Below are 141,374 nucleotides of genomic sequence, written 5' to 3'. Positions count from 1 at the left end.
AACAAAATTTGAAAAATCACATTTATATATTAGGAAATTGTTTTCCAGCGTACATTGTGGAGACAAAGGAATCGGTTGGTAGATGAAATTCAGAGCTGGGCCGACTTTACTCTGTAATCGTTAACAGAAGGATGTTCACAAAGCCTGAAACAAAAGCATGCTGGTTAGGAAAGAATTAAATGTTAATAAACACATTCACGAACAGTGGAAATGCACAAGCTTGTATTTAAACTCTCTGTACAAACATTTTACATGCAAATTATCATTCATCATGTTTTCTGTTTCGTTTTTTTTCTGTACTTAAATCATGGAGGTAAGATGAAGATAAAGGCCCAGCTCTCTTCAAAAACTACAAAAAGGTTAATAAAGCTAAATTCATTAAAAAGCCATTACCACTGCACTGCCATATATATTTAATATAAGTATAAAATTGATGCCCTTTCATCTCTTGTGGATGTCATTACTCTGTGGATCTTTGTTCAGTAATTGCAGTGAGTCTGTCATCTTTGGCTGATAGATCAGGCCGTCCAGTTTTTTGTAAACCTGTGTCACAGATCCTGTGTCAGAGGACGCAGCATATACATCCTCAATTACTGCAGCCCACATGTACTTGTCTTTATCCAACCGCTGTGCCTCTTTTTTGGATCCCACCTCAGACACTACTTTTTAAATTTCTTAGTCATGAATCTCGTGAACGTCACGGCAACCTGCCCGGCCTCTCGCCCTGTTATAGATGGAGTAGCATGCAGCCCCACCATGATCCTGAGTAGGATAAGTAGATGAAAATGGATGCATGGATGGTTGAAAATGATTTTTGCTGCTTTTGCTTTACAGCAGCAGCCTCGCTTCTCTGAAGCACTGCACCACCCTGTCCACGCTTCACCTCCAGGCTAACATATTTCATTGCATAGATGAACGGAGGTGCAGCAGCTCATGGTCGAACATTTTTCCAACATCATACACTTTCCTTTCATCACCAGGCATTAACATTTGAATGTAAACCCCCTCGGCGCTGTTTGAGATCAGAACGAACAGATTCTCCTGAGGGTACGCCGTTATTCACTGCGGCGCTCCTCTTACAGTCAAACTGTAAACCGTGAGTGTCATCAGTGTGAGCGTGTTGAAACCACTGACCTTGAAAGACATGCTGATTTGTACTAAATGTTAATGACGATCAAATAGAAGCCTGTCATTAACTGACATTTTTGCCTCTTTCAAATTATACACATAAATGGCTTGGCTTGTATTTGTATAGCGCTTTACATGTATGTAGCAGAAACATCCAAATTATTATTTGTTGTTCGTCTTGTACCACTCACCCCTCTGTCAGCATCTTTTAGCTCCTTTCTAATGCAAATGACAGTTACAACTGCACCCTTTACATTTGAGACGTTTACCCCTCAGCGTACAATTTCAGACGAATTAAATTGAAAAATGGTTAAATATCAATGAATGCTTGCTTCGTCATTTCATTTTTGGTCTAATATTTGTCATAAAGGCTCATTTAAGTAATTATTTAGACAGATATACATATATAGAGAGAATTATTGTTATTATTGTATAGGTCAATACCAACCAAACTGCAGGTTTCTTGTATAACTGGGACTTTGCAGCTCACTGCGGTGGTCCTGTAAGACAGATAACTGATCCAGCTTCTATTTTATTGAAACACAGCTTTTGTAGTTTGGGTGTACGTGCCTACTCTCCAGGTCATGTAGACCAAAATGCTGTAGTAAAGTAGCAAAACGTGTGTGTGGGAGTTATTTTTTGATTCATTACACTATCAGATAGGCTAACACTAAAGGTGTTTTGAAATATTTAGAAACAAACTGCAAATGAAACATGAATAAATCAAAGAAATGCCTTGTATTTGTGCTTGTGTCTCGCAGCAATTTCTATTGGGCCCCCAAATTTAACAGGCTTTATAAAACATAATCCGCCTTTGACTCTGCTTGTGTTTTCCCCTTGGGACATTAGGTAAGTGGATAATTCTAATGTTACATTTATTTATTTATTTAAATTACACTACTAGCAGGAGACCTGGGGTTTTCCCCACCACACAGCCTTTATTAGTTTTAAGTTCCTGATTGCCAAGTTTGGGTTAACACTGTAAGCTGCTTTGGTGCTTCATGGTTCGACTCCTCTCTTGCAGTCAACATAATCCAGTCTTAAAACCTTATTAAATTTATAAATCATCATTTACTGATGTGATTGTTCTTTAGATGAACCACAAGTGAAGGAAATCAGGCCCAGAGCAGAGTCAAAATAGTGACTCTGCGAAGAAAGGTTTCCCTCTCAGCACACACGCCTACATTCAAACACATGCAGCTCAAGCTACACGCTATGAAAGAATGCCCGTGTGAAGCAGACTTTCCACATGGTCGGCTGGCTCTTCCAGTAACCGGATGGCACACTTCCCTCTTTTCCATGGAGGGAGAAAACTGAGGGTAAAAAGGGTGTGGACAATTAAAATAGACATTTCTCATGCTGCACGAGCAAACAATTTGACTCTTCTCACTGACAGCTGTGGTGGACAAAACTTGCAAAATATGCTCTACTGTTGCTTAGCCTTTTTAAATAAGATAAAGCACAAAGTGTGACTTCCAGTTCAAAGATGACGAGCTCAAGTGTCGTGAAAATCTGCCATAGGCTTAGCCCCAAAGTTAACATGAAGGAGTCAGTCTGACCAAATGTTCAGTTGAATTTCAATTCAATTTTATTTATATAGTGCCAAATCACAGCAACGGTTGCCTCACGCTCTTTATATCGTACAATAATACAAAAAGAAACAGAGAGAACGCCAAAAACCTTATGACCCTTACTGAGCAAGCGCTTTGGCAAGAGTGGGAAGAAAAAACTTCCTTTTATGCACAAAAATAAACCTATGAGCCTCCTCAAAGGTCTTAAGTTGTTATTTTATGTGAAAAATGTGTAAAAATCACACCAGTAAACCCACACCTAGCTTCAAAATGATCCTACAAGCATGCGAGTATCTGTTTTTTTCATATAAGCTAGTTCAGAGTTTCAAAATGCCAATCCTCTTCTTTCCAAATAAAAATAAAACAACACAAATTTCTTTAAGAAAAAAACTTTTCGGAGGATCTGAACCATTATTCCCAAACAGCAATCTACGCAGAGTCAAACACAATGCAAATACTTTCTTTGTTCCTGTCTTTGTGCTACCAGCAAACAAAGCACAGCTCAACACCCACAAACACAATTTCAAACAACAGCTAAATTACAAATGAGAGAAACAATCGTGTGTGAAGCGAAATTAAGCCGTGCATGGCTGCATTCATAAGGCATCATTTGCACCACACCTGGATTTGCCACTGAAAAGCAAAGTAACGTGGAAATTATGGCCTCACAGTGAAGATGCATATGTGCACAGGTAAGACAATTCCACTGCAACAAGCCAGCTTGTACATAGCCAAGTAATAGTGTCATCTGGCATCACAGGGTTGTGTTTTTGTTAGTTTTTACAGGGGGAGGTTAAAAAAAAATGTAGAAAACGGGTCATAAAAGTGAAAAACAGTAACCATGTGCATGCAGGTTATTACTGGGCTCTTTCCTCAAAGGTTTTTGTGTTTTCTAAATGAAAGAAAACATCACGAAACCAAAGGTAGTCTGTGCAACATAGCAATTTCAGCAGTAACAATATATGTCCCTGTCAGTACCAATGTTCCCACATCAAGTATACGTAGACGACAGGGCTGCAATCTGGGGCTCGAGCCTGCTGCATCTCTCCCCTTTTGCCTTGTAATGAGGGCTGACTCAAGCAGTGATTAACTGCGATCTGGCTTACGTTAAACACCAGCAGCTTCGCTAGCTTCAGATAAGGATTAAATATTTTAACATGGGACTCTAAGGTGGAGGCTCATTTGATTCACTTAGTTTGTCAAGTCTGTTCATGAAAAATACACCCAATTAGATGGAAATGAATGAAGAACCCTGAAAAGTACACCCAATTATAGAAAAATAAATGAACATCTCCAGGAGGGAAACCTTGTTAGTGTAAAATGAGTAAAAGTCTGTCCGAGCTGATGAAAGTCATAGAGAGCTGCAGAAATCGTGACTAATCCCTGACAGCTTATTTTGTGAAGTCGCCCAGGGTGGAGATGGAGATTACAGTGAAGCAAGAAGCAAACAAAGCCAGTGTAATGCTTAAACACATAATGAGATGGATTTTTGCCTCTCGTGGCTTGTAAACCCAACTTTTAAATTCACCCTCAACTCTGTACAGCTCAACAAAATGCGAAGCACGAGGCCTGTAAATGTGGCTGCCAAGACGCCACGGTGCCTCGGCACCGGGATGAGCAGACCTCCCAAACACTCGTGTACCTGGTGCATCACAGAGACCACAGCGATACGAGCACCCATGAATATGTATAGGCGTGTGTGTGTTTTTCTTATGTATAGAAAAAAACCCTCAACAACAAGTAGCTGTAACTCAACACAATGCAAAAACTGAAATTCACACAGTGAGATTGGTTCCAGGTGCTGTTGGCTCACTGCTGTCCGCTGCCAAAAGGTTAATGGTTGGATCATTTAGGAATAATAAAAAAAAGTTGTTAAGTTTGTCATATTATTTAAACAAGATTGTCCAGACGTGAGTTAGTCCTACTGAAATGTTTTATTTATAATAATTCATTGTTCAAGGAGGAACGCTGCTAATTATTTCAACCTTACAATCAGTTTTTTTTGTTGTTTTTTTTACTCACCACTGTGAAATTAACTCCCAAAATCATCTTCTAAACACACACAAAGATAAAATTAAAGATATTAAAAATATAAAAAAATAAATACAAACGTATAAAACTGATAAAACTCTGAGAATGGAGCCTAAAAGTAAAATCATAATCTTAAAATCTCAATTATAACAAGGTGCAGGACTGTCCTTCAATGAATGAAACACACCTGAATATGTTTATACTCACAAAAGCCCTTTTATTAAATAAAAAAAATGATAAATCCATAAAAAATAAATAAATAAAAATATACCCTCTTATTATTTAAGCCTTGTGTTTATCACATAAAGCTAATTTAACAAACTACTGTGAGAAAGAAATACTTGGTTGTGGAAACATTGCTAAGAAATCTAATACACGAAACACGAGAGGCCAGATGTTTAGGGAGGCTGGGAGGCTTTTTTTTTTTTAAAAATATGAAATTTCTTAACATGAGAACATTACGTTGATTTAATCCTTAATTGCTCAGGAGCAGAAACTCGAGTAGGTATTGTAAGTCGGCATGTGCAGTACCTACTCAGAGCTTTCTTTGCTCATCTCTCTTACCCCTTTACTTTCTTACTTTATTATTAAGACGATGAGTATATATAGTTAAATATGACTATTGGGAACACCCAGTTGTCATAAACCAGAATTTTCCCTTTGTTTTATCACACATGATAAGGATTGTGTGTGTTTTCCCTCTTTGTTTGAAATCAAACTCCTCTCAGCCCTGAGCTGGAACGCAATATTTAATTCACCTTTTTGTCAGTGTTGAGTTTCACGTCTTGGGCGAATGCAAATCAGGTACTCTTCACATCCAAAACTGGCATTCTGTATTTTATTTACCTTCACCATATTAGCGATGGCTAGAGGGCAACTTCAGCACATAATTAAGGCGAGAAATTATATAACGATTTGCATCCAGGTTTCCCTTAACCCTGTGGGTTTAACTCCATTTCTGTTTTGAGACGTATTCATCCATCTGCACTCTCTTGATCCCCAGTCCAAACCACAGCGATGACTCATGGGTAAATGAGCTGAAAGAGGCGGGGCCCGTGAGGCCAGAAGGAGGGCGGCAGAAAACGGACAGATTAAGTGAGAGGGAACGGTTTGTGGCGGCGAATCACAGAGATGCAGTTAGAATGAGACTGCTTGCGGGACTTGGAGACGCATCAGGCGGTGCAGTTGCCTAGAATAACAGAGTCTGTCAGGATGACGAGCATGGATGGTGGTCCCTACAAGTAAAGCCTTTAATAGTAGATCCTTTTCCAGAAAACAGGGAGAGGAGATGGATTTCATTTTAATTCTGGAAAGGTTTTGGGAGTTCATCCAGTGTACATCCACAGAGTATACTAAAACACTCTCAGATGGATGAGAAGTAGGAAACACTACTTTCATTCACATTTATCAGAAGGACACTTTGGTTATTTATATTTTTCTCCCCGACACAACCTCACTATTCTCCTACCATGGACACTCTTAAGCGAACAAATGTGTATTATTCTGCAGATAAAAATAGTCCCCCAAGAATACGCCAATTCATTATATGTTCTTTGTGTAATTTAAGAAAACACAAGATTTAATAAAACTGAGTGCAGCTGGGGCAAGGACATCAGAACGGTTGAGAGTTTCACTGTTTATTATTTAGTCAATTTTAAATACTGGTGCTGGCTAATGTTCGCTGTATTGGGTCTTAATTTGTAGGATAGAATAGAATAGCTTAAAGACTGACATTTCAAAAGAGTAAAAAGGCCCTGAGGGGAAACCCATGGGCTGGTTGTGATGAACAGAAGCACTAAATCACTGACTTATTTAGGTCGCCAGACAAACACACCACATGCAGCATTCATTGAGTTTCACATTTAAGCTTAAAACAGGAGAAACCTGCACGAAGATGAAATAATTTTGAATTGCAAAACAAAATAAGGTAGCTGTAAACGCATCTTGTTTGTCAATCTTTCGAAAGATAAATCTAGTCTCCATTTAAGACGACCGTGACCAACAACAACCCGGTGATGCTGTAGATATTTTACTTTAGGCAAGAAGAAAAATAAAGAAAGCACTTTACAAGTATCAAGCTGAAGTTAAGGTGAAGGGTGTAAGAAGAACATAGTAGCTGAGATGTTTTTGACTACCAGTGTTCAAGCATCCCCACATGGTTTCAGTTGAGCGCTGGCTGTCTGCCAGTCCACTTCACCAGAGGCACCACCGTCCAGACCAGAGTCGTCTCTGCTAGCGAGCGTCCAAATGTAAAAATCTGTTTCTGAGATAAACAGCCTTTGAATAGGAGGGCAAAACTAACTGCTAGATGAATTCAACCATGTGGGGTTTAAGTTTGTTAAAAAAAAAAAAAGTAACTGATTTTTCTTTTCCTTTTTTCTGCCAGCACAGCTTGGACATTTGTTTCCTGAAGCAACGTCCGCTGACATAAATAGCGACTGAAAAGACCTTGCAGGGCTAAGCTGCGAAAACTGGCCTTTCTTTCTCGTGCTGCAGTGTCTGTATGTTGCATGCACGCATATGGAGCGCATTTATCCACTGCACATAAACAGTGCTGCGCTTAAAAGACGGACGTTCTTAAAAGAATGAAAAGGTGAAGATTTTTAGTGTGGCTTTAAGAAGAAATATGGAGTTGTTGATAAATAGGAAAAAACATGATAAATATATGTGATTTTGGGGGGGGGGGGGGGGGGGGGGTGTCACCGTACATGTAAAACACAAATAAATCAAAATAAATAAACGAGATTGAAGAAAATTTTTACCTCAAAACGGAAAAAAATTGGTATGCTGAATGCATACAGGAGGTGAGATCTGCTACAAAAGACATTTTTCTATGAATTTCCTGTGAGAAAAAAACTAATAAAAAACAAGTTAATCAAGTAATCATGAACTAATCATCCTGCACCTCAAATCAGTTGGCTTTTTTCCTCACTTCTGCCCGCGTCGCCTCTCTGAGGTTACGGTTCTTGTCGTAGAACAAACTGCACAGTTCAGCTGGTCAAACACTGCAGTGAAAAACCTTTCATTAACGTGAGTAATGACAGTAAATATGAGTTGATAATAGCAGAGTTCAGGCAAACATGACTCACAGCGTGTTGGGAATAACAGATGTCCGTTTTGATTAAAACGTCTGCTTATTGTTTGTTGTGTTGCTATTATCTCTTCATCTTTTTTTTTCTTTTTTACGCAAATGTCTTTAACCCTTTGAAGCTAAAGCCTGAAAACTGCTACATGAGTCATGATGTATGTTCTTATTTTGCTTACAGCATATATTCTAGGTCCACAAATTCAGCCCTCATAACTATTTAAAACAAAACAAAACTTGTATTTTTACTACAAACTGATGGGAGACATATCCACTTTGTACTGCATGCTTTTATTTTAATAGTGCAGCATTCACAGGTATGTTAACTATTAGTTCATTCCAGTAAAATATTTTTAATGTAATCTGAAAGATTTTCTTTTCTACAGAAACAGTCTTACTAAAAGAATTTAGAAGTTGAAGCAACCCCTGGATTTATGAATATTTTGGATTATATTTTTGAAGGATAGAAAAAATATTCTATATAAAAATCAATGTTTAGTTGATCGCACACAACAAAGCAGAGGTACGGGACAAAAACAATTTTATTTGAGTACAGCAAAAGCTTAAAGTGACAATTTATGTGGGCTTTACACACATTCACACGCACGTCTTCACACTTTTTTTTAACCTCCATGAAAAAGTCTTGAACCAGGGGGAAAAAATGTTTAACAGTTTTAATGGTCTTGAACCAACCTGCATTGTCCAAACCTGCCATGTTGTATTTGCCATGTTGTATTACAACTGCAGCCAATAAGAAACTCAGTGAGTGACTCATGAGTGTATTACCATTGTTTTGATTTGTCTGTAATTTTTAACAGAGTTCTGCAGTTCACTGACCTCGCTTCTGAAGCACAGTTCATATTTCTCCCCCTGAGCTCTCGCTCTGCCTTTGAAATAAAAGCAGCATGTAGCGAGGTCGACTGAGGTAGCTACGAGTCCTTCGTTATTCAGAGAAGGATGTACTACTCACGCATCTGTGTGTGTGTGTGTGAGAGAGAGAGCCTCACCATCTGGCCTCTATCCGCAGCCTGAGCCGAGGTCCTGCTGACAGTCATGACCAGCTGGCTGACTGGACAACTGTGCATTTGTACCAGAGAAGACCAGAAGCAGAAGGAGGCGGGTTACTGCGACGTCTGACCCGCACTGTGGGAGGAAAAAAAACAGATTTTATTTAAACTTTTATTAGATTTAACAACTTTAATCATACAGTCCATTCAGCTATAAAAAGCAAATCCAGTATATTTACTGTTATTGCAGCATGCTCTTTTCTTTCATGTTAGAATCACAAAATATTCCTTTAATATTCTTTTATATGGCACACACAGCAGTAATGCATTCATATATGTCGATGTGGATGAGTAGGAGGTATGCGATGTTACTCAATGTGCATTACTTAAGTGCATTTATGTTTTATTATTATGAATAATTTTAACCGGGTCTTATGGGAGGTGCTATAACCCCCTCACCCCACCCAGGTCTTTGGTGCCAGCCATAAAAGGCATTTCAGAAAATTCAATTTACTTTCAAAATAAATCTCATTTGCTAGTCTGAACATGTGTCTTGCATTGTGGGAAAAATACAACATCTACAGTAATAACAGTGATGAACAAAACACCCTGAATGAAGAAAAGCATTCCACTGCTTTAATTCCATCTTATTCGGTTACTTTACCGACAAAGGGTGTTACACTGTATGATCAGCTTACAGGGATCACACTTCACCTAAACAAGAAACCCACCAGATAAAATCATTTAACTACATAATTAGACATAAGCAATTCATCTGTGATATTGTAGCTTTACCCCATAAAACCTCTGTACTTGTGTTTTACTGTGATTTCTGTGTTATTTTATACTTTTATTCTGGACTTAGACCTGCGTTCATAGACCGCTGTGCTTTAAATACTTCACAGCTTCCTGTGTTATGTGTTGTCTGTGGCACTCAGCACATTTTCATACTGAAAACACACAAATCTGTGAAAACTGGTGCAGATTCATTCAGATCAAACACAGTGATCCTTGAGTGTTTTTAATATATGCCTGTTGTGGTGTAAAATACGAGAATAAAAATATGAGACATCCGCTGCACACAGCTGTACTAATTTAAGCGATGGATTCATGGCTGCTTCTGATCATATTAAGGATTTTGGTGAAAATTTGGTGGAAATAAGTACAAAAATGGCATTTTTTGTTCTTTTTACTGCGTCATCTATGTAAAGGATTCACCCCTCACAGAGTCTCAGACAGACAGAGCACATGGAGCAGCTGTCAGTTTGGGAAGTAGAGGTCTGCTACATTTCCTCCATATTCAGCCCTGGATGAGATAAGAGGGCAAACCAGGCACACAGCAGTAAAATGCAGAGAACTGAGACATCCTGTATGCCTGCCAGCACCCAAGCTGGCACATTGCCTCCGTCTGATTATTGTATATTCCACCGCCGTGTTTCAAGTGCTCTGACGCACATTTGAATACACTGTGGAAATTGCCAAGCGGCCTGTGCGACTGGTGACTCAGTGAATCCTTGTTACGGCCCACCTTCCTCAAAATGTCCCCTAAGGGCCAAAATGGACCAGAGCACAGCAGAAAGAGAACAAAGCATGGCCTCTGGCCCCAGTGTTGTTCCCACACTTCCACCACTAATCATAGAGAGTCCAAAACACTAGACCAAAACAGGCTTAGATGAATCAAAACAGTTTGTATAATCCATAAAGTCTGAATAAGTGCTAAGAGAAATTATTAACAGTTATAAAGATAAAAACAGCACGCTGCTAACGTATCAGATATCTTCATTCATTTGAAAATTACACCCAGTTTTGTATTGTTCAGGAGAAAGCCCTCATGGTTTAAGCCATGCAGTTTGTGACATGTGATTGTCTCTTATTTTCATTTCATAAAAAAATTTATGTGTGTATATTTTCCCGAGCACGTCTGCGCCAACATCTTGTGCAATAACGGCACATCCCACGAACCATGAAACAAAAACACACATGGGGGCTGTGATGGACTTAGAAAAACAAAACAAAATTTTAAAAAAAACAAACTACAATCTTGACAGAAGTAAAAAAAGCCATGAGTGAGAACGTGTCTTTTAAATCGTTCAGCTAATTAATCACAAGAAGTAAACCTAATACTGAAATAGTAGTAGCTCACTGTAATGGGCTGAATGTGTTTAATCTAGTAAACGGTTGTCTGGTGTGGAAAAGCGTGATCCCTGTGGTGTAAAAAGATTCATTTTTTAAAGATTGCGTCTGACTCATTTACTGTATTTCTGCAAAACGCTTGTGACATTTCCAGCGATCATGTATTGTCTCTTTAGAGGCGAGCCTGGATGTCCCGGAGGTCTGAGGCCTGTGACTCATGCTCAAAGCTTTTGGGCCTGTGGCATGAAGAAAGGAAATAAGAGCCAGATGCCAACAGATATCTACAAGCACATGGCTCGTGCAACCAACCTCACTCTGTGTGTTTGTGTGCATGCATGTGTGTGTTTATTTCCAGCTGTAATACAAAAGACTCAGGTGTGACTCAAGTGATTTTCCAGTGGCTACAAAATTTCTCAGAAACTCACCTTAGGAATTAAACCGTCAATAGAAAAACACATTCAAAGCACAAACATTTTTTCAGTGTTTACTTTTGAGCCTATAATTGTATTCTGGTTTTTAAGATTTTGGCAGAGGTGAAAACATTTCAGCTAAAGCAGATTTCACCAGCCATATTTTACAGACTTTACTTTCCTGCAGGGATCCTAATATATTGGCTGTGCTGCCAGGAAATAATTTAAACCATTTAAAATTCAAGATCTACCAAATTGCCGAAGTTTAACCGTCTGCTCTCATAGCCAATTGAAAGAACTCTGCTTTTTGAAGTTAAGCGTTCTCAGGGGTTTACAAAGTGTATGTCGTTTTAAATAAACTTCAACAGTCATTTATTCTTTGTTAGATTATTACGAGGCTTAAAACAATAGTTTGGCAGGTATTTGGCAAGAAAATAAAGTAAACGTCACAGTTGGTGGATGGTAGCAGGAGCAGGAAGCAGACTTACTAACAAAAAGCAAGACAATGTATTGACGTTGATGCAGGAGTTAGGAGATGAGGAAAAGCCCAAAAAGCAAACAACATATATAATTGGTAGGGCTACTTCACACTGACGTGTCAACACTGTGTCAAGCTTATGCAGTGCAGATGTTTTGAAATGCTGCTGTGGAGTGTGGTTCCTGTCACCCACCTCACGTGACCACGGCTAATTGAGGTTTTGATGTGTTTCGGTGCAGTTTCTACTGGTGGCTTACCTGCTGCTTTTAAGTTTGATTGATGATGTGTAGAACAAATCTAATGTCACCACAAACTCCCAGAAAAAGTCATCATCATCAAAAGAAGGAGTGTCAGAAGCAGCGATAGCAGAGGACTGTTTGTAGGAACTTTTTACTGGCAGGTGAGTTTAGTACATACAAGGCAACCGCTGATACCACTGTAGAGGTCAAAAGATACCTCACAAATGCATTTGTTTCAAGGGCACAGGGTCCACTAGTTTATTTGCAGGAACAATGTGTTGTATATTCACACTTTTAGAGCTTAGCAAAAATTATTTATGTATATTCGCAATACGTTTGAACAGGTTTTTGGCAAGTCTCAGGACATAAGAAACTGACCCAAAACAGCTGAACTACAACAAATGTAGACATTATTAATGTGATGTTCTCTTAATCATCTTCAATCTCCATAAGAATAATTAACTACAGTCATTCACACTTTCCTCTGTAGATGATAAATCTTTCACAGAATTCCCTGTTGTTTACATTTAGCCTAAATGCAAAGTACGTGACAATTAAATCTACATAACAAATGTAGTTATCACAATAAACACTGCAGACTGTTCTCTATTTCTCCATTACACTGAATTACTAAGAAAGTGAAACAGTAGGTAAAGTATTTGCTGAAACAGCCTTACAGTCACAGCCTGTTGTCTAACACAAAATATGTTCTTGCTTTGGTGTGACGATTTCTCCAAAACATGTGTTGATTATCAATAATTATTTATTGATAATCTTGTCTAATAATTAGCCTTGACTCCAATTGTGCAACAATCTTCTTTGTTAGTATTTAACGGAACAGTTTTTTAAAGATGTAATAATAACAAAAGTGTCCAGTAGGTCCCTTTGTGGAGATGGATGTCCGATTGTTTTGAAATCTCTGTAAATTTCTGGCTAAACTGTGTTAAAAAAATTTCAGTGTTTCACAAAGCCTCACTTTGCCCATCAAGAATAACCAAGAGGAGCACAGAGTACAGACAAGGTAGAGAAACAAACATCCTGCCAAAGGACACAGGGAAAATTGGGCTATTTGTACACACAGAAGCCTGACTAGGGACAATGCAAAGCTGGGGGAACGAGACACAGGGGCAAACAATCAAGAGTCCATCAGACGGTTAGTAGAAACCCAAAACGAGACACAAGAGGAAACTAGTGATCAGAACAAAACAGGAAAGGAATTATGACGCTAACAGAGGTACAGTCATGGGGAATTAGCAACTAACATTAGAGTATAATAGTAAATCATATAAACAGGCATATACAACTCCATGAAAAGTAAACATTCTTAAACTCAACACACTAAGATAATAATGAAATCATGAACCAAAAACACAGGACTGGCCAGGTTTAGAATAATAAAGAACTCAAAACAGGAATCCAATTAAAGCTCAGTTTAAGTTATGATCCATATCCATCATTATTTGTTTCTAAACAACATTAAATTTGAAGCACAGTGAATTTAGTGAGTCCTTCTTCTAGCAAAAGCAAGTGATCTTTCTTATTTTTCAGGCACAGTTCCTGCAGATCTTTGTTCTGCGCTATGAGGCTTTTCACCTCATTGAAAAGCTCTCCATGCTGCACCTCAAGTTTCTTACACCTTTTCTGCAGTTCTTCTCATGTTTCTTGATTTTCTTCATGCTTCTCTTGCAGTTCCTCATTTTTTCTGTGGCAGTTCTTTATGTTTTTCTTCTCAAACTTTCTTTTCCTGCATATTGTTGTTTGTTTCTTGTACTTTGTCATGGATGTCCAGTAACTCTTGATGTCTCCTCTGCAGTTTGTGTAGCGTACACTGGATGTCATTATGCTTTTTCTCCTATCGTCACTTCTCCTCTTGCATTCTGATGTTTGTAGAGTGTGCTTTGTTATACAATCCTTGCAAATAGTTTTTTGGTTTTTTGCTCACCAGTGCTTGGACTTTACTCTGCATTTCTATGCATATTTTCTCCAGTTCTTCAAGCTGGCACTGCAGTTCTTTGTATTTAGCTTCAATGTGAAATGTGTTTCTTATTATTTAATGGTTACTAACAGAAATCGTGAACATTATCTGTTAAAGAAATGTTTGTCTATTAAAATTTAAATGTTTATTTTTAATATTTTTTTTAAATCCAGATCATTATAGAATCCATGCCCTTTATTAATATACATAATGCAAGCTATGTCTCAGCCATTGGAAGTATTTTGTATTATTTAATATATCTGATGCCATTTCAGCTCATTACACAAGAGAAACATAATTATTCTATATTACTGTCTCTGTTACCTGAGTATTCATCACTTCTATATTCAACACTATTTCACAACATTAAATATAAATGTAAATTTGCTAACTTAATCTAAGTTAGTTACTTTGTAAAATTAAAAAAAAAATGTATATAATATAGTAAAACATTACAACAACATTAAATTTAAATGTACTCATTTAATGTAAAGGAGTTATTTTATGCACTTGAGGGTGGACGATGGGTAACTGTTTCAGGTCATCTAACCAGTTATTTAACAAAGAAGTCCTTCTAGAAGCAAGTTTCCCCTTTTGAAAGCCCTTTTATGATTCATGTTAAGGTTTCTCGATGCATTATCATAGTTATTTTTACAATCACAAGTGAAATGTGGTTAAAAAACTTTACTTTGCCCCAAAGTAAAGTTTTCTCTGCTCTTCATAGAATTTGTTGCTAGGTACACGGCAAATGAAGACAAGTTTGAACAGAATAGGAAACTAATAGTACACGAGCTCTTAAGGATATACCAGCGGACCTATAGTTTAGAAAGCTAAAATTAATTCGCTCTAACAATCTAGCCTACATTAGCTAACATTGTAATGCTATTTAGAGAACAAATAACCGGCACTTATTGCGTCACAGTAATGGCCCTGAGTTATCAGAACTATTGACCCTTTTTTGTGTTTTGAACCTTCACAGCTGAACTGAGTCATGAAATTCTTCTTTATGTTGTAGTAACGCAAAATTTACTTAGAAATGACAAGCTGTGCTGACGCATGCAGCACCTCTGTGGGAGCGCACTGGTTACGTCATCACCTCAAGAACAGTGCCCGGAAAAGGCCCGGCAAAGATCTTGCCAAGTGTAAGGCTTTGGTAAATATGTGCATAGATTTCGAACGTGTATTTAAGTTTTTCTTTCGATAAAGAACTCCCCACTGCCATTCCCACTACACCAAATAGTTACGAAATCAACAATTAAATCACAGAAAAATTGCTGTTTTTCCAGTATCAACTTTAGAAAAAGAGCCTTATTATAACCTTACTATAACTTTATTATAAACACAGGACAGTCTAGCCAATGAGCTACCAGAACCTTTCTGGTATTTTACACATTCATCATGTAGAAAACTGTGACGTAAATTGCACTTCTTCTTTCTTTAGGATATGTCAGGGATTAAATGTTTAGTTAAATGTCTGAAGACACTTAAGATCAAAGTGGGCCATATGTGGCCTACACTGCAAAATTAGTTTAATATCCCTCTTCTAAGGACAATCAAACTAATTTTATTACCAATCAACTTCATAGCAGTTATAAATTGCCCTCTGGGAACCATCACTGTGCTCCATCAACAGACCAACATTGCTATTATTGATGCAGTAATCTATGAAGGGGAGCCATGCAGTTAGGGCTGGGCGATATGGACTAAAATCCATATCGCGATATAATTTGAAGCACGTGCGGTAACGATACAGTGGGGCAAAAAAGTATTTAGTCAGCCACCGATTGTGCAAGTTCCCCCACCTAAAATGATGACAGAGGTCAGTAATTTGCACCAGAGGTACACTTCAACTGTGAGAGACAGAATGTGAAAAAAAAAATCCATGAATCCACATGGTAGGATTTGTAAAGAATTTATTCGTAAATCAGGGTGGAAAATAAGTATTTGGTCAATAACAAAAATACAACTCAATACTTTGTAACATAACCTTTGTTGGCAATAACAGAGGTCAAACGTTTACTATAGGTCTTTACCAGGTTTGCACACACAGTAGCTGGTATTTTGGCCCATTCCTCCATGCAGATCTTCTCGAGAGCAGTGATGTTTTGGGGCTGTCACCGAGCAACACGGACTTTCAACTCCCGCCACAGATTTTCTATGGGGTTGAGGTTTGGAGACTGGCTAGGCCACTCCAGGACTTTCAAATGCTTCTTACGGAGCCACTCCTTTGTTGCCCGGGCGGTGTGTTTTGAATCATTGTCATGTTGGAAGACCCAGCCTGGTTTCATCTTCAAAGTTCTCACTGATGGAAGGAGGTTTTGGCTCAAAATCTCACGATACATGGCCCCATTCATTCTGTCCTTAACACGGATCAGTCGTCCTGTCCCCTTGGCAGAAAAACAGCCCCATAGCATGATGTTTCCACCCCCATGCTTCACAGTAGGTATGGTGTTCTTGGGATGCAACTCAGTATTCTTCTTCCTCCAAACACGACGAGTTGAGTTTATACCAAAAAGTTCTACTTTGGTTTCATCTGACCACATGACATTCTCCCAATCCTCTGCTGTATCATCCATGTGCTCTCTGGCAAACTTCAGACGGGCCTGGACATGCACTGGCTTCAGCAGCGGAACACGTCTGGCACTGCGGGATTTGATTCCCTGCCGTTGTAGTGTGTTACTGATGGTGACCTTTGTTATTTTGGTCCCAGCTCTCTGCAGGTCATTCACCAGGTCCCCCCATGTGGTTCTGGGATCTTTGCTCACCGTTCTCATGATCATTTTGACCCCACGGGATGAGATCTTGCGTGGAGCCCCAGATCGAGGGAGATTATCAGTGGTCTTGTATGTCTTCCATTTTCTGATGATTGCTCCCACAGTTGATTTTTTCACACCAAGCTGCTTGCCTATTGTAGATTCACTCTTCCCAGTCTGGTGCAGGTCTACAATACTTTTCCTGGTGTCCTTCGAAAGCTCTTTGGTCTTGGCCATGGCGGAGTTTGGAGTCTGACTGTTTGAGGCTGTGGACAGGTGTCTTTTACACAGATGATGAGTTCAAATAGGTGCCATTCATACAGGTAACGAGTGGGGGACAGAAAAGCTTCTTACAGAAGACGTTACAGGTCTGTGAGAGCCAGAGATTTTCCTTGTTTGAGGTGACCAAATACTTATTTTCCACCCTAATTTACGTATAAATTCTTTACAAATCCTACCATGTGAATTCATGGATTTTTTTTTCACATTCTGTCTCTCACAGTTGAAGTGTACCTCTGGTGCAAATTACTGACCTCTGTCATCATTTTAAGTGGGGGAACTTGCACAATCGGTGGCTGACTAAATACTTTTTTGCCCCACTGTATATATCGCGATATATTCTTTTCTTCTGTATAACGTATTTTCCACACTATAAGGCACACTTAACATCCTTTAATTTTCTCAAAAATCGAGTGTGCCTTATGTATGAATTCTGGTTGTGCTTACTGACCTCGAACCGATTTAGGCGTGCAGAAATCTGTTAAAAAATGTTTTGATGGATTGTCAGAGCATTACGGCTGCCGTAGTGAGGAGCTTTGCGGAGTAATCTGGGTCCAAAACCTCCGTCCTCTTCAGGTCCCAAAGTCAAACAAACACAGAGTTAAAAACGGTCTAAATTCTTTCATCTTTAATTAAATCATCAGCATTGCTGGTGTAACAATTAAGTTTAACATCCAGGCATCCATGAAAACAGAATTTATTAAATTTAATGGAGTTAGAAGTTAGCAGGAAGTTAGCTCGCTAGTTTACACCTAAACATTTCATAGCATGTTCTGACTGAGAGATTTTTGAAACTAATTAAAACGTACAGCTCTGCTACCACTTCCAACATAAATGAAGACAGAAAACTAAACAGCAGTGGCGTTTGCAGGGTTACTGAAGTTGGACTACCTGGTATATAATGTTGTGCTACATGATTGCTAGCGACACAGCTATGTTAGCATAACATTAGCACAGTGAAGCTAGAGGATGAACGCCAACTTTTCTTCCACTCGATAAAAGTTAACGTGAGGGATTCTGGTGGTCAGGGACAAATGCAATCGCATTGCAGGATGCTTCAAAACTTCAGTCAGGAGAAAAACTGAGATTATTCATCCACAATACAAGGTTAGTTATTAAATATACTGCAACAGCATGGGAATAGAGCAGCTGCGAGAGAATTCAACATTAATGAATCAATGTTATGGAAGTGGAGGAAGCGCAGTTTTTGGCTTTCCCCATATTTCAAAAGTGCTTCATCTCTTTGCTATGACTGTCGCCCAGCATAATTTGCAGATGGTAATGGTTGTAGCCTCTGCGATGCTTTCGACCAAAACAGGCGCAGCTTGACGACATCATCAACATGCGCTATCGCGATAGAGCGGTATAGTCAAAATCTCTATCGTTGGCCAAATTTATATCGTTTCTATCATATATCGTTTATATCGCCCACCCCTACATGCAGTAATATGAAAGTTGCTCCCTGAGCCTTGTTTTTTTTCTTTATCCAACTTTAGAAAATCTGTCTTCATCACTACTCCCCTCTGGGAAAGAAGTGGTTTCATTCACACAGAGGTTTCTTATTATTTGCCCCTGATCTAATATTTGCTCCTGTCAGAATAAGTAGAGTTCACCATAACCAACAAAGAAGAAACTCGTAATCCTACATGTCTGGGCTACACAGAGCAGTTCATCCTGCCAAAGAAAGATTACACTTGCACTTGTAAAATAATAAAACAAAACTCTCTCCCTTTTTATCAGGATGCATCATTTAAAAAAGAGAGACACCAAGAACTTTGCAGTGAGTAATACACAACGCCAAAAAGATATATCTCTCAAAGGCTAAATGGCTCAGCTATGGATATAGACACACAAAGGAAGGAGATTATTAAAAAAATATGGATGTGCCTTCAGAGTAATCCATCATTTGTTATTAATTAAAACAGGGAAGTAATGCATCATGGTACTCGAAAAGGCAATTACAAATCCATCTCTCCAAAGGCTGACACAATCGCACTGTACCGTGGATAGAAGGAGTAATTAGAACATGAATCTTTAAGATGTTATTAAAAGCTGCAGTTTGGTTTATTTTAATCAGAAGGTGTATGTTATGAGGATATCTACAGAAATAAGCTGTCTTATTCTGCAAACAGACACACTGTTGGAAGTTACTTCTCAAATATACAAATACAAGTGACGCTGCCATTAAAAGTGCCATATTTCAGACCTTATTTGCCCTAGTTACATTTAACGCCTCATTTTTTAGATTTTTAGAGAACTAGTCAACTTTACATTAGTAACCTGATACTCATCCATCACCGAGTAACAAGACTTACAATGAGGGTACTATAAATAAAAAACATGGTTAGGCGGTTCCAATTTGTGAGTCTGTGACCCACAACACTGCTGCTTGTTTGTGCAATGCTTTACAGCTAGACGTGAGCCCTGATGTGACTCATGGTGTTTACATTTTCCACCACATTCTCCTCTGTACTGGAGGACACGGTGAAAGACGCCGGCCTCAGTAGGTGTGGGGTGTGGTCGAGGTCAGTTAGAGCAGATTGATTGCAGAGTCATCAGCAAATTGTTTAAACTTGCCTGACTGAGTCACTTGGCTTTGTTTTAAATTCCTATCTCCACTTAAAAATGCACTGTTTACTGTAGCATGGCAGGGGCTTTCTCCGCTTGTTTCGATTTATTAGGACCACATATATAGTAAGCTTACCCAGTCACTTCAATTAAACTGCCTGAAGGAGCAGCACAGAGAGAGCACTGAGTGTTCTTGTAAATGACATACAATAAGCATTGTGCATATAATAGAAGAACTGCACCCCCACCTCTTCGTATTATTCTGTACAGTTTTTTTTCCTAACAATATTGCATATTGACAAATTTCTCTTACATTCTTATGTGTATATATATATCCTAGATTCCTTTTTTATATACCTTTAGATTTGGATTTATTTATCTTTCCAGCCTGATAAATAAATGAAATGAAACTTTGTTCTGATGTGCACTGTTATATGTTCTGAATGACAATATTCTATTCTAGTCTAGTATAAGAGGTCAAGCTGCCTCTTACTATGAAGGGCTGTGACTCCATATGACTTTATACGGTGCTATATACACAAACCCAACACTTCATTAATTACACCTTGCCCATACGGGGTTGACTCACCCTTTAACTTCAGTGCTGCCTTAAATCTGTGTGGCATAGATTTAACACTGTGCTGGAAACTTTCCTCAGAGATTTTGGTCCATACTCATATGATAGCTTCACACAGCTGATGCAGATTTGTCAGCTGCACATCCATAATGCAAATCTGTCATTCTACCAAATCCCAGGGGTGCTCTGAGTACGGTGAGTTTAAGATGATTTGTGACATGGTGAACTATCCTGCTGAAAGCAGCAGCGAGGGTCGGCTATGATTAGCAACAACATTCAGGTAGGGTGTGGTGTTTAAACAATGCTAGGTTGGAACTAATAGGTGTTGTGCATTCAGAAATGCTCTTCTTCATACTTTGGTTGTAATGAGTGATTATTTGAGTTACTCTTGAGAGTCTGGCCATTCTCTTCTGACCACGGACATCAAAAGCTATTTTCAAGAGAGAAAACTGCTGCTCACTTTCTCTTTTTAAGACATCCTCTACAAACTCTACAGATGGCTATAGATCAGCAGTTTATGAAATACTCAGACCAGCCTGTAAAACAGCTGAGGTCACTTAAATCACATCACTTTTCCATTTCGATGCTCAGGTTTTATTTCAGCAAGAGCGAGATGAGATGATGAGATAGCCTTTATTTGTCAGTTGCAGGTCTTTTTCCCACAACCAAGATGACAGACCTTGCCGACTGTACATACAATACACAAACATCACATTGGGGAGACGGATCAGGCTAGGTAGCATGTCTTCATGCCTAATTACACTAAGTTGTTAATATGCGGTTGGCTGATTAGACAGTTGCATTAAGTAGCAGTTGAAGAGGTGTACCTAATTAGGTGTCCAGTGAGTTTAATTGTATGTGAAAATGTATTTTTTTTTAATCTCCGTGAACTGAAAAAACCCTCATAAAATAGAAACAAGTAGCATCCAGATCTGCAAAGACGCTCATACTACAATACAGGCTGTCACATTTGATACATGAAAAATTAAATTATGCAACATTTCATCTGTTAATCGTCCAGTAATCACTCAAAAATAATGAAGTGTCCAAAATGTCAAAATCAGTCCAGTGCCTTGCTCCTGTTCAAGCAGCAATTTATTATAAATCTGAAAACAAACAACATGTGTGTACATGGGTTTATTGATCACAGTCACCACTTTTTAAGTCTGCAGCCACACAACTGCCACCACATTTTCCCAGCAAATTACTTTTATCTTTATTTATTTTTGCATTTGGGAAATGTTTTTTTTTCCTCAAATATCAGAAGACGCCAGAACTTCCAGCTACTAGCTGTCCAGACAATTACACACAGAGAAACTAAAGGAAACTTGAACCTTCTTGTTTTACGGTCTGCTGGTTAATATGAATGACTTTCTCCAGACTGTTTACATTCATACACTCAACTGCTGCGATGCTGAGTGTTTCATATTTTTTTCAGACATAATCTAATTGAGGTGACAAAGATAATTTCGCTGGCTAAATTCTGATTTGCACATTGTTTCTATTTTGCCACGTCGCCTTTAAGTTGTACCTTCTTGATTTGACCTTCCTGCCCTTTCAGTCCACAAACTGTGAAAGTTTAATGTTTCCTGGCACTCGAACACAGATAAAATAAAATTATGCATTTTTTTTTTTCTGTGAGTGTGCTACCAGAATTTCAATATGTTTTGCAGGCCAGATTTGGATGATTTACTGACCTTTATATATCCAGCAGGGTTGTTTATGGACTCCTTTGAGGATTTCCATATACACATTGTTTCAGTCTCTATAATGTGGACATAGCGATACCCTGTAGGGTCATAAAGTGAGACAAAAAGCAAGTTTGCCAATTAGCCTGACGAATGCACAGATGTGCAAAAGCTGATAATTGGAAGAAGACAGCAAACATGTTTTAGAAAGGTTGCTGCTGTGGCATCATTTATTTAAAATGATGACTGCTGTAGGATAGATGTTTAAAAGCACCATTAAGTGGAAATTAAAATTTCCATTGCCACACACGTGATCTCCGTGCAAGCCAGCAACTCTGGTCTTTACCCTCAGCATTTAGATGAAACTTCAAAGAAGAGGATGTCAGACAATGAGCAGCACAGATTCATAACCAGGACCAGAGTGAACTGGAGCCACTACTCCCGTAGCAGCTGTTTATTCATCTGAGAATGCCTCTCTCTTTATTTTCTTACTGTGTAAGAACTTATTTGACTAATCAACACTGAAAATTGCTTCTTTGCATGAGGCACTTGGTGCTGAACTGAAACATTTCTGTTGCAGTATAGTAAACTATACAATCACACAGCAGCACATTTCCTTGCCTTTTTGATGCAGAACTATTTAGTATTTAAGGTTTATGTAAAATAATAATGTGTAAAACCTTTGATTAGTTACCAGTAACTCATTTTTCTGTACATATGATACAAAAACTGGTTATACTGCGATAGAAAATATAAACACAAGTTAACTAACTGATGACTGTAACTAATTCTTCTGCTGTTTACTGTAGTGTGATTTGATGTCAGGTTTTTCAGGAATTCAAGGGTTAACGCACGCTTCATTAGCAAGTCAGTGTGACAGGACTCCGCCCTGACCTGATGCTGACATCAGTTGTTCAGTTTTAATTGAAAGGCGTGATATGACATGCATGCAGCTACATTTAGGGCGGTGCTTCAAGTTAACTCAAGTCATAGAAAACAAGTCCACTCGAAACACTAGCTTTGTGTATGTTTAGTGTATTACTGTATAATAAATCATTATTCAAGCCTTTATGGCAGCTATTTTTTCTTGGGCCTTTATTGTTAATGATAATGTGGTCAGTGAGATCAGTCTAAACGTAGTGATTAGACTCGTGGCATCTCTCATACTTTGTAGGTGAGATTCAGAAGATTCAGTTGTATTGTCCACAACATAAAATATTTTTACATCCTTCTCTTGTGCAACATTATGAACTTATATTACCTATGTTTTCTAAAAAAAAAAAAAAAAGATTGTTTAAACATTAAATAATTATTCGTGTAATGCAGGCCGTGCCTGTCCTGCTGCATTTTTATTCCTGCTGTACTCTTTTATTGCCTCTTTGAGAAATTTGGACTCTTAACAGCTCAACTCTGCCCCACCTTAATATAAAAGGACCTCTAGTGTGGATGTGTGCGTAGGTGCTAGTGGGTTGGTTTGTTTAATCCTTTTGATAAAGCGTACTCTTATTTCAAAATTTCATGTGAACTATCCATTTTAATGCTAAATGGATTATCAAAACAAGCCAACTGGGATTTCTCGCTAACAATAATTTTTAACTAGACAGTTTTTACGTTATTACGACATATTTTCAAGCTACGACTGGTAACCATTTTAATCCAAGAAGTACTACTTATAACAGCTTCTCTGTTTTCTCGTTATAACACAAAGCCGCTGTATGTCGTTAACAAAATGCCTCCCAGTAAATTCAGAGGATCAAGAAACTTACCAGCTTTGCTTAAATGTGAAAAAGATACTTTACAGTTGAAGAAATATGAAACAGATTAATATATAAGACGATGATTCGAACATATGCTGAGGTGTTGCCATATATTATGGCAGGGCATTTCTTTAAATGCTTAATCATGTTTAGTATCAGTGAAGTATCAAAGTATGAAAGGGCAGATACACCTAAATGTGCTTTAACCTCTCTACATCATACTTACTCAGTTTAAAGTAACTCTGTATAAAATTGCAGTCAACTGAGTTCTCATCTTACTCCTCACAATTTAAATGCATTATTCTAGAGACAGTTCATAGCTAGTAGTTATTGTAGGCTGTTAGTACGAGGTTTACTTTGAAGCTTGCTGTTTTTGCTGCTCTTAGCTGCTGCTAAAGCTTTTAGGACCCCTCACACAAAATGCCTGTTGACTCGCTGCAATGAAAACATCTTACTGTTGTAAATTACTTCAACTTCTGTTGCCGTTTGCAAACACTTTGCTAATATCGAGTGATTATTAAGCTATTTGCAATGACCTCTACCACAAAACCAAAACAAAAGTAATCCACAGTTATATTATCAAACGTTACAGTAACCTTTAAATTTAATTATGAGCTTTTTCACATTTTAACACCGTGTATAAATGTCATGTTGCCATATGAGCTTTTTACTTTACGACTAGAAAAGTTAGGAGTAAAGAAAAAAAGAGAACTGTCTGAGATTCTGAGATTTGTAATGAAAAAATATATCCATCCATCCACTTATCCTTTCAGGGTCACGGGGGGCGCTGGAGCCTATCCCAGCTGTCTTAGGGCGATAGGCAGGGTACACCCTGGACAGGTCGCCAGTCTGTCACAGGGCCAACATATAGACAGGGAAAACCAATCGCACTCACATTCACTGCCCCATTCACACCTAGTGGTGAAGTGCGACTGTCTGTCAATCATACAGCAGGCAGCAGGTTTGTTGGTTTTTTATCTCACTAACATTCAGCACCAGACTGATCTACCTGTCGGGTTTCTTCCAACTTGCTTTCATCCTTTAATTCTGCATTGCTTTTTGAACAGCCTGACAGCCTTCTCCTAAAAAATAAATAACATATAATAAACAATAATATATAAACATATATATTTATGTGATGTGACAAAAAGATGTAAAGTGGTGAGTATTCAGCAGCTTCAACCCTGTTGACCTTTTATGGGATTTAGAGCCACTCATTTCCTCTGCAACTGTGGTTTTCTGATGGCTTGGACTGGGACCAAAAGCAAGAGCTACCAGGGTAAGAAGAAATAATGATTCAACAAAAAAAAACTTCCTTGCGGTGCAGTCAACCCTGAAAGAAATACATGATTTATCATGATCTTTAAATTTTTCATCTTTGGTAAACAATATAAAGCAGAGCTTTTATGGTTGTGTTGCAAAGAAGGATATTGAATATTAAAGGTGGAAATTTTCTCTGTCTCTTTGATGTAAAGATGCTGTTTTCTCCTAATGCTGAAGTCGAGCTTGTCAGAGGAGATGCTGAATATGGAAGGCCTGCATAAAAACACCCAAATGTGTTAACGTTTAACCTTAATTTAGGCAATGAAAATCTACTCCCACTACTCCAGGCAGTTTGCAAGAACATGGCCAATAATGTAAAACTGTTGTCAGACATAATAGAATAGCTAGTGAATTTGTGAAACCTTGAATACTGGATAAGGTGACGCAATAACTTCTAATCTACTGTGAAATGACATTAAGGTGTTTAAAGAAAGCAGTCAGATTCTCATCAGCTTGTGTTTCGCTTTGGCACAAGTTAGCTAAGCTAAAATTTGTTTCAAAACAACTTCAAACGCTGCCACAAAAGCAGTTTTTTGTGCCCCGAGAAGTAACGTAGGAAAGGATACTAAATACTTTCACTCCTCACTTGTACTCGGCTCTTCACAGTCATGCGCCAGCCTTTTATTTTCCTCAAAGAACACACAGACTTGGTCCCAAAACTGTGAACTCTTTGAAGATAAATAAGACCCAATGCAAGTTCAGAGTCTCCTTTGTTTAAAATCAAGCTGGAAAAAAAAAAGAACCATTGGTTGGATTTTTAGGATATGTTACCAGCCAGTTCCAGGCAGTAATATTATGTGGGTCGGGCAGTACAAAACAAAAACAAAAAAACAAAAAAAAAAGAGCGCGAGTGGATGCCTTCCCTTCCTTTGAGAGGAGTGACATTTGAAACAAAGAGCCCAGTTATGAGCTGCCTCGGACAGGCAGACTGACGGAGGCCAAATACTCCCAGCCCGCCAAATCAACCGCCCACATAGGGTGGGGTCACCCTGGGATGACTCATTCATACATGTACAGGGAAACATGAGTGCACACACATACACACACACAGAGAGAGAGAGGGGGGAAAAGTATACAGTGTTTGCAACTTTCTCAAAACACTACATTTGTAAGGCAAAACTGCAGAAAAAGATGCAACCCAGTAAAACTGTGAGTACGCGCTGAATGAAAATGAAAGAAGAAATAAATCTCTCTGCTCCACTCACGCGCTTTTCCCCCAGCAGCTGCTTTTGTCTGCGGCTCAGGTGAAAGTGTTCCTGGTGGGATTGCCTGTCTGGCCGTCTTTCTCTTGTCACTGATAGTCCGTGCGTAGGAGGCCTTTGTTTTCACTTGCCGTTCGGGCAGCCTGCCAGACATTAAGACTTTTTATAGTTTGTGTCTAGAGCACTCCTTTGTGAGATAGCTCGTTTTATGGATCCTTGGAAAGGATTTGTCAATATTTCAGCATCCATTTAGTCACAGTAAATTACAATGGCCAGACAAATAAACACCATTTACTGGCGTTTGTGTGGTTTTTGTGTCACTGATGTTAGGCAGTTCCAGCAGTAGCTTCTGCATCTTCCCCTGGAGCATTTCTTTGTGTTTCTCTTTGAGGCTGCAGAAGAGAACAGATGACATCAGACGTATACGTTTCTGCCGCTCACTGAGCTGCTAATGCTAATTTGATAACTCTGATAGAGCTGGCTGTTACCTAGCAACATAATATTTGGCCATAAATAGAAACTGATGGACAAACATTGCCCTGCTTGGCTACTGTCCAAACGTCACCTCTGATTTCAATGAACATTTTCATGAACAATTATTTCTGAAACGGCTGATTTGTGAACATTGTAAAAGTTTTCTTTCCTTTTTGCTGAAGTTATCAAAGTTTTTGGAGTTGTTTTCACATTGTAGCTACAAAGTCACCGGCCTCGAGTCTTCCTCATTTGCTCCGTTTTTCTTTTTTCCAGTACAGACAATACATTTTAGAGAATTTCTTTTGATTGCACTTGTAGATGTAATTCATTTAAAAACAAAAGAGGATAATAGCAGCATTTTCCATGCTGGGATTGAGTGAGACTCCAGTTCACCATGTCAACGCTACGTCTGAAAAAGTAAATAACAAGTTATTGACTCATGACGTTTTTCACAATGGATCTGAGCACACCCAACACTATGGGCTGTACTCAGGAGGGATACAGCAAACGTATCTTATCAATGCAGGGAAACCAAATACTGATATTTTATTTAATACATTTTAAAAATGTACCACCACCACCATCCTGAGCAAACTTGCATTAGATTAAAAAAAAAAAAAAAAAAAGGTGGCTGCCTGGTGATCGTATTGAATGTTTTTTATATTCTGCAACCTGTTGTAAATTGTGATGGCTACATAGTTGCTCTGAGCTTTAGGGTGTTACAGACTGTTGCCTGATAGCAGGCAACCTTTCTGCAAATAACTGTAGTCTGACTTAGACTGACTGCGGTCACTCTTAAAGGTTTACAAATAATTTTAAATGAAGACAAATTGCCAACATCAGTCTGCACAAATTGAATTTAATTGGCTGCTAGCTTGTTGTATTCTGGTCTTGTTCCATTGGTGGGAATGCACTCTTTCCAGCTTGTGTACCATCAGAGCTGAAAGAGCCATCTGGGTTATCAATCCAGTTATCCTGTCTTCTTCCCATCACGCCCGAACCAGTGGCTGCCAATCCCTGACCCTGGCTCTGCTGGAGATTTTTCCTGTTGAAAGTGAGTTTTTCCTTCCCACTCTCACCAAGTGCTTGCTCCAAGGGGCTTGTCTGATTGTTGGGGTTTTCTCTCTATTATTGCAGGGTTTTTACCTTACAATATTGATTTGGCGCTATATAAATAAAACTGAATTGAGTTTTGGGCTGCAATGTACCATAAAAGACGAAAACATGAAAAGACAGTAACCCACATCTAGTCTTTGTTTATTTGTTCAAAATCAGTCTTAAAGTGTTTAGAATTTCAGAGTATGCTCCTTTCGTGTGCTAATTTGAAGCATTTTCCTTGTGTTCATGAAAATTAAATGAAATCCACTGCCGGGAGCGCACAAAGCTTTTTGTGTTCGCCTTTGCAGCCAACAAAAGAACATTTGGCGTAGTGAGATTTTAGAGTTGGAGAATTGTCTCAGTTACTAAAACAAAAGACTGAACTGAATATGAATCTCTCAGTGTCAACAAATCCCACAAAATAAAAAAGAAAAGAACAAAACCAACAATGAACTGAGCTGACTTGCTAGTGCTGTCAACGTGTAGTCAAATCCTGATATTGTGTAGGTCACAGAGCTCTGCGTTGTCCTAAAATGATTAAAAACACACACTGGTGCAAATAGCGACATGAGAACTGTGTTTTAAATGGATCCCACATGCACTGTCCTGTTGCCGTAAATGTGAGCTAGAGCGCCAAAAAATTCTATTCATCGACAAATGGAAATTAAACACAGAGAGGGGAGAGAAGTTTTAAGGCACTGGGAAACATGTACAGTTGTGGTCTTTTGTGTAAACGCGAATGCCCTGTCCTAACAAGGTAAATGCGTAGCGCTTGTTGACAGCACTGTTTATTTCAGATACGCTGTGAAACTGACTGCGATGTGAGACAAAAGGCAGAACGTGGCACAGACGTCGCGACAAACAGGAGCTTGATTCCTGCCGCGCCACCCTCACTATTCACGGCGCTGTAAAAAGCCTTTGGATGAAAGGAGCCAGCAACGGGCCTTCTGTTATAATAAAGTGAGATCAAATAAACGGAGGGATGGAAGAATTGCTCTGGGATCACACGTGTTTGGTTAACGCCAAACAGATGTAGGCATACTGTATGATTACTACATCATAGCATGGATTGTATACCCACTCAGACAGGAAAGCGGTGGCAGCTGTTAGCCATCAACAAGAAGGCATAGGCAGGCCTTAACTATAGGCTGCAGCCGTGCCTACTCAAACACACATGAACGCATGCACGTGTTTGCAAATGTACACGCTAAGCAGCCGGATGCACACTCACAGGGGGGAGCGTGGGGAGGCCCGAACACACACACACACACACACACACACACACACACACACACACACACACACACACACACACACACACACACGAGTCTCTTTTATCTAGTTAATCTAAAGTTTAACGTCAGGGCCCACCGTACGCCTACCGCCATCTTAAAAAGCACAAAGCTTCTCCAGAATAACATAAACATCCTGAAATGATCGCTGCTCTGTGTCATAATTTACTTTTCATAACAGATCCTACTGCCTGGTTATTTAAAGGCTATGGGTGACCCTGAAACCAGAAGTTTCCTCACTCCTCCTCTGTTGTTATTTAAGGAAAACTTCAGTGTTTCCCTTTCTGCTGGGTGACTCCCTCTCTCCCTCCCTCTCTCTCTCTCTCTCTTGCTGGGTGTGGTTTTGAAGAGGCAAACTTGTGTGAATGATGTGGACTCTCTGTAGTCATAGCTCTGAGTCAGTCCACACCCTTCAACTTAAAGAGGAGTTTTAAGGAGGTGGAGCAAAGCAACCGCTTGGAGCACAGTTTGAGCTCGGACTTGAGCTCGGAGGCTTTTGTGAGCAACAAGTATGCGCGCTGCTGTGACCTGTGTTGACTTTGTGCCGCGCTCTCTGAGCTCTCTGACTTTTGGATCTCTTCGCTCTGAGCATGTCGAGGCTTCAGGGGCTCACTTTTATCTGTCTCCTCTCAAAGACGTGTGTGAGTATGAGAACAAATCTTGCTTGCTTCTCTAAAGTTTTGGAGCTGAGTGAAGTTTGTATGTGGCAGCGCATACAAAGGTGAAAATGGAAGAGGTGAGGGAGCAGGGGGGCCCTTCATGATGAACATGCATTACTTTAAAAAAACAAAACAAAAAAAACAACATCCACAGAGGAATTGCAGCACTTGCAAGACTGCCATATGTGACAGATGCTCAGTTATAAAAGTTTTACAACCAAGGTTTTAAAATTGGAAAATGTATTTATTGATTGGCTTATTTATTTGTTTCTTTATTTCCTGGGAATCCCTTTAAACAAGTGCATGTTTAAAGAATTATTTAGTTATTTTGTCTTGTGGTTGCTAATTTCTTCAGAAAGGTCAGGTCAGGAGTGTCTGTGAGGAAAGTGATAAAAAGAGACGGCGCGGTAGAGGATTAGTGAGGCGGCAAACTTATAAAATGTGTTACAAGAACAGTACAAAACTGTCAATTTAAATCTCATAAAAGTTTTTTATTTTTTTATTTTATTAGGATAATTTGCAGATTGTTCAGATTCAGACGAGTGGTTAAAGTTAAGGTGAAGGAATGAACCCGAGTAAGCGTAAAAGCGAGGCCCGTTCTGCTGGCTGAAGATTAGAAGGTTAATATTACTCACTCGCTCACACTTGTGTGTAAATGGCCGGCTATTCAGCTGTTTTCCCTTTTATAAGCTGCTAAACATATTTGTTTACATTGAGGCTTTTTTTTTGGGGTGAAGTTTCCATATGTTTACAAATATAAATGGATCCTCAATTCAGCATTTCTTCAGCCTGCCTCAGCTCTCCTCACCAACTCAACTCATTGCTCCAAAGCTACAAATCGCTTTTCGTTGGGATTTCTTTCGCTGTTTTGACTGTTTCATGTTTAACTGTATAACTGATAACGAGTCAACAAGTTTTTTCAAAGGTGATCTGAATCACTCTGAATGTGGTGACGGACGTATAACAAAGAGAACATAAAGCTCAGGCCACGTGGCTTCTCTTCACTCTTTTCTTTTTCTCCCTCGCTCTTCTCAGTCTCTCTTCCTTCCTCTCCATACGTTAAAAGTTGGCACAGATGGAGGAAGTAGCCGGGCTTTTCCACCTTACATCACTTTGCAGTTGCGCACACACACACACACACACACACACACACACACACACACACAGGCCACAACTCACTGCGTACTCGAGTGGCTTTACCAGTCTGTCTGGGTTTCCTCAGCGAGCAGTAAAATCTAACTGATATTGTCCAGAAAACTACGGCAAAACATATCAAACTCTGACTTGAGAAGAAAAAAAAGCGAAGAAAAACACCTGCCTCAGTCTGTGTCAGAGGGAGGTGTTGAAATTGTCCAGAGTTAGTTTAACTTCTCATTAAGAAAAAAGAAAAAAAGCGGGAGCACTGAACAAAGCGCTGCTTAGAGCAGTAGCATCTCACCGTGACAAACTGCTGTTGACATGAAAATACAAAATGAGTCAGTACTTTAAGCATCTGCAGCTATTTTTGGAGTCATTTCGCTTTTAATTTGCATAATATTTCACACATGCTTATTTCTAAAAGTATGAAATGTACTTTTTCCTTGTTTTTACACCAGCGATGATGCATCTGCCTCATAATTGCAGCTGAAACTTATTAAAACAGATACTTTTAAACATCCAAAAATGCCTGCTGCTGCAGCAGCAGCACACAAAAACAATTTGATGATATTTTAATTTGCAAGAAGCAGAGAAAATTACAGGAAAACGCTCAAACTGCAGCAGTGCCATAAAACTGCTTTACATCAGCACCAGATCGAATAAAACACACATCAGAGCAGAGTGCGCTGTGACAGTGTCCAGGCCTCGCTGATTGAAATTTATTGGTCTGATATTTCACGTGCACAGTGGAAGCCTGGATAACACCCTCGAATGAAGCTGTTTTTTTAGTATTTAGTATTTAGATTTTAGTATTTATCTATAATAAACTCCCCAAATTTGGGAACATGCTGTTATAAAGCTAAAAGATCATCCAGGATTTAACACATGTGAGGAAAAAGAAGCTCGACAGGGTGCTTTAGAAGAAGGGGAGGGAGACTACAGAGCTGTTTTGACACAGGCTGGATGAAGTGGCAGACAGAAAGAAAGTTGGAAGTCAGAGATCGGAGACTGGAAGTGTAGAATAGCAAGGAAAAAAATGGAGGAAAACAAAGATGAAAGGCTAATACGAGGCAGTGTTGGAAGAGCGTGAGGGGATTTGTTCTCCTCAGTCTTGTTTACAGGAAGTTCTTTTAAAAGTTCCACAGATGGCTGCATTCACAGAAAGACTCTTTTATTGCATTTTTCCAAGGCCCATAAACTCCCTATACCTTCATTTATGTGTGGGAAACTATGATTGATGCTGCTGCTTGGCTCGAGGATGGTCTTGACTGGTCTTGCAGGTTGACTGCAGACATCACCCTCTGAAGAATTCATTTTGTATTTGGCAGTGTGGATTTCTGTCAGCATTGTTTTAAGGTCAGAGCTTTCGAGAGGTTTTAATCTTCTCGTCAATTAACACGTCGTAACAGAGCGAACACACAACTACCGATGACGCCTAACAACATGTTTAAGTTCTAGTTCGCGAAGATGGGCCTGAACATAGCTTCACCTCACAGCAATTAAGCATCTGGCATCGTTTATTAATTAAAACGTACTGTTTTGTTCAAATGGTTAAAACTATAAACTAAATTATGGATGTAAAAATCTAAAAAAGTAAAACAAACGTTTTGGTCCTTTTCAAGTTTAATAGTAACCAGAATCGAGTAACGTCGCTGACGGACTTTGAACTCCTTCATCAGATTGCACTCATGTGAAAATTAATAGAAAGGAATAAAAACATTAATAAAGAAGAAGATGGCAAGAAGGAAAAAGAGAAAGGAAAAAATCTCAGTCATTGTCAGTCTACAAATTATCAGCTTCTAAACAGCCAGAGAAATTTGATAATGTATATAGATTGTAATTTAATTATTTGAGGATGCATTCAGCATTCATCATTCATTCAAAAATAAACACAGATCAAATCAATACTGCTGCCTCTGCACCTTTAAGCTTGCAGTCACAGAAGAAACTAAGTATTCCTGTACATGCTTTATTCTGCAGTATCGCAGGTCTTCACAAGTTAAAGGGTCTGTTTAGTTCCAAGTGCCCAGAGCAGTAATTTGGTAACTTGGAGGTCCCTCTGAGGCCTCAAGTCCACAGAGGGCTCCAAAACCTTGCACTGCCCTGCTGGCAGCTTGGGAGGTAAATAAAGTTAAGCACTCTTTAAAGGCTTCTTAGCCTCCGGATTTTCTGCGACATTGGTCTGTAAGAGATTTAGTGGGCACGGCATTTCTGCAGAAGTGATTTGGCTGCTGTGGCCAAACCTCAAGCTAATTATTTTGTGTTGATTTATTTTACAGGCAAATGTAAACCATCTTATGACTTGTAATTATCCTTATTTTGCAGATTTTGTTTTCTCAATTTTTTATTTACTTTTTTTTTTTTTTTTTTTTTTTACACATGTGTCGACAATTCAGACTTCTATGTGGAAAAAACATATTCAGGTTATATTCGAACGTGAAAGTCTTCAGATGACTACCAGAGGAGCTGTTGAACATGCATTCAATTATAAAATAATTATGTCCTGGTTTCTCTCATCTTTTGAGCTAAATTACTACTAATAAGCACATGGAAGAAAAACTTTTTCCCCGCCTGCAAAACATAAAAGACCAAAGGAAACGTCTAGGTATTTTATTCTACTGAGTTCTATAATTGCCACAAAGTTGTTGCTTTGACAAAGACAGATAAAAGTAGCCCATAAAGGGTGGAGTGATTGGCTAAAAGAAATAGGTAGATTATTGAAAATAGCTTTAGGCTATTCATATGAAAATGTCAAGCAAACATAAAGTGGAACCACTGAATGTCATATAAGAGAGCCTTTAAACCCAGAGTTCAATCTGACCTTCTCTCTATATAATACATAAAATATCGCTCCAAACAACACTACTTTAGGTTATTTTAACCAAAAAAAAAAAAACCACTCTGTGCTGTGTGTGGGCTCCTGGCTCTGAGTATTACAAGTGCAACAGCACAAATCTGCTGTGAAAAGGCAGCTAAAGGACATCTGAAGTTAAACCCCTCAATCTCTGAAGCTATTTAGTCTTGTTAAAGTTCTTGCTGTCTACACACACGTCATGTCTCCTCAGTCTGACTTTCCTCTTTTCTGTCTCAGCCTCCCTTTCTGTTCTGCCACTCTATCCCTCTTCCTGCCCGCCTCTCTTCGCGCCATCACGAGCATAAAGCCAACTGCACTGCAGGCTCAGGAAACCCCTCCTATAGATTTGCAAAAAACGCAGTGCCCACTTTGTCCACATGGGCACTTGTGGCACTGGAATTAAGATACCTTAAGATGTTGACAAGTGAATGACTTTGAACCTTTGAACATTATGACTAAAGTGCCAGAAACTGATGATCTAAGTGTCCGGCAGGTGCTGTTATTTTTTTCTTTGGTGTGGGATACTGAACGCTTCAGGTCAAACTGGGATAAATCAACCATGCACAAGCCTCAGACAGACCCCAACCAATCATGTGTGCCCTTGGCCTGCTCCCAGAAAAAACGTGTCTAGCCAAAATACAGCACAGCTGAGGCTGTTAAAGTCACGGGGTAATCACAAGAGGAACGGCTCTGGCTAGTAGCTCTCCAGAGAGCGAAGGTAAGGTGAGAGGAGCAGAAATTGTTGAGCAGTCAGCGAGGGCTCCCATATATGAGGTCCAGCTATGTGTTGAGTGTTTGGTTAATGCATCCCCAGATTGAGGTGGCAGCCAGGAAATTGATGCGCTGTCAGCATAGCCATAGCAGCACTCTGTTTTTCAAGCATACTTTTCCACCAGATAAAAGGAGGGTGAGAAAAAGCAATTTTCTGCAAACTTTATTCCTGTCATTCTAAAGAACATGCCGGCACTCGTGGATATAGCGCTTCAGTTCTGCAAAGGCAGCACAGCAGATGAGCTTCGAGCCTGGCTGCAAGCACTGTGCTATTATGAGCACTCTAAGTGGAAAGAAAAACGTTTAGTGCAGCGGCTCAAAAAGTGATTTTAATTGTCACGAGATGTCTTCCTTCAATCCGTGACGCCATTTCCACTCTTGATTGGTCAAAAATCAGGAGCACCTCTCAGTATTATATACATACAGTGAAGACCTGCACGTAACTGTTAACCTCATTCATTTATCGTCACATCTTCTGTGATTTTCATTTAGAAACAAACAGTCAAACGTGTTGCAATGAGCAGCATTTGCCAGTCGCTGCTCAGTTGTGAAAGATTGAAGTGTGGAAAATGGGAAAGAACAAAAAAAAAGGAGTGTGAAGTCTGAGTGGAGGGCATTAGTCATCTACGTTCCTCCAACTGTTATTGAGTAGCTCAGGCGGTCTGGAGCTCGGCCAGGCCAATTGTTGCTCATTTAGCTGTCAAACACCCATAGCCCAGGGGCAACCACAGGCAAGGAGTGGACAAGTTTTATGCTGGTTGAAATGTTAGACTCTGTTTCCATGTTGTCATGTGAGTTTGTCTTTGGAGACATGTGATGAACCCCTTTGAAGTACAAATCAGGATTAATTTTAATCTTTCCTTCTTTTTTTTAATGCTCCACATCCTGTGTCTAACTTTAGCAGTGTCAGTTTCTGCTAATTTGGTGCTCCCAAACAAAATCTGATAAAACCCTCACATAGGGTCTCGTCTAACAGCCCCTATGTGTGGGTTTGTCACTCCTGCCATCATTAATTCAGCGGCTCTGCATGAGGGCACCTCACTGTCTGGATATATACATCTATAGGCTGGTGTCTGACAGCTGGAGAGCGTGTGAGGGAGATGGAAATGTGGATGGAGAAAGGCAGACAGCACCAAGCTATCGAGTTACCGCGACTGACTGTCAAAGCTGAGCCCAGGAACAGACTAGCTCTGGGCTGTTACTGTCAGCGAGCTGTGAATCCAGACAAACACAACAGGAGACGCAAACGTTTGAGACAGAGTAGAGACCCAAAATAAGACAACTATTAGCACAAACATAAAGCAATTAAACAACTAGAAAAAAAGCTTTAGGACAGCAGTGACGTATTATCACCTCAGTGAAAAGCTGGTCGCTTGTGGACATTTCATGTGCCGGTTGCCTAGGAAACCCTCTAACGTATTTACTACCAGGTCACCTTATTCACTGTAATCTCAGGTTCACGTCTTCAATGTCCACCAGCTTCGTGTAGTCACTTGAAGTCACTTGATTCCCGCTTTATGATCTCTGGTCACCTTTGGTCGTCCATGCAGCCTTAGCAATTATTTGCCAAGCAGCCCCTGTTAGCTCTGTTTTGGTCGCCATCAACTGCTGAGGCAGCTAAATGCTGTCCTCTTATTTCCCAAGGGGTCACCACAACAGATGCATCCACATGTTTTGATTTGGCACAGATGCCTTCCTGATACAACGCTCTCATTTATCCAGGCTTGTGACCCCCCCGAGGTCGAGTTTGTGTCTCCTCCTAGAACTGAAACAGGGGTTTTGACTTTGACACCATGGAGCCTGTGTGTTGCATGGAAAATAGTAACTGCTAGTGATTAAATTGCTATACAGGAGTTTTTAGACCCCTTTTTTGGTATTTTTCATGTATTTATTTAACTTTTGGCTGAAAATTGATGGCAATTGCACACAATTAGTTGATACAAATTGTTGTAAAACATTGCCACATTGAGCAACTATTGTATTTTAATCCACTGAAAATATAGAAATATTGATTGCATCAGCTTTAGCACTTAAAAGATTTTTCGAACTTGTAGGTCAATGTGCTCATTCTGGTGTGTTATAGCTGCGTTCACACACATCCGGGCTCTACACATTTTAAAAGAAAACTCATTTTTTTAACACGTTTGTATTAACAGTTCCAGAAGTTATGGCTAGCAGGCGCAGAAACATTTAACTGAGAATATCAGTGTCGAACAGACAGGAAGGCTGTTGTTTACTCTGGGTTGGTTATTCATATTTCCTCTTCTATCAAACACTGTGTTGAGATAAATATTTGGAAAAGCCAGCCACATGCGCCCCATTTACTCCTGTTTCTTGGATGCAAAATCAGGAAGCAGTTTTCCCAGTAGTCAGGTCACATTTTCTGCCTTCTCATGTTCTCCGGTACCTGGAGAAAAGGCTCTTATTTTAATTTTAATACTTAATCAAGAATACAGGCCACCAGGAAAGTTTTTCATGTTGGAATTGACTATGTTTTATGGAAAAATGATTACTCTGTGTTCGTATGCCTGTATACGAGCTGTATGCCTGTCACTTTCATAGTGTGTTGTGTTCCTGCTGTTTGTTTCCAGTCTTTTCATAGTCGTGTAGCTAGCCCTAATCAAAGCCAAGTCCTTTTCTTCACTCTCGAGGGCTTGCTGTTCTCATCCTGCATACTCCAAACCTAACAGAAATCCAGTGTTTATCATTTGTAACATGCAATGTATGCCAGAAGCATACTGTGGCTATTCTGTAGGCTTGGGTGATTGCTGTATGTGAGAGCGTAGCAATATAATCAGCACAGTCCTGCTCAGCTCCAATCACACTCGCACACACTCCGTGACCCACCTGTGCGAGTTCCTACAATAACCCGGAGCCTATAGATTTAAAATGCAGATCTGTTTGTCCAGGTGCGTCAGTGAAAGAAAACTCTATTGACCCCCCCACACACCACGCAACACAAGCATAACATGTGGGTGTGCATGTGTTACCATTTAAAAGTGTGTCCCATAATGACATAGTGATGAAGGGGTAAATCTACTCTGCCGTGCTGATGTGTACTCAGATAGACACCTGCAGTCTGTGCCCTTTTTTCCTTTTTCTCTCTGGCCTCACCTGCAACCTTCTCTTCTCCACCATGACTTACATCTTTTTTTTTTTCAATTGTACCGTCTCCCTCCTCAGCTTCTGTCTTCACAAACAGGATACTGAATGGTTGGTTTTGCTGGAGGGATTCCTGGCAGAGTGATTTGGTTGTGATGTAATGTAAATCACATTGCCAGGGATTTCCAACCAGCTACAGCTGAAACCCACGTCTCCAACGCCTGACGGCTGCTTGGCAACATCAACGTTAGCACAGCCCGCTGCTCTAAATACTTTGACGCATCCTCTCGGTTCGAAAAAAATGGATCAATCTTATGTTTTAAAGGTCCCATTTGCTAAGATGCTGTTAAACTGTGTAAAGTAATCCATACAAAAAATGTTCTAAACCAAATTTAGTGCTAAATTTGAGATAATCTCAGTGGATATTTGTGATTCGGCCTTTTTTTCAGTTTGTCATCGAAAAGAACAGTTTGCTACCTATTCTCCCAAAGTGTAGGTTGTGGTTAGGGTTAGCACAGTTAGCTAAGGTGAAAGCATGGTTAGTCTGGTTCATTTTAGAGGTAAAAACCAACATAAGAGTGCCTATAAAGCTTATTAAAGTGCAAGAGAAAAAAACGTTTTGTGGTCAATGGTATATATGGCCCAGGCTAACATTTGGCCCCTAACTAATTTAATTAATTATTGAACAATAAGTTTTTTATACTTTGCTGTTTTTCATGTGTTCATTTGTATGTGTCAGTTACAAAGTTATGAGAATTTGTCTTTGGACAAGGCTAGCTGCTAAGCTAAACAGCTGCTTGCGAGAGCTTAGCATTCACTATCTAGATCTTAAAGTCATATTCAGAGCTCCAGAAATGTTAAACGTTTCCCTTAAAAAGTGATCCATGTGTATTCTTGCTCGGGCCCTGCATTACAAAATGTAGATGCAGTGTCCTCCAGACGGCTTCAGCATTAGTTTGGTGGAGGTGAAGGACTTAGCTCACTCCGTGAACAGTTCAGTGAAGTCCTGTGTTCACAGTGGCTAAGTTCCGCTCCTCTCAAACCTTTCCGGCTCTTTGTTCCCTCTGCCGTAACAGATGTAAGATATCAACAAGTAATCAAGGGTTTGTTTGATTGGTTGTTTTTTTTTTTTTTAAAGATTATGTTCTGCTAGCATTATATGATGTATAATTCAATATATAATTGATTTTGGGCGTTTAACGTCCTGCTCTCACTGCTGAGAGTGCTTGAGGGTGCATGAGGCACATCCTGTATTGGTTGTGTAACTGACCTGCTGTAGCAGAGAGCACAGTGATTTCCTACCAAACCATTAACATGAAAATAACAAGCTTCTCTTTTACAGTTTGTCAGATGGAGCGACTCAAAGGGTTTCTGCAGTGCACTTCCCTTCTTCTCGTGCTGTCTACATTATACCATCTGTTATGCATGTTATGCAGCAGTCTTTTGTGCGCTCTCTGAGAGGACAAAGATAAGGCTTATGAAAAAAGAAAGATGGGTTAGACGTAGGCAGGAGGGAGGGACGGGTAAGTCTTACTCATACAGGAAGGAAGTACAGGAAATGTCCCATCGGGAAAACAAGCAGCGGCGTAATTGTGAACCCTGGGCTCATTTACTGTCTGGGTGGTCATGAAAGCAAGGTACTGATTTTGTGTGTATCTCTGTGTGTCCGTGCATGTGTGTATTCATGTTTCAAGTAAACACTTCTGTGAACTTGTATGTTGATTACACAGTGCTACTAACACTGTTCTTTGTTTAAATCTGGAGATTTGAGATGGTTTTTAAATGTTTCTCAGCGCCGAACACTGTAGAAGCATCACGGCACTCTCATAGGGGTTATCCTGTGTTTACAGCAGCTATCTCTATCGTTCTTGCTCACCCAATCGCCACACGGTTTAAAATAAGAGCTACGGGAATTCGAAAAATGTTGTTAATGTCGTTAAGAATAATAAAATATGTCTTCAATCCGACTCCGTTTTTATGTATTTTAATATGTTAATGTCTTTTAATGTACAGTGTACTTTTCAACAATAGATTTAGAAGCTTAACATCAGTGCTGGTCTCGGACAAGTCCAAATAAAATTGGTAGTGAAAATTGAATTTATAATGGGAAAAGCCATAATGTATTATTCACCCGTTTAAGTTTATATGTATCTTTAATGTTCAAGCTGTTAAATACTTAAATAATAAGCTTTTAAATACTTATATACCTTGGTAACATAATCTATGAGAATGCAATTTATCTGCAAAATAATAAAGCTTTAAAATAAAGGGTACCAAATATAGTGGAAAAAAACAAAAACAGAATAACATTGAAATACTTCAATTAAGTGCACGCATGTTAAACCTGTACTAGACTAAATGTACTCAGTACACTTGTACTGGTCCTATTCATCCTTTCATCCAATGATGTTGGGCTTTGTAAGATTAGTACTCTACTTCTGTGGCATTGGTGGGGGGCAGTCATGGCACCCTATGCCCTCTTGCAGACACACCACTGCCCCCCCCCCCCCCCCCCCCCCCGGATAATTTGGCACTTTCTGATCTTAGGCTGTATTAATATATATAACTGAAATGGTGGTAAAGACTAACCAAATCAAAGTCAAGTCAAATTCAGTTAAATGTACCATATGTACAGATCAGACACAGGAATTTGAAATTGCATTGCTCCCACAGCCCTCAGTGTACAGAAATCAAGAGGTGCAGAGCTAAAAATGTGGTGCACGGCAGCAGTTGTGACATCACTTTTGGCACGGTCTGTAGTTCAGTAGTTCAATTTACTCAGGACTGAGATTGTGAACCAAAAATCAAAAAACATTTCACTGAGCAATAAAAAATAGTCCCTAACTCTATGTCTTTTCCTTGCTATCTAAAGCTTACATGGAAATTTGTTTCTTATTAAAATCCTAAGCGTTCAATGAATTTTAATACTGTTTGTAGAACTAAATGTGGCTTCTACTGAGCCCTTTAAATGTCCTTTTTAGTGATGTAGGGGCACAAGTTTCAAATAATACGTGACAAGATATAACATAAGACATACACACGAGGAAATACTCTTCTGTAATCTTCAGGAGGTTTTGCTTTAAATCGACTTTTTAAAGCCTCTTTTTTTTTTTTTTATCTGTCTGTTTTTATGTTACCTTACCTGTATACCTGTTGTTTGCTTCCCCTTGTGGTGAAAGCAGGGTGGTGCGGGTGCCTGGGCTCAATCTCCTGTGCCTACTGAGCTGATAACAGTTAGATATTAACAAGCACTGGCTCAGTTCAGCAGGAACCGGAGTTAGGCCCTCTAGAAACATCGAATCATCGAGCTGCAGTCTGAACCATCTGTCTAATTACAACAGCACACGGCAGCAATCTACATGTTCAATTAGCGTTTCCTATATACTGTACTACATATGTAGCATTATAGCTGGCTTGCCTCCAACAGTAGTTGTGGGATTTTTTTTCTTTCCTCCTCTAAAGGTCCATTAGACTTTTCCCACAAATGCTCATCAAGGCCAATCTCCAAGAAAAAGCCAGAGTGCAATCATCTGTTAATGAGAGCAGAGGAAGCACAGACCCACACATCCTCTCTTAATTTAACTCTCGCAGTGTAAAGCTCGTGATGGAGGAAATCTGCTTCTGTTGGTTTGGTATTACTAAAACATCACAGGAGCAGAGTTTTTCCAGCTGTATTCAACACTTCTTAAGGTCCCAGGAAAATTCCTTTGGATGCGATTTAAGCCAAACCGTGTATTTCAACAACTATTTGACTTGCCTTCAATTAGCTCCTTTTCGCTCATAAATCTGTGAAACAGACAGTTGCAAGTTGGCTACATTAGCAAAGAAGTCCTTAAAAATTACAACCTTCTCACAAAAAAAGTAAAAGAGTACTTTCTACTTATTTTATTAAACCTGTTAAATACAGCTAATGCGATAATAAAGATTAAACCCAGGTCAGGCTGTGGCAGAGCGTCTGGCAGAATAAGTAATACTGTTGTTACTTTTGATATAAGCACATTTTGCTGGTTTCAGGGAAATTTCCTAACTAGTTTATAAGTGATTACAGGAGGTTGCTGGTAGTGCTAGGTGAAACTGGTCACAAAGAGGTATACAGTGTTGCACCGAAAAACCTCCTCATGATGGCTCTGGTTGCTAGCAGATTGCCATGGTTACCTGTAGTTTGTATGGAAGACGCCAGCTTGCCTGCGCTCGCCAACTACTTGTGAAAAGGAAACAGAGAACATTCGCCTTCAAAGTAAATCCTTCATGCAAACGTTTGACAATTACTTGCTGACCAGTTGTGAAACCAGAAATGAAGGATTACTTTCAGATTAAGGGACCCAATATACCTGCCTTATCACTGTGTACCATTAATACCAGCAGTTTGGACACGAGTACCTGCTGCAGCATTCTCCTGAAGAAGGTCGTCACTCAGACGAAACCTCCACTTCAACGCTGCTGTAGAAGAGGTCAAAATGGGAGGCAAAGAGGTTTTTTCTTTTAGGGTTTTTTTTGAGAAAGTCAAATTTTTATATTGTTGCAACATTTCCCTCTGTATAATCTGTGAACCTCTGAGCCTCTGTATATCATTATTTCTCTGTATGCTCTGTATCAATAAAATGGTGGTAAAAAAACCAACACAATCATGCAGTCGTATTTTCAACCTATCTGCAGTGACAGCAGCATAATGCATCAGGCTACTAAAAGGGAGAAGTGCATGACTGGTTAAAACAACATCAAAGTGGCGGCTTGCATCAGTGGATGTTACATCATCTCATCGCTACAAACAAACAAAAATGTCAAGCATAATAGTCCCGTGCGATTCTACAAAAAGTTGCTCAACTTTACCAAACTACTGTAAATCAAAAATACAGCAACTTTACTGTAAATACAAATTACATGAAAATACTGGGAATTCCAGTTACAACAATTTATCTTATGTCACTAAATTTATGTCATTGCACTTACAAGTAAATTCAATTACAGCAGAATTTTTTTCTCCAAAAGAGGTTTTCAAAGTAAAGTTACTCTTATTGTAGATTACTGGCATCCAGGTGAGTGAGTTAATGCAGAATTTACAGCAACTTATCTTAAAATTAGTTTTTTCTGGTGTAACAATTGCTTTACTGTGAACTTGGCACTCTGAAAAGTGGTAAACACCAGAAAGGTGCTACTGTTTGACTGCTGCTGCCTCTCAGTGACAAAGTGCCGCTTCTCCAACAGTTTCTCCAGATTACTGATGACAGTAATGTGAATCCCGAGTTCACTGTCAGACTGCGTTTTCCAAAGTTTGTTCGTGCACTTGCAAAAACAAGAAATATATAATATATCATATATTTTGCTATCATGTCTACGTTCTTTAATTTCTTGCTGTAAACATGTATTTTCTTTCTCTAAACAAATAGTTAGAGAAATAACATGAAATAAAGCAGAACAGCGAAGTAGCTTTGAAAAAAAAACCCAAAGCACTGGTTGTTTGATTTATTATTTATAAATCAATCACCGTGTGTGCAGCGATGGTGAGCAAAACTCGGCTAGAGATTGCTTCCCTTCCCTTAAATCCTGTACTTTGTTGTTTTTCTTAGAACAAGATATTTTACCATTATGCTGGGGCCTAAAAGGATATTTTGAAGTGCTGACGTTTCTGGTGTTGTACCTTAAGTACAAAGTTACACAGAGGAGGTGATATGAGGGATTTTTAGCTTCTCATCGTCATTCTTTTCCACTGTCTGGATTCTGCAGCCATGAGTCAGGTACCTGTTTCTGTTTGACATCTGGCCTGTTGTATCTGCACACAAGAGCCCACATTAACACAGGCACTTTTATACACAACCTTATCCACACAAACTCTTACATAATGTTTAATTTTACACAGGTGTACACACTCCCATAGGCTCAAACCGCTAAAAGAAGAACATTCACACTAGTCATGTACACATCAGGCCTAATTTTTGCTCTGACTTTGCAGCGTCACAAAACTAATGCACCATCAGTGTGCCCTCCTGTATTTCTTCTATGTTAAAGAAAACACAGCTGTAACGTTATACTGAAGATTGCGTGACAATGGATCATCTTCCCTATCTGGGAGAAACCACAGCAACAGCTGTGTGCGTGTGTAAATGTGCGTTTATGTTCTGTACCGTCTGCGTTCAATATGAAAATGAATCATCTGAAAGTGTGTGTCACGCTTGTTTGTGACAGCCCCAAACCCCAAACCCAGAACGAGGGCTCACATTTCAGTAATTAAAATCGGCTCATACACCATCAGGCTGGACACTTTAATCCTGCCTTTCAAAAGCTATTTCACATGTGAGGCCACAAATAGAAAGGAAACATATAACATGCTGTTTTTAGATTTAACAAATTGGAATCCGGAGAAAGTTTGGGAGACACGGGCTATCCTGAAGCAGTCTTTCCATTTAGATCGAAATCGTTAACTAAATCATCTGTCACAAGACGGAGGCCTTCAGTTTATTGTGTGAGAATGGAGAAACTTAAAATAGATCCTTTGAAATTAATCAGATTTAAGAAAAAAGCAGTTCTGTGTGTTTTGCACATTTTTAAATACTTTATCTTGTGAGTCAGACAAGAAGAGAAATGAGGAAAATAAAATGTTGGCTGAGGAAATTTAAGGTTCCTTAACTGGCTCCAGTGTGAAATGTAGACTTTACAGAGACAGAATCTCTGACCTGTGTTTGTGTATGTGAAGTTTCGCTTTCTCGCTCTGTTAGCTGAAATCTGCTTTGACCTGTGGATGTTTACTTGTTAGAGTCTGCATCTTTGAATTAAAGTTCATGTTTAGCTTCTATCGTCAAAACAGTGTGTGCACGTAACTGCTATACAAGCAGATTTAAGCTCCACTGACATTACTGCGGTGGCGGCGTGGAACGAAAATGGTTTATACTGACAGGGGAAGAAAAGATGTTTACTCCAACAGATAAAGGTTGTCAGTGTGAATGTTGAAATTGTTCCATCTCAGCACACATCTGAAGCTGGTTATGATACAGGCTGTGAGACAAAATCAACTTTAACATACCACTCTGTCCAACTTCCACAGTATAGATGTGAAAGTCTTGTGTGAAGCTGGAAACTGAACATACAATTACTTGGTGGTAGAATTACGGATCAGCCATATGATTAAAACCACTGACTGGTGTCATGAAGAACACTGAGTATTTCATTACAATGCAGCGTCTTGCAGGGAGATCTAGGATCCTGGCATCATCTAAATGCTACTCTGACGACATAGAAAGACGCAATCTTGCAGACTCCTATGGCAATGGCTCTCTCCACTGCAGTGCAAGAACAGATCGGCTACATTAATTCCAAATTCCCCAACTTTCATCATCTGGTGCTGATGCTCCTGGAAAATCCTGATCCAGCAAGACACTCCCAAAAGTCAAGTCCCTATGCTCATCGGTCAGAGCTGCTTTGGCAACACAACAGAGGATCTGTACAACATTAGCCAGCCATTTTATGTACTTATGCTTATTTCATTTTTAATTTAGTAAATGTACTTATTTATTATATAATGATATAATAAAAAGGAAAAAGGAAACATGCAAAAAGTAGAATTTCAACCAGGAAAGCCATCAGGATAGAAGTAGGAAAGCTGGTAACTACTGTAACCATTTGTACTCTCTACACAGAAGCTTTCACTCCATTGATCTACGTTTTGAGCAAAGTGGTCAAAAGATGAATCAAAAGAAAACGTCTCTTTGAGTTGCTGGAACACAGACTCATTCAAATTACCGTCAATCTTGTTGGAGTTCTGCAGATTGGAGAAACTTTTGTTTTATTGTGTTTTGATAACAATATTATATTATTGGTATTATTAGTATTATATTACAATACTTAAAGCTTCTTTTTTCAGCTGTTCTCTTTAGAGGTCGCCTTCAGCATGTCTTTCACTACATCTCTGAACCTCCTCTGTGGTCTTCCTCTTTTCCTCCTACCTGGCATCCCCATCTTCAAAATCCTTTCGCCAGTATATCCACTCGCCCTCTTTTGTACATGCCCAAACCATCTCAGTCTTGTGTCTTTAACTTTGTCTCCAAACTGCTCAAGCTGAGTCACAGCGGTTCACGCTACCATCTTTCCTGAGACTGAAGGATGAGACTAAGTTCACAAAATAGAAAAACCTTTTTTAAAGCCAAAAAGTCACCCGTGACACAATTATTCCGACCCACATGAAGATTTACACTGCATACAGTCATGATGCAAACCTCACCCTGTATCTAACCTTAATATCTACAACCCACTTAGATATTCTTAGAGAAACCTTGGAGGATGTTACTCTTCGTATATTTGTAGATTTTTTACCAAAAGCTTTATTGTGACGATGAATTGGTAGATTTAACAGTTGGAGGTTGGATGGGTGAATTAATAGATGGTTGGATGGATGATTTTTTTCTACGCATTCAAATAAGAAGAAAGAAATTACAATTAAGGAACAAAGCAAACCACAGTGCCGTCATGCTACTGAAAGTTTCAGTACATTAGGATAAAATCAGCTTACCTCACTAATACATCCACCATCTTAGCATTTCCATTTCTTTAAAATTAACAATACAGAGATTTTGTGTAACACAGCCATACATTAAAGTGAGGAAATCTCTTAATCAGTTATAAGGTTAAGCAGAGTGTTTTGTTCTCAGTCTGGTTGTAAGGAGGTTAAAGGCCTACCAGGCCAAAAGGGTGGTGTTATTTAGACTCCTTGGTGTGTCCAACAGATTGACAGGGAACATGATAAGATGTATGCCGGTGTAGTTAAGTGAGGAGGAGTTTAAAACTTGGGATTTTAACAAATATAGTCATTGTTTACAAAGTGGTCAGAAAGTTGAACCATTATGTTCACAGAACATGGACTTGGTGACGAGTCAACCGCAACACAGAGTTCGAAAGCACACCTCCTGCACTCTCATCCAAACACAGCTATCCCACAGCGCTGTGTGTTGAGCTCAAAGCTCCGCATACTGTTTACCTATGACAGTTTCCCCATCTGCACCTTGAGCTCCACAGCTAAGTTCAATCATTGTCCTCATTTCTAATGACGGTGAAAATATCTACAAGCTGAAAGTGGATTATCTGATGGAGTCATTGTTATTGACTTCAGGGAGTTTACTATTAGGAACATCCCCATAGTCAATCAAGACGCCCTGCCTGAGTTTGAATCCAGCACCCTCTTGCTATGAGCCAGCATTGCTAAAAACTGAGCCCGTCATGCTTTACCCTCGACAGCAGGCCTGGTCGCCACCACAAAGAGAAATATGTACTGCGAAACTATCACAGGCAAAATACCCAACGTGAGAAATTATATTTCACCAGCATCAATCAGCAGCATGAAAACACATTATTGCAGTAGTCAAAAGTAAAAAGAAAAAAAAAATCACCATTAATAGCAGCGCACATACTGCACAGTTGACAACATAAATAAGCAAGCAGACAGACGCCACGACATCATGCTTAAGCATATATGGAGAGCCATAAAAGAGAAACAGATACTCATAATTCATAGCTTACTGGCATGGGACCACAGAGGGAGTGACTGAACCAGAGTCACGGTATCAATTCCCAAATGCCGTGTTTGCACAAAACGCACTTATTTTGTGATCTGAAGCAGTTATTACCAAAGAATAAGTCTTTTTTTTTTAAAGAGGGTGAAAGCATCTACAAGCAACTGCATATTTCGGGGCCCACAGTTTCTATGACCTAGTATTAGTAGCAGAGAAGGCAGCACAAACCCAAGCACTACATGTGTCACATTGAAACAATTACAAATAAAAAAATAGATCTACCTTAATTTAATCTTGCTGATCTTCTCTTCAAGCTCATCTCTTTGAGCTTGCCTGCAATGCTTCCAGCTCTGCTGCTACTTGTAGATCACTACCAGGAAGTCCTGTCCCTACATCTGTGTTCTGTAATGCATCTCGGTTCTTCCCCTCTGTTTTAAAACAATCTCTCTTTAATTTAAATTTTAGAATAATGTATAATGTTTGCAAGTAGCCGAATCTTAAAAGTTGTGACACATGCATGTTGCCTCACCTTCAGATCTGGATAAGAAAGACTGGAAGTTTGGTCTCTCGGGTCTCATCATCAGTGATTTATTTTATTTTATTATTTTCTCATGCGAGGACATTCATGTTTTTCGCATTTTATTGTAATGCTGACAGATTAATATAAAATAATTTCATCATAGGGTGCATTTGATTTACAATGTTGGCCCAAGACTAGAAAGAGAAAGTGTTTCCAAACTCTTCAAATATGGTGACAGAAGAGTGTGCATGTGCTATGTAATTTATTATGTGCACACAATCAGTGACCAGCAGTGTTCCACTGTGTGTTTGAGATCATTGTCATGATGAAATATTAAGCTATCTACATGGTGTTGCATGGAGGATCAACATCTGATGGCACATTTCTTGTTCATAACTGTTTGAGGACACACTGCACACTATACCAAAATATACAAGTTATCAGCTCGTATATCTTTCAGGAAGAATCTTGTTGACACAAACATACGATTTTAATTTGAGATGCCTCTCAAATTGTGTTATTTTCATTTTTTGTCAATTTCAACAATAGAAATGGGAACTCTCTTTTTTTTCGCAACAGACTGCTCGCAACAAAGTGCCTAAATACAAAAATTTAAATTGGTTCTTTATTAAGTTGTGTGTTATGTGTAGACACAACATTGCTCCACCTCTTGAGTTAGGCAGTTTTTATGCTTGAGTGATTGATAGAAAAAGCAGCCAGTGTCCAAATAAAAAGAAAGACCCCCAGAAAGCTTGGAGAACTATTGCTCTAGACCACTTTTTAAAATGACAACAAAGTCTGGTTCCTTGGAAGCAACATATAAAGAAATGAGGGGCGGCTCATGACTGCCGCACAGAGGTATAGTTTATATTTACAAAGCTGTATTTTCTTGATCAAAACTCTCAGAAGATCCAAATAGTCTGTTGATGCATTTCTTATTTTCTTGTCTCCCTCCTGTCTTTATTTAAAAGCACAATTCTTGATGCAAGAGAGCCAAAACACATAAAGCTACCATCTGTTTACTTGTTACACTGCACGAATGCTTTGCTGCAAGGATATGAATACATCTCCCAAACAATGTGTTTCATTATTAAAGCGAGCTTGCAAGTTAAGAACTGTGAAGCTTATTTGCCACCTTTAAGCAAGTCTCCTCCACATAACAAACCGCCGTCCCCCACTGATCCATCAGCCTATTTTTCAGACTCATTTGCAGTCTCATCTGTCTCCTTACTGTCTTACCAGAATCTCTGTCCCTCTGATGGGGTGTGGGTGGGATTAAATATATAATTACAACTGTCTTCACCAAACCATCACATCACCTGGAACTCTTCAGCATGAAAGAGAAATGACTTAACTGTGAGGTCCTTGTGCACAGCTGAGCTTCCCAGAGACTGAGAAAAAAAAAAGATCAATCTGTGAATCAAGACCTATGTGGAGAGGTTCATAACTCTCAATATGTGGTTTGGTATAATGATCACAGTACTGCTGTTAATGCGCTCCACTATCCAAGCCGAGTGAGGTGCAGGGAGTTGTGCTATAATTGGTCCCTTTACGCTACTAGACTCCAGCAAGAGTTCACAATGTCACAGTGTTGTTACAGAACACAGTTCATTTGCTGACATTAGCATGGGTGATCTGCTGTTTGCTGATGTTTTTTATCACCTATCTGTTTCAGCTGGTGGCTCTCAGGTAAAAGACGATTAGCTGCATAAAGGGGAATAAATTGTGTTCAGGATCTCGTTGAATTTTGTGATCATTAGGAGCACCAACAGATTATATGCCACCAGGTTCATAAAGCAAACTTGGTGGTAAACATGTAGATCACAAATATACTTTAAGTTTCTGATCACCGGATATATTTAAGTCTAAAATTCCCCATATCATCGTTAGATATTTGACTTTTGATCTTGCTAGTTTTGTGTGTTCTGATTAGTGCACAGAGGGCTTATCAGGGGATTTTTCTTGAAAACAGCTACGTGCATTGGCTGAAACAACACTGTGAGAGAGAACAAAAAAATAAATAAATAAAAATGCAAATCAATTAGAGCCATTTCATCATAAAAACGGTGGGTATAGCAGCTCTCAGGCTTGTGGTGGAAACCAGACTCAAACTGATTCATTCATATTCTTTCACTGATGGACCAACTCTGGGAATTATATTATAACAGATGTGCCAAGCACAGTTCGTCTAACACCTGATACGATTGTTCCAACTATCACCTTCATCTGACTTTTTTCGCTTTTCCTCATTTTCAGTTTTTATTGCTTTATCCATTTTGTAAATATACACACACAATAATCTTCTTTTGGAGCTTGAGCACAGATTGTCACAGATAAAATCTGCAAGTTGGGAGGAAAGCAAAATCTAATTAGAATTCATCTGACATCAAATTTTCTGCAAGTTGTGAACTGCACTGTTTCTGATGGATTATCAACAGCGGAAACTCTAAAGAGGACCAGACGGCGAGAGGAAATGCTAACAGGTAGCAAAGAAGGGGAGAAAAAGAATGATTAGGATAAAGATGCTAATTTTAAGGACTAAAAAAAATGTAGCTGCATATGGGATTAAAACAAATGACTTCATCACCTCAGTGCTGGCAATCAGCAGCACACTTCCCTGCAGACCAGCACACAGAACTGGATGAGGTCCCTATCTGTCTTCGTAGCCTGCAGGGCTACGACTGATTACTGCCCGCACTGCTGATCTATCTCCAAATGCGCATTCGTGCCAACAGCCAAAACAAAGGAAGTGATGTCATTCGTTTTAATCTCAACTACATGTATGGGCCATTTTATACCATGAAAGGCAAGATTTACGTCGTCACTGCAGCTTCTGTACACATCTGCCTTTGTCTTTCTGTCTGTCACCATCTATTTCTATGACTCACAGCAAGTATCCTTCTGGATCACTGTGTAGAACACCTCACTCTTCTATGCTCTTAGTCATATCCGGAGCACATGTCCCCTCCTTACATTATTTATTTATTCACTTTATTCGTTTAGTTTTTTGGTCTTTTACTAATGCTGATATTCTCAATGAGGAAAGTTCATACATTTGATTTCTTGCAAAGAGTTACGTTAGAAAATTAAAGCTTCTGCCTTTACTAAGATGCCAGGAAGTAAGCGTAATGAGTGGAAACAGGGAGAAAGAGCCAAGCTGTGTGAAGGTTGGAGTGTATAAATAAATAAAAACACAAATGATCCCTTATTTCCCTCCCTTTATTTTAAATTATTTATTTTTTATCAACCAGAGGCATCCTATGCTGTCATTGAGAGGGAACTGGTTCTAAATCAGAATAAAGAGGGTGTTCTCAGTCAGCAACTATAGACCAAGCTTTACTTAAGAAGGCATTTCTCTCATCTAAATCTTGAAGGTCATCAAGGAAACATTTTTAAAAAATATCTTACTCAGGAAGCAGTTTGAGTTGTGCATTAAAGTAAATTACACTTTTTCCACAGTTTCCCATTATACCCAAAGTTACTCTAAAATAGCCTCAGAGTTCAATGTTTTTCCACGCCATTGCATGCCTGTTTGCAACCTTCCTTTGCTTGTTCATAAATATATTGAGGAGCTGTCAGACTTACAGTGAAAGTAATCTAAAGTGTTAACGTGAAATGGAAAATTCTTTCTGCTTTCTGAAACCTGTTTTACTTCGATTATATTTCCCTGTAATCTGAGATGACAAGTTTGGTGTTTTGCATTGGTAGTTTTAGCTACTTTCAAAATAAAACACTGGGGGTTGTAACTGTGTTTGGCTGGGAAACACAAGTTTGTAGGGGATGGGCCCACCATCATTTGAGAACCATTTGACAACATCAAAATATAAGAACATACGTGCAAAAGACTTTAACAAGGTGTGCTTTTCTCCCTAAAGCCTTTCAGGGGTTATGAGATATTAGAGAGCACCCTCTAGTGATTTGCTGTTTAAAAATCTAGTTGAAGTTCCTGCCAAATTGACCGCATGTATATCCACTTTTTGAATTGCAGAAAATGGGATGAGAAACCTGCAGAAAGTCATCACTGAACTTTTCAATTAGCTTTACGGCCATCTCAAATGTGAGAAATTCTTCCAGCTCCACAAATCATTTATGTTCTTGCGTGTGAACGCATGCAGTGATTTGGCTAAAGCTATATAACAGTGAATTAAACAAATAGTACCAGGTGTTGGGCGTTTACCTGGGAAATGCAGCTCTGGCCTCCTTTCTTGTTTGTACTTTGGTGCAGCTCCAGTTGTTTTGTTTAATGTGGCCTGTCGGGTGAGTCAGAGGATAGTGAGTAATGATTCAGTCATGCCTGTAATACTAAAAAAAAGAAAAAGAAATTTACACCCACACGCACGGACTACTGTACAAGGTACAAGTTTTGTCTTTTTCATAGTGGGATAAAACCTTTCAGTTATTTGATGTAAAAATAATTTTAAAAAAGGTAAGCACATTTTTATCTCTATACCACCTTTCAAGATAAACATCACAAAGTGCTTCAAAAGAAAATACCAGAGTATAAAAAAAGAGTTAACCAAATGCAAGCGTAAAAGGCTTTTAGCAGTTTTTTAAGACAATAAGAATTGAATAAGAATTTGGTGAATTACAAAACTAAATCAAACCAAACATAGAGGAACTGTCCATGATTTTATGCTTTGTCAGTTTGGTTAAAAAAAATAAAAAAATCAGCAGCACAACCTGACGACCTTGCCAATTAGGAGAGTTTCTGAGGTCAACTGCCCTCACAAAGTCTTGTGCTTGTATTGTAATACCTGTTTGGACTTTCCTAAATATTTCCCCTCATAATGTGCTCCAAACAATAGCCTGACAATTAAAAGGGAAAAAACCCAAGAAACATGCTCCCTGGAACTAATAAAAATGGCAGGCTGCTTAAACTAAAAATATAAGTAAAAACTAACTTCAAACAAGGAAACTCACCCTGGAAAACCTGAAACTAAGCTGAATTGAAGTCAAATCCTCAGGTTACCGACTGGAAACTTAGAGTTGTTACTGAGTCACTTCAAAATCTGAGCTCCCCAAAATTTACCCCAAATTTTGATTTATAGGGGCCGTTTTTTCTTTCTTTTTCCAACTTCTGAGAAAATAAGATATATTTTTGCGTTATTAAGTCAAGTTTTTTTTTTCAGATATTAACCGAAATTTTTCACTTATGGATGGAAAAATATATATATTTTTGTTAGTGGCTGAAACAAGCTTCCACAAATATTTAACTAACTTGCCAACGTGCACATCTCATTTTATTTTGAAAATCGACGACCCGGAAGATTGCTTTCTTCTTCTGGTGACCTCCTGGGAAGTCCTCATCATGGCGCAGGCAGTTAAGAAAGTTGTGAATAAAGTTCCCGCATTAGTCGGCGGTAAGCCTTCTCACGCTTCTTTTTATACTAGAACAAAAAGTGAGGTACTTACCATGAATCGTGTAGCAGGGGCAATGTCGCGTTGCTTACAGTTTGTAGCAGTTGCACTGTGACCTCTGGCGTCAAAACATCAAACCCTGCAGCAAATCTTTATAAGTTTGTGAATTTGTATTTGTACTTTATAAAGTGTTTCATGAGAGGCGAAATAACCGTGTTGCGTTTGGCTTTGCTGGCTTTACTGCTCCTTGGCTGACGTGGTCTGTGTGTGACTTTCAGCCGCTCTTACATACTCCAAACCCCGGTTAGCGACCTTCTGGCACTACGCCCGAGTGGAGCTGGTCCCACCGAGCCCAGCTGAGATCCCCAAAGCCATAGAAGCTGTAAAAGGTCTGATCAGGAGCTATCAGACGGGACGCCTGGGACAAACTACAGTGAAAGTAAGTTTGAACTGAGTCGATTAACCTCTGTTGACCTTTTAGATTAACTTGGCTGCACAGAAAGTAGACCTTGAAGGAATGGCCAGCCTGTAATTTGTAATGAACAAATAGTTTGACAGATGTGTGCTTCCATGTTGCTGTGGGAGTTCAGGGCCCTGAGTGATTCGATTTTATATTGGGCACCAGAAAGTACCTATTTTGAATATTTACCAGTAGGTTGTGAATTTTGCTTGAGGGTCATTCCAGATGAGTTCATCAAACACCTCGCACCTATTTTAGGGACTTTAAGCATCCTTCTATGCTAACTTTAGCTACACTTGTGAGAGTCCATATTCATATAGCCATGGCACGAGATATTGCCGTAACATTTGAGGGCAATTTAAGTAGTTTATGTAATTGGGAAAAACAATATATTAGGTTTTTAAAAACCCTACCTTCATCTATTATTCTTTTAAAATAAAATGTAATATCTCACTGTAGGGACCTGAAATCCCCATTAACTTTGCCCTTTTCATGCAAATCTGTGATGGTGAGGTGGGACTTTTTTTTTTTTTTAAATTTCATGGCCCAACATTGACCCTTGATACATTGGTCACTCAGTGGATATTGTGCTTTTGAGTTGGAAAACTTAAAACACTAACTGACTAACATCTTTATTAAAGCACATGTGATAGTTATTACTATCCTTTACAAAGTCTGTTTCACTGTCTCAACGTAAACATTGTGGGTCTCTCACAAACACAAACCTTTACAGAACGTGTTAAAGTAAAAATAGGTAAACACACCATCACAAGTGCAGTAACACCAGCTGAATAAAATGTCAACAATTACTTACAAAACCCTCTTTGTGTTACATTATCAGGCCTCGTGCAGGGACTGTTACTGAGTGTGTTATTCTAGAAACATTTAAGGAGTTTTCTTGAGTGACAACTTGTTGTTTCCTTGCAGGATGCCATAAGGAATGGACTGGTGACCACTGAGGTGCTGATGTGGTTCTACATCGGAGAGTGCATTGGCAAAGGAGGCATTGTTGGATATGATGTCTGAAAAATGAACTTTTCTTCCTCCTCTTGCTTTTCCAGTCATTACATTCTCAACAGCCTGCACCAAATTCTTCCAAATAAACAGATGTTTGTATACAGGAGTAGATTTTGTGTCTCGAGTATTAATTTCAAGAGAGAACTGGGTCATATTTTATTCATAAAAGATTTACAAAATGCAAGAAACCAACGCTGAATATGTTCTACACCTATTGTAGAGAATATTAAAGTTTGCATACATGTATAATTTAGAGTGAAAATGTGGTAGTACTGCAGATGGCAACAAAACACATCTTAATTCAGGCCGCATATTTTATAGATGCTACTGCTACGTAATGATGGACATCTCCTCTCGCTCTCGACTCTCCGACATCGCGTTCACGACGTTTCCCAGGTATCTGCAGAAAGCTTGCCTTACATCCTCTGGCTCTTCTTCTAGGTTGGAGTGAATGAGCAGCAGTCTGCTTAGATGTGACGCTGCACAAGAAAATGTGACTGCATTAGCCCAGAGATAATGATTCTCATGACTCTCAGAGGACTGCAGCACAAGTTACCTAAAGGCAGCCGTCTGTCTTCCACTCCACTGCCAGGCTTGTGGTGAGCTATGAGCAGACACTGGCTGTCCTGCAGATCTTGAGAGGAGATGAACATCGAATGCCACGTCTCTATTTCTTTGAGGTGACTTGGAACATCAGGGTTAAAAATGATCACCACACCGCTGGAGTCCTTCATGATTGCAGGCCAGCATGACTCAAATCTGTATGAAAATACATTTTACTACCATCATATTACATCGTAAGTAACAACACTTCTCTTAATTGTCACATAAAGGTAAGGATAACATCTATGCCTCCACTTACTTGAAATCCCCTGAACAGTCCCAAAGTTCAACCTCACACGACTTGTCACTGCTGCCCTCAGGCTGTGATTCAAATTCCAGTATCCTTGAAACAACAGAAAGTAGCTGCACTTTGTATTTTTACACACAAAGACTGATATCTGTCAAGGAAGGCTATGATATTGGTTCAATCTTGTCATTGCGATGACTGATTTTTACACTAAAGTGACACTCGGAGTGGCTTAATGTTGAAAGCAGTAAAGCTCACATAGGATTTGTACCTGACTCCTTGAGTAGGTCTGTATTCACCGCCCACATTTTCTGTTGTGTCTGAGAGAAAATTTGCAAGAACGGTTTTCCCACTCTGAAAAACAGAAAAGCAGATGGCTTTAAGTACGATGGCAAAATAGTAGCACATTACCCAGCCTGACAGACGGGAATTGTTACCTCCGGCAAGGAAGTCGTGTTTTTGGTAGCATTTGCATGCATGACATTCTTTCTGTCTGTAAGCACGATAGTTTGAAAAGTTTTGAATGAATTCTGGTAAAACTTTGTAGGGGTGTAGAGTGGGGCCATGTTTACAAGCTATTAAAATTTGACTTGTATCCAACAGGTCTTTGGGGTCAACTTAATGATTTACTGGTTGAAAATTGACAAAAAAGTGTTAGAACTTAGAAACAGTGATTCTTGTAAGTATTCTGTGCATTTTCAACATATAGAATGTACCATACAAAGATCTGAAATGTCACGTTTGACCTCTGACCACAATATCACACTTTGGATGCACACTAGTTTGCATCCAAATATCATGTCACATTTCATATCTGCCTTTCTTTCACCTTGACCCAAAAATGCATTATATCTTTAAAATAAGTACAGTCAAGAGAAAGAGAATGAGCTGCAAGCTCAAGTTATTCATGAGTGAACTGCCTTGTGGAGGTTTGCACTCTCATGTTTTTAAGTAAATATTAACTTTAAAGTTAACTACCAGTATTACATAAAAAAGTAAAAAGTGGAATATGTCCTTTCTTCTCCTTTCACCTGCTCCCTTTAGGGGTTGCCGCATCAGCCACCTCAGCCCTTTTTGTGTCCTCCTTCACCACATCCATGAACCTCTTCAGTGGTCTTCCTTATTTTCTCATGCCTTGTAGCTTCATTATTAGCATCCTCTGTGCATGTCCAAAACATATCATCCTTGCCTCACCAACTTAGTCTCTAAACTCAACCTGTCCTCATGCATGTCTTCCATCACCCTCACCCTACTCCTGACTTCCTCATCCAGTACCAACCTCCATCATTTCCTTGGTGGCACAAAATAAGCATTCTTGTATGTATGAGCACATTAAAACCAATACACACCCCTCAATTAATATAAACAAGTACAGTAAGTTTTGATATTTATTTATTTTTTAATATTGTGCAAAAGTCTTGAGCTACTTTTTGTCGTTCTTCCAAGGAGCCAGAATTTTTTAAAACTGGTCTCGAGCAATAGTTCTCCAGGCTTTCTGAAGCTCTTTCAAAGTTTTGTCTGCCTTTTCACCTTTTAACTCAAGGGATAAACCAGTGTTGTGTCTACACAGAACAGACAACTCAGCAACAAACCTGTCTTAAATTGTATCTCTAGGCACTTTGTTATTAGTAGCCTGTTACAAACATATAATTTTGGTCCCATGGTTCTGGTTGAACCCCTGTTACAGACTGGCAGGGTGTACCCGGCCCTGTAGCAGTTGGGATAGGTTCCAGACCCCTCCGTGACCTTGATAAGGGTAAGTGGAAGAGAATGGATGGATGGATGGATGCACTGTGGTCACGCCAGCATCGAATCCATCCAAGTTACATGGTTTATTAAAATAATCAAATTACAGCACTTATATTTATGTTAGACTACTTTTAATTAACTGCTTTAGCCCACTTACAAGGAAATTTAAAAAAAAATCTTGTTCATGACCTGTGTAGTATGTTAACACTATTGGAAGTCCCAAACATATTGCCCATGCAGCAAATGCACACACAAATAGTACAACTGAAAAGCACGCATTTTGAACACAACCAGCCATTTATTGGGCTCCCCAGAGCCCAGTTCTCAACAGAACAGAAAAAAGTCGGCCACCATCTAAAGGATGGTTTTGAATGTCCTTCAAAAACCGTAGAGAAATATTCCTGAGGGTACTTAAAGAAATTACACGAAAGCGTGTCTCAAAGAGTTCCGACTTTCGTTGAAAGTTGATCGTACCAAATATCGACTTCCAAACTTGTTATAATGTTACAAACTCAGTTTTTAATTTAATATACTGTGTTTCAATCTATGTTTGCACATTTTTCAATAAATCTCTGCACCCATTTACCTATCAAAATATAAACAAAAACATGAGGGGTGGCTCGAGACTTTTGCATAGTACTTATCACTCCTTTTCCCTTCGTTACGACTGAATTTATACATTACTTTGTTGAGCAGTGACAAATAAACTCGGAGCGTAAATGTAACGGTGAAGGGTATGAATACTTAAGTCCAGTGCTTTCTCTGGTAATATTAGCCAAGGCAAATTTCACTGTTGACGCTTTTCGCTACCTGCTGGAATCTGAAAGGTAAAATAGCAACCGGTGTACAGTCAAATGAGAATTTACTCACCTCATTGGGACCAACAAAGAGTATTTTAGCTTTGAACATTTCCACTCAACTGACGCTGGTTAGCATTAGCTTTTCAGCTAACTTATCTTTACAAAATTCCGGGATAGCGAAGCAGTATCGCAACAGCAAGGTAAATGTAAATCAGCCAAACTTAGCTGCGTACATATCTAAACCACGTCATACTATATTTTTACCTTTACTTAATAATATATATCTCTTTAAATGATCTTCGATGCTTCCCGAGGATGGCGCACTAGCAATCGCGACAGTAAACTTCTTTTCCGTTTCTATGGTTTCAACCAGGCTCTCTGCTTTCTCTTGTTCATTGGCTGTTTACGGGTCTAATCAAATTTGGCCCCGCCCATTCAACCCTTAGGGAACGAATCAACAAAAAGATAGTCAGTTGACGTCGTTACGCTGCCTCACATCTAACCAATCGAGTGAGACTTTCCAAGAGGCGACTCCCCAGAGTGGAGGAGCGTTATTTACAAGAGGTACAAGGCGAAGGAGTAAGTGTTGTTTAAATTTTCAGGCATGCTTTTGTAAGTGGTTACTTGGTTTGGGCGTTATTAAACACGCTAGACTTGAATGGCGATTTACTTGGTATAATTACTAAAGTGCTTGCTACGCTTAGAGTTCCTTAAAGCTTAACAGCCACTTAACCTTGTCTGTTGCTAAGAAGTAGCTTCCTTGGCGATTGGCTTTCTCATGTCCAAGCAGGACTTTTAACCTTCCTCTTGTGTTAGCTGTCTGTAACTATCTCTTATGTTGAAGGGTCGCCTTTGACCAGTGTTCTAAATAACCCAGAAAATACCCTCAAAACAGCGGTTTATCATCCAGTTTGTTTGTAACCAATGGGTTACATTGTTAGGCTTTTTTATGAATTAAAATGATCAATTACAGCACAGGTGTCAAACTCTGGCCCGCGGGCCAAATTTGGCCCGCAGCCTAATTACATTTGGCCCGCGAAGCCATACCAAATTACTATTAGAGCTGGCCTACTGGTATTATACAGCTAATATATATATTGTTTAGTATTAAGCTTTGCTTGTTCCATATTCAGTTTTCCAGCAAAAATTATTTGAGTCCATAAGAAGAGATTCATTCTTAAATCTGGAGGAAGATTTTTTTTTTTCAATAAATATTAATGTTAGCCCGCGACTTTGTTCCAGTTTTGAATTTTGGCCCACTGTGTATTTGAGTTTGACACCCCTGAATTACAGCATATCGCTTCTTTTCATTCTAAAAAAACCCCGATAAACTGAACCTTACGAGAATTTTATGAAGAAATAAAAGGTTGTGGTTCTATTACCTAACTATTACTGAGAAGTATTACAACAAAATGTCTAAAATACATTTCTTCTGATTATTATTATTTTAATATTATTAACTATAGTAACGTTATAGTAAAGTAAAGTTGTATTATTTTATTTTATTTTGTCCACAATGGTAAATTTCCTCCTGAGAAGGTATTGCCCCAGATCATAGATGCTAAAGAAATTGTCACACATGATATTGTGACTCCACAGTCCAGTAGTCATATGAAGGACTACGCGCTTTCCTCGGTTTCACCCAGGGATGCCACTTGGAGGTTTGCCTGTGTAACTCTGTATTTCCCATGCATAGCCGGTTTTTGCGCATAGTATATTTGCACATATCATTTGAGCATATTATATGCACATCTGTTGACAGTAAGAGGCATGTCTCCAGAGGATGACCTTCGAAGTCCCCCCCTTGGTTTCAGCGGTACCAGGGAGGATTTCACTCTGAGTCGTGGCGACCTAGACAGCAGTCATGAGCCTGTTGGTAGAACCAGGGCACGCAGCAGTCTCCATACAGGAACCCCAGAGTGTGAGATCAGCTGGTGAGGTCCTACAAGGATGATGCATTTGAATATGCACTTGCCAGCTACCACAACTTTACTGATTCAAAGTGTTTTCTTGCTTTCCTTTTTATTTTAGTCTCAGAGATTTTGGCAATAAAAATAATCCTTTCCTGAAAATGCTAATGGATGCAGAAGCAGCTGCCAATTCTGCAGCAATCCAGCTAGTGTCGTTTAAAGACGCCATCGACGATGAGTATGCTGTAGGTCTGCAGCAATTTTGGATAAAGCTAGCTTTGTGTAAAGCCAAAGGGTTTCCTACATTAAACATATGTTTTTGCAACTGCTGTCCTGCATTTTCTCTAATTTTCTTTTTTTTTAATGTCAATTAAGGATTCAAGACAGTCTGCCAAAGATAAACGCCAAATTGCAAGACAGCGTGGGCTTCTGCTGGAAAAGCTAGAGGACTTTAGACGAATTAATAAGTCAGTGCGACAGAAACTGAAACAGCTCCAAGAGGCAGAGGTTTGTTAAACTGCTACTACACCGTATAAGTCAACTGTATTTAGTCTGAAAATGTGTTTATTTATGTCCTTGCTTTAAATAATTCCGCAAAGGCAAATCGAATTGATGCAGACCAGCAGATTGACACGCTGCTGAAGAAGATCATGCAGGCTGAGAGTGAAAATGAGGTGAGTGTTTTATTACACCTATGCATTGGCACAAAAGAAGGAAGTTTAAGGGAACTAAGCTTTGTGATTAGCTTGTGAAGATTTAGTCAGTGAAACAAAGTGATAAAGGATAAGTTATAGCGGTTAGATAGATGGATTATTAATAATATTTCATTTATTCAAATTCCATTGTCTCGGCCTGTGATCAAATTCTTTATAGATTCCCTCACTGATTAAATTTTTCTGGGGAACAGAAGTAGAAATATAGTTTTCAGTATCAGCTCAACTGTTTTATTACCTTTGAGTGTGACTCAGCTCTAGGAAGTGACTGAAAGAAAGAGATCACAGATAAAAATAGCCGAAATGGGCTTTCTCCAAGCATGGTTGGGCTCTCCTTTATAAATAGGGTGAAGAGCTTGGGCATTTGGGAGGTGTTCAGAGTAGAGCCACTACTCCTTAATATCAAAAGGAGCCAGTTGAAGTGGTTTGGGCATCTGGATGCCTCCTCAGTGAGGTGTTTCAGGCATGTCCTACCAGGAGAAGGCCCTAGGGTGGACCCTTGACACGCTGGAGATTATATCTCTCAGCCTGAGAATCCCTTGGTGTTCCCCCAGATGAGCTGGAGGAAGGGGCTGGGGCAAAGGGGCAGCCTTTGGTGATTAAACTAGTGAGAGCACAGCCACATTGGTTCTGATGTCACAGGACATACTCTAAAGGTGTTAACTTTACAAAAGCGATTTTAATGCACCTAAAGTGAAGATATGGTGATGTGATAATATGCATTGGTTTCCATGTTTTTTCTCGCAGAATTTAAAGAAAGATTTGAGTGAGAGTGAACAGAAGGTCAGGGAGCTGATAGATCTGCGGAGAAAAGAGCAGGTAAGTACAGCAGAGATCATTTGCGGATGAATTAAGTCATTGCCCATGAAATTATATGTTTACGCTGGCTTCAACAGGAGAACGTAAAGAGTGCAGTTCACATGACCAAGTCAGCAGAGGCAACACGTGCTCACCTACAGGGACAGCTACGCAACAAGGAAGCTGAAAACAATCGCCTTACTGTACAATTACGGGTACAGACACCTTTATCAGCTGGCTGCGCTGTAGACTAAACTGCTTTATTAATGTATAAATTAAAACTGCACACTTGTGGGTTCATGGTCTTTGCAGGCTCTGGAGAGACTCATAACCGAGCAGAAGCTGGAGATTGATGATCTGAAGGGGTCTATCACCTCTCTGTCTGCGAAGGCAGCACAGGACAAAGAATCTCTGAAGAAAGCCACCCGAGCTCAGAAACTGAGAGCGGAGAGATTTGAAGCTGCTATTGAGAAATGCTACGCACAGCTGAGGGAAAAGGTACGAGGTCAAATTGGTTCATTATTTTGGCTTCAGAAGCAGTTGAGGATCCCGTTTGATCTTTGTTTGTCTTGTTTGGCAAACAGGATGCTCAGCTGGCCAAAGCCCATTCAGAGAGAGACTCAAGGAGAGGACAGAAGGAGCAGACGACAGATGAGAAAGACAAACTCGTTGCTCATATAGACTTATTGAAAAGGTTGGTTGGTTCTCCTTCCCAGCCATTTGTCATTTCTGAGTACATCAATATTCAGATGATGCATTAACTGTAAGTGTCTGTTTCCATTAAAGCCAAATTGCAGACTTGACAATGAGAGTGCAGAAGGAGAAGGACGAGCTAACTGCAGCAAATGAAACTCTGATGCAAAGGCTCGAAAAACTCAGCTCAGACAATGGAGAACTCGGCATAAATAATGCAACACTCAAGGTACAAGTTACTGAACAGCTTGTATGTGAGAGTCATTACTGTGAAAGGCAAAAAGCACAGACATGTTGCAAGAAGTCCGGTTTCCATATTTAGGAGTTAGGAGGACCTTATTTTACTAAAACTGTTTGGATTTCTCTGCTATCCCAGGAATCTGTAGCTCAGCTGGAGCAGCAGCTCGCTGAGTGCGAGTCTGCCCTCGTAGAGGAGAAGATCGTCTCACAGGAGAAGAAGCACCAAGCTGAACAGTGTCATTATCAGGTTTGTGTTTTGATTTAAAACCTTTTACTTTCTCGTGTGCTGCAGCCCTGAAATATTCCAGACATCACCCAGTGACAGTGGGTCAGCTCCGCAGCGCTGTGCCTGTGAGATGTCCGATGCACGCAAGATTAGTACAGGTGACTGTCCAGTGAATTCACAGCAAGGAATTGAGGATCTGGTTTGCTGCCCTCTTCCTTTTTTTGTGCAGGCAGAGCCTCAAAAATCAAACTTATCAAAGTATTTTTTTTTCCAGCAGTGACAAACCAGACCTAGACCATCCCTTGTTCTCTGCAGGGAAACTTTTAATCATGTTTGTAAATGACTGTTATTTTTATAGACCCACTACTTTACTCTGGAGTCAACAAACATCAAAAAATGTGCAATGTTGAAAAAAAAGGCACTCTTTCATCATATTTGATCCTCTTAAAGATCATTTCTGAATAAACACTGACACACAACAAAGAGTGTTTTATGTTCTTAAATCTTTCAAACCTTTTACTTCTCATCTATTAATTTCAAATATTAACCTTTCAGTTCTTGTTTTTTTATTAGTATTTTTCTATCTTTCTATCATGTTTGAAGGTCATTTTTTTCCTGACACAGTTAGGATAAAGTAGTTTCCAAACAGGATTACAAGAAACCTATTATTTACAGATACAGAATGTGGTCTGTAGAAGCCACTGAATGAATGACACTAGTTTTTAATGACAGGGAAGGCCACAGCAGGTTTCATGTTAATGTTCTGTATTTTTTTCACCTCCAGGTTGCACAACTTCAAGCTGAGCTCCATGATTCAAAGATAAAATATACAAGTCTTTTAAGAGAAACAGAGAAGACACGAGATGGAAAAGAGGCAGAAGTTGAGAAGGTACCACCGCCCTTCTCTTTAATTTGCCTTATTTTATTTACGTTACATGCACAGTTTCTGTTAAGCTAAAAACTCATTCTAACAGCCCATTACAAGTCTGTCCAGCTCTGTTTCACCTGCTGTTTAATGGACAGTCATTGTGCACTTAGTTTTCTTTTTTCAACTGCATAACCACAGCTGAATGAATCATGTACATCCGTGAGCATCTCTTGGAGAGGTGTGCTGAGTTTTAAAGCATATTACTATGTTTCATTTCCCGAAACCCAACTCTTTTTTTTTTTTTTTTTTTGTGCCGTTCCTCCTCTGGAGCCCAGGTGAGGCAGGAGCTGCACGGGCGCGTGGAGGAACTGAACGCTTACCCCGAGTTACTGAATGCAGCTGAGCAGAGTCTCTTTGAGTGCCAGGAAAACCTGCAGCGCTTGGAGAGGAAGTGCTCAGAAAAGTCAGAGTCCATTAGGCAACTGCAGGTTAAGGTGTGCAAAGCCAGCTGCTGTGGTCAATGTAAAATGCAGTCATTTTCCTATTTTTTGACCACTGGGTGGCAGTATAGCCTCAGGTGACCGCTGGTGCATTGTGGTTTCTAATATTGCTGTGAGTTTCGATGTTTGTGATTGCTGTGCAATGTTTAGGTTGAACCCACTAGCGAGTCTTTTGTGCTCCCCAGTGTGATCTCTGGTAGAACCAGACGACCACGTGTTTCCGTCAGAAATACTGAGTTTTTATCTCGAATCTGCTCGATTTGAGGCTGATAAATGTTCAGCAGATCGTGGAGGTAGTTGTTGTTTTAAAGTAGCATTTGTGCACGTGGTGTGATTAAATGTTTTCTGCACGATTTACTTGTAGCCCGTGGAGGCAACTCTGAATTTTATGTTTTGCACACGCAGATGGAGAGTCAAAGCAAACTGCTGAGATCATCTGCAGAGATGAGGGAGTCCATTCATGAGGCCAACTTACAATTACAAGAAAAACTGATTTCTATCCAAAAGTAAGACCTCAAATATCAAAAACCTGCTCATATTATCGGTATAGAAATTGATGCTTACTCTATGTGTGTGTGTGTGTGTGTGTGCGCGCGTGTGTGTGCGTGTGTGTGTGTGTGTGTGTGTGTAGAGAGACAGACAAACTGCAGCAAGAGAACCTGGAGCTGGTACGGAGGCTCGCAGCTCAGGAGGAAGCTCTCAGCTACAGCAACCGGCAGCTGGATCAGCGCTCATCAGAGTGTCAGGCCGTCAGCCGACAGCTGGAGGCAGCTTTAGCAGACGTCAGACAACAGGTACAGGTTAGCTGTTGGAGTGCTGACCAACAGTTCAGCACCTGTTCTTCACTCAGATCATCAAGTAAGACATTACAACCTAACAGTTCAGTCGAGATTTGTTTGAAGCCATGCCGTAAGTAATCCAGCTGGAGCTACATAGTAAACAGGCAAAGCTAGATATGCATGTATCTGTATAAAACAACTTGTGTTACTCCAGTTTGGTGTCAAAGAGAGATTTATCGTGCAGAAAATGGCGCATCACATAATGATATTTCACATTTTCACCCCGTGTAGGTCACTAAGGTGAAAGAAGAGGCTGTTTCCAGGGAAGAGGCTCTTCAAACCAAAATCCTGGAGCTGGGAGCCGAGAAGAGCAGAAGGGAAAGCGAGCTGAGGCTTCTTCGCCAGAGCAAGCTCAACGTAAGGGCCATAGAGAAGACGCACTCACGTTAGATGGAACATTTCTTGGAAGGCAGCGCTGAGCTGTATTATCTGTCTGTGTGTCTCTCAATCTGCAGGCAGAGAAGCAGTATGAGGTACGTCTGAAGGACCTGCAGCTTAGCCTGGACCAATCAGAGAGCCACAAGCGAAGCATTCAGAATTATGTCGATTTCCTCAAAAACTCTTATAAGGCCATGTTTGATGAAGGACTGCAAACATCAACATCTTATTTTCTGAAATGATGGAGGTTTGCATTTTAAATCCTGATTTGTTTTGCACTCTGATATTTATTGGGTCTGTTTAAAAGGGCAACATGGGGGTAACTAAACCCTGATTTTTAATTGGTTTGATCAGTTTCTACTTTTACATTCAGATTTTTGAACTGCATTTCCAGGAATCAAGTAATCTGCTGCTGTTTTTTTTAAATGTTTTCAGATGTTTGTACATCTTGAACTATGATATTTTGGTGCTATTCTGTCCGTATGACAAGGAGCTTGTTGCATAACTGTTACATAAGATTGGCCAAACTCTGAGTTGAGTAACACCTAATAGTACTGTTGCATAAATATTACACATTTGAAGTGTGAATGTAAGATAGCAAAGACTACACTGGACTGCAGGAAACCTCTTTTCAATTTCTATTATTTTATAAATTTTAATAGATTCATTTATAAAAAACAAAACAAAAGGACTTTCCAGCAGGGTAACACGAAATTGCTAGAAGGACTAGCAATCAGGTTATTTTAGGCACAATGCAGTATGTACTTGATCTGTCTTATGCAAGTGGCTACAGCTGAACAACTTTTTTCCACAGCCTGCAACTGAACACCAACGAAATTATGACAGCAGTTGTTGGCCAATGCAAGTGGTGCTTGAAAACGAAACATTTTATTGGTGCTTACATCCTTTTCAGTAACCTTTGTGTCTTTATAATGCATTCAAACAGTGCACGTGTGCGATGATAAATTACATGTGCAAGTAAAGCAGCAGGCACTCCACTCAAATAATGTTTGATTGTAAGTCAGATACATGTGTGATTAAAATGTGAATTTATGAATTGAATGAATTCAGAGTGAACTGAAAACATGCAAATGTGGTGCACAGCACAGTGCATCACTGGTGGAAGGGTTTCCCAGCTGCCAGTAATGGCTATCTACACTCTGCCATATTAAAGACGTAGCACACTGTGTGTAGTACCTGAAATAAATGCCACCCTCGTGTAACACTATGCCCTCTTCACTTAAACTTGCACATTCAGTGTGTGAATGTGTGTGTGAATGGGTGGATGACTGGATATGTAAAGCGCTTTGGGGTCCTTAGGGACTAGTAAAGCGCTATATAAATACAGGCCATTTACCATTTACATTCTGACAGGGTTGCGATATCTGATAATTGGCAAAATTATAAATTAGCCCCTAAAGGCTGCCAGAATAATATAAATCCCAATTCAAATATAACATTCTTGCTATCAATACGCAATAAGCAGTTTATACATTTAGAAACAGATTTCTGCTCCATCTTCTCCACGGGCTTGATCTTATAACGCTGATAACTGTGGAAGCTTCCACGCCGTCATTCCCACCGTCAGTTCAGCAGAAAGCAAAACTTTTGGATTCACAAAAAAAAAAAAAAATCTAATTTTAATTGCAAATGACTTTTTGTTTGGTCACATTTTGTCCCAGCTGTGTTTACCTGCGATAGAATGAATCCATATTTCCAGCTGTGACTTTGCCCATCACCCATAATAAATCTTCTGCTCTGACTAGTGAAGCTGATTCAAAATTCAGCGTCTTTACTTTTAATTTCCCTGTCATCCTCCCGGTGCTGGAAACAGGCGTTTGTTTGTTTGTTGGTAGTGGACATAGCAAAGGTGTGGTGTGCACTGGTTGTGTTTTATATTAGGATTCTCAGCTGGACTGAGAATAATTATGTGTGGCCATTAGCTGTGAAGTCCATGCCTTTAGGTTGCAAATGTAACTGCCCACTTCTATCTCTGTTGTTGGTTTGTCTAATAAAAATCTTATATTAATCTGGCCTGGAGGCAAACACAAGAGCTCCGGTATCAGTTGCAGCGTGACTTACTGAGATTTACCGAAAAACTGAGCCATAAATGTACTGTGTTTATTTCTTTTGTTCTCTCACTGTTGCTTGTGCTTCCCTGCTGTATCTATGGTAATAAACTACTGTGAGTCCAGACCTCTGAAAGACTGATGTGTTCCTGCATCGGACGTATTCCCTCGAGTGAGCAGGCCTCCTCTCAAGTTCTCAGAGACAAAGCTCTATTGTGCTCTCCTTCGGGGGATGGAACGATTTCATGGCTGCGTGCGTCAGTACTTATGTTTTTTTCCTTTGCTCTTGTGGTCTTGCCTGTTTACGTAATTCTGTCGATCACTTTGGGAATTTGCTTTTTTCTGCTGCTTTCTGCTTACATCTGACTTTCGGCATTTCAGCACTGAGATGGGCACACCCTGTGCTTATGTGCTTGTTAGGCTCAACAACTTTGATAGCCCTGACGCATAAACCCTTGCAGCTCTGCGTAAACCTGTTGGTTGGGTTAGTAGTTATGTCCCAGCTCAACTCAGGGGTGGTGGAAAGTGCCATTCAACCAGACAGCCAAACGCAAGATTTATGAATTACAAAAGAGGCAAACTGCATGGATAAATAGGGGTTGGCAAATCAAAGAAAATTTAAAAAAACAGACGGGAGATTTATAGAGTTCAAGAGATTATTAAAGTTCAAAAGAAAATAACTCCCTGCCCAAAACAAAGAGCAGAGCAGCAACACCCTTTTCCCTAATGTAGCTTAACAAAAGAAACGGCTGATGTGTGCACAACCCCAGGCATACACAAGCACCTCAAAAACATCATCACTGCTCCTTATTATCTGCTCATAGCCCTAAAACCGAATCAGCAGAACACATCTTAGTGTGTGCATCACAAACAGCAGTCTTCAATGAGACCTTAACCAGGTGCATCTAGTGAATGCTGGACAGGACCAGCATCTCTCTAATCAGCAGCAGAGACAGAGTGATTGATTGCGACAGAGCCAAGTGATGGCACAGCAGAGCCCACCTTTGACAGAAATACTGAAGAGGACACAAGAGCAACAACAGCCACGGCCGTGCAATTCACAGTCTTATTTCAGTCACATTTGCCTTCTATTCTGCGTATCGTAAATCGCAGTGGAGGGTTTAGATTATCGGTGTAAGCCTATACCACTGCCAGAAAGCAAAAATCTGCAACTTGTGCCCAGCATCTGTGCAGCACCAGGCAAACTGCTGAGAAGTTTACATTACAGACATTCCCAAAACTATTCAGTGACATGTAGGTCCTCTCAGAAGTAGGTCAGCCAGATGCTAAAGAGACTGAAAATCGTTGCAGCAAAGACCCCCTGAGAATTTCCAGTTTTTCTCAAGACAAACTCTTAAGTAAGATAGTGGGGAACTGAATTGGTTTTCCTTGAATTTATTGGAGATTATAATCTGCTAACCATGAAATTAACAGTCTGTGTGTCCAGGCTTCAATCATATTTCTGTTTTGCATTGACAACCAATTACAGAGACCAGGACAGTAAACCAAAAGTACAGTTTTCCATGCTTAACATTAACTTTGCATTAAAATGAAAAAAAAGTATGAAACATAACCCTTTAAATAACACGAGTGCAGTGAATCAAAAGAAACAGCCACCGCGTGACGACACATTTAGCAGCTGCCATAACTTTCCACACTGCGATTTAACATGTTTTGTCATTAGAGGCTTAAATATTATTAAGTATGTACAAAGAATAAGCAGGAAAAACATTTTTTAAAATGCAGCATTCACCATTTAAAAGCAGCTTCACAAAGAAGCAAACCACAAGGCTCCAATAATATGAAGCAGAAGTCTTCTTGCGCTTAAATCAAGTCTTTCGGTTAAATTTTCAGTTTGTGGATGTCATCGAGAGGGCTGTAGAGCTCAGGTGTCTTTTTAGCGTTGTTGGAGCAGTTGAGATTACACTTGCACGATTCGATCGTCATCACCATCCTCCTGAAGGTCTCTCCGTTTTTGCACCGAAAATGGAGAGGCATTGTCCGGGTCCTGTGTGGCCTGCAGCATTGTCCGTCTGAGCAGGATCCACAGTACCTGCGCTGCAACTTTTTCAGGCTACGACAACCTGCGTATGACAGGTGAACTGGATGGCTTGCTTTTCCTCTGTGACTGCATTTTTGACCTTTCTGCAAGAGAGAATGTATCTAGGCTTTAGTCTTAACATGGATGGGTTCTCAGCCTCTAATGAAATAATCACTGTATATGTTCATCAGCATATGGTGTACCTTCGAGGTCAACTGTTTGCAGGGACGGATTTCACAGATCCGAGTTTCTTTCACCAGTTTGCACTGTTTGTTGCGGTTGGTCAGCCTCGTGGACACACCAGAGCCGCAGGATTTGGAGCAGGGTGACCAGGCTGTGGTTTGAGGCATGCACTGGACTCCTCTGGCAAACATGTGGTCCACTGAATAACTCCTGAAAGCTGTGCAGATGTTTTTAAGCAGATATTTTTTAAGTTAAAGGTGGGTTAAAATAATGAAAGCAAGCAAGACTTAAATGCAATAAATATCAAGACTGCTCACCAGGCAGAGACTTTGATTCTCCCCACACAGAGGTGAACTCGTTCTTTTTGGAGAGGTCGTCTTCAGTGGTTTTGACTTTGCTGAACTTTCTTCTGTGCTTTTTTATCATAGCGCTCTGTGCCTCTGTTTCCTCAGGGCAGACTAGTTGTTCGCAGCACCCTCCCGGTACCTTGACCCGTCTTAGTTTGGCACAGCCCAACAAGGGCAGCGAGAATTCACGTGGGCAGAGGGAGACACATCCGACTGCACCGTCGATGCAAGTGCACTGGTGTTTGCAGTTAGGATGGAAGGTTTCCCCACTCTGATAAATCTTGCTGTTGTACTCACATGTTCTCCCGTTTAATTTGGCTGTTAAACAGAAGCAGGGAAAGGCTGATGTGATGAAAAGGGAAAAGGTGACAATTGAAAAACAAAAAAGATCAGAAAAGGGAAATGAAGTCAGCGTACCTCGACAGACTCCCTTATCCGACCCTCCGAAGTTGCACTCCAGTCCCTTCGCAGCATCGCATGGCTGTGTCTTGCTGCAGTCTTCAAAGAGCTGCCGGGCACAAACCTTACAGCATCCACAGCTGTCCAGCACGAGGCTGACGCTGTCTGCACATGTTGGGACTTCAAGGGGACACTGGCAGTCCTTCGGGCACGAGGCTGACACCTGAGGTTAGACCAAACATCCCACCTTTGTAATCAACATTTCTTTCACCCACAGAATATAACAGCAGGCATAAGACACCTTTTCCTCACCAGCGTAAAGCAGAAGATCTCGACGACAAAGACCTTCCACATCTTCTCCAGCTGAAGCAATCTCTCCTGAGTGAAAAAGAAAAACCAGCCTCCTTAATATCACTCAGCAGACCTGGCAGCGGGATGATGGCTGTTTGTTCTCCCTCTTTGAGAGTCCCCATCCCCTTTTATCCACTTCAAGCAGATCTGACGTAGACTGAAGAGGTGTCCCGAAACTATGAGAGGAATGCTTCTCCACACGTCCTCCCATAAGCCAAGCAGAAGTTTCTCCCTCCCTCCTCTCACACTCGCTGTGCCAAGAACCACCCTGTGCAGCTTCCACTCTGCCAGGGCTTTCTCTCCGGTTTTACTGTGTAATGCTTTCTCATTTCCAAAGAAAGCAGATATTTTTGACCATTAAGATTCTCCAGAAATAAAAGCTTACATAACATGCAAAACAATGGCATGGATAATTCTTTGATTGCAGTGCTGGGAACTGATTTTATTCTGTTTTGTGACACAATGATTGCACTATTCAGTCTATATCACTGTTATGAAGGAGCTCTTTTGCGCCTAACCAAGACTTTACCAGCTGGTGCTGGACCATATATGTATGTATACCTGGCAGCTGAAATGCATGTGAACATGGCTCCTTAAGGGATTTGACACCGGGCCACTGCAAGTTCTGACATAAATATTGAAGGAAAGCCACATATTTCTATGACTGACTGAATTTCTCCCTGAGCTGAAGCTCTGTTTAGACTGTTGCACGTTGTCTGCGAATAATGTTTGTATTTTCCAGCCTTGCTAGTGTTACAGGTTAAATTTCCCTTCAGTCACCCTGTAAGGGCGTGTGGATGGAATTGAGTTTAACTTCAAGATTTCACAATGAGAGATGAGAGCCTCCTGGAAATGTTTGAAACTTGATAATCCTCTGTTTAGTCTAAATCAGAGCAGTCAGAATAAGATGCTAGACAAAAAAAAAAAACAAGAATAAAAAGAAAACCCAAGCAATGCCTGAAGCAAAATTCCTCTCAGGATGAGCAACAAAGGCATTTATAAGGGAGAGAATACCTTTCCTTTCATTATAACCTGTGAGAATAAGAGGCTGAGCAGAGCAGATTGGCACAGCCGCCGTCTTATCTAACTAAGGTTACAAAGGCCGGTCTGAGTCAGCGCCAGCTCCGGCAGATGAAGAGCGAACAAGCGGGAGCTTGGTGTGTTTACCGATGCCTGGAAATCGCTGACTGTTGTGGCTTGGTGTGGAAATTTCCTTCCAAAATTATAATATCAAGAATCTGCACAAACATGTTAGGTAAGAAGAACAGAGGCGGATGTGGAGGGCAAATTGCATGTCCTCTTCCCACAGTTCAGAAAATGAATGTGAAATAAAACAAGTGAGAAATTGAATCTTTCCTCTTTCTTAACATCCTAAAACACTGTTACCCCAACAGTTTGAAAGCCAGGGTGTCAAACACTAGGCCCAGGGGCCAAAATCGGCCTCACGGAGACTCCAGTCCAGCCCACTGGACAGCTTTAGATAAAAATGAAGGAAGGCATGAATCTTGGACTTTTAACTGTGTTTTCATAAGCTTCATTTTTGCATGTAAAGACTTCAGCCATGGTCATTCACGCTACACCAAAGTAACTGGTCTTTTCTAATGGGAAACTAAGCTTCTTTACACTAAGACCGGCCCATGTAAGATCAAAGATCTGCTCCTCGATGAGTTCAAATGAGTTTGACATCCCTGGCTTAAAGGAGTAGTCATCACTTTTTCGAGCAGATATCAGTGATGCTGAATATCTAATATGGCAGCAACTCAGTGCATATAGTAAGCAGAACGATAGTTTAGATACGACTGTTTCTGGAAGCCACTGAAAGTTTATATTTCAAAAAGAAATAATAAATAAAAAAGTGCCACGCTGTATTACAAGCTGAACTGATCACTGTAAGTGAAACCTCCGCCCTGCCTCAAATTTTCACATCATGTGCAAAAACAACAATCGATAAAATAAGACACTGACCCACGGGCATAAAATCAGTAGACTAATAGTAGACAAATTATAAATAAGAAAATCGTATTAGAAAGTTCAATGAAAGATGATCAAATTCAAGGAACATCCTGGGCTTCTTACTACATTTTACAAGATCCAGAGAAGCTTATTCATGTCTTTATGTCTCGCAGGGCTGCCTAATGCGAGGCTCTTTTTATTGTCCTTACTAAAAAGACTGTTAGACGGCTCTGATTCTCAGCTCCCTGCCTTGACTTCCAGTAAGGTACAGATTTCAAACAAACAGCCCTAAATATATATCTGAGATGCTTAATGAATATGAACCCAGTGGGTCTCAAACCTGGTTACAAGAGCAGACAGATGTGAAACTAAAGAGGGCTTTATATACGCGTCTTGCAAAGACGCGTATATAAAGCGTGCATTTTCTCATATCTTGCAATTCACTTAATGAGAGCGACATGTAATTACTTCAAAGTTATTGTGTTAGAGAGACCTTTTATCCTCCCACAGATACTTGATACAAGCCATGGGTGGACGTGCATTGCACAGTACTCTGCAGCGCCCTGTTAAAATTACATATCCCTGATACTTAATGGGATACACTCGAATGAGTAAGGTGGGTGGGCAGGTTATAATAGGCTGTGTGAAAAAAAGCTATAAAAGAAGTAATTTTGCATGGTTCTTCGACTGAAAAGCACAAATACCTCCTCACTTACGCATATTGTAAAACCACAGTGGATGCAAGGTCACGGTGGTGTCTTGGCTGTTACGTGAGAGTGGGTTTTGTGCTGATATGAATGAAAGTCCCGTCGGTGACATCATTTCTATAAATGCCTTCTTTTCTTTTGTGTCTGGCTCTGCACGAAGGGCACTCTGGAGTCAGCACACTGGGTTCATTTGAAATGCACAGCTGGTCATTTCCAGGCTGCTGAGCTCTGCTGTCCAGCATGAATGAAGGGAATTGTGGAGAGGACAAGTGGGCACGCATTGTCTGTTTCTGTTAACGCTCATTCCACGTTTTTGTTTAACATCTGACATTCTCCTGCTGCGATGAAACAGCAGCCAGACAGCTGTGAGGGGCTTTAAATCATTATCGCTGCATGAGTCCTGCGATCTGATTTACAGTTCATATACATTTCTGCTTGCTGATGGTGGTTTCACACAGCACATACAGTACTACACTGCAGAGCATGACAAAACAAGCCTGATAACAATCTCCTCAGGGAGCGCCCGTCCTCTCTTTGTGCTATACTGAGATTAGGGGGAAGTGAAAATCTGCATGCGTTCAGCCATTCTGTGATAGACTTCATGTTTACCAGAGTGTCACATCACTTCTACTGCGCAGCAATTCCCTTTGTATATGTGAACTTTGACCCGGTGTTCTCTCTGAACTGCTGATGATTTTAATGCTATGACCCTTCAGCTTTATTTGTATATAAACTGTTCTGTGACCTAATCGATGATACAGGCTCTGCCTGCTGAAAATTTACATTGTGATCATCGCATTTCAAAGCTCAGTACTACACTTTAAAATGTGTCCAGCTGCATGACTGACAGTAACGGAAATATATTTACTCTAATTCTCCGAGTTACTGTGCAGATTTTCCAAACAAGACCAGCAAACCAACAGTTTACATAAAATCAGCTCCACCACAGCCAACTAACTTATTAAACCCTTAGTTGTTTGTGTAGTAGTAATAACCTTATTATTATAATTATTTTTGCAGATGCTGTTTCAGATAGTTTAGTTTGTGGTGCTGTTGAGCTTGTCTTTGTTGCATTCTGAGCTTTTTCCCAAGGCTCTGTTCATCCAGTTTCTACGGAGGAACTAACACTATTTAACTTCTACGCTGTTTTTCACAAGGAAAATTTATCTGATGGCGACAGCTACTTTGCAGTGACTCCACATACAAAACATGCAAACAGATCGTAAAGCATAGACGTTTTTTGTGAAGCAACTGAAAAGCCCTGCATCACATTAAAAAAGCCTACGTTTCACCTCAGATTTGCGTCATTACAATAAATCAGCAACAAAAATTCAGAAAAAATTATAAATTGAAATTGAAATTAACTGAGAGTTGCTCTGTACTTAAGTTACTTTGTAGATTAGAGAAATATCTTGTGCAGTATAGCCACGCAGTACAGCAGGGATGCCAAACTCAGCTTAGTTAATTGCCCACAAAGAGTAAACTAGTAAAGTAAAAAGCTCATATCCCTCCTGCTTCTTTAAAACCCTGCCAGTGGTAACATTTCACATTATTTTATTTTCTTATTTAATAAGCAACCTTGAGATCACATAAGAAAAATAACTGCAAAACTATGTCTCAGTTTTTCCACATTCATCAGTATTATGGGAGCCTTTAAGAGGGCCACTTCTGTGCCCTGGACCACATGTTTGACACCACTGGCCTATAGTTTACTGGGTGTATTTAGGCAAGTGTAGCACTTACTTTTCTTTGAATGAATGCTGTCAGACTAAACTGTGGGGTATAGCAAAACCTGCCAAACGTGGTGTTTGTATGCGAGAAGGTCCAACAGCGCCACCTAATGGAGTTATCGAGAAGCGCGCGTGGCCATGGTCGGAAGTGCAGAAGCGCAAGAAGTCGCACATCAGAACTCAAAGCGAAGACAGTTGCTCAGTTTGGAGTTGTTCTGGTAAAACAGGAGAAATCTTGAGGTGAACGTGGACTTTTTTATTCACAGTTACCGGTTTAAACCAGCGCTGAGTGTGAAACCGACGTCTCTGCCGTGTGTTGACGTAGTTAAGCCTCGACACAATCAGGAAGTCCGGGGATTTTTTTTCCGTTGTTGAAACAAAAAAAGTTGAATGGATAGTCGACAGACCACCTTTTATCGATTAATAATAAGGTGTCAGCTTATTTAACTTCTATAATTTATTCGCTGTTGTGTTTTAATCCACCACTACGAGATTATTAAAATAATCTTCAATCGTTACCACCTGGATTTTCACTTTGCGGGGGAGAGGGATGGATGCTCCTCACCTCACTGAAGATGAAATGGCAGAGATAAAGAAAGACGTGAGTATTATACTTCAGGCACGCTCTGGCTTCCTAACAGATGCCAGATCAATCTGATAAGGGGAGCCATGTGGAAACAGATTCACTGCTAAATATATATTTATGCTTTGCTTAGCGCTATAGGCCTATTAAAAGGAGGAAATGCCCCCACCACACCCTCTTTGTGCCCTCACAATTTCCACTTTCTGTAGGATTTAACAGCAGGACAATAAGATGGACGTTTAGGGCACATCTGGACACCCAGCTTACTTTGTATGTGCCACAGAGAGAGCAGATCCAGGCCTGCTGTAGTCTTTGATTTGGGGGAAGGGGGGTGAACCCTGGACTGTGTGTTTCCTGTTCATTGACACCTCACTTTGCTCTCTTTTCATCTGCCCTCCGTGACTTCCTGTGGCTCTCCAGGTGCTGACCAGATTGCGGCACTACCTCTGCGATAAAATCAGAGCAGATCGCCACCTGGACTACCTGCGCTCTCGCAGGATCCTGACACGAGATGATGCAGAAGAGATCAGCTGCAGGACTACGCAGACCAAGAGGATGGCCGTGCTGCTGGACATACTGGCTGAGAACCCCCGCGGCCTGGATGCCTTGATCGACTCGATTCGGGAGATGCGCTCGCAAAATTTTATCATCGCAAAAATCACAGACGAGGTGCAGAAGGCCAAAAATGAGAAGATCGAGTCCCTCAGAGGTTAATACGTCCATTTCTAAAATAGTTGTGTGTCTGTGTGTATGTGTGTAATGCAAAAAAGTGCTTAATGCGTTTGTTCTTTATGACTTACAACTGTTCCCCTTTTTTTCCCCCTCTTCTATTACTCAGCGGCAGGAGCTTCCAGTTCCTCATCTGACTCCACTTTCAGCACTCCAACCTCAACCAGCGACCTCCCATCAACATTTTCAAACAACTCCACCTTGCTCTTTCACCCGGACAGCGAGAAAAGTCCTTCCAACTCAGATGTGGGCACCTCACTCGATCTGCTGTCTTCGCAAAAAGCTGGAGACTCCTCCGTGGCTTGCGCCAGCATCGCCACGCCTTCCACGACATCATCCAGCCTCCCGAAGCCCGGAGACCCCGGGGCGCCTCCTCTGCCGGACGAGGTAATGGTCGAGTCCCCCTCCAGCATAGATGCTGGAGCGCCAGGGTGCACTAGCAGTGGAGGCGATCCAAACTTCCAGCCCCTCCGGTCGCGCTCCCTCACGCCAACTTCAACTAGGAGCATCTTTTAGGAGCATATCTCAATAAGACAGTTCTCAACCGGTTAAAAAGCCAACCACAACACTCACTCTCTCTTTTTCAGTGATATTCGTGCTTTCGATGAGGCAGTTGGTGAGAAATTGCTGCACATGGGCATATACTGTATACTACCACTATATTAGCTAACTTTTAGAATGAAAATGGGGGCATTTTCTCATCAGCTAGGCTAACTTTTAAAGATTGTTTTTTTGTTTTTCAAATGGTGCCAATTTGTTACCAAACCAAACCCTAGGGTATGGAGATTGCCTAGTTTAAAATGGAAAATATGACTAAAATGAGACAACGGTGCCATCAAAGAAGAAAGAGGAAATCTGCGCGTGCATCAGATGCATTTCTAACGCGGTTAGATTTCCAGCGTGATGTGTCAGGAGTGAAGAAAATGTGACTCACCCTCTCTAACCTCTCCTACTCCCCTTCTGTGACAGGAGGTGTGATTTTTCTGATGAGCTGTAAAGGCCGAATGCAGTTTCTATGTTGTATACACTTGAACGACTACTTGAGCATATATATATATATATATATATATATATATATATATATATATATATATATATATATATATATATATATATATATATATCCATGTGTGTGCGTATAAAGAGCCAGTCTTGGAGCAGAACTCCAGCTCATGTTTTTCTGTTGTTTGTTTTCATGTGTGTGCATTAAGTCATCAAGAATTTGCTTCATGTTTTTGTCACTACAATAGTCTTGAATTAGTAAACATAGTTTCAGTGACATCCTATTTCTTTCTTTATTCACTGGTCATGTAATAATAAAACTAAAGGTTGTTCATATATGGACTGCGCTTGTGTTTCTTTTTTCCTTTTTTCATTGTGTGGTTGATTTCCTGTAGTGATTATGAAAAATCTAAATGTTAGAGTGCCGATAATTGTTAAAATAGGGCATCAACTGTCGAGGTCAAAATGAAGTTATTGACAGGCCTCCAACGTCTAAATGTGTCGTCAGCTTCTGGGTGTGCAGACGTACTTTTTTTTACTTCTGGAAAAAACTGGAAAAGCTACAAGTGGCGCAGAGGAATGACAGTCATTGTGGTGACGGCTGCAGTGGTGACTGTATCACCTGGTTTTTCATACACCGCTGAGAAGCCCTGAGTGTTAGACTGGGTGAACTTTGGGTCGCTGGTGCTCGGCGAACGCTAACAGGTATTTAATTTATTATCATAATTATGTGTAGAGTGAAGTTTAACAAATGTAGTTAGCATCTGATTTAAAAATATATATAATTATATAACAACATCCAATATAAGCAGCTAACTTTTATTTATTAAGCAAAAATATGTGTAGTAATTGTTTTCACACACCTCTCAAATCTGTACATTTCTCTGCTCCCTGTTGCAGGAAGCCCTATGAGCTAAAATGGGCCAGTGTGTGGTAACCACACTGTGGCTGTGGTTTTGTAGTGTGTTGTGGCTCAGTGTTGCATAATTAGTATGTATTGAAGTATAACAATTAAACTATAAAGAAGAGAATAGCAGCAGTGTACACAGGCTGGAGAACCAGTTAGATAAACATCAGGCTGACTGGAATGGCCAGATGCTTTCTTTATCTATTAAACATTTCTGATGCAGGTGTCACAAAGCTGCCTTCAGCCTAATGGAGGACTCCAAGCAGCTTTTGGCTGCCAGGTCAGAGGAGAGTCAGCGAAACGGCTGCTGCGGCTTAGATACAAAGACGGTGGAGGATTTCAGACGGAGGCTCAAATACTTCTTCATGAATCCCTGCGAGAAGTACAGAGCCAGGGGTCGGAAACCATGGAAACTGACGATACAAATATTAAAAATTGCAATCACTACTATCCAGGTAATCCTTTAGTTACGTGTGAATGTGTACAGAGGTCGGGAGCTACTTGTTTTTTACCTGTGAGACTTTCTTTCTCCCCCTGTTTCCAAACAGTTGGTGTCTTTTGGACTGAGTAATGAAATGATGGTGACTTTCAAGGATGAAAATTTGATGACATTCAGAAATCTGTTTCTCAAAGGATACAAGGATCACCGGCACGGAAGCCTTTCCCTTTATACCAAAAGAGATGTGAATGAGCACATTCACTACATTATCAACAGGGTACTGAAACCTTTGTTTAATCACGTGGCATCTTCTATTTAATTCTAATTTTACACCATTAAAAGATGTTTTCTGTTTTCTCTTTGTCTGTTTTTTCAGTATACCAATCTCCAAAACCTGACTGTAGGTAATCTTGCATATGAGCTCATTAATGGCGACTACACTCCTCTGACTTTGTGTCAAGTGTTTTATAGAAACAGCACCATCGATCCTGAAAACGACACCTTTGATATTGATCCGCATATTGATAAAGGTACAAAAACATGAAGTAGCTGCAACACTGTTTAAGTCCATGCTTAATATTCTGTGCAAGATATATTTATTGAAGCTGATTCATGGCAAGAATGGAAAATAATCACACTGTGCACTTGTGACGTGAAAAGAGGAAGCTTGTTCTACTCTTCACAGGGATTCATGCTTCATCGTTCCTCTGCTAAATAATACAAACTGAAATAACTTCTGAACACATTTTCTCCACCACAGATTGTATTTCCATACACCCTATGCAATCATTGAGCAACGACACTCTGGCAACGCATCCCAACTTCTCTTTGGATTTCAGAAGGTGGCTAAACTAAAAATATTGGTTTCATGTCCAATGATAAGAGTGTTGGCTGCTAATATATGTTTGTGTGTCCAGGCTGCTATCTGTGAACATCTACCTAACTCTGAAAACCATCAATCTGCAGACTGTGCGGCACCACGAGCTACCAGACTGTTATGACTTCCACATAGTGGTTGGTGACACTATCTGAAAAGTGCCACAATCTCAAAGATATATTTTCTATAATATTTTAGGAGATTTTACAAGCTCAGTGACGAACCATCCTTTGTTTTTACACAGATCATTTTTGACAATCGTGCACACAGCGGAAAGATAAAGGTTGATATTGAAAATGATGTTAGAATTTATGAATGCAGTGACTGGAACGTGGAAGGCACATGTGAGTAGAAATAGTACTGAGAGACACCAGGAAGCAAAATATTTGTTAGTGTTAGTCAAACGCCAGCAGGGGGCACAGTAACACTTTTCTGCTTTTCATAATACAGCTGTGTTCAGACTCATAGGCATGAATGTCATGGTCATTTTGTGCTTTTAATGATTTCTTTGAGGTCTTCTTTTTCCAGGGTCGAATGAGAATTGGATACAAAAGGGTTTTTTTGGTCAAAAGTATAATAAGTGGTGCAGAAAGTTTTACATCAGCATGTACTGAGAGGGTGTTGACCAAGAAAGAAGCTACTGTTCCCAAATCAACACCTTTAAGAAAACCCAAATGCATTCTGGAGAAAAGTTTCAGATGTTCAGACCAGATAGACTGACCTATTTGGCCACAGTGGTGAGGGGTAAGTTTAGAGGAATAAAGGTGAGGCTTTCAAACCCAAGAACAGTGTACCAACTGTTTTTCCTGCCACTGGTACTGGTACATTGTACAAAATGGGTAGAATAATTATAATGATGGAGAAGCACATCCAAATTCTTCAACGTCACCTCAAATTGACAGGTAGATGGTTGAAACTTGGGCACAGTTAGGTGTTTCAAAAGGACAAACACATCAAACTGGTTTTGGAATGGATAATATAGATCAGCGGTCCCCAACCCCCGAGCCTCGGACCGGTACCGGTCCGTGAGTCGTTTGGTACCGGGCCACGAGAGTTGAGGCTCAGGTGTGAAATGTATGGTTTTCAGGGTTTTTATCAGTTTTCAGCGTTATTTTGTTATCGTTTTTATTGTTAACTCGATTTTCCTGGGTCTTTTCACGTGTGTTATGAATAAATCTTCTTTTTTTCGATACTGGTACTAGTTTTATTTTGTTATATTTATCCGGGACACCTTAAAGGCCGGTCCGTGAAAATATTGTCGGGCATAAACTGGTCCGTGGCACAAAAAAGGTTGGGGACCGCTGATATAGATGATAATTTCATTTCTCATTAGAAATTTTTGGACTATGCTTGAAAGCTGGGCTCATGTCATGAAACCAACCAATTCAAATGAACCCTACCAATTCTGCAAATATGCTCACATATCCAGCCAGAATTACACAAGAAGCTTGTTGATGGCTAACAGAAGCATTTATTTGAGGTGCAACTCACTGAAGGACATTTAAACAAATATTAGTGGGGGTGTGTGTACATGTTTGAGCTGCTATGTCTAACTTTGACCCTATGTGGATTTGAGAAAATCCAATGTAAATCCAATGTCGTACGCTGTACAATCGTTCCACCCTGGAAAACAAACAGTTCAATCAAATCACTAAAAACCCCAAATTACTATGACATCCATGCCCATATTGAGTGTTCGTAATCTTTTGATTGCAACTGTACCTGCATGATCCAAGAAATGACAAAGGTTATGTCTCAGTTTTATAGAGACAGAGCCCCAAAATATTAACACCTGACCTCAAATGTTCTAGCTGGGAAGAACGATTATCTCCTCTTGTCGTTTGATTCTGTGGTCTTCCTCGCCTGTTTCGCCTCTCTCATCCTCTGCATACGATCTGTCGTCCATGGCATCCAGCTCCAGTTTGTAAGTATCACCACAGAAATACTTTTAGCATCTGGCTCAGTTAAGACACTAAACAGCACCCGAGGCAGCCCATAATTATAGTTGATGAGGTCAATCAAGTAATGTTCTCTATACTTTTGGTGAGGGGCTTTACATACTGGTAACATGATGTAGTTTTTAAGAAGAGCACATATAATTTTGTGAAAAACTCTTGAGCCACCTTTCATTTCTTTATATTTTGCGGGGAAAATGGGACATAGGTGCAGAGATTTATGGAAACATACAAACATGTTGGCATGACCACCTTTATTCTTCTGTCTATCAAGATGATTTGACACTACCACTTATTTTCAGTCCAGTCCTTCTGTAATTTGGCGTAACTCTTGATAGCCATGCTTCCACCTAAGACTGTTTCTGATGAGGCTAGATGCACTTTCAGATATTGTTCTTCAGCTCTAGATAGTGTTAGGCCTGCCACTTCTTTTCTTTTCCCGTTTCCTCAGATTTTTAGGGATACACTGCACACCATAAAGAGATATCCCAAATTATGGCATAATAGCTCTTTAGAAATCACCTTGTTATTGCAAAAATATATTTTATGCCCGTCAAACTGTGTTATCTTTGTCATTTTTTGTAAATTCAACTTATGAAATGGGAACAATTGATGTGTGACATGTTTTAACAGACTGCCAATGTGTGAAGATACAATTTAAAATTTATTCAAAGATGTTTGATATGTGTAGACCCAAAACCATAGTCAGGTGACTCAAGATTTTTGCACAGTATTGCTTTATAGTATTAGCTAATAGACTAAGCATGTTAAAATGTGCCTGTTACTACTGCCTGTAGTAACATCTCATTAGCTGACTTGTTTGACAGTCTGTTTGTTTGATAAATTTCTCATATGTAGGAGTTCAGCATATTTTTCAGTGCCTACTACAATAAAACTGTGTCCTGGTCAGACCGCATGGAGTTTGTGAATGGCTGGTACATCCTCATTATTGTCAGTGACATAATGACCATCACTGGATCAGTGCTGAAAATTGGGATACAAACAAAGGTTTTCTCTTTTTTTCTTTTAGAAATCAGTGAATATTTTCTAAATGGTCTGAAATCAGTATGTAAAAACACTTATACTTGGCCAATAAACACGATTCTGATTCTGATGTAAAGGGTTGCAGAATTATCAAATTTATCAGTAGTATTTTTTTTCTTTTGCAGTTCTTAACAAACTATGACGTCTGCAGTATCTTGCTGGGAACAGCCACGATGCTTGTCTGGGTTGGTGTGATTCGTTACCTGAGTTTCTTCAAGAAGTACAATGTAAGACTTTCCTAACAGTGCCTAATAAAAAATACTTTATACAAATAAAGAGCAAATGCATTTCCAGAGGGACTGGCATTTTTTCTTCTTCTTTTTGTTTTAGATCTTAATCTTAACCTTGAGGGCGGCTTTGCCCAACGTGTTTCGATTCTGCGTCTGTGCAGCCATAATCTACCTCGGGTACTGTTTCTGTGGCTGGATCGTCCTTGGACCTTACCACGACAAAGTATAAACACTTTAATTCATATTACAGTACAAACATTAGGGTGATCTGTTCCGACATGATTTCCAGAAACACGATGTCAGAATGTTAATCGTTATTTAAACATTGTTTTACAGTTCAGAACACTGGCTAAAGTGACAGAGTGCCTCTTCTCTCTCCTCAATGGTGATGATATGTTTTCCACCTTTCTGAGGATGAGAGACAAAACCTACATGGTGTGGCTCTTCAGCAGACTCTACCTCTATTCCTTCATCTCTATCTTCATCTACATGGTGCTCAGTCTGTTCATTGCTCTTATCACTGACACGTACGAAACCATCAAGGTCAGTCCGAGCCACCCTGATATTTGATATCTTGCGGGGATGTAATTTACTGTTGAATTTGAGCATATTTTATTTATTTATGTATTTATGTATTTATTCTTATAATGGTTCTTTTTTTCAGCATCATCAGAAAGACAAGGAGCCAGTGTCCCAGCTTCAGGCCTTCATTGCAGAGTGCATAGATCAGCCTGAGTCTGGACAATACCAGAATACTGACGAGTCGACCTGCTGCATGTTTTCAAGTGGTTGCTTTGGATAACAGGGTGTAGTATCATCTTTTTGCCAATTGTGAGCAACGGGTTGCCCTCATGTGACTGCAAAATGCCCCACAGGGTCCTGAGAGTCTGTATAGAGCCTTTGTTAACACTATTGGGTGATAGTGATGGAATATCTTCCAACTTAAACAGATGTACTTTTACTTGAGTTCTGACTTTTTTAGAACTAGTAAATTAGCAAAGTTCCTATGTTAAGGACATGCTGATATTATATGGCCACATTATAAACCAATGTAACATCAATATCAAGCATTGCCGTATAAATATGTCAAATAATATTCTCTTCTTGCCAGTGTTGCATTCAAACATGGAGGGCAGATGTCTCAGACATTAGTGGAGAAAAACACTAAGAAGAACTTCCTCCTGGCTACACAACAACGATGTAACTTGGCGATCTTTTATATACAAGCACTTAAGGAGAAAATTTAAACATATTTCTATTTTCATAATCATTTATCCAACTTGGAGTCTTCCTACCCTAGCTGACATTGGTTGAACAGTGGGGTTCACCCTGGACAGGTCGCTAGTCCATCACAGGGTCAACACAGAGAGAAAAACAATCATTCACACTCACATTAGCACATATGGCCAATTTAGAATCACCATTAGCCGAACAAGCACATCTTTGGACTGGGAGTAAACTGGAGCACTTGGAGGAAATCCACACAGGGAGAACATGCAAAGTCCAACAGAGGGTACAAACCCAGAACCTTCTCGCTGTGAGGAAACCATGCTAAAAGATGCAACTCTCAAATAAACTTCACAACTTAAATGCAAAGTAAAGTGAAAGTGAATTTCCTGAAACGTAATTGCTTTTCATCTCTTTATTTTGTGCTGAGCACAGTTTTTTTTTTGTCATCAATACAGAAGCATATCCTATGACCTGTATAAATTACTTTGTGTATTTTTGCTATACTTGTATTTTTTCTTTTGCACAAAATGTCAAATTGAGCACCTTATTTAGATAATAAAGTTTGAATTTCAGTACTGAAAGCTTCTTAGGAGTAGTCATGTCCCTTCTGGATATATTTCAGCGCATCTTTAGCCATAACAGTGGCACCTATTTTAAATTTAATCTGACTTTTTTCTCACAAACATGGTCGGCAAAATATCTGAAAATAAAACATTTGTTTCAGCTGAATTAATTTTACCTCACAGCACTTATGACATGTGCCAATGATGTCTCTGAACCAATCATAGCACAGAAGCAGCTCTTATAAAGTCATCAGTGACCTTAAGATCAGCAGATCTTAGCTCTGTTTGATCTCACTGCTGCTTTCAACACTGATGATCAGGACATTTCAACTCAAAGACTTTATGATCCAGTTGATTTAACGGGTTCAGATTCTTAATTGGGTCTCATTGTATTGTACCTAAAGGCTCGGGGTTTTTTTGTTTCAATTATTTGATTTAGATCTGCATAAATGAACATTCAATCAGGAGTTCTACAAGGGTCTGTCCTTGGCCCATTACTCTTTAACCTTTACATGCTCCTGCTTGGTATTACCATAGAGAATAATAATATATCCTATCATTCTTATGCAAATGATACTGATGTGCCTACCTTGTTCCTTTGATGATTTAACCCCTGTACATAACCTAATAAGCTTCTCTGATGACATTAACTACTGGATGTCTACAAACCCTTTGAACAGAGCTGAACAGAGACAAGACAGAAATATTTGTTGTTGGTTCAGAAAGTCAGAGACAGAATTTTTTTTTTTTTTTACACTAATCATCTCTTTTGCGAGTAAGTTGGGAATCCTTGCATTATTTTGGACAATGATCTTAGTTTTGATAATCATATTAATAAGGTTATCAGAAGTGCTTTCTGTCACATATCAAAAGTTAGAAAATTCTCAAACTGGCTCAGGGAAATTGGTCCTTATAGTCAAATCAAGAAGTTTAGACTAGTGAAACACACTATTTGCAGGATTATCCAATTTATCAGTTGTACAGTTTCAGCTCGCCCAGAATGCAACAGTTAGAGTCCTGACCTGAAGTGAATTACCTCTATCACTCGCATTTTACTTTTTTGTAAGGTTCTACTGTCTTGTTTTCATTGTCTTGAGGCATTATCTTCTATTTCAAGCACAATGAGTCTATGTGTAATGACAATTAATTTGGCAGCCGTCAAAACAGGCTTTATGTGTAGTAATACTTCCTGCAGCCACAGGGGGCGCTGCAGTGACATTTATGACACCTGACTGTGGCACCTGACGGCATTTCTCATTTGCATAATGTACACCCAATGCACGGCCCTCATACTGGTTGCCTAACAACGGTGCCACCAATAACAATGCAGTTTGATTGGACGACAGCGGAGGAATAGACTTCAAAAAAAAAAAAATACAAACGCCGCAGCAGCCAGAGTCTGCCCATTAACCTGTGGAGGTATTTCCTGGGCTGTGTCGGGAGTTTTGATACTTATTGCCGCTGTTGACAGGATGTTGACTGGAGTCTACACTGGAGTTGGAGGTGTTTTCAGGGAAGGAGTGTATTAACCGTGCCAGCAGCAGCACGGAGCTAAACTGTTGGATTTAGTTGACCCGTTTCACGCCCTTGAGTGAGTATCTTTGTAGTGTTGTCATGTTAGCATGGCTATTAATTATCCTGTTGGCTAACTAACATCACGGGGGAGACACGGCATGTGTGAACGTTATTTATGCTTAGCAGCGTTAAGCTTCTAAGGTATTTCTCTATAGCCATGTAGAGGTCTAGCAAACGACACAGCAAAGTAAGCAAGCATGTTTGCTGGACTACGTACGTTTAAGCAGCTCCTGACGTTAAGCATTGAGTGCGTCACGTCGTAGCACGTCTGACTTTATCGCCTCCTCAGTGTATGTATTTCTAGATAAAAGCTGTGTAAGCTCTCTGCTTCATTAGATAAACTGGGAAGAGTTGGCTTGTGAGGCAGCAGGCATTTCCCATGATTGGTGGTTGCGTCCAACCGTTTTTACACGCCCCAGCTTTTCAGTGCACCGTTTTTTCTTTTTATTCATCAACACAATGAAACTGTACCTGAATGCAAGTCACGGCATTAAGGCTGTGGGAGTGGCCCCTTTAGTTTAGTGTGTGGTTCAGCCTGTTTCACCGAGCATGTCAGTGATTAAAGTTAAAAAACAAACGCGTAGAACAAATGAGTCTGCCAGATTTACTCTCTGTAATGGATTCTCTTATTTTTATCTCTGTAATCCTTTGGTTTGAGGCTCAGATCATCTTACAGTCCAGCAGTTTGGATGCCAGTAACCAATAGGAGCACCCTTCTAAAACCCATTCGAATCCCCCTCCAAACCGGCACACATCTGACAGTTAATCCTGTGAGGATGAAGCTTCGGCTCAGATTATCTGTTGCTGGTCTGTCTCATGACTTGATGCTCTGTTGCAGCGCTCTGTTCCAGTGCTGTCCTCTGATCCACAACCCCCGGCTGCTTAATCCATCTCCCTGGTGACAACTTATGACCTCGTGTCCTGATGTGTTGGTGATATGGGAGAGTGGTGGACAACTGAGGCATCAATGGGTAACTTTTGTGTGTGTGTGTGTGTGTGTGTGTGTGTGTGTGTGTGTGTGTGTGTGTGTGTGTGTGTGTGCTAAAACGATGCATTTGATAGAGCACTTCAAGAATAGCAAGTCCCATTAGCTTTTTTTTTTTTTTTTTTTTGGAGGGGGGCTCTTTAGAGGTGACCCACATTTTTGTTCTCATTTCTCATCTGCAACCTAATTCAAGCCTCTCTTTAGAGGAAGAGAGCAGTAGATGTAATGTTTCCACAGTTTCAATATTTTTCCCTTTCTTTGTTCTGTGTTTACAGAAAACTATGAGATATCCAGCATATCACATGTTACGATGTCACCCTCGAGACAGAACAACTTTGTGTCATCGTACTCGTTTCCCTTGGCAAAAAGCTTCTACAGTGTAATAAGTGCCTTTTGCACAGAGGATAACATTCTTCAGTGCATTTCATACATCAATCAGGTATGGAAGGCCCTAGGTTTATTATTATTATTATTATGATTGTTATTATTGATTGTTATTATTACTACTTGAAGTGTTTGGTTTATATGCAAACGTTTTATTGTCTCCAAAAAGATAACCCCTAGACAAGGACATACTTTTAATTTCCATCCCCCCACAGGAGCTCGCCTCACTGGGCCTCTCCTCTACGTATATTGAGGCCACCTCACCAGAGGGGACTGGCCTGAATGCAGTACTGGCTCTGAATGCCATGTATGAGCTGCTACAGATTCACAGGCGAACTATGAGCACTGTAGAAGGGCTTGAGAAAGAGCAGCTAAAGAAATCCAGCACCATGGAGCTTATGCAGACGAGCAATACCAGACTCAAGGCATGTATAACCGCTGATCTTTCTTTTAATGTACTTCCAAGAGAGAAAGTGTCTCTTTCGTTTCTCTGTGGAGCCAACATTTTATTTCTTCGGGCTATAATCTGCGTACAGATGTCTTGGAGTAAAGGTGGAGTAATGCAGTGTCACATTTTTCACCTCTTAGAGATATGAAAACACGGTAGTGTGTAAACACTGTGAATATCCCCACTGAACATTGTCAGTCAAGCAAAGACTGACCTTTTACAGCTGTGTGCTGGGAGGTCTTGACGTGCTTTCTGTCACTTTGATGGTATCTGGTTGTGATGCATAGTCCCTCTGTTTTGTTTTTTTTGTTTGTTTTGTTTTGTTTTTTTCTAAACATGCTGCTAGAAAAAATAAAGGTCATTTGATTCACATAGAATTTCATTTGATTATTATTTATTTGTAGTGTATTTTTTTTTTAGTTTATTCGATTATTTAATTTGATTTATAGAAAATCTTCAGACGGCACATAACAGTTACGTCATGTATCATGTGTTTCCTTCCAGGATCAGTTGGAACTGTCAATAAGGGAGAAATCTGGTCTGCATGAAATGGAGAGGCAGCTGCAACTGAAAATTAAGACTTTGCAGAGCTGCTTAAAAACAGAAAAGGATGAGGTAAAGCTTCTTCTTACACTGTGGTTTTGTTACTAATACTAGTTATTTCAGGATGCAAAAACCTGACAGCTTGTAAATAATCAATTATTTCTGGACAGGTCCAGAAGCTCCAAAGTATCATTGCTAGCCGTGCCTCTCAGTACAGTCATGATGCCAAAAGAAAAGAGAGAGAAGCTGCAAAGCTCAGAGAGCGCCTCAGCCAGCTGCTGGTTGACAGAAAGGATAAGAAACTAGGTAAATGTGCTTAACTTAAACAAACAATGATTTGCATAATTTTGTGTCAGTTCTGTTGGATTTTCTGTTTTTCCTCAAATAGCTATCGATGTACTGAATTCCTTGGGACGGTCAGATGGGAAAAGGGGTCACTGGAAGACTGCAAAAGCGACAGCCAGGTATTTTGAAAGTGAAATTCATTTAACCATGTAAACTGAAAAATGTGTAGTATTATTTGCATAAACTGATATGTCATTGATTTCTGCAGCCACGAGGGTGAGATGTACAAGTCTTTGCTCAGTGACTACGAGGCAAGTCAGAAGTCTTTGATGCTGGAGAACGCTGAGCTTAAGAAAGTCCTCCAGCAGATGAAGAAGGAGATGATTCATATCCTGAGTCCACGCAGTTCTTCTGGCCGAGGAGCCACTGCTGATGACAGCCTGGAGCAGGTATTTGAGACACACACACACACACACACACACCCCCCTCTGGTAGATGGGTTTGAAAAGATTGATGGTTCTCTTATGGACAGGAAACCATCCAGATGGTGAATCATGAAGCTGTTCAGGGCTTTGTTGTAAATTACTTTAGATCATTAGAGGTGGGAATCAATATGATATTATCACAATATTATTGTGAATTTTTATTTTATTTTTTTAACGCTATACTGTATGTTGCTATCAGTCTGCAGTCGGATAGGGTCAAGTTGGTAATCACATGCAATAAGTTCCTGATGAGACAGAAACTAACTGTGATTGTCAAAAATATCACTTCTAATCCTGTCTATAGAAAGTCACATTTAACTATTACATTTCCATTGGCAGCTGGTTGAGTCAAATTCTCTCGAGTTGTGCTCACTGACAAAGCCTCATTCAAATTGATGGAAACAAGGTAGCAGTTAGTCTGCATTTAGAAATTAGACGGCATTTATTTGAAGGTTTTCAAATAAATGCCGTCTCTCCTAGAGTGATTTCAGTCAATCAAGTCAGACTGCAACTGTTTGTAGAAAGGTTACCTCGTATAAGTTGAGATGAGCCCCCTTATTCATAGCATTTTCATTTATTTAAAATGTCGATATTTGGTGTCACTGTATCGATACAATATCGCCATAGAAAATATGTTCCTACATACGTACACACATGTGGTAGTGACGAGAATCCCTGAGAGTATCTGGGCAACAACAAGGAATGAGACGCCATCTTGTGGTGTTACTTGGTGTTGAAGTAGAATATTTAACAAAGCAGACCAATACGTTGTCTTACGCAACCTTGACAAATGGACTCAGCCAATACACCAATAGATCATACCTGTAAGCGAAAGTGGTACAATGCTTTAGTCTTGTTACCATATTAAATTGTTGCTTTTGTTTGTTTTTTGCATAGAGATACTTTCAAAATACAAAGAGCACTAAAACTGGTCCATAAATGTTTACCAGAGTATTAGAAATGACATGTCTGAAGTTCAGATCTCCTGATTTCCTCCTTTTAAGCCCACTATATTGTTTTGGCTGATTTGCAGCATCATGATTCAGATGGGGAGGAGAAAACGGGAGACACCAGCAGAGACACTCTGGATCAGTCCTGTGAACATGCCAGGGAGCAGCTAACAAACAGCATCCGTCAGCAGTGGAGGAAGCTGAGGAACCATGTGGAGAAATTAGACAGCCAAGGTAGATTCGGCGTAGACACAATGGCACAACTTTAAACATTTTTCATCTGCAAAACCTTTCTTATGTAGCTGAATGTGTCATGCCTGGAAAGAAACCAAAATTATCAGCTTATCCATTTGGTTTTTGTTTGTCAAGTCTCTCAAGTGCAGAATCAGCTGGAGTCAAATAAAGAGATGATACCTCTGGAAACCCACGAGGATGAGATGGAGAGGATGAGGTGTGAAGTCCAGCAGTGCAAAGAGTTCATTCATGCACAACAGCAGCTACTTCAGGTCAGCATCTGATGAGAGGCAGTCAGTGTGTTTACAAAGGGGGGGGACATGTGTGTGCACGGGTTCTTACTATCTTGGTGGGGACCAAAATCCAGGTCCCCACAGGGTTGGAGGCATTTTTCACACTTAAAATATGGTTTTACTGTCAAGGTTACAATTGGGTTATGGTTAGGTTTAGGCTAAGGGTTAGGGTAAGCGGCTAGGGAAAGCATTATGTCAATGGGATGTCCCCACGAGGATGTTTCTGGCCTGTTAGTCAGTATCAAAAATGATTTAGGAACATTAAGAAATAATGTGCTATCAAAGGAATAACCACTCCTGCTTTTGCAGCAACAACTCAACACGTCGTTTGACGATGAGACTGCCGCTCTCCTTAATGACTGCTACACACTGGAGGAGAAGGAGCGTCTCAAAGAGGAATGGAGGCTCTTTGAAGAACAAAAGAGAAACTTCGAGAGGGAGAGAAAGAACTTCACCGAGGCTGCTATTCGTCTGGGCCGAGAGGTACTGAAGGCTTCTGATTTGGTCCCGTAGTTAAATTGAGCACACATTGTGATGGTGGTGCATTTATTTCTTTGGAATCGTTTTTTTTATTTCGACAGAAAAAGGCCTTCGAAGAGGATCGCGCTTCATGGCTCAAGAATCAGTTTTTGAATTTGACTCCCTTTACAGACCGAAGGAGATGCTCCTCATCAGATGGTCACAGTGCCTTATCAGTTAGTAAGTTGGTGCAATTTAAATTAAGGTGCTTTCTGGAGTGGGTGGTTGAATGACATAGCCTCTCAGTGGTTAAATGTTTTACTTACTAAAATTGGGCACAATATCAACCCCATTTCTGAAAAAGTTGGGATGCTGTGTAAATGCAAAGAATTTATTTTATTTATTTATTTTTAATTCCAGATTTTTATTCAGGGTAGAAACAACGACTCAGAACGCATCAAATGTTTTAAAATGGACAATTGTAAGAAAAATATTCACTCATTTTGAAATTCGATGCCATTAACAGTTTACCACTGAGCAGCATCCCCTCTTCTTTCTATCAATCGTCCATAAAATCTTACAAGAGAACAGTTTTCCGCTTTGCCACAGTCCATTTAAAAGCGTTTTAATCCGTAGAAGATGTCAGCATTTCTCGATCGTGTGCAGATATGGTCTCTTCTTTACATGATGGAGCTTCCACCTGTATTTGTGGGAGGCACAGCAAACCATGAGAGATTTCTGGAAGTTTTCCTGAGCCCGTGTCGTTACTTCCATGACAGAATCGTATCTGATTTTCATGCAGTGCTGCCTGAGAACCCAAAGATCAGACATCCAGTGTTTTCAGCCTTGTCCCTAGCACACAGAGATTTCCCCAGATTCCTCCAATCCTTTCAATCTCATTTACTGTAGATGATGACATATTCATGGTCTTTGCAATGTTATTTTAAGGAACACTATTCTGAATTTTGTGAACACATTTCCATCTTTCCTTTCTAGAAACTCAGCCTCTCTAAGATGCACTTTTTCTTTTCTTTTTTTTAAATGCACTCCATCATATTTCTGTTACTAACTAACCGATTTACTTGCGAAATGTTCCTCCTGCTGTTCTTTAGTACCACCTACTGTTCCAATCTGTTGTGGCCTCTGTCTGAGCTATGAAATGTGTCACTCCCATCAAATTTAAAATGAACCAATATTTCCCCCCCTCAGTTTAAACACTGGATCTGTTTCCTATGTTCTATTGTGAATACAATTTATGAGCTATCCAAATCATTGCACAGCTCCACAATATCACATCGCCAAGTCAGTCTTGTTTATTCAGTACCATCTGCTTGGGGACATCAGTGTGAAAGCTACAAAAACTTGGTGTAAGAGAAAGACTAACAAATAATCATTTTCTAATACTGCATATGAACACCTAATGCATTACCAGAAAACTGTTGTCCTTAAAACACGGTCTGTATTGCAGGAAGTGAGCCAGAGATCAGGTCTTCAGTGAAAGCTCAGCTGGCCAAATCATCTACCTACACGACGTTCTCCACTCCCAGATCTTCACAAAGTGCTGCTCTGCCATCAACTCCTGAACTTTACCGGACACTCCGCTTAATACCAGAAAGCAGGTATTAGTGAGTTACTAGATAACTGTTTTCAGGGACTGCATTTCATTCATGCAGTGAAATGCTCTGCACGATATTAAATGTGAATGTCTTAACAACAGATGCATGAATCAGTGAGGATAAGAGACTCTTACTTATTGTATATATTTTTCTCTTTTTAGTTCCTCCAGACATTCAAATCGAGGACTCTGGCAAGAGTGTAGCACCATTGAAGATGGAGATAATCGGGTCAAGGCAAAAAACGGAGGTCGATGCAGTGACTTGAGTATTTTCTCTATGGGTGAAGATGAGAACAGCCTCAATTAAAGAACTTTTAAGTGCCTTTTTTGTTTTTATCTCTGCAACAAAGTTTAGTTTCAATCTGTGGCTGAAATCCATCAGCTCTGAGCAATCATTTTTCAATGGATGTGCACAGACAATTCACCAAAGCTTGATCACACAAGAAAGCACTTTAAGTCTGCCATAGCTCATTTCTTTACTGACAATTCAGATTTTAAGCTGTTTCAAGGAAGGGTACCAAGCAATGATAAGAGTGTGTTGTAGCCAGAAATTCTTTTCTACCTGTTGATTGTACTGAAATTACCTTTTATGTTTACATAATCTATAAGTATAAATTATGACTTGAAGTATGTATTGCATTAACATTAGATCGATTAGATCTGCTCTCAAGAAGTAATAACAATAAAGATGTTTTTTAATATAATGAAATAAGTTTCCCTTTCATTTGTCGCCCCCTGGTGGATTGAATCGGGAGTTGCAATTAAGTGTGAACAACCGGAATCCGGGTATCGTCATCTTTGCTTTTGTCTCAGCAGCAACCAGCGTAGACGTGTTTCCCTCCGCCCAGCGTTTTATTTCAATCACAGAAAAGGCATAAAAATGTCGGGTTCATCCAACCTGGTGACCATGAAAAAGGTGGTACAGCAGCTTCGTTTTGAGGCGAGCATAAACAGAGTTAAGGTAAGTAAAAGTGACTTTTTTTCCCCTGACAATTAATGGAAAAATCTGCGAACAGCGCTAGCTGTTGCTGGATGCTAGCACCGTGATGCTAATTTGGCCGAAGTATCTGTGAAGCAGGGCGTTGTTTGTACCGAGGGGGAAGTGTTGAAGTTTCGCGCTGCTTGTAATCATAAAACAACGCCCGAGCAACATAAGATGACGACAAGATAGCTGTAGTTGGTTACGAATTTAACGAAGCGATTTAAGATCAAATGTTAAAACTCTAGCTTCGCAATACCCCCCCCCCAAGTGTAGCTAATGTTTTTACTTGACAAAATAATTATTCAAAGTAAGGTACTAGATGGTAAATTTCTTAAACTTACAGACCAGGGAAACGCCATGTATGAGACGGATGTATTATTTTGTTTTAATTTTTGTAAACTAAGTGTAGTGGGCATTCCTTTTTGAATTCACATTTTATGTTACTAATTATGTTATAAGATTTGAATAGGTAACTTGACATAAGCACATGATTGATGAATAATGAGAATGATCGTTTTTATTAGCTACTTCTGCAAATTCAAACACTGAACGTTTTTTCCAAATACTGTCTATAACGACATTCAAACAACCTAAAAGACTGGATTCAGTCATGGTTGGAGAAGATGTGCCTTGTTTACAGTTCCATGTAAATGAAGAGCGTCTATTTTAAAAGAATTCTTGCATTTCCAGTTGTACCGCAAGCAAAATTGGATACCAAGGCTTCATCTCTGATATTGGTCGGGCTTAAAAAGTGCATTCTACAGTTTCCTTCAGTTGTGCAGTGGAGTATTATTAGCCCTGTTCAGGTCTGCATCTTCAGGGGTGGCTGGTAGAGCAGGTCATCTGCCAATCGGAAGATTGGTGGTTCAGCCCCTAGGTCCTCCAGTCTGTATGGCAAACATTCTTGGGCAAGATGCTAACCCCGATGTTTGATAAACCTTCCAATAATGGCTGAATGAGCCATGTTATATAAAGCACTTTTACTGCTCAGGTAGAGTAGAAAAGCACTATAGAAGATCCAGTCCATTTTCCATTCTTCCCAGCTACAAAAAGCATCATACAGGTGACTGAGCAGTCATTCAAAAATATTGGGATGCACCTGCTCTAAGTGACTTTTTCTTGTCTTCACCAGGTTTCTCAGGCAGCTGCAGATCTACAACAGTTTTGCATACAGAATGCTCTCCAAGACCCCTTGCTCACCGGTGTGTCATCCAGCACCAACCCTTTCAGGCCACAGAAGGTCTGCTCCTTCTTGTGAAACCTCTGTGTCCATTGGTAAGCCAGCCACACTTTTGAATATGCACATACATGTTCTGTTGCTGCGCTACACATGCCGTCTTTACTGTGTATTCAGATTTCTTTCTTGAATTGAAAAACCTCTCAGACTTGACAGTAACATTGACAGTATTTTCTAATAAATTGATCTAACGCTTGTGTGACCTGCAGGTGGATACTAAAAGAGTTGCTTTTTTTAATACTATGAAACTTTGTTTCAGTTTATACAAATACTGTTGCATTGTAAATCAGTAAAAATAGTCTGAATAAAATCTTCTCATCCTGAGCTGTTTAACCATTTAAAATGATCATCTTTTCTTTTTTCCCTTCCTCTTGTTCTGTAGGCCTTCATTTTGATGCTACAGGGAAAAATTGACCTCAGCACTGCTCCTTATGCCAAGCCATTATACTGCCACGGGAAATCTCAAAAGTAGAACTCGATGGATTTAAAACAGGAAGAAGACTGGCTATTTTTAGATAAGGTAGAAGACAGGAGACGGTATTATTTTCCACGGCACAGTGTGATTTTTGACTCAATTATTGTGCCTTTTCTATTCTATTTTAGTCATCACTGTTCTCAACTTTTTTGTATTTAATGAATAAAATATTCTTTACTACTCAAGTTATTGCCATTATCTTTTTCTTGTTTAAAACAAAATCAGAATTCAGCAAATTGATATAGTTCCATATTATTGTCAAATTCAGCTAATATGAGGGAAATTACTTTCATGTAGCCTTGGAGGCAACAGTTATGGAAACAGCTTGTGTATGAATCATTAAATGGACCAAAGGAAGAGTTTGGGTCAAATTATGCTGCATTATACATGAAATTGGTGATGGGTGAAGTACTTCGATCTGTTTCTTGAGCCAAAATTAAAATGGGCACAGTGTAAAATTTATAGCAACTCTATATTTTCATGCTGTTTTTTATTTTTATTTTATTCTTTTTTTGCAGTGTCCCAGGTCATGATCGGGACTCCAAACTGTGATATTTAAATGTGCATACACAGAGTTTATAGTGCATTAAATTTGACAGGATTTGTTTCCTGTATTCAACTTACTGTACCATACCACCTTTATAAATAAAGCACTTTAAAATAAACCAGGGTCCACAAAGTGGTGTACATATACAAATAGCATAAGCAGAAAATAAATGAAAACATGAATAGAGAATTAGGGAAAAAAAACAGTCAACTTCTTAAAAAGTGCTAAAGGCTTCAGCAAATAAATGTTTTCTGAGTTTTAAACTCAGAAAGAGAAGAGGTCTGCTTAACCTGCAAGGCCAGATCATTCCACAACTTTGGAGCCGCTATAGCAAACGCACGGTCACCTCTAAATTTACGCCTAGTTTCGGCACCTTAAGGAGCTGCTGATTGGAGGACCTAAGGGAGCAGGCAGGCTGTAGTAGCTCAGTAGTTCAGGGACTCTGAAATTAGACCCAAGGGGTAGCAGATATAGGGAGAAAATAAGGCCTCAACCTGAACCCTGTAGGACTCCACATTGAAGAGAAGCAACAGAGGATACAAACTCACCAAGTTTCACAGAGAAAGTTTCCTCTGCCAAATAAGATCTGAACCACTGCAGTGCAGTACCGCTAACACCCACCAACCGCTCTAAATGAGAAATAGAAATTTTATGATCCACTGTATCAAAGGCAGCAGTTATATCTAAAAGCACAATAATAACACAGTTACCTGAGTCAACTTAGAGTAATATAGTCAACTACATTTATGATACAGGATGTGGAAGAACTTGACAGGAAATGTATATTATAGGAATTTTATGGTATGACATACTGCAAAAAGTCTGCTGCCATATCTTGGGATCTGGAAATGGGAAAGGAGACCAGCACTTTATTGAAATGTATGTAAGCACACATGGAAATCCAGTCTGAACAGTATTGAAACATACGTGGAAATATAATCTATAAGCAAAAACGGTTTGTCCACGTCTAAAGGGTTTGAAAGTCAATATTTGGTGTGATGACTCTTCAAAACCTGAACTCTGAGACAAGCTTTCCAGTAATTTCTTTAAGGAGTCTTCAGGAATAGTTCTCCTGGCTTCTTGAATGACAATCAAAGCTGTTTGGATGTTTGCTGCGCTCTGTTCTGTCAAGTTGTTCCCACACTGATTCAATATTGTTGAGACCTGGGCTCTGGGGAGGTCAATCCACGACTGAAGGTGGCCCACTGTATTTTTCTATCCAACTATGCTTTGACTGTATTGGCAGATCCCTGTCATGATAAAAAATTAAGTTGTTACCCATCGGATGGTTTCCATATAGTACTAACATGGTGGAACAAAATCTAACAGTGGCAATGATGGCTGCGCTTCTATTGAGACCATTTCTTCTGTGAACAGTAGGTGGAAAAACTATGGAAGAGGATTAGGGCCACTGGGGAAAAAAAGGACATGTCTCCCCCTCCCAAATTCTGAGATTAAATTCTGGCTTTTTTCTCAGAATTCCAGAAAAGAAAAGGAAAAAGACGTGCCCAATCTTTTTTTCTCCAGTTGCCCTAATCCTCTTCCATAAAAACTGAAGTCCCAGATGCATTGTTTGCAAAAGCATGTATATGTGTGTGTGTGTGTGTGTGTGTGTGTGTGTATATCTATATATCTATATAATTCCATTGTATGGGTTAGTAACAGGAGTCCTCTTTATTTTAAAAGTTAATATTATTGAATTACAGCAATTATTGATGATAAAATTGCATCTCATCTTTGATTTAAAACCTGGTTACTATCCCAGGACCACCCCAAACAAAAGCAATACAAAGAAATTACCTTATCAAATCAAATCAAATCACTTTTATTGTCACATCACATGTGCAGGTACATTGGTACAGCACATGTGAGTGAAATTCTTGTGTGCGAGCTTCACAAGCAACAGAGTTGTGCAAAATACAATAATGTAAACAAGCAAAATACAAGAATGGCTACATCTGAAACTAATAAATATATGTACAATATATAATAGTATATGCATTCCTGGATGTGTATACTAAATATTTTTCTGTGTGTGTGTGTGTGTGTGTGTGTGTGTGTGTGTGTGTGTGTGTGTACACACATATTTTACAAATTAAATAGAGTAAGCAATAAATAAAATATATAAAAATATACAGAGTTGAGACATGTTCTCTATTCTCTATTCACATTTTTATTATATTTATATACAGAAGGACACTCTTTAGTCTGCTCTGTTGATTTGCAGCTTGCCTTTGTACAAACTGTACAGCATTTTGTATAACAATGTTCTGGGAAAATGATGAACTGGGCATCTTATCTGCTCGCGACTGTTGGTGAGCAGTTGGTTGAACTCTCGCGAGATGTGAACGTACGGAAATCACACCCGTGTTGAGAGTCGTTCCATGTACGCGGGCACTGAACCCAGGTCGGTCTCCATGTCCATCTCCTTGAGCGGTTACATCAGAGCTGTTAAGTCGTAACTGCAGCTCGACCAGCCGAATGAAACCGCTCTCATCAGTGTGAAGAATGAATCATGGGACAGCGTTACTGTGGAAACGACGGTAACTGCTTTTGTTAACCTGACATATTAACTACAGTTAGCTGACAAAGCTAGCCGGCAGAATATATCCGGGTATAGTAGCTAGATTTGCTGCTTGATAGCTTGTCTCATTGTTCGTGGCCGGTTCAGTGAGCTGGAAGAAAATGGATTACGTGATGCTAACGGCTCACCCTAGCTGATGCAACTTTACTCGGTCATTGTCATTATACAATCAGCTCATTTAAACCCGTTAGTTAGCTGGCTCAGTAATCTCATGCAGCTGAATAGCTAGATTGTTGAGCGTATGCATAACCTTAAATCACTACTGCCACGATGATGCTCCAGGATGGCGCTACACAGCTTCTTTGCCTCACAGCCAGCAGCGGGGTCCCTCTTTTCACAAGAGGAGCCTCCAAACAGCTGCCCTTCTCTGTCATAGGCTCTCTAAATGGTGTTCACATGTTCGGAGGTGGTCAGGGGGTAGTGTTGACCTGCTCTGAGACGCAAGGTGGAGGGAAGGTGGTGTGGAGACTTTTCCAGGACAGTGTGATACTCATCGCTGTGAGTGGAGGTGGAGATGGCGGAGTGGGCAGCAGCAAAGAGGAGGAGGCCCGTCTACAACGCCTCCTGGAGAATGTGTGGGGCTGCATGGTGCTGGTGTTAGGGCTGGATGAGCTGGTTAATGTCCGGAATGTTGAGAGGCTTAAAAGGGAACTCAGGTCCTGCTTCAGTCTTATTGATGAGCTACTGGAGGACAAGCAGGAGGGTATTCTGGGAAACCTTACACATTGTGCTGATTCACTGGTGCCCCCAAATCCTGCTCTTTTTCAGGAGGCAGTGGATGGTTTTGCTCAGGCTGCAGAAAGCGAGTTTGGTTGCCTCGTTGTTCATGGGCGAATCGCTACAGCAACTGAAAAGTGGTGGCGCCTCGCTCCGCAGGAAGTTGTCCTGCTTTCTGCTTTGATACGCTCACACTCAGCCTCTGGATCTGCTTCTTGTGATTACCCAATTTTCCTTCCTCATGGCAGCCCCACTGTAGCCCACCGTCTTCTCCGCTTCCAGCTGCTGCCCGGAGCAGACGTATGTGTGCTGTGCGGTCCAACCCCATCCCTGCATGGAGCTGAGACTGGGCTGGTGGGTCGTTTCTGGTCTCCTTTGGTCGAGACCCTGAGAGAGTGCCTGGCTGTTGGAGAACGCTGCCTACCAGGGTCTGTATCCGTTCGGCCTGATGTGCTGGCACTTCTTCTCATCAACCGTGAAACACGTCGCGCAGTCTCCTGTGTACGGACTTCCAATTACCATTACGATGATCCATTACTCTCCAGAGCCCGCTGCTGGGAGCTGCTGAAACTCTTTTATATCTTCAGCACATCACGGTACTTCACCCAGGAAGAGCCTTTATGTGTCTCCACAGAAGAAAAGGCTCAAAGAAGCAACACTGAAGACTTTCCTCTTGGATTCTCCCACCAGCCCCAACAATGTTATCTAGTTACAGAGGAATGCAAAAGCTATGGACTTCAAACACCACAGCACCAGCTGTTTCTGCTCATCTTACCATCTGTGCCCACGTTTGCACTGCGTACACTGGCTACACAGACTCTGTCTGATATAGTAGCAGCCACAGGGTTCTAATTGAATTTGCTGTTTAATACCTTTTTTTTTTTTTAAATCACAGGTGAATATCTATAACATTAATGTGAATTTACATTTTCTTTACTGATTTACGCAAGCATATTATATGCTCACACACAAATCTCACATCATAAAGATAAGCTACTATTTTTGTAAAGACAGTTATTAACTGTGCACTGGTAAAATCTATGGTAGAAACAATGAAACACTACTCAAGCTCTTACAGTTTCTACTACGCTGCCTCTAATGCTGGCAAAATATAAAAACACATTGAAATGTTACACCAAAGTGCTTTGAGTTTTGTTTTGCATCACTGTTTTACAACTGCCCTGCCTCTCTATAAGCTGGTCATTACGTTAGAGGGCAGCACTGTTACAATGTGTATTAAAATATACTGGAGAATAATGTGAAGATGTTAAACTGGATTTAAAATTGCCTGCTGTTTTTGTATATTTTGTATATACCAACTATATTTTGTCTAAATATAGTTGGTTAATTTCTCTGGGTCTTGATTTCACTGAGTCAGTCATTCACGTGTTTTCTCATGTTGATGGGTCTGCCCACTACTGGCTGAGAGATTCATTGCAAAACTCAATAGCTGTAGAACAAAAAGTACAACGTCTAAACCACTTCCTAAATGAAACTAAATGTTTTCAATATTATTTAAGTCAGTCAAAGCTGAGTAATCAAAGTGGTCAAAACTGAACGTTTCCACCTCAGCATTCTTTGAATCAGCTGCTATTTTTGTGCAGTAACTTTAGTGTATTTAATAAAGCCTTGCACCGAGAGTATGAACGTTTTGAGTTACAAGCCCTCGAAGTATATGTCTGGGGCCCAAATGTGGCTGAGGAGACACAAGTACAGGAACTAGCTACATGAAATTTTGAAGTCTGAAAAGTACATTTAAGCTGTGTTTTAAAAACTGCAACCAGATCAATTTTATATCCAGCTGTACAACAGAAAGTACAACCTCAAAACCACTTCCTAAATGAAACAAAATGTTGTCAGTAGTATTGGAGTCTGTCAAAGCTAAGTCCTAAAGTTTAAATTAAATTACAGGCCCTCGAAGTATATGTTTGAGGCCCAAATGTTGCAGAGGAGACACAGAAATGTTGAAGTCTGAAAAGTACATGTAATCTGTGTTTTAAAAATTGCAACCAGTCCAATTTTATATCCACTCAAGTCTTGTTTGTGTGCAGAATGTATAGTTTCGGTAGCAAGACTGCACCAGTTTTATTGTCCATTATATAAAGTCACAGAAACAAGGACTAGCTACACTTTTTATTTGAGCTCAAATGTGTGTTTAAGATAATTTCTGTCTTCCAGCATGAAGAAATAATTAGAGTATAAAATGCTGAGAAAATTAAGCATTTCGAAAGTCCATAACCATAAAAATGTTCATAGTATGAGGGTAAAACTTTGCAGGGTTTCATTAAATATGCTTAAGTATTTATGTATTATAACCCAGCTAGTAGCAGGTGTAGAAAAATTTTCACATTTCTAGAAAGCCGTGAGACAACTTACATGCAAGGGGGGGGAAAAGATCATCTTTGCGTTACAAAAAAATTATTTTACAGGACTTGATGGTGTAATAACAGCTGTGATTACTGATGAAACACACCATTGCTGAATGAGCACTTCTGGTGGTGATGAATAAATGACAGTGTTTTTGCATTTCTCTACAACTGCAGCGATAAATTGAGGAACCCAATTGCACTCTCACGTTTCAGTGTGAAGACTCAGCTTTACTGAAAATCACTGAGGATCAGTAGCATGTAAGTGCTTTCTAGTCCTCGCTTCTCATCAGATGCACTGCACTCCATACTCATTCTGCATTTAGTAGAAGTTGCTGTGAGCCAGGAGACACAATCCTAGACAAAGACCACCCCATTCTGAAGTACCAGTGTTACCAGGCCAGACCTTATTCCTTATGTTTGACCCTTACTCCCAATGGCCTGGAAACACTGCTGAGCATGAGAAACGGTAATGCCTCCTTCTAATCCAGGAACAGTGTACGTTTTGTGCAGATTTTTACATAAACTGCAGCGTGGTTCGGCTTATTCCTGTGGTACAAGGAAATGGAGATTTCTCACATTCTTTTGCATTAATCCACGGGGATTGGGACGTGAGTGAAGTTTAACAAAGCTGCAGTCCACGCAGGAGGGGCTTTGATAACTATTTAGTTCACTTCTGTCTCCACCCAGGCCGCGTGGGCATCTCGGGACAAAGAGAAAAGCGCGGTGAAGTTAACAGTCAGCAGCCGATTAGCTTATTTTCCGGCGTGGAGCAGTTTAGCCCGAGTAACCGGAGAACCGTCGCTGATTGACAGCATCACGGAGCGGCGGGTAACGGAGGAGAGCGGGTGGGATATAGATGGTTACACAAAAAGGGGAGGGGTACGCTCGCTGGCGGCCGTGTTGTTAAATATGCACCGCCTAAGAAAAAAGTCCCAGTGAAAACTTTGTGTAGACACAGTCGTATTTTGTCACCACCCTCAGATTTTGACGCAATATTTTTTTTTTTGGTCGAAACCTCCTTTTAACTTCAGCGCGTGCTAAAGGTTCGACTGTGCACGCGCGGAGTCGTTTTTAGGATCCCGGCGGTCACTCCTCTTGCTCAACTTTATTTTCACTCCTCTTTCTCCGGTGAAGCAACCGGCGCGGTACAGCTCGCTGTGCCCGCAGAAGTGTTTTCTAAAGTCGCTCGGCTGTTTTGAAAGAGTCTGGTAACATGTCAGCCGCTCGGATGCAGGTGCTCTCCTCCAGAAACGTCCGGCTTTTAAGCCGCGGGCGGAACGAGGTGTTTGCCGGTAGAAGCGGAGCGCAGCGGCCCGGCGGAGACCCCAGGACCCGCTCACTGACTTGTCCCCCTCTGTCATCCTCCTCTTCTCCCGGCAGAGCCCTATCGAGTTTGAGTGCGACGCGGCGTGGACTTCCCAAAGAGAAAATGTCCGAGAATGGGATCATGTCCCGGGCCAAGGTGCTGACCATCGACACCATGAACCCCACGGTGAAGAAGGTGGAGTACGCCGTGCGGGGACCCATCGTACAGCGCGCCGTGGAGCTAGAGAGGGAGCTCTCAGAGGTTTGTACAAGGGCGCCTAGAGTCCTACTTGAACACTACTTTGTGTCTCACTAGACAATAAAGACTAACTTCTGATGTGGCCATGTAAGATGAATGTATTGTGTGTGTGGGTGTATGTGTGCTACTTTGAAAGTTATTGCAAAGCTGTGAACCAATCAAATGCCACTCACCTCTCGTGCCTATTTTAATCTCATGGGACTTTAAATGTTACTTTGTTCTCAAGTCCTACAAAATGATAGATATGATTCCGTGAAAGAGTTTCAGTGTGTCAACAAGTTAGTGTATGTACTTACTTGGCTTGAATTGAAGAGCAGGTTAACTAGTGTTCTAATGTCTACTCACAAACTACTGTTGCCAAATAAAAGTCTTTGTTTACATTTGGTTAACTCCTCTACACGCCCTTATCAAAGTCCGTCAGAGGGCTACGTTTTGTCTCTCTGTGATGCACCTGGTTAATTTCTAACTTGTTTTTCAGCTGGTCTTATTGACTCCTTGTTTCTAAACGATGACTGCTTATGTAAAAATACAAACTGACCTCACAGCGAAAGTCCATAGTCTAATTTTTTCTGCATTCCAGCAAAAACTGTTGTCATTATGGTGAATTGAATTACTAAGAGAGATTTGCTCTCTTCTCCTAAAAATGAACTCTCAGCTCTTATATAACCACATTGAAATTAAGTAAATAATAGAAAAGTTTCTTTGCACTTTATTGGCACCAAATAAGAACCTGTTGCTAATTTCTCACTCTCTCTCTCTGCTCTGCTCAATCCCTTCTTCACAAGCTGTCTATGGTGATGTGGCAACCAGCTGTTAGTGTGCTGAGTGCAGTCTGGTGTGAAAACTGTCCTCTCTTGAGTGGTTTGCTTAGTTAAAGGATGAGTATGCGAGCGGGTTCTCGCTCAGGTCAAATGCACGGTAACATCGGGCAACAGGGTCTCTAATGACGGTGGTAGCCCTTTACCCAGATGGTTCAATTACTCCAAACATATTATGTTCTGTTTACTTTGACTGATGCTCATCCACAGATGAGCACTCTCTCTACATATGGGATTTTCTTCTCAGCTACAACAGTTATATCAGGTGCTAATTGATGTTTAGGTGCTCAAAAAGCAGACACAATTGTAGCTGGATTCAGTTGGTAGAAGCACAGTTAAGGTTTAAAGGTACAGGAGAATTTTCACAAGTGAAACAACTTTTTACAGCTGTTGGTAAACTGTAATAAACTTTACTACTAACTAAAACTAGTTCTCTAATTGCATACTGTTGCACAGCCAGAAGGGAGAAATGTATCTCAGTTAGGCTTACTCTCAGCTTCTCCATTTTTTCTGAAGCACTCACCAAATGATGCCAATTATGCTTGGAATTGTTCGTAGTTATTGCAGCACGCCTTACTCTTTTGTGGACAGCTGCTCGTTCAAACAGGTTTGGTTAGTCTTAGATCACTTTGGGAAACGAGTCAGAAAAATATTCTCTCTTTTGTCTGGGCATTAACCTCCTAAGACCCGAACTCTCCCACGGCATGCATTTTTGATTTCTCTTTGATATTTGGGCATATTGGGGCTCAATGAATGTAAAATCAAAGAATTACCAGATTTTTTTTACCTGATTTTTGTTTCTAAGAAAAATGAGAGCCACATATGAGGATATTCATTTAAAATTTCGGTAGAACAGTAGCAGTATAATGTCCTCGTAAGTGGATATCAGGCCCTTGTAGAGCAATGTTGAGTATTTTGGTCTAAATAACCCAAAATGTGATGTCCACATATGTGGACGCCAGGTCCTAGGAGGTTAAGCATGTACGCGCACACAAGAAGGCACGCTGTGTCCCCTGTTCTGTAAATTTTGTTTGCTTTTTGGATGAGGACCAGTATTGCATTGTGCCTTCTAGCATATACAAAGTATGTGTTGTTCAAAGAGCACAGAAACAAGACAAACTGCAACAACCTACTGTACCAGTATGCATATGCAGTGATAAATATCACACTGTCGTTGTTGTTTAGTTTTAATGAGCGGCTATCTGATAGTGAATGGGGCTGTTTGAATGAGCTGCCAGATATTTTAATTCTGCTGGAGCACTGTTAGCTGAACAAACCAAAGAAACAGACACATAAGAGTGCAAAGTGAATTTTTATAACAGACTTTTTGCTGCAAAATCGAAACTGTTGAAAGCCCCTCAGTAGAAAGAAACACTGCCTCTCCTGCTGGACCTTCAGTATTGTTTTTTTCTCCTGTTTTATAAGTGATGAACAAAAAGCACAGGCCAGGAGCAGAGGTCAGCCTTTTTTTTCTAAAAGATCAACATCATGAATGGACGCTTCTTTGACCCAGGGGTGTTATGCACACTGTCTAATGTTATTGGCTCAGCCTGAGAGACGCCTCTTGTGTGTGACCAATGGGAGAGCGAGGGAATCATGTTTCCTAAAATCTGAACTGGACTGGACAAATCAAATGTGTTGTTTGGATTTCTGCAGGGTGTCAGCGTGTAGTTTCACTGGTGGATTTTCTGCACTGTCGCACTGTGTCTTAACATCTGGTGTTAGCAGCATGTGTTTACGTGCATGTTTCTCTGTGTGGTTCACTGTATTGCTGTTTATCCTCCGTCAGAGGTCTCAGCTGGTCAGGAGATTATCTTTCAGACCTTGGAGTATTATATTATTTGCCTGGGAGACCATAAACAAATAGCTCTTATATAGATAATATTCATGGCTAATTATTTCAAACATTTAGCTTACTGTTGCTTCATGTAATCCATGCTGTTTTTATTTTTAAAGGTTGCACAAAAGAGATTGAAAGCTTTTTGTGTAATGTTAGTCTGTTTGTTTCACAAGGTTAATAGAAGTGATGTGATAAGCTGGTTTGCTCAGGTAGAAACTGTGTCTGCACATTTGACCTCCATCAAAGCTGTTCTAGACTCACTAAACTACTTTTCCAAGTGGTCTGCGTCTCCTCCTGAATAAACACAGCTTACACAAATGCTGTGCATGCATATCTGTCTTATCTGGAGTTTATATTTTACTTAAATGACCGGGTTCGTAGAATTTAATCATAAGCCTTGAGACTTTGTTTTATTAACTGTCTGTAAGAGTTTTGTTTTTTTGCTCCTTTTTTGAGGGGGTGGGGTGGGGGTCGTTATTTGTTTACATCAGCTTTTGTTGCTTATCAGCCATGCCTTTCTTTGGCTTTGTTGATGCATTACTGAACAAACAAACGACCCCCCCAACTTCCACCCAGAAAACTTGCTGACTGAAAAAAAATTAGAAAGAATTTGCATTTTTCTATAAAGCTGCTAAAACTTTCCCCAGTGTTTTTGTTCAGGATAATATCTGGGACATGACATTCAGTAAAGCAAACTAGGGATGCACAAATTGTGAATTTCTGGGTCGATTACTATTTTGCAGATAACCAGTGCTGATTTGACATTTAGAACAGCCAATAAATGTAAAAAGCGAAGAAAAAAACACAATGTTCAACCATGAGTGTTGATGTTGCATGTTTGACACTGTAGCTTCCCTGTTGTGGTGGAGGGAGGAGTCAGCTGATATACTGAAATATCAGATTTCTAACTCTCCACATATCACATCGGTCCTTAAAAATCGTCAGTCAGACTCTCGTACCTTTATTGTTTTCTGTTTTCTTCTTTTCTATTTTAGTTCTTTCTCTGACTGTCTTTCCACATTTAGCTAGCAGTAAACTGATATGACTCAGCAGATACAAATTAAAGTCACTGCCATGTGTAAATATCATACTATTTGTTGATAGGTGATTATCAATCATATCAGTGTCTGCCAACATGTTACTGGATCCCTAAAGCAACTTTTTAATTTTTCTGCATAACTTGCAGCTGCATAAAGTCTCATGTCCAGTAAACCAGTGTGGGGTCCGTGTGTATGGAACAGTTATGTATGTGTTTAAAAGAGTGCAGGCATAGTGTTAAGGTTATTTAGGTGCAGCTGATGGTCTTTGTCTATTTTTAAAAGCTTTTTGATGTATCAAAGTAGTTGTTGTTGTGTACAAAATGTATAGTTAAACTGCTGCTAATTGTGTTTATGTTTGACAGGGAATGAAGAAGCCCTTTGCAGAGGTCATTAAGGCCAACATTGGTGACGCGCACGCTATGGGCCAGCAGCCAATCACTTTCTTCCGACAGGTCTGCTCCTAAACCCTTCCCTTTACTTCTATCTAAATATAACAACTCTTTTCATGTTTGTTAATGTACTTCACACTAACGCTGACTCTTCATATACGTCATTGTCAGTGTGCCCGTTTTATGTAGTAATGCATGCAGATAATACACCCTTATGCTTACTCAATCTTGTTGTTTAAAGGTCCTGGCGCTCTGCTCCTACCCTGAACTGCTGAGTGACAGCACATTCCCAGAGGATGCTAAAAGTAGAGCATGCCGCATTCTGCAGTCTTGTGGCGGGAACAGTATGGGTGTGTATGAGGTCTAGGGGTTTTTTGTGTTAGTAATTATCACCCTTAGTCCTTTCATACACCTACTGAGTGATATATAGCCACTGCGGTGATTCTAGAGCTTGTGTTACTATAGCAGCTTGCATCGTCTCCATATGAATCTCCTTCAGGTTCCTACAGTGCCAGTCAAGGCATAGACTCTGTGCGTCAGGACGTGGCCCGTTACATTGAACGACGGGATGGCGGTGTGGCCTGTGACCCAGATAACATTTATCTCACCACAGGAGCCAGCGACGGCATTGTGGTACTGTGATTTATGTCTCCATTTTAGTTTTAATTATGCACATTTGTCTTGTAGCAACAGTGAAGGAAGTAGCTCGATTTTGATTTTGAACACTGAACTACAAAAACAGGCTTGTGAAATTAAAGCCTCAGCAGTGAGCCTGCTTTTAAAGGATGCATTGTACATGCAACAATTAGCAGGGAAATAAATACGTGTGAGAACAAATCTATTGAATGTCAGCCAATCAAAGAAAGGCTGAAACTGGATCACTGATGCATGAGCATTTTGGCTAGCTAGATGGGTATTACCTTCTCATGACCCCTTTCATGGGTTGTCTGGGCTGTTTAACGGTTTTGTTCTCCAAGAGAAATGACCTAAAACGATAGCATCTCTATCTGGCAGTAATGTTAGCTGGGTTTTTACTCAAATATAATATTTATTTTTCGTAGAATGCTCACAAAGAACTAATTTCTTGTGCATTTTTGTCGTACGTGTATATATTTGTTATATATTGCATTCAGGTTAAGCAAGATGCAGCCAAACTACTACGTAATTCGAAAATCTGATTATATGTACCGGTACATGCAGATGAGGGCACAATTATTAGCCCCAAAGTTTTTGTCAAAAATTTTCCAAGTGCTTTTTTAACAGAGCATGAGGTTTTAACATAGCATTTTTAAACATCCTAGTTTCTCTTAGAAAGCTTAAATTATTTCTATTTGCACACAATAACCTAATTATTTTTAGAAAACAACATCATAACCCTGCGGGGCCAGTGGGCAACGTGCAGATGTAGGTTTGCAAGAATTCGAGAACAAGGTAACATAGGAGTTTGAAATTGATACCATAGAGGTATCTGTAAAAGTTTAAGACTAATTTGAATCTCAGTGACTTCATCGTAAAGGTCAGAGGTCAAGTTTTTTGAAAAACTTGTAAATGCAATAAAGAACAAAGCAACGTAGGATTTTGAAATTGATACCAAAGGTGCATCTACTAGGACAGGGGTGGCCAACCAGTCAGAGACCAAGAGCCACTTTTTTTTTTACTGTGTTACCGCAAAGAGCCACATCATACGCATGGGCACACATGAACATCACCCATCCTTTCCTCTCTCTCTCTCTCTCTCTCTCTCTCTCTCTCTCTCTCTCTCTCTCTCTCTCTCTCTCTCACTCTCACACACACACACACACACACACACAAAATACACACATCTCTGCTCAGCCAGATTTATTGTAAATGTCACACACCAACATGTTAATGACAGAAATGGACTCCTACAGTACTAAAACCACAGGCCAGTCATTTTCAACAATGAACATTGTGTGCACTGTCTCACACACACAAACTCTCAGTTCAACCAAGTCCACAAACAAAAATATAATAATCTACAATAGCATTTACTTTTATAATGCATGTTGTTTAGTGGGACTTCTGGCATTCCTTGCCTTGAACAATCCTCTTTAAATCTGGCTTGTATTCCGTTGTTGTCACTCGAAGCAATTCTTTCACATGTGTGTCAGTCAGAACAGATCGATGCTTTGATTTCACATGTTTTAGGGTAGAAAACACAGACTCGCAGACGTATGTTGACCCAAACATTGACAGTATCTTAAGCGCAGCCCGTTTGACATTGGGGTATTTTTCCATTGGCACACTTTTCCAGAACTCAATGGTCCCTTCCCTTAAAGCAGGTTTCAATTGGTCCTCTTCACAAAGATCGATCATCTCCAACTCAGCCGCAGCTTCATCTGTGACTAGCGGGACTTTCAAACAGCCGGTCTCTGCATTAAATGGGTCGGCAAGGAACGTAATCTGTGGCCTTTTCAATTGTAGATCATGGAACCGGGTCACGAAGCTTTCGTGCAAGTTTTCAATCAGCGTTGCATATCTGGCTCTTTGCTTACTCAGGGCAGCACTGGCGACTTGCCCGCTGGCTTTTAGCAGAGTGGGAAAATGCGTTATATCTCCCTTTTGAATATGTGTCTTGAACAGCTTCAGTTTGTTGACAAACGCAAACACACTTTGCACTAGGTCAGGGAGCATTTTTAACTTACCCTGCAGGGTCAGGTTCAGTCTGTCCAAGTGACACAGCATGTCGACCAAAAAGGCCAGATCCATAATCCACTTGAGGTCCGAGAGCTCGGGATAGTCCTTGTCCTTCTTTTCCATAAACAGTTTCACGGCATCCAAAAGCTCAAAGAAGCTCTGACCGCTTCGTAAATTTTTGGAAAAACTGTATCTGCTTTTCTGCCTGACTTTTCAAAGTGGCCAACTCGTACTTGCGAAGTTCAGTCCCTTTTGGAAATTCCTGGTCGATGTTAGCATGGAGTGAGCTGAAGTGGCGCTGAAGATTTGAAGCTTTGAAATGTGCTAATGACGTCTGACATATAAGGCAGAATGGCTTACCATTGCGTTCAACAAAAAAATATAAACTCTCCCACTCTGTTAAAAATGTCCTGTGTTCATCTTCATATTTTCTTTTTGCTGTGCATTTTTTTCCTGCCATTTTAAGGGCGAACTTGCTCCTACTGGGAAACTTTGCGGTATTTTCATCTCACACACATGGCCATTTGATGAAAATACCGTATTGAACTCAAGCGAAGCGAACGCGCACATTTTAAAACAACAACATAAAAAAAATCAAAACACAAACTTTGATATGAACGTAAGAGCCGCATGAAACCAGGCAAAGAGCCGCATGCGGCTCGAGAGCCGCGGGTTGGCCACCCCTGTACTAGGAGGATGAGAGTTAGCACTGGCAGCCACCAGTATTTAAAAAAAAAAGAAGTAATTTTCATAGTGCAGTCAGCATTATAACTGAAGCATCACAAATCTTTTCCGACCTGTTCTTCAGACAATGCTGAAGCTGCTGGTGTGTGGCGAAGGTACAACCCGTACCGGTGTTATGATACCCATACCTCAGTATCCCCTGTATTCAGCTGCACTGGCCGAACTGGGCGCTGTGCAGATCAACTATTTCCTTAATGAGGAAAAGTGCTGGAGCCTGGACATCACTGAGCTGCAGCGTGCTGTAAATGAGGCCAGGCAGTACTGCAACCCCCGAGCCTTATGCATCATCAACCCTGGAAACCCCACAGGTAAGTTCTTATTCCTTCCTATTGCATATGTCAAAGTCAATTAATCAAGTAGTTATTATAGAGAATTATCAGAATTATCATCATTTAATCTAGTTATGTGATTAATTTGTGCATCCTTGTTGTTTTAGCATTACATTTGCATCTTTTTTGTTGTATTCACATATATATATATATACACTCAACAAAAATATAAACGCAACACCTTTGTTACTGCTCCCATTCCCCATGGGATGGACGTAGAGACCTAAAATTCATTCCAGATACACAATATAACCATCCCTCCCAAACAGTGGTCACAAATCAGTCCAAATGTGTGGTAGTGGGCACATCTGCTATATTGAGATAATCCATCCCACCTCACAGGTGTGCCACATCAGGATGCTGATCTGACATCATGAGTAGTGCACAGGTGTACCTCAGACTGCCCACAACAAAAGGCCACCCTGGAATGTGCAGTTTTGTCTCACAGCAAAATGCCACAGATGCCACAAGCAATGAGGGAGCGTGCAATTGGCATGCTGACAGCAGGAATGTCAACCAGATCTGTCGCCCGTGCATTGAATGTTCATTTCTCAACCATAAGCCGTCTCCACAGGCGTTTCAGAGAATATGGCAGCACATCCAACCGGCCTCACAACCGCAGACCTCGTGTAACCACACCAGCCCAGGACCTCCACATCCAGCAGGTTCACCTCCAAGATCGTCTGAGACCAGCCACCCAGACAGCTGCTGGAACAATTGGTTTGCACAACCAAACAATTTCTGCACAAACTGTCAGAAACTGTCTCAGGGACGCTCAACTGCATGCCCGTCGTCCTCATCGGGGTCTTGACCTGACTCCAGCTCGTCGCCGTAACAGACTTGTGTGGGCAAATGCTCACATTCGATGGCGTCTGGCACGTTGGAGAGGTGTGCGCTTCACGGATGAATCATGGTTCACATTGTTCAGGGCAGATGGCAGCTGAGAATGTCCCAGTTCTTGCATGGCCAGCATACTCACCGGACATGTCACCCATTGAGCATGTTCGGGATGTGCTTGACCGGCGTATACGACAGCGTGTACCAGTTCCCACGAATATCCAACAACCTCGCACAGCCATTGAAGTGGAGTGGACCAACATTCCACAGGCCACAATTGACAATCTGATAGACTCCATGCGACGATGTGTTGCACTGCATGAGGCAAATGGTGGTCACACCAGATACTGACCGGTTCTGGGTCCCCAGACCCCCAATAGCGCAAAAAAGTGCACATTCCAGGGTGGCCTTTTGTTGTGGGCAGTCTGAGGTACACCTGTGCACTACTCATGATGTCAGATCAGCATCCTGATGTGGCACACCTGTGAGGTGGGATGGATTATCTCAATATAGCAGATGTGCCCACTACCACACATTTGGACTGATTTGTGACCACTGTTTGGGAGGGATGGTTATATTGTGTATCTGGAATGAATTTTAGGTCTCTACGTCCATCCCATGGGGAATGGGAGCAAAAACAAAAGTGTTGCGTTTATATTTTTGTTGAGTGTGTGTGTGTGTGTGTGTGTATATATATATATATATATATATATATATATATATATATATATATATATATATATATATATATATATATATATATATATATATATATATATATATATATATATATACATATATATACATATCCTAACAGACAAGCTAAACACCATAACACACTGATATTAAATTATCCATCCACCCAATTTCTTCAGCTTATCCAATTCAGAGTTGTGGGGGAGACTGGAGCTGGATTAAATCTTTTCTGCAAGAAAAGACTGTCCTGTCTCCTAACCAGGCCCAACACACATTTCCATGTATTTTGGATGAGCCACTAGATGGCAGCAAAGCTAAAGTCACTGCCCTATCATGAGCCTCTTAATTTTTACAGGTCAGGTTCAGAGCAGACAGTGCATTGAGGATGTAATTCGATTCGCTGCAAAGGAACGTCTCTTTCTCATGGCTGATGAGGTAATCTCTCTGAATGTCTTAAGACATCTGTCTGATGTATAATCTTCTTCACCTTGTTAATATCTATCCTATTGTCCTCATCTCCCAGGTGTACCAGGATAATGTGTATGCTGAGGGATGCCAGTTCCACTCTTTTAAGAAGGTCCTGTTTGAGATGGGGCCCGAGTACGCAGAAACAGTGGAACTGGCGTCTTTCCACTCAACCTCTAAGTGTTACATGGGAGAGTAAGTTGTTTTTTTCCCCCTCTTATTTGTGCTGGGGATAAAATAGCTATGAAAAAATAGTTATTTGAAGGGGAGGTTTTACAACAATTAGCTCCTATAGCTAATTGAAGCTATATATTGAAGTAAGGCTGCAATATATAGCTTGCGTTTCTCTCTTTCTTTGTGTTTTGTTTTGTGTTTGCTGTAATTCTCACATTATAATCTGCCTTGTAGGTGCGGTTTTCGTGGGGGCTACATGGAAATCATCAACATGGACGATGAAGTGAAGGACCAGCTCACCAAGCTGCTGTCAGTTCGTCTGTGCCCTCCTGTTCCTGGTCAGGCTCTAATGGACCTGGTGGTTAACCCTCCACAGCCTGGGGAACCTTCTTATGGCAGCTTTATCAAGGTACACAGTCTACCATCATGGGCTGTATATAAATAAAATGATGACACTGAAGCTTAAATATCATAAACCTACATTCTTTATCACAGCTAGCAAGCAGTGACCCCTGTGGTTGCATAAAAGCTGTCAATGATCCGTAAACTCTCTTCTAATGATGACTTACAGCCCCAGTCACTAGTTTGAAGTCCTTTTGAATACAAACTATTGATTATGGATTTTACTTAACTTGCTGACATACCAGAATACGTTAACCTCTAGACATCCAGCCCATCGAGGGTTAAGCGAGGGTTTCGCTAAAAAGGTAAATTTTCAAAAGACAAACTTCCTGTTAGTGCCGTCAGGTAGGGCTGCATGAACACAAAAAATCAGCAGGGTACAGCTTCCACTTTCTTCTACTTCCCTGAGATGTCCATTTCTTACTGTGTTTATTAGGTGCACTTTTTTGGCCAGCTGTAGTGCGATTGCATTGGTGGTTTCAGTGCGCTTCTGTGAGGCGGATGGCGGCGCTGGCATGCTGTACAGCTTCGCTTTTATCAACATCTGAGCTGATGTTGGATGATTGACGTTAGAAACCACTGCACTGCTTTTCTTGGCCTTCATGCATTCATCATTACTGCACTTTGCGGTGTCTTTTCAGGCGGCTGAATAAGTTAGTTGTATTGCTGTTCATTACAGACACACAGCACTCTTTGCAAATGATTTCTTTTTGGAAGTATTTTCAAATAACGGCTAATGATCGGCTTTCAGGGACAAGCCGTTCATCTTCTGCTCTGCCAGACATTTTGTTCTATATCTGTTTTTAACACAGTGTCACTCGTCCAGATTAATCCAGGTAAATTCATGCCTTGCGATGGAGGGAACACCTGTGATTGGCTCATGCAAGCACGCCATCAGGAGCTGATTTATGGACCACTTGATTTTTGTTTGCTTTGCATTTTAAATATCGCTCAGTCATAATCATTTTATTGTTTTGCAGCCCTACCTTCACGTATCACTGTAGTTCATCCAGAAGAACACAAAAGATGTTTCATGGTTTGCTTATAACAAAGCTTAAAATCAAAAGCTCTTGAGCTCAGCATTATCCTGCTCATGTTGTTTACTTCTGGTCATGTGTGATGTAAATCTAAGCAGTAAACTGTTCAAGTGCACCTCAAAGTCATTTAGGCAGGGATGAGATAAAAACCCTTTGCTGAATTTGAAACTTTTTTTTGGAGCTTACAGCACAGAGGATTGCAACATGCAGATAAAGTAATCCAATCAAGTGAATCCCAGCATCATAAATGTATATATGTTGGATCTAATCTTGCCCCCGCCCCAATATCTCTTTCCCACATCCAGGAACGCACAGCCACATTAAGTGCCTTAGCAGAAAAGGCCAAACTTACAGAGCAAGTTCTCAACACGGTCCAAGGCATCAGCTGCAACCCTGTGCAGGGTGCTATGTACTCCTTTCCTCGCATAACCATCCCTGAAAAGGCTGTCAAAGAGGCCACGGTCAGTCCTGAACCTTCTTTTATAAATAATTCACCATTTCTGTTTCAGGGTGATGACATTGGGGATGATCGTGGCTCAAGAGTTGGGAGTTCGCCTTGTAATCGGAAGGTTGCCGGTTCGAGCCCCGGCTTGGACAGTCTCGGTCGTTGTGTCCTTGGGCAAGACACTTCACCCGTTGCCTACTGGTGGTGGTCAGAGGGCCCGGTGGCGCCAGTGTCCGGCAGCCTCGCCTCTGTCAGTGCGCCCCAGGGCAGCTGTGGCTACAATGTAGCTTGCCATCACCAGTGTGTGAATGTGTGTGTGAATGGGTGGATGACTGGATATGTAAAGCGCTTTGGGGTCCTTAGGGACTAGAAAAGCGCTATATAAATACAGGCCATTTACCATTGGTCACAAGCAACAAAAGAAGAGAGACATTGCAGTTATGCAAGAATTTCTATAGAACATTCTCTCTAATCTCCAATCGCTCATGTTTGCAGTTCTGCTATTATTGTTTTAAAAATGTCTCTCTGTGACCTTCACGGCCTTAACTGCACTCATGTCACACTACACACAAGCCACATTAGGAATGGCCATTAAATACAACATGCAGACCGGTGGTGGATGTGCAACGTGCCAAAGAAGCTGAGCTCGTTGCCAACCTTGCTGTCTTAGAAGAACAAATGATTTCCAATGGCTCAGGGTTTCAGTTCTGTCCCACGGGCAATTGTTCTGTAGGAATTTCACGGAGAGCGGATGAATCAAAGCACCGAGAATCTGATCAGCCTTAGAGAGGGTAACGTCACATTGACCCACTGACATGTGGTCAGCTCCTGTGACTGACCACAAAGGAGTAGCATTATCCCAAAAACACACACATACCTGCATTATCACAGATCTGCTGTTAATCCTCTTTAACTTGCCTTGTGGCCTGAGATTTAAAAAAAACAACCCAAAAAATATCTTTTTAGAAAACACAACTTTAACGTTGTCCAAAAGTCACAGACAGCGTTTCTTTTTTGTTTTTTTATGTCATATATCTTCTATCAGCTGTTCATTATCAGATAAATTAAAATTCACTAAATAAATTAAAATCATATGGATTTTTTTCCTTTCAAAATTCAAACATCATGTTTTCTTTTTAGTTGTATTTTGTACCTGAGGGTCACCATAGTGAAGACATTTAAAATATCTTAAACTTCTCATCCAACCTCAAGTCATGTTGTACAGCTTAATGTGGTACTTTATTTTATTTTATTGTGGTATTTGTTTTATTGAGCTTTTTCTGTTGTAATTTGTTCCAGTTGAGCTTTTAATTGATTTGTTTTGTTTATTTGAACTGAAAATACTATTTACTGTTATTTAAGTTAAATTAAGCATATATCCTCACAGTTTTCTGTTATAAGTATAGCTTTTAGTTAAAGAGCCCCATGCCACCAAATTATCAAGATTTGTACATATAATATTTCCTTTCCTCTCTCTCAGGAAACGGGACAGCAGCCAGACATGTTTTATTGCATGAAGATGTTGGAGGAAACGGGAATCTGCCTCGTACCTGGCAGTGGCTTTGGCCAAAAAGATGGGACCTACCATTTCAGGTACACAGCAAATGTGCAACCTACAGTCAGAAAATCAAGATATTCAGTTATTCAGTAGGTGCACTTTTATAAAACAACAATCACCTTCATAAATGTTGGTTTTAGTGCAGTCCTGTTGCTTTAGAGTGGCTTTGAACAAGTGGCTCAAAACATTTTTTATGTCATTTTTTTAAAAATATCTTAAATATTATCCCTGTCAGAACCTCTAAATTAATTCTTCTGGGATTCTGGAAGTCCAAAGAACTCTCAGCTGGGCCATCTGCTGTTTTCTACATCACTATGGTTAATTTGTGTTTTCATTTTCTTTGCTCCTCTTGCCCAGAATGACCATCTTGCCACCGACCGACAAGCTGAAGATCCTCCTCAATAAAGTCAAAGAGTTCCACCAGAGATTCACCCAGCAATATTCTTAAATTCCCGCATTTTTCCCGCTCCATTCACAAAAGGAGGAGCTGGCCAAACACAACAAAAAGTATCAGCCGACCAGAATTTTATCTGTTAATATTAAGTGCCTTCTCTACAGTGGCTCTGGTAGTCTCTGTGATGACGCACTCCAACCTCTATAGCTGTCACATTTGGACATTTGCAGAATTTTGTCTTAAGGCGCTGTTTGTGCCAAAAAAAAAGAAAAAAAAAAAAAAAAAAAAAAGAAGAGGTACAAAATTAAATTAAATCAGAGACCTGTGTCCTTTTCTTTTTTTTGGTGCAACATGGCTTAATCTATTATCTGTGTCGTTTTTAAAAGATGTATATACTCCAGGTCTGTAACTTTCATTTTGCTAAATGGCTTGACTCTGCGTCTTGAGTTATAAAGAAGGTGCAACGAAGAATGAAGAAAAGAGTGATGCTGCTTAGAAACTGAGAATGTGCAAAACAAAATGGTTAAAATATTCCACTTCTGTAGGGTTTGCTCAACTGGAAGAATATGCTGAAAAAGCTTCTTTTGCATGATGGTTCGGTAGTAAGTAATTTGGTAGTGTCAAAATAAATGTAATGCTCTGATGTTTTGCCTGATTATTTTGGAGAGTGTGTTTAAAAACAAGAGCCTCCTTTCTCTTTTCCTTTGACCTTGAATTCTATGGCAGCGATCTTATTTCCTTGGTTCAACATGCTTCTGTTGTTCACTGAAGGTGTTTTATGTCACATACCACAAACTGAAAAAGTAGCATTGTCTTTACTTGACATCTGTTCGTCTGAGTCTGGTGACCTTCTTTAACCTCAGTCTTCTTCCTTGAGACAAATGATGAAATCAGCACATTGTGTGTAATTTTAGCAGCCTTAGCCTTTCAGTTCAGCTTTATGTATAGAGCACCATTCACAACAACAGTCACCTCAAACTTTATAGCTTCTTCTTTTCTTATAACATTCGACGTTAACGAGAAAACCCCAGCAGTCAGACATTCACCTAAGAGCAAGCACATGGCAACAGTGAGGAGCAAGAACTCCCTTTTAACAGAACTAGACTAAGGGAGGAACAGTCAGTCTAACCAGTTTGGGGGGGAGCACAGAATATAAACTATTAGAAAGAGAAGACATACTGTTGTCAGCTGGACTTCATCTCTTGCTTCCTCCTCCGTAATGGTAGTTCAGAAGGCTGGGTGAAAGCTGAAGAAAGAAAACATTTCACAATCACACACTCTTTTAAATCTGACACCTAAAATATGGTAAAGTTACATAACTAACTGTAGGGCTTATATTTAAAAAAAATAGAAGAAAATTAAGTAGCTTTTATTTTGAAATTGTCAGTTTTAGGAAGACAGTGAATTGGATATATATTATGAAAATAAAAACAGAAGGATGTAAGTAACATTAAAAAAAACACTAAAATATTATGCAACAGTAATTTGTGTTATGTGCAAATGGTTATAATATACAGTAAAATACACTAAAAGGCAGACCATTGATGATTTCCATTAAGTAAATGGAGGATTTTATTTAAGTTTAAAGAATCATGATCCTATAACTGTCTTGGGTCTTTTATTTTGAAAGTTGCATATTGTTGCCATAAATAAAAACCTCTGTGTGTAACTGGTAGCTCTTCTCAATAATCTTATTGCACAAATTTTAAAACATACTGGTCTCCCAAGAAGAAAGTGAAGGGTTTTATTTTGAAAATACAACACATACTATACTGTACTATGAACAAAGTTTACCCCAGTATATGTCTATTATTTGGTTTCAGTTACCCTGTCATTACCAAGCAGGATAAGGGATCATGCAAAGCTGAATATTAACTCGCTGAGTTAACTCCACATTTACTCGTGCATTCACAAGAAAGGTGTTGGCAGCATCTGACCAATCTGACAAACACAGATAAGTGTACTGATCTGTGAGCTTCAGCATGCAGCAAGAAGAAATGGAAGTGAGGCAAAACATTTTTTTGAGCAGGCAATTTATTGAAAACAACGTTTAAACTGAAGCAGGCTGTTTTACAGCTGATCAAAAGTTTAAGACCACACCTCTGAAAAAAAAAACCCGTAAATCCTCCCAATACAAAAGTTCCAAACATGAATTAATGAGTAGCTCTACCATTATTGTTGATCACTTCAAAAATTCGTTGCGGCATGCTTAATGCAAGCGTTTACATGAGGTTCGTGGGAGCATTTCTCCAAGTGGTGAAGACGGCCGGATGAAGGGCATCTACTGTCTGGAACTGTTGTCCATTTTTTTAAAACTTCCCTTGCCATCCATCCCCAAAGGTTCTCAGTTGGATTTAGATCAGGGGAACATGCAGGATGGTCCAAAAAAGTGATGTTATTCTCCCAGAAGAAGTCCCTTGTCCTGCTGGCATTGTGTACTGTAGCATTGTCCTGTTGAAAAACCCAGTCGTTACCACACAGAGGAGGGCCTCAGTCATGAGGGATGCTCTCTGCAACATCTGGACATAGCCAGTGGCCGTTTGACACCCCTGCACCTCCTGAAGCTCCATTGTTCCCCTGATGAGAACTTTGAAGACATTTTTTGTTTTTGAAGCCCTTCAGTCTCGGATGAAGGGCCTGATATTTATGGGGCTGCAGTCGGCACCAGTGACAGCCTTAATTTCTTAAGGTCCAACCATGCAAAATATGATTTTTTGTGTTTTATGTTATATTAAGCCCCAATAAACACAAAACAAGGAGGAATCTTCAAAAAAAGAAAGGACTGAAACATATAAGAGAATAGAGAATAAGAAGAAGAATGACCTGGCAGCAGCAGGTCACAGGTCAATTTTTGACCTGCTGCTCAAGATTTTTCTTAAAACATCTGTGACGGTGAAGTTATCTTCATTGTGACCCTGCGTCATTTCAGTGGATTCCTTTTGTCCTCTTCCCTCTCTGTTTGATATGTGAAACACAAGCTGCAGCATTTTTTTCCCATCTTTATTTCAAGAAGTTGCTCTACCTGCAACACTCAGAGACAGGTGGATCATTAGGTTTAAACAGTGTAAACCTAAAGTGTGTAATGTTCATTTCAAGCAGAGCAGAATAATAATTTTCTCTGAGAGAAAAAGGTATTGTAATGTGAACGCGCATGACAGGTCAAACCACACGGAGAGAGATTAGAGTCAAACAAACCAATCAGACGGCAATATTCAAATGAATCAACTGTCAGTTAGTGACACTGTGTCAGTGAAGCAGTGAAAGTTACCATGGCGATGCCATTCCGCATGACTGACAGTGAAATCTATGTGAAGTTTTGCTCAGCACCACGAGAAGCGGCTGATAGAATCAGAAGTCGTACTGACGTGGTTTAAAAACCGTGAACTTCCTGATGAGCTGCTCTACAGATCCTTTTTTTGTTGTTGTTTTCTGTTCCTGGTTTTAAACCACTGGTAGTTTCTGCTTTACTTCAGAAATCCTTGAAAAAAATATATAAATACTTTCTGTAGGGAAGTTAGATGGCACATTCAGATGCCTACAGATTAAAAAGTGTATGTCTGTTGGCTTTGATTAAGACATTGTTTGAAAGAAGCCAGATTTTTCCAGGTTTTGGTAGTAAAATGATTTCTGTAGAGATAAATTTGGTACCACATGATCATTTTTTTTTAATTGTCAGCTTCTTCCTCTCATGTACTTAAATGGTGAGAGATTTTTGGGAAGGAAATAATAAATTGTAATATGTCCTTCCAACCACTTTGTTTATTGCTTATCACAAGTCACACCCTGAACTGATCAGTCTATTCCAGAGAAACGATGACTATTCACACTCAAAATCACACTTATACTCAATTAAGAATTAGTCTAATGTGAATGTCTGGGAATCCAGAGTACCCAGAGAGAGCCCACACACTATGGTTAATTACGGAGTTCCACAGGGCTCTATGCTAGGACCAACTCTGTTTACATTAAACATGCTTCCCTTGATACCCATCTTTATTTATCCGTGAAGGCAGTTGATAGACACCGAAAGCCCTTGAACATTTTGACCCTAAAGCAAAAGTAGCGTCACTTTATGAATTAAGTCTTAACTATGTAGCACTTTTAAAGGCTCAACTTGAAGATGAACAGCATCTCTAAAATATTAAAATAATCTCTAACACAAACAGGAAACCAGTGGAGAGAAACTATGATTAAAGTGATATTGCAGGATGCGTAAATGCCATGCTCAACAGGTTGGAAGTGAGAAAACGTTTCATTTCAGTATGATCAGAGGGAGTTTGTCCCTCTAATCCGTAGCTACTGAATTTCCCCCGTGGTATCAGATAGGATTCTGAACAGGCTCCATATAGCAAGGTAGTGTAAGGGAGTAAACAGAGCAGTGCAAACTACCTCTTTCTGTCACTTTGATCCATTGCTCATATAAAAATATCGAGCAGAGCAGCTTTGAAATACAGAAGTATTCAGTGGCATCTTTAATCAAACCAGTTCAATATAGGAAGATGTCCTTGTAATAACAAAACGGAACAGTTAAATAGACAAGCGATGTAGAAATATTCCATTGCAGCAATAAAGACTGAAGTCGAGATGGTGAAGTGTGAGCTGTCTGCTCACTCCTGAAGCTGTCTCCTCTAATCACGTTGTTCAGATGTTTCTGGCTCAAGAGGATGTACATGCAGATACCACAACTACTTTTACTGTCTTATTTAATCTTTCATCTATTTTATTGCCTAGCATGCAGTTTCGGAGCAAGTAGGGGTGATGGATGGTGATACAGGTTTGTGTGTGTCAAAGTGTGTATGAGAGGCAGAAAGAGTGAAAGACCATGTAGAGTATGTGTTAAAAGTGAAGCTTGTAGTTTGAAGGGGTTTTCTGCTCTCTTCCCTTCTGCTCCACAGTGGCTGTCAGCTTTAATTATCTTTGACAAAGGGCCTCCTGAATCCTAATTACACTGAGCTTTGTCTTTTCCTGGAGCCCTTCACTATTCACTCCAGCTGCTTGACGCACTCACACGTTCCAGTCCTCTTCACCCAAAATTAATTGGGTGCGTTTGCAGTTTTTCTCCCGTCTCCTGACATCTTTTGGGAATCAAAGGTCATCATTAGTTCGGGTGAGGATGTAGGGCGACAGAGGGACAGTCATGCATCAGACATCAGGGCCGTCATGTGGCTGTCCTGGTTTTGACAATGACCAGTCTTTACTCACTGTGTACAGTCTTATACGAGATTTATTTGACTGACTGGAAGATCTTACTGAGCCTCAGCTGTGTTTGTGGACAGACAATTCTTCATTATATTGTATGCGTGGACACTGATGATAACCAGTTTGGTCAAAATTGTAACGCTGTGAAGTGACTTAACATAAAATCTCATGTGAACCTTATATGAAAGGTGCTTTAATTTGTAATTAGTTCATTTAATTATTGGGAAAAAAAACATCAAAACAATATTTAACTGTGAGTTTTAACTGAGAAAGGGTTGCAGCCAGCTATTGTCTTATTTTATTTTTATTGGATTAAGCTTATTATTATTTATATTATAATAGCTTAGTGAAACTGTCCAAGCTAAAAATAAAAATAAAAATCTATTATGGATGTGACAAAACTGCAGTTCTTTAAATGTCCACTTAGAGCTGACTCCAAGAAATCTCCACAAATTGCCAGGGGAAAATGCCAAAACTTAGACCACAAATTAACATGTTTAGATTGCATTACCCTACAGAGCTTCTGAGGGCCACATCATGATCTGAAAAGATATGATGATGCAGACAGAAAGGGGTCTGAAATTTAGAAGCCATCAGCGTTGAGTAAAGACAGAATCTATTTTTGCCCAAGTAATTGCTGATGTCCTCACCTGGATGGAAACCTAATGCTGGTTATTTCTTTGTTATCTTGTACGTTTACACAAGATACTTTACAATTCCATTTTATTTGTATAGTGCCAAATCACAACAACTGTTGCCTTGAGGAATTATTAACTGCATGGTGAAGACCCTACAATAATAGAGGGAAAAAACAATCCAGCAACCGGCTTAAGCAAGCACTTGGCAACAGTGGGAAGGAAAAACTCAACAATCAACAAAAACAAGATAGTAATCCATAAGGCCAAAATATATGCTTCAAAACAAAGCTTAAAAAAATCAGTAGTTAATATTATTGTGGCTAAGTCCAGTTTTTACATGCAGTATATGGGTACTAATCACACTTTAGCTGCTCCAGGCTACAGCGTAGCTGCTGACTTTAGCTGTTTGGTATGAATGCAAAGTAGCTGCATGTAATTTTTGTCTTCTTATTAGAAAAACATTAAATAACTTGGTTAAAATTTATTATTGTGCAGTCACACTTGTTTTGTGGAGCCTTACAGGGTTGGACTGTATAAAAAGACAAGTCAACAAAGAAGGTAAAATACTCCAAAATACAAAGTTATTTTGGTCTACTTCTTTTATCATCCTATGCTGTCATCATACTCAAAGTAAAATGTTCTGAAAATTAAACTGATGCACTGTAGGAGGTGGAAATGAGTGAAACAAACACTCCTCATTTCCAATCAACCACTGCATTGTTTCCTTGAAGACGTATGTGGCTGCTACTTAAGGTTAAACTTAAACTTAGCTGTTACAATCACTGTTTTGAACATAATGATTTACAAGTAGGTGTGGTGTAATCAAAGAAGGAGATTTTCTGCTTCCACATTCAGGTGCTCCGTTGCCGTTTTCTTTCTCAGTTTTCTGACTGTGAGCATAATTTTAATCCGGCTGAAAAAAGAGACGTTCTTTCATTTTCATATAAGAGCCACTTTCCCCCTGCCAGAGTCACCATGAACTCAAAAACTGTAACAGTACTAGTGAACTGCCTTATTTATTCATGGCACAGATTCAGCAAGGTGATGGGAAGATTCCTCTGTGATTCTGGTTGATATTGACTTGACAGCATCGCACAGTTGCTTAAGATTTGCTGACAACACAGCCATGACATGAATCTCCTGTTCCACCACATCCTAAAGATGCTCTACTGGGTTGAGATCTGGAGACTGTAGAGGCAACTCATTGTCATGTTCAAGAAACCAGTTTGAGATGGATACAGGGTCCTCATGAGGGCATGGACATGGTCAGCAATAATGCTGAGGTAGGCTGGGGCTTTTCGTCATTTTGGTGAGCCCACGCTGACAAAAGTGTGGTCTTCTGCTGCTGTAGCCCATCTGCTTCAATGTTTGGCTGTTTGTGCACTCGGGATGCTCTTCTGCATACTTTGGCTGAAGCAGAGCTGACGGGTTATTAGGGCCCGAGCACTGATAGTGCGAAGGCCCTATTGTAATTGCTCTGTTTATTATTATTATTATTATTATTAGGGCCCGAGCACTGATAGTGCGAAGGCCCTATTGTAATTGCTCTGTTTATTATTATTATTATTATTAGGGCCCGAGCACTGACAGTGCGAAGGCCCTATTGTAATTGCTCTGTTTATTATTATTATTATTATTATTATTAGGGCCCGAGCACTGAGAGTGCGAAGGCCCTATTGTATCTGCTCCGTTTCTTATTATTATTATTATTATTATTATTATTATTATTATTATTATTATTATTATTATTATTATTCAGGCGAAACAAGGGCCTTTTTGAGGGCCTAAACATGCTCAAAAACTCATGAAATTTTGCACACATGCCAGGTCTGGTGAAAAATTTTGTATTTTAATGGTTTTACATATGAGCACTGGGAAATGGCTCTAGAGCGCCACCTATGCCTTGTTAAATGCAGCCCTACGACCACATCGTTTGAGCTACATGTATGAAATTTGGCACACATGTGTATCATGCCAAGACGAACAAAAAAGTCTGTGGGCCCATTGACGCAAACCCAACAGGAAGTCCGCCATTTGGAAGAGAAGGTGACATTTTGGCTCTAATTTTGCCATTTCCATGCCTCGAACTTTTGCGAACTCCTCCTTGGGGTTTGATTTCATAACCTTCATATTTGGTCAGTGTCAACTACACCCTTGTGCCATGTTAAATTGCGGAGCTTTTGAGTTTTCACAATACTATGAGGCCGTGGCGCCAAGGCGAATTTCGATGACTCGCCATGAAAATCTTATTGCCTCTCATTCTGTCATACATGTTCCGATCTGGACCAAAGAGCACACATATGATAAGGCTCCACCCCTGAACATATTTCAACTGCCATATTTGACATCAAGGACAGCGCCACCTAGTGGGAACAGGAAATGTCATGTTTTACACTTTGGGGTACAGTATAGTGATGGGTGACATCTGCAGCCTCAAATTTCTCCAGGAAAGCCTTAAGGAGTTGGTCTTGGGTTACAGTGAAAACTGTGAGTTTTCGCGAAAGGGTGTGACCCCAGCAGCATGGCGAACTCTGATGTCACGCCATGAAGAAACAAATTAGTATAACTCAATGAAATCCAGTCTGATCAGTACCAGACTTTATAGGCATGATGTCAGACCCGCCCTGAACAGATTGATGTGCCCATTGTCGGAAATACGGACAGCGCCACCTAGTGGCAACAGGAAATGTCATGGCTTTAATTTTGTTGTACTGATTTTCACAGGTTCATCTTGGCCACCTCAAAAGCGGTGAATATCACCATCAGTCCCTCGTGATGCTTCAGTGCAAAAATTGTGAGTTTAAACTGAACGGCGCACCCTGGTGGCAACGCTGTTCAACATGAAAGATGAAGTGGCTTTTGAGGGTCTTGGCAAGTTTATAGAGGCTTGAAATTTGGCACACACCTCCAAATGGATGAAGGCTTTGTTGTCATGTGATCATTTTCATTGAATATCCCAAAATGGCTCCACAGCGCCCCCTACAAAATTTCAAAACCACAGCCCCAGCTCTGTGTTTTATGTATGAATCTGAAACCTGGTAGGCTTATAGGAGATATCATGATGTACAAAAAAGTCTCTTGGAGCAATATCCCAAATCCAACAGGAAGTCAGCCAATTTAAAATTAATGTGCAATTTTGGCAACATTTTCCCCTCTTTTCAGGCACCGTGCTTTGACGTACTCCTCCAAGGGATTTCATCAGATTGATGCAATCTCCTGTGTGTGGAATCTAAAGACCTTTGTGATGTTAAATTGCGAAGCTTTTTACATTCAGGGAAACGGGGTGGTCATGGCGGCACGTAGAGTTTCAATCACTCGCCAAAAAGCAGTAATCTGCTGTCACTCAAAAACACAATGTCCAATCTCTCCCAAAGCTCATAGGCGTGATGAGACTCGAGCTCGGAAATGTTTGTTATGCCATTTGTACATAATGGTTAGAGCGCCACCTAGTGGAACGACTAACTAATCACGAATGAATGAGTTGAAATGTTAGCTGGTGGTTAAATGCATGAATTCCATCAATGTGACATCAGATCGGACGTGCTGGTTTTAGGTGTTGGGCGTGGCTCGACGCGCCGGGGGTGCGAGGGCCCTCATAACGCTGCTTGCAGCTTTAATTATTATTATTATTATTATTATTTCGGCAAATGAATTGGCCGTTTGAGGGCCTAAACATGCTCGAAAACTCATGAAATTTTGCACACGCGTCAGGTCTGGTGAAAATTTACGTATTTTAATGTTCTCAGACATGGCCAGGGAAAATTAGCTCAGTAGCGCCACCTAGAAAAATGAAAAACGCGAGCCCCCGGTATGGGTATGACCTACATGTTTGAAAGTCGGTACACCTATAAAATGTTCAGAGTCGAACAAAAAAGTCTATTATGGCAATGTCCTAAACCCAACAGGAAGTCCGCCATTTTGGATTGAAGGTGACATTTTGGCTCTGATTTTACCATTTCCATGCCTCGAACTTTATCGAACTCCTCCTTGGGATTTGGTCCTATAAACTTCAAATTTGGACAGTGTCAACTACACCCTTGTGCCATGTTAAATTGCGGAGCTTTTGAGTTTTCACAATACTATGAGGCCGTGGCGCCATGGCGAATTTCGATGACTCGCCATGAAAATCTTATTGCCTCTCATTTTGTCATACATTTTCTGACCTTGACCAAAGTGAATACATATGATAAGGCTCCACCCCTGAACATATTTCAACTGCCATATTTGACCTCAAGGACAGCGCCACCTAGTGGGAACAGGAAATGTTATGTTTTACACTTTGGGGTACAGTATAGTGATGGGTGACATCTGCAGCCTCAAATTTCTCCAGAAAAGCCTTAAGGAGTTGGTCTTGGGTTACAGTGAAAACTGTGAGTTTTCGCAAAAGGGTGTGACCCCAGCAGCATGGCGAACTTTGATGTCACGCCATGAAGAAACAAATTAGTATAACTCAATGAAATCCAGTCTGATCAGTACCAGACTTTACAGGCATGATGTCAGACCCGCCCTGAACAGATTGATGTGCCCATTGTCGGAAATACGGACAGCGCCACCTAGTGGCAAGAGGAAATGTCATGGCTTTAATTTTGTTGTACTGATTTTCACAGGTTCATCGTGGCCACCTCAAAAGCGGTGAATATCACCATCAGTCCTTCGTGATGCTTCAGTGCAAAAATTGTGACTTTAAACTGAACGGCGCACCCTGGTGGCAACACGGTTCAACATGAAAGATGAAGTGGCTTTTGAGGGGCTTGGAAAGTTTATAGAGGCTTGGAATTTGGCACACACCCCCAAATGGAGGAAGGCTTTGTTGTCATGTGATCATTTTCATTGAATAGCGCGAAATTGCTCCACAGCGCCCCCTACAAAATTTCAAAACCACAGCCCCAGCTCTGTGTTTTATGTATGAGTCTGAAACCTGGTAAGCTTATAGGAGATATCAAGATGTACAAAAAAGTCTCTTGGAGCAATATCCCAAATCCAACAGGAAGTCAGCCATTTTAAAATTAATGTGCAATTTTGGCAACATTTTCCCCGCTTTTCAGGCACCGTTCTTTGACGAACTCCTCCAAGGGATTTCATCACATTGATGCGATCTCCTGTGTGTGGAATCTAAAGACCTTTGTGATGTTAAATTGCGAAGCTTTTTACATTCAGGGAAACGGGGTGGTCATGGCGGCACATAGAGTTTCAATCACTCGCCAAAAAGCAGTAATCTGCTGTCACTCAAAAACACAATGTCCAATCTCTCCCAAAGCTCATAGGCGTGATGAGACTCGAGCTCGGAAATGTTTGTTATGCCATTTGTGCATAATGGTTTGAGCGCCACCTAGTGGAACGACTAACTAATCATAAATGAATGAGTTGAAATGTTAGCTGGTGGTTAAATGCATGAATTCCATCAATGTGACATCAGATCGGAGGTGCTGGTTTTAGGTGTTGGGCGTGGCTCGACGCGCCGGGGGTGCGAGGGCCCTCATAACGCTGCTTGCAGCTTTAATTAGGGCCCGAGCACTGATAGTGCGAAGGCCCTATTGTAATTGCTCTGTTTATTATTATTATTAGGGCCCGAGCACTGAGAGTGCGAAGGCCCTATTGTATCTGCTCCGTTTCTTATTAGGGCCCGAGCACCGAGAGTGCGAAGGCCCTATTGTATCTGCTCCGTTTCTTATTATTATTATTATTATTATTATTATTATTATTATTATTATTATTATTATTCAGGCGAAACAAGGGCCTTTTTGAGGGCCTAAACATGCTCAAAAACTCATGAAATTTTGCACACATGCCAGGTCTGGTGAAAAATTTTGTATTTTAATGGTTTTACATATGAGCACTGGGAAATGGCTCTAGTGCGCCACCTATGCCTTGTTAAATGCAGCCCTACGACCACATCGTTTGAGCTACATGTATGAAATTTGGCACACATGTGTATCATGCCAAGACGAACAAAAAAGTCTGTGGGCCCATTGACGCAAACCCAACAGGAAGTCCGCCATTTGGAAGAGAATGTGACATTTTGGCTCTAATTTTGCCATTTCCATGCCTCGAACTTTTGCGAACTCCTCCTTGGGGTTTGATTTCATAACCTTCATATTTGGTCAGTGTCAACTACACCCTTGTGCCATGTTAAATTGCGGAGCTTTTGAGTTTTCACAATACTATGAGGCCGTGGCGCCATGGCGAATTTCGATGACTCGCCATGAAAATCTTATTGCCTCTCATTTTGTCATACATTTTCTGACCTTGACCAAAGTGAACACATATGATAAGGCTCCACCCCTAAACATATTTCAACTGCCATATTTGACATCAAGGACAGCGCCACCTAGTGGGAACAGGAAATGTCATGTTTTACACTTTGGGGTACAGTATAGTGATGGGTGACATCTGCAGCCTCAAATTTCTCCAGAAAAGCCTTAAGGAGTTGGTCTTGGGTTACAGTGAAAACTGTGACTTTTCGCAAAAGGGTGTGACCCCAGCAGCATGGCGAACTTTGATGTCACGCCATGAAGAAACAAATTAGTATAACTCAATGAAATCCAGTCTGATCAGTACCAGACTTTACAGGCATGATGACAGACCCGCCCTGAACAGATTGATGTGCCCATTGTCGGGAATACGGACAGCGCCACCTAGTGGGAACAGGAAATGTCATGGCTTTAATTTTGTTGTACTGATTTTCACAGGTTCATTGTGGCCACCTCAAAAGCGGTGAATATCACCATCAGTCCCTTGTGATGCTTCAGTGCAAAAATTGTGACTTTAAACTGAACGCCGCACCCTGGTGGCAACGCGGTTCACCATGAAAGATGAAGTGGCTTTTGAGGGGCTTGGAAAGTTTAAAAAGTCTTGAAATTTGGCACACACCTCCAATGTGGTTAAGGCTTTGTTGTTATGTGATCATTTTCATTGAATATCCCAAAATGGCTCCACAGCGCCCCCTACAAAATTTCAAAATCACAGCCCCTGCTCTGTGTTTTATGTATGAGTCTGAAACCTGGTAAGCTTATAGGAGATATCAAGATGTACAAAAAAGTCTCTTGGAGCAATATCCCAAATCCAACAGGAAGTCAGCCATTTTAAAATTAATGTGCAATTTTGGCAACATTTTCCCCTCTTTTCAGGCATCGTTCTTTGACGAACTCCTCCAAGGGATTTCATCAGATTGGACCGATCTGCAGTTTGTGGAATCTAAAGACCTTTGTGATGTTAAATTGCGAAGCTTTTTACGTCCAGGGAAACGGGGTGGTTATGGCGGCACGTGGAGTTTCAATCACTCGCCAAAAAGCAGTAATCTGCTGTCACTCAAAAACACAATGTCCAATCTCTCCCAAACGTCTCAGGTGTGATGAGACTCGAGCTTGGAAGTGTTTGTTATGCCATTTGTACATAATGGTTAGAGCGCCACCTAGTGGAACGACTAACTAATCATGAATGAATGAGTTGAAATGTTAGCTGGTGGTTAAATGCATGAATTCCATCAATGTGACATCAGATCGGACGTGCTGGTTTTAGGTGTTGGGCGTGGCTCGACGCGCCGGGGGTGCGAGGGCCCTCATAACGCTGCTTGCAGCTTTAATTATTATTATTATTATTATTCAGGCGAAACAAGGGCCTTTTTGAGGGCCTAAACATGCTCAAAAACTCATGAAATTTTGCACACATGCCAGGTCTGGTGAAAAATTTTGTATTTTAATGGTTTTACATATGAGCACTGGGAAATGGCTCTAGAGCGCCACCTATGCCTTGTTAAATGCAGCCCTACGACCACATCGTTTGAGCTACATGTATGAAATTTGGCACACATGTGTATCATGCCAAGACGAACAAAAAAGTCTGTGGGCCCATTGACGCAAACCCAACAGGAAGTCCGCCATTTGGAAGAGAAGGTGACATTTTGGCTCTAATTTTGCCATTTCCATGCCTCGAACTTTTGCGAACTCCTCCTTGGGGTTTCATTTCATAACCTTCAAATTTGGACAGTGTCAACTACACCCTTGTGCCATGTTAAATTGCGGAGCTTTTGAGTTTTCACAATACTATGAGGCCGTGGCGCCATGGCGAATTTCGATGACTCGCCATGAAAATCTTATTGCCTCTCATTTTGTCATACATGTTCCGATCTGGACCAAAGAGCACACATATGATAAGGCTCCACCCCTGAACATATTTCAACTGCCATATTTGACATCAAGGACAGCGCCACCTAGTGGGAACAGGAAATGTCATGTTTTACACTTTGGGGTACAGTATAGTGATGGGTGACATCTGCAGCCTCAAATTTCTCCAGGAAAGCCTTAAGGAGTTGGTCTTGGGTTACAGTGAAAACTGTGAGTTTTCGCGAAAGGGTGTGACCCCAGCAGCATGGCGAACTTTGATGTCACGCCATGAAGAAACAAATTAGTATAACTCAATGAAATCCAGTCTGATCAGTACCAGACTTTACAGGCATGATGTCAGACCCACCCTGAACAGATTGATGTGTCCATTGTCGGAAATACGGACAGCGCCACCTAGTGGCAACAGGAAATGTCATGGCTTTAATTTTGTTGTACTGATTTTCACAGGTTCATCGTGACCACCTCAAAAGCGGTGAATATCAACATCAGTCCCTCGTGATGCTTCAGTGCAAAAATTGTGACTTTAAATTGAACGGCGCACCCTGGTGGCAACGCGGTTCACCATGAAAGATGAAGTGGCCTTTGAGGGGCTTGGAAAGTTTATAGAGGCTTGAAATTTGGCACACACCTCCAAATGGATGTAGGCTTTGTTGTCATGTGATCATTTTCATTGAATAGCTCGAAATTGCTCCACAGCGCCCCCTACAAAATTTCAAAACAACAGCCCCTGCTCTGTGTTTCATCTATGAGTCTGAAACCTGGTAAGCTCATGGAAAATATCAAGATGTACAAAAAAGTCTCTTGGAGCAATATCCCAAATCCAACAGGAAGTCAGCCATTTTAAAATTAATGTGTAATTTTGGCGACATTTTCCCCTCTTTTCAGGCTTCATACTTTGACGAACTCCTCCAAGGGATTTCATCATATTGAACCATTCTCCAGGGTGTGGAATCTAAAGACCTTTGTGATGTTAAATTGCGAAGCTTTTTACGTTCAAGGAAACGGGGTGGTCATGGCGGCACGTGGAGTTTCAATCACTGGCCAAAAAGCAGTAATCTGCTGTCACTCAAAGACACAAAGTCCAATCTCTCCCAAAGGTCGCAGGCGTGATGAGACTCGAGCTCGGAAATGTTTGTTATTCCCTTTGTCTATAATGGTTAGAGCGCCACCTAGTGGGACGACTATAATGATGACTGAATGAGATGAAATGTTAGCTGGTGGTTAAATGCATGAATTCCATCAATGTGACATCAGATCGGACGTGCTGGTTTCAGGTGTTGGGCGTGGCTCGACACGCCGGGGGTGCGAGGGCCCTCATAACGCTGCTTGCAGCTTTAATTATTATTATTATTATTAGGGCCCGAGCACTGACAGTGCGAAGGCCCTATTGTAATTGCTCTGTTTATTATTATTATTATTATTATTATTATTATTTCGGCAAATGAATTGGCCATTTGAGGGCCTAAACATGCTCGAAAACTCATGAAATTTTGCACACGCGTCAGGTCTGGTGAAAATTTACGTATTTTAATGTTCTCAGACATGGCCAGGGAAAATTAGCTCAGTAGCGCCACCTAGAAAAATGAAAAACGCGAGCCCCCGGTATGGGTATTGCCTACAAGTTTGAAAGTCGGTACACCTATATAACGTTCAGAGTCGAACAAAAAAGTCTATTATGGCAATGTCCTAAACCCAACAGGAAGTCCGCCATTTTGGATTGAAGGTGACATTTTGGGTCTGATTTTAGCGTTTCCATGCCTTGTACTTTAACGAACTCCTCCTTGGGATTTGGTCCTATAAACTTCAAATTTGGACAGTGTCAACTACACCCTTGTGCCATGTTAAATTGCGGAGCTTTTGAGTTTTCACAATACTATGAGGCCGTGGCGCCATGGCGAATTTCGATGACTCGCCATGAAAATCTTATTGCCTCTCATTCTGTCATAGATTTTCTGACCTTGACCAAAGTCAACACATATGATAAGGCTCCACCCATGAACATATTTCAACTGCCATATTTTACATCAGGGACAGCGCCACCTAGTGGGAACAGGAAATGTCATGTTTTACACTTTGGGGTACAGTATAGTGATGGGTGACATCTGCAGCCTCAAATTTCTCCAGGAAAGCCTTAAGGAGTTGGTCTTGGGTTACAGTGAAAACTGTGAGTTTTCGCAAAAGGGTGTCACCCCAGCGGCATGGCGAATTTTGATGTCACGCCATGATGAAACAAATTAGTATAACTCAATGAAATCCAGTCTGATCAGTACCAGACTTTACAGGCATGATGTCAGACCCGCCCTGAACAGATTGATGTGCCCATTGTCAGGAATATGAAGAGCGCCACCTAGTGGGAAGAGGAAATGTCATGTCTTACACTTTGTTGTACTGATTTTCACAGGTTCATAGTGGCCACCTCAAAAGCGGTGAATATCACCATCAGTCCTTGATGATGCTTTAGTGCAAAAATTGTGACTTTAAACTGAACGGCGCACCCTGGTGGCAACGCTGTTCACCATGAAAGATGAAGTGGCTTTTGAGGGTCTTGGCAAGTTTATAGAGGCTTGAAATTTGGCACACACCTCCAATGTGACGAAGGCTTTGTTGTCATGTGATCATTTTCATTGAATATCCCAAAATGGCTCCACAGCGCCCCCTACAAAATTTCAAAACCACAGCCCCAGCTCTGTGTTTTATGTATGACTCTGAAACCTGGTAGGCTTATAGGAGATATCAAGATGTACAAAAAAGTCTCTTGGAGCAATATCCCAAATCCAACAGGAAGTCAGCCATTTTAAAATTAATGTGCAATTTTGGCAACATTTTCCCCTCTTTTCAGGCACCGTGCTTTGACGTACTCCTCCAAGGGATTTCATCATATTGAACCAATCTCCTGTGTGTGGAATCTAAAGACCTTTGTGATGTTAAATTGCGAAGCTTTTTACATTTAGGGAAACGGGGTGGTCATGGCGGCACGTGGAGTTTCAATCACTCGCCAAAAAGCAGTAATCTGCTGTCACTCAAAATCAAAATGTTCAATCTCTCCCAAAGGTCGCAGGCGTGATGAGACTCGAGCTAGGAAATGTTTGTTATGCCATTTGTCAGTAATGGTTAGAGCGCCACCTAGTGGGACAACTATAATCATGATTGAATGAGATGAATTGTTAGCTGGTGGTTAAATGCATGAATTCCATCAATGTGACATCAGATCGGAGGTGCTGGTTTTAGGTGTTGGGCGTGGCTCGACGTGCTGGGGGTGCGAGGGCCCTCATAACGCTGCTTGCAGCTTTAATTAGGGCCCGAGCACTGACAGTGCGAAGGCCCTATTGTAATTGCTCTGTTTATTATTATTATTATTATTATTATTATTATTATTATTATTATTCCGGCAAATGAATTGGCCGTTTGAGGGCCTAAACATGCTCGAAAACTCATGAAATTTTGCACACGCGTCAGGTCTGGTGAAAATTTACGTATTTTAATGTTCTCAGACATGGCCAGGGAAAATTAGCTCAGTAGCGCCACCTAGAAAAATGAAAAACGCGAGCCCCCGGTATGGGTATGACCTACATGTTTGAAAGTCGGTACACCTATATAACGTTCAGAGTCGAACAAAAAAGTCTATTATGGCAATGTCCTAAACCCAACAGGAAGTCCGCCATTTTGGATTGAAGGTGACATTTTGGGTCTGATTTTACCGTTTCCATGCCTTGTACTTTAACGAACTCCTCCTTGGGATTTGGTCCTATAAACTTCAAATTTGGACAGTGTCAACTACACCCTTGTGCCATGTTAAATTGCGGAGCTTTTGAGTTTTCACAATAGTATGAGGCCGTGGCGCCATGGCGAATTTTGATGACTCGCCATGAAAATCTTATTGCCTCTCATTCTGTCATACATGTTCCGATCTGGACCAAAGAGCACACATATGATAAGGCTCCACCCCTGAACATATTTCAACTGCCATATTTGACATCAAGGACAGCGCCACCTAGTGGGAACAGGAAATGTCATGTTTTACACTTTGGGGTACAGTATAGTGATGGGTGACATCTGCAGCCTCAAATTTCTCCAGGAAAGCCTTAAGGAGTTGGTCTTGGGTTACAGTGAAAACTGTGACTTTTCGCAAAAGGGTGTGACCCCAGCGGCGTGGCGAACTTTGATGTCACGCCATGAAGAAACAAATTAGTATAACTCAATGAAATCCAGTCTGATCAGTACCAGACTTTACAGGCATGATGTCAGACCCGCCCTGAACAGATTGATGTGCCCATTGTCAGAAATACGGACAGCGCCACCTAGTGGCAACAGGAAATGTCATGGCTTTAATTTTGTTGTACTGATTTTCACAGGTTCATCTTGGCCACCTCAAAAGCGGTGAATATCACCATCAGTCCCTCGTGATGCTTCAGTGCAAAAATTGTGAGTTTAAACTGAACGGCGCACCCTGGTGGCAACGCTGTTCAACATGAAAGATGAAGTGGCTTTTGAGGGTCTTGGCAAGTTTATAGAGGCTTGAAATTTGGCGCACACCTCCAATGTGGTTAAGGCTTTGTTGTTATGTGATCATTTTCATTGAATATCCCAAAATGGCTCCACAGCGCCCCCTACAAAATTTCAAAATCACAGCCCCTGCTCTGTGTTTTATGTATGAGTCTGAAACCTGGTAAGCTTATAGGAGATATCAAGATGTACAAAAAAGTCTCTTGGAGCAATATCCCAAATCCAACAGGAAGTCAGCCATTTTAAAATTAATGTGCAATTTTGGCAACATTTTCCCCTCTTTTCAGGCATCGTTCTTTGACGAACTCCTCTAAGGGATTTCATCAGATTGCACTATTCTTCAGTGTGTGGAATCCAAAGACCTTTGTGTTGTTAAATTGCGAAGCTTTTTACGTTCAGGGAAACGGGGTGGTTATGGCGGCACGTAGACTCTCAATCACTCGCCAAAACGCAGTAATCTGCTGTTACTCAAAGACACAATGTCCAATCTCACCCAAAGGTCGCAGGCATAATGAGACTCGAGTTCGGAAATGTTTGTTATGCCATTTGTACATAATGGTTAGAGTGCCACCTATTGGAACGACTAGCTAATCATGAATGAATGAGTTGAAATGTTAGCTGGTGGTTAAGTGCATGAATTCCATCAATGTGACATCAGATCGGACGTGCTGGTTTTAGGTGTTGGGCGTGGCTCGACGCGCCGGGGGTGCGAGGGCCCTCATAACGCTGCTTGCAGCTTTAATTATTATTATTATTATTATTCACCCCAAACAAGGGCCTTTTTGAGGGCCTAAACATGCTCAAAAACTCATGAAATTTTGCACACATGCCAGGTTTGGTGAAAAATTTTGTATTTTAATGGTTTTACATATGAGCACTGGGAAATGGCTCTACAGCGCCACCTATGCCTTGTTAAATGCAGCCCTACGACCACATCGTTTGAGCTACATGTATGAAATTTGGCACACATGTGTATCATGCCAAGACGAACAAAAAAGTCTGGGGGCCCATTGACGCAAACCCAACAGGAAGTCCGCCATTTGGGAGAGAAGGTGACATTTTGGCTCTAATTTTGCCATTTCCATGCCTCGAACTTTAACGAACTCCTCCTTGGGATTTGGTCCTATAAACTTCAAATTTGGACAGTGTCAACTACACCCTTGTGCCATGTTAAATTGCGGAGCTTTTGAGTTTTCACAATACTATGAGGCCGTGGCGCCATGGCGAATTTCGATGACTCGCCATGAAAATCTTATTGCCTCTCATTTTGTCATACATTTTCTGACCTTGACCAAAGTGAACACATATGATAAGGCTCCACCCCTGAACATATTTCAACTGCCATATTTGACCTCAAGGACAGCGCCACCTAGTGGGAACAGGAAATGTTATGTTTTACACTTTGGGGTACAGTATAGTGATGGGTGACATCTGCAGCCTCAAATTTCTCCAGGAAAGCCTTAAGGAGTTGGTCTTGGGTTACAGTGAAAACTGTGAGTTTTCGCGAAAGGGTGTGACCCCAGCAGCATGGCGAACTTTGATGTCACGCCATGAAGAAACAAATTAGTATAACTCAATGAAATCCAGTCTGATCAGTACCAGACTTTACAGGCATGATGTCAGACCCGCCCTGAACAGATTGATGTGCCCATTGTCGGAAATACGGACAGCGCCACCTAGTGGCAACAGGAAATGTCATGGCTTTAATTTTGTTGTACTGATTTTCACAGGTTCATCGTGGCCACCTCAAAAGCGGTGAATATCACCATCAGTCCCTCGTGATGCTTCAGTGCAAAAATTGTGACTTTAAACTGAACGGCGCACCCTGGTGGCAACACGGTTCAACATGAAAGATGAAGTGGCTTTTGAGGGGCTTGGAAAGTTTATAGAGGCTTTAAATTTGGCACACACCTCCAATGTGATGAAGGCTTTGCTGTCATGTGATCATTTTCATTGAATAGCGCGAAATGGCTCCACAGCGCCCCCTACAATATTTCAAAATATCAGCCCCTGCTCTGTGTTTTATGTATGAGTCTGAAACCTGGTAAGCTTATAGGAGATATCAAGATGTACAAAAAAGTCTCTTGGAGCAATATCCCAAATCCAACAGGAAGTCAGCCATTTTAAAATTAATGTGCAATTTTGGCAACATTTTCCCCGCTTTTCAGGCATGATTCTTTGACGAACTCCTCCAAGGGATTTCATCATATTGAACCAATCTCCAGTCTGTGGAATCTAAAGACCTTTGTGATGTTAAATTGCGAAGCTTTTTACGTTCAGGGAAACGGGGTGGTCATGGCGGCACGTAGAGTTTCAATCACTCGCCAAAAAGCAGTAATCTGCTGTCACTCAAAGACACAATGTCCAATCTCTCCCAAAGCTCATAGGCGTGATGAGACTCGAGCTCGGAAATGTTTGTTATTCCATTTGTACATAATGGTTAGAGTGCCACCTAGTGGAACGACTAACTAATCATGAATGAATGAGTTGAAATGTTAGGTGGTGGTTAAATGCATGAATTCCATCAATGTGACATCAGATCGGAGGTGCTGGTTTTAGGTGTTGGGCGTGGCTCGACGCGCCGGGGGTGCGAGGGCCCTCATAACGCTGCTTGCAGCTTTAATTATTATTATTATTATTATTTCGGCAAATGAATTGGCCATTTGAGGGCCTAAACATGCTCGAAAACTCATGAAATTTTGCACACGCGTCAGGTCTGGTGAAAATTTACGTATTTTAATGTTCTCAGACATGGCCAGGGAAAATTAGCTCAGTAGCGCCACCTAGAAAAATGAAAAACGCGAGCCCCCGGTATGGGTATTGCCTACAAGTTTGAAAGTCGGTACACCTATATAACGTTCAGAGTCGAACAAAAAAGTCTATTATGGCAATGTCCTAAACCCAACAGGAAGTCCGCCATTTTGGATTGAAGGTGACATTTTGGGTCTGATTTTACCGTTTCCATGCCTTGTACTTTAACGAACTCCTCCTTGGGATTTGGTCCTATAAACTTCAAATTTGGACAGTGTCAACTACACCCTTGTGCCATGTTAAATTGCGGAGCTTTTGAGTTTTCACAATACTATGAGGCCGTGGCGCCATGGCGAATTTCGATGACTCGCCATGAAAATCTTATTGCCTCTCATTCTGTCATACATGTTCCGATCTGGACCAAAGAGCACACATATGATAAGGCTCCACCCCTGAACATATTTCAACTGCCATATTTGACATCAAGGACAGCGCCACCTAGTGGGAACAGGAAATGTCATGTTTTACACTTTGGGGTACAGTATAGTGATGGGTGACATCTGCAGCCTCAAATTTCTCCAGGAAAGCCTTAAGGAGTTGGTCTTGGGGTACAGTGAAAACTGTGGCTTTTCACGAAAGGGTGTGACCTCAGCAGCATGGCGAACTTTGATATCTTGCCATGAAGAAACAAATTAGTATAACTCCATGAAATCCAGTCTGATTAGTACCAGACTTTACAGGCATGATGTCACACCCGCCCTGAACAGATTGATGTGCCCATTGTCAGGAATATGAAGAGCGCCACCTAGTGGGAACAGGAAATGTCATGTCTTACACTTTGTTGTACTGATTTTCACAGGTTCATAGTGGCCACCTCAAAAGCGGTGAATATCACCATCAGTCCTTGATGATGCTTTAGTGCAAAAATTGTGACTTTAAACTGAACGGCGCACCCTGGTGGCAACGCTGTTCACCGTGAAAAATGAAGTGGCTTTTGAGGGGCTTGGAAAGTTTATAGAGGCTTGAAATTTGGCACACACCTCCATTGTGCTTAAGGCTTTGTTGTTATGTGATCATTTTCATTGAATAGCGCAAAATGGCTCCACAGCGCCCCCTACAATATTTCAAAACATCAGCCCCAGCTCTGTGTTTTATGTATGAGTCTGAAACCTGGTAAGCTTATAGGAGATATCAAGATGTACAAAAAAGTCTCTTGGAGCAATATCCCAAATCTAACAGGAAGTCAGCCATTTTAAAATTAATGTGTAATTTTTGTGACATTTTCCCCTCTTTCCAGGCACCGTTCTTTGACGAACTCCTCCAAGGGATTTCATCATATTGAACCAATCTCCAGTGTGTGGAATCTAAAGACCTTTGTGATGTTAAATTGCGAAGCTTTTTACGTCCAGGGAAACGGGGTGGTTATGGCGGCACTTAGAGTTTGAATCACTCGCCAAAAAGCAGTAATCTGCTGTCACTCAAAAACACAATGTCCAATCTCTCCCAAACGTCAGATCGGAGGTGCTGGTTTTAGGTGTTGGGCTTGGCTCGACGCGCTGGGGGTGCGAGGGCCCTCATAACGCTGCTTGCAGCTTTAATTAGGGCCCGAGCACTGACAGTGCGAAGGCCCTATTGTAATTGCTCTGTTTATTATTATTATTATTATTATTATTATTATTTCGGCAAATGAATTGGCCGTTTGAGGGCCTAAACATGCTCGAAAACTCATGAAATTTTGCACACGCGTCAGGTCTGGTGAAAATTTACGTATTTTAATGTTCTCAGACATGGCCAGGGAAAATTAGCTCAGTAGCGCCACCTAGAAAAATGAAAAACGCGAGCCCCCGGTATGGGTATGACCTACATGTTTGAAAGTCGGTACACCTATATAACTTTCAGAGTCGAACAAAAAAGTCTATTATGGCAATGTCCTAAACCCAACAGGAAGTCCGCCATTTTGGATTGAAGGTGACATTTTGGCTCTGATTTTACCGTTTCCATGCCTCGAACTTTAACGAACTCCTCCTTGGGATTTGGTCCTATAAGCTTCAAATTTGGACAGTGTCAACTACACCCTTGTGCCATGTTAAATTGCGGAGCTTTTGAGTTTTCACAATACTATGAGGCCGTGGCGCCATGGCGAATTTCGATGACTCGCCATGAAAATCTTATTGCCTCTCATTTTGTCATACATTTTCTGACCTTGACCAAAGAGCACACATATGATAAGGCTCCACCCCTGAACATATTTCAACTGCCATATTTGACATAAGGGACAGCGCCACCTAGTGGGAACAGGAAATGTCATGTTTTACACTTTGGGGTACAGTATAGTGATGGGTGACATCTGCAGCCTCAAATTTCTCCAGAAAAGCCTTAAGCAGTTGGTCTTGGGTTACAGTGAAAACTGTGACTTTTCGCAAAAGGGTGTGACCCCAGCGGCGTGGCGAACTTTAATGTCACGCCATGAAGAAACAAATTAGTATAACTCAATGAAATCCAGTCTGATCAGTACCAGACTTTACAGGCATGATGTCAGACCCGCCCTGAACAGATTGATGTGCCCATTGTCGGAAATACAGATAGCGCCACCTAGTGGCAACAGGAAATGTCATGGCTTTAATTTTGTTGTACTGATTTTCACAGATTCATCTTGGCCACCTCAAAAGCGGTGAATATCACCATCAGTCCCTCGTGATGCTTCAGTGCAAAAATTGTGACTTTAAACTGAACGGCGCACCCTGGTGGCAACGCGGTTCACCATGAAAGATGAAGTGGCTTTTGAGGGGCTTGGAAAGTTTATAGAGGCTTGAAATTTGGCACACACCTCCAAATGGATGTAGGCTTTGTTGTCATGTGATCATTTTCATTGAATAGCGCGAAATTGCTCCACAGCGCCCCCTACAAAATTTCAAAACATCAGCCCCAGCTCTGTGTTTCATCTATGAGTCTGAAACCTGGTAAGCTTATGGAAAATATCAAGATGTACAAAAAAGTCTCTTGGAGCAATATCCCAAATCCAACAGGAAGTCAGCCATTTTAAAATTAATGTGTAATTTTGGCGACATTTTCCCCTCTTTTCAGGCTTCATACTTTGACGAACTCCTCCAAGGGATTTCATCATATTGAACCATTCTCCAGTGTGTGGAATCTAAAGACCTTTGTGATGTTAAATTGCGAAGCTTTTTACGTCCAGGGAAACGGGGTGGTTATGGTGGCACTTAGAGTTTGAATCACTCGCCAAAAAGCAGTAATCT

General features: G+C 40.5%; 10 protein-coding genes across 20 annotated transcripts; 8 read left to right on the top strand and 2 right to left on the bottom strand.

The window, feature by feature from the left end:
- Positions 1-52,870: 52,870 nt before the first annotated feature.
- LOC308412843 (ATP synthase subunit g, mitochondrial-like) lies at positions 52,871-54,552 on the top strand. The gene is made up of 3 exons (XM_080907459.1): positions 52,871-52,968; positions 53,245-53,405; positions 54,354-54,552. The coding sequence occupies exons 1-3, from the start codon at positions 52,917-52,919 to the stop codon at positions 54,450-54,452; spliced, it is 312 nt and encodes a 103-aa protein (XP_080763585.1). The 5' UTR covers positions 52,871-52,916; the 3' UTR covers positions 54,453-54,552.
- A 33-nt stretch (positions 54,553-54,585) lies between these two features.
- Positions 54,586-58,215, bottom strand: ift22 (intraflagellar transport 22 homolog (Chlamydomonas)). The gene is made up of 5 exons (XM_080907458.1): positions 57,913-58,215; positions 55,565-55,647; positions 55,306-55,389; positions 55,000-55,202; positions 54,586-54,922 (listed from the first exon to the last, which is right to left on the bottom strand). The coding sequence occupies exons 1-5, from the start codon at positions 57,949-57,951 to the stop codon at positions 54,774-54,776; spliced, it is 558 nt and encodes a 185-aa protein (XP_080763584.1). The 5' UTR covers positions 57,952-58,215; the 3' UTR covers positions 54,586-54,773.
- A 111-nt stretch (positions 58,216-58,326) lies between these two features.
- Positions 58,327-66,232, top strand: LOC308412838 (outer dense fiber protein 2-like). Of its 4 annotated transcripts, none has more exons than XM_080907455.1 (17): positions 58,327-58,421; positions 59,605-59,776; positions 59,874-59,997; positions 60,128-60,259; positions 60,352-60,426; positions 61,213-61,284; positions 61,362-61,478; positions 61,576-61,761; positions 61,848-61,957; positions 62,050-62,185; positions 62,333-62,443; positions 63,207-63,311; positions 63,626-63,784; positions 64,196-64,296; positions 64,422-64,584; positions 64,861-64,986; positions 65,085-66,232. In XM_080907455.1, the coding sequence occupies exons 2-17, from the start codon at positions 59,613-59,615 to the stop codon at positions 65,247-65,249; spliced, it is 2,046 nt and encodes a 681-aa protein (XP_080763581.1). In that variant the 5' UTR covers positions 58,327-58,421; positions 59,605-59,612; the 3' UTR covers positions 65,250-66,232. The 4 variants fall into 4 exon arrangements, with proteins under 4 accessions (XP_080763581.1, XP_080763578.1, XP_080763579.1 ...); XM_080907452.1 differs by having other exon boundaries at positions 64,422-64,590; XM_080907453.1 differs by lacking the exon at positions 61,362-61,478 and having other exon boundaries at positions 64,422-64,590.
- A 2,238-nt stretch (positions 66,233-68,470) lies between these two features.
- On the bottom strand, positions 68,471-70,734 carry LOC308383651 (CCN family member 1-like). Of its 3 annotated transcripts, none has more exons than XM_080861698.1 (5): positions 70,359-70,734; positions 70,065-70,269; positions 69,618-69,965; positions 69,321-69,517; positions 68,471-69,239 (listed from the first exon to the last, which is right to left on the bottom strand). In XM_080861698.1, the coding sequence occupies exons 1-5, from the start codon at positions 70,398-70,400 to the stop codon at positions 68,919-68,921; spliced, it is 1,113 nt and encodes a 370-aa protein (XP_080717824.1). In that variant the 5' UTR covers positions 70,401-70,734; the 3' UTR covers positions 68,471-68,918. The 3 variants fall into 3 exon arrangements, with proteins under 3 accessions (XP_080717824.1, XP_080717825.1, XP_080717826.1); XM_080861699.1 differs by having other exon boundaries at positions 68,471-69,221; positions 70,359-70,730; XM_080861700.1 differs by having other exon boundaries at positions 69,022-69,217; positions 70,359-70,733.
- A 4,171-nt stretch (positions 70,735-74,905) lies between these two features.
- bcl10 (BCL10 immune signaling adaptor) lies at positions 74,906-77,437 on the top strand. The gene is made up of 3 exons (XM_080907457.1): positions 74,906-75,388; positions 75,791-76,079; positions 76,209-77,437. The coding sequence occupies exons 1-3, from the start codon at positions 75,338-75,340 to the stop codon at positions 76,613-76,615; spliced, it is 747 nt and encodes a 248-aa protein (XP_080763583.1). The 5' UTR covers positions 74,906-75,337; the 3' UTR covers positions 76,616-77,437.
- A 262-nt stretch (positions 77,438-77,699) lies between these two features.
- LOC308383628 (mucolipin-3-like) lies at positions 77,700-84,317 on the top strand. Its single transcript, XM_080861672.1, has 13 exons — positions 77,700-77,806; positions 78,232-78,463; positions 78,557-78,724; positions 78,824-78,977; positions 79,208-79,289; positions 79,365-79,461; positions 79,569-79,668; positions 81,136-81,248; positions 82,138-82,287; positions 82,449-82,550; positions 82,654-82,776; positions 82,890-83,096; positions 83,218-84,317. Exons 2-13 carry the CDS (start codon positions 78,257-78,259, stop codon positions 83,353-83,355), a joined length of 1,641 nt encoding a protein of 546 aa, XP_080717798.1. The 5' UTR covers positions 77,700-77,806; positions 78,232-78,256; the 3' UTR covers positions 83,356-84,317.
- A 1,380-nt stretch (positions 84,318-85,697) lies between these two features.
- On the top strand, positions 85,698-93,275 carry ssx2ipa (synovial sarcoma, X breakpoint 2 interacting protein a). Its single transcript, XM_080907456.1, has 14 exons — positions 85,698-85,937; positions 86,760-86,892; positions 87,182-87,345; positions 87,506-87,715; positions 88,243-88,353; positions 88,452-88,587; positions 88,670-88,745; positions 88,835-89,015; positions 90,085-90,235; positions 90,371-90,507; positions 90,838-91,011; positions 91,110-91,227; positions 92,456-92,606; positions 92,765-93,275. Exons 2-14 carry the CDS (start codon positions 86,859-86,861, stop codon positions 92,907-92,909), a joined length of 1,788 nt encoding a protein of 595 aa, XP_080763582.1. The 5' UTR covers positions 85,698-85,937; positions 86,760-86,858; the 3' UTR covers positions 92,910-93,275.
- A 124-nt stretch (positions 93,276-93,399) lies between these two features.
- Positions 93,400-95,481, top strand: LOC308412844 (guanine nucleotide-binding protein G(I)/G(S)/G(O) subunit gamma-5-like). The gene is made up of 3 exons (XM_080907460.1): positions 93,400-93,563; positions 94,717-94,859; positions 95,204-95,481. Exons 1-2 carry the CDS (start codon positions 93,483-93,485, stop codon positions 94,840-94,842), a joined length of 207 nt encoding a protein of 68 aa, XP_080763586.1. The 5' UTR covers positions 93,400-93,482; the 3' UTR covers positions 94,843-94,859; positions 95,204-95,481.
- Positions 95,482-98,220: 2,739 nt separating this feature from the next.
- On the top strand, positions 98,221-117,196 carry gpt (glutamic--pyruvic transaminase). 6 transcript variants are annotated; one of them, XM_080906850.1, is made up of 13 exons: positions 98,262-98,386; positions 101,688-101,771; positions 102,894-103,080; positions 107,138-107,227; positions 107,406-107,514; positions 107,664-107,797; positions 110,631-110,874; positions 112,784-112,863; positions 112,952-113,088; positions 113,302-113,476; positions 114,812-114,967; positions 116,432-116,544; positions 116,867-117,196. In XM_080906850.1, the coding sequence occupies exons 3-13, from the start codon at positions 102,943-102,945 to the stop codon at positions 116,955-116,957; spliced, it is 1,467 nt and encodes a 488-aa protein (XP_080762976.1). In that variant the 5' UTR covers positions 98,262-98,386; positions 101,688-101,771; positions 102,894-102,942; the 3' UTR covers positions 116,958-117,196. The 6 variants fall into 6 exon arrangements, with proteins under 6 accessions (XP_080762974.1, XP_080762976.1, XP_080762973.1 ...); XM_080906848.1 differs by lacking the exon at positions 101,688-101,771 and having other exon boundaries at positions 98,221-98,386; XM_080906847.1 differs by lacking the exons at positions 98,262-98,386; positions 101,688-101,771 and adding an exon at positions 101,847-101,979.
- Positions 98,393-100,044, top strand: fuz (fuzzy planar cell polarity protein). The gene has a single exon (XM_080906852.1). The coding sequence runs from the start codon at positions 98,698-98,700 to the stop codon at positions 99,994-99,996; it is 1,299 nt and encodes a 432-aa protein (XP_080762978.1). The 5' UTR covers positions 98,393-98,697; the 3' UTR covers positions 99,997-100,044.
- Positions 117,197-141,374: the final 24,178 nt, after the last annotated feature.

Source organism: Rhamphochromis sp. 'chilingali' (genome assembly GCF_963969265.1).
Source record: "Rhamphochromis sp. 'chilingali' genome assembly, chromosome: 16".
Taxonomy (NCBI): Eukaryota; Metazoa; Chordata; class Actinopteri; order Cichliformes; family Cichlidae; genus Rhamphochromis; species Rhamphochromis sp. 'chilingali'.
The sequence above is the reverse complement of the archived record's forward strand: the minus strand, read 5'-3'. Positions and strand labels throughout refer to the sequence as shown.

What these genes read in the sequence shown, in the direction of transcription:
- LOC308412843 (XM_080907459.1), top strand. Translation starts at nt 52,917, where the DNA reads ATGGCGCAGGCAGTTAAGAAAGTTGTGAATAAAGTTCCCGCATTAGTC. An exon ending in AGTTCCCGCATTAGTCGGCG is followed by an intron (nt 52,969 to 53,244) that starts GTAAGCCTTCTC and finishes TGTGACTTTCAG; the next exon opens with CCGCTCTTACATACTCCAAA. An exon ending in TGGGACAAACTACAGTGAAA is followed by an intron (nt 53,406 to 54,353) that starts GTAAGTTTGAAC and finishes GTTTCCTTGCAG; the next exon opens with GATGCCATAAGGAATGGACT.
- ift22 (XM_080907458.1), bottom strand. Translation starts at nt 57,951, where the DNA reads ATGTTCAAAGCTAAAATACTCTTTGTTGGTCCCAATGAG. An exon ending in AGACCTACTCAAGGAGTCAG is followed by an intron (nt 55,390 to 55,564) that starts GTACAAATCCTA and finishes TGTTGTTTCAAG; the next exon opens with GATACTGGAATTTGAATCAC. An exon ending in GACTGTTCAGGGGATTTCAA is followed by an intron (nt 55,203 to 55,305) that starts GTAAGTGGAGGC and finishes ATTTTCATACAG; the next exon opens with ATTTGAGTCATGCTGGCCTG.
- LOC308412838 (XM_080907452.1), top strand. Translation starts at nt 59,613, where the DNA reads ATGTCTCCAGAGGATGACCTTCGAAGTCCCCCCCTTGGTTTCAGCGGT. An exon ending in CATATAGACTTATTGAAAAG is followed by an intron (nt 61,958 to 62,049) that starts GTTGGTTGGTTC and finishes TTTCCATTAAAG; the next exon opens with CCAAATTGCAGACTTGACAA. An exon ending in AAGAGGCAGAAGTTGAGAAG is followed by an intron (nt 63,312 to 63,625) that starts GTACCACCGCCC and finishes TCTGGAGCCCAG; the next exon opens with GTGAGGCAGGAGCTGCACGG.
- LOC308383651 (XM_080861698.1), bottom strand. Translation starts at nt 70,400, where the DNA reads ATGTGGAAGGTCTTTGTCGTCGAGATCTTCTGCTTTACGCTG. An exon ending in AGAATCAAAGTCTCTGCCTG is followed by an intron (nt 69,518 to 69,617) that starts GTGAGCAGTCTT and finishes ACATCTGCACAG; the next exon opens with CTTTCAGGAGTTATTCAGTG. An exon ending in GCAAACAGTTGACCTCGAAG is followed by an intron (nt 69,240 to 69,320) that starts GTACACCATATG and finishes ACTAAAGCCTAG; the next exon opens with ATACATTCTCTCTTGCAGAA.
- bcl10 (XM_080907457.1), top strand. Translation starts at nt 75,338, where the DNA reads ATGGATGCTCCTCACCTCACTGAAGATGAAATGGCAGAGATAAAGAAA. An exon ending in TGGCAGAGATAAAGAAAGAC is followed by an intron (nt 75,389 to 75,790) that starts GTGAGTATTATA and finishes GTGGCTCTCCAG; the next exon opens with GTGCTGACCAGATTGCGGCA. An exon ending in GAAGATCGAGTCCCTCAGAG is followed by an intron (nt 76,080 to 76,208) that starts GTTAATACGTCC and finishes TCTATTACTCAG; the next exon opens with CGGCAGGAGCTTCCAGTTCC.
- LOC308383628 (XM_080861672.1), top strand. Translation starts at nt 78,257, where the DNA reads ATGGAGGACTCCAAGCAGCTTTTGGCTGCCAGGTCAGAGGAGAGTCAG. An exon ending in TGATCCGCATATTGATAAAG is followed by an intron (nt 78,978 to 79,207) that starts GTACAAAAACAT and finishes TCTCCACCACAG; the next exon opens with ATTGTATTTCCATACACCCT. An exon ending in GTTATGACTTCCACATAGTG is followed by an intron (nt 79,462 to 79,568) that starts GTTGGTGACACT and finishes GTTTTTACACAG; the next exon opens with ATCATTTTTGACAATCGTGC.
- ssx2ipa (XM_080907456.1), top strand. Translation starts at nt 86,859, where the DNA reads ATGGGAGAGTGGTGGACAACTGAGGCATCAATGG. An exon ending in GGAGAAATTAGACAGCCAAG is followed by an intron (nt 90,236 to 90,370) that starts GTAGATTCGGCG and finishes TTGTTTGTCAAG; the next exon opens with TCTCTCAAGTGCAGAATCAG. An exon ending in TCACAGTGCCTTATCAGTTA is followed by an intron (nt 91,228 to 92,455) that starts GTAAGTTGGTGC and finishes TCTGTATTGCAG; the next exon opens with GAAGTGAGCCAGAGATCAGG.
- LOC308412844 (XM_080907460.1), top strand. Translation starts at nt 93,483, where the DNA reads ATGTCGGGTTCATCCAACCTGGTGACCATGAAAAAGGTGGTACAGCAG. An exon ending in CGAGCATAAACAGAGTTAAG is followed by an intron (nt 93,564 to 94,716) that starts GTAAGTAAAAGT and finishes TGTCTTCACCAG; the next exon opens with GTTTCTCAGGCAGCTGCAGA.
- fuz (XM_080906852.1), top strand. Translation starts at nt 98,698, where the DNA reads ATGATGCTCCAGGATGGCGCTACACAGCTTCTTTGCCTCACAGCCAGC.
- gpt (XM_080906846.1), top strand. Translation starts at nt 102,727, where the DNA reads ATGTCAGCCGCTCGGATGCAGGTGCTCTCCTCCAGAAACGTCCGGCTT. An exon ending in GAGCCAGCGACGGCATTGTG is followed by an intron (nt 107,798 to 110,630) that starts GTACTGTGATTT and finishes CCTGTTCTTCAG; the next exon opens with ACAATGCTGAAGCTGCTGGT. An exon ending in TCTTTCTCATGGCTGATGAG is followed by an intron (nt 112,864 to 112,951) that starts GTAATCTCTCTG and finishes CTCATCTCCCAG; the next exon opens with GTGTACCAGGATAATGTGTA.